At 31.9% G+C, this 122,061-nt stretch overlaps 5 protein-coding genes and 1 long non-coding RNA gene across 10 annotated transcripts; 1 reads left to right on the top strand and 5 right to left on the bottom strand.

The window, feature by feature from the left end:
* Positions 1–5,874: 5,874 nt before the first annotated feature.
* Positions 5,875–76,342, bottom strand: LOC111694716 (serine/threonine-protein kinase BRSK2). 3 transcript variants are annotated; one of them, XM_023463704.1, is made up of 23 exons: positions 75,961–76,342; positions 34,836–34,930; positions 34,631–34,716; positions 33,803–33,943; positions 33,544–33,598; positions 31,621–31,716; positions 30,515–30,631; positions 29,151–29,249; positions 25,497–25,631; positions 24,626–24,701; positions 22,621–22,688; positions 21,946–22,076; positions 20,008–20,070; positions 18,638–18,773; positions 17,930–17,983; positions 16,311–16,389; positions 15,027–15,196; positions 14,022–14,114; positions 12,622–12,709; positions 12,039–12,214; positions 11,400–11,468; positions 9,375–9,565; positions 5,875–8,107 (listed from the first exon to the last, which is right to left on the bottom strand). In XM_023463704.1, exons 1-23 carry the CDS (start codon positions 76,058–76,060, stop codon positions 7,897–7,899), a joined length of 2,529 nt encoding a protein of 842 aa, XP_023319472.1. In that variant the 5' UTR covers positions 76,061–76,342; the 3' UTR covers positions 5,875–7,896. The 3 variants fall into 3 exon arrangements, with proteins under 3 accessions (XP_023319472.1, XP_023319473.1, XP_023319474.1); XM_023463705.1 differs by lacking the exon at positions 20,008–20,070; XM_023463706.1 differs by lacking the exon at positions 11,400–11,468 and having other exon boundaries at positions 75,961–76,341.
* Positions 47,273–65,403, top strand: LOC111694717 (uncharacterized). Of its 2 annotated transcripts, XM_023463707.1 has the most exons (20): positions 47,273–47,332; positions 48,046–48,125; positions 48,737–48,906; positions 49,343–49,424; positions 49,590–49,724; positions 50,363–50,485; positions 51,328–51,607; positions 52,220–52,352; positions 53,644–53,716; positions 54,624–54,791; positions 56,740–56,812; positions 57,143–57,207; positions 58,076–58,224; positions 59,364–59,480; positions 60,199–60,286; positions 60,490–60,582; positions 60,919–61,008; positions 61,864–62,218; positions 64,516–64,676; positions 65,034–65,403. In XM_023463707.1, exons 2-20 carry the CDS (start codon positions 48,051–48,053, stop codon positions 65,082–65,084), a joined length of 2,481 nt encoding a protein of 826 aa, XP_023319475.1. In that variant the 5' UTR covers positions 47,273–47,332; positions 48,046–48,050; the 3' UTR covers positions 65,085–65,403. The 2 variants fall into 2 exon arrangements, with proteins under 2 accessions (XP_023319475.1, XP_023319476.1); XM_023463708.1 differs by having other exon boundaries at positions 47,274–47,332; positions 64,516–65,395.
* A 2,176-nt stretch (positions 76,343–78,518) lies between the features above and the next one.
* Positions 78,519–85,627, bottom strand: LOC111694706 (uncharacterized). The gene is made up of 10 exons (XM_023463695.1): positions 85,584–85,627; positions 85,478–85,529; positions 84,044–84,086; positions 83,805–83,871; positions 82,832–82,907; positions 82,560–82,669; positions 81,236–81,359; positions 80,084–80,156; positions 79,118–79,182; positions 78,519–78,624 (listed from the first exon to the last, which is right to left on the bottom strand). Exons 1-10 carry the CDS (start codon positions 85,625–85,627, stop codon positions 78,571–78,573), a joined length of 708 nt encoding a protein of 235 aa, XP_023319463.1. The 3' UTR covers positions 78,519–78,570.
* Positions 85,628–87,334: 1,707 nt separating this feature from the next.
* On the bottom strand, positions 87,335–89,627 carry LOC111718477 (uncharacterized). The gene is made up of 3 exons (XR_002769051.1): positions 89,148–89,627; positions 88,373–88,501; positions 87,335–87,404 (listed from the first exon to the last, which is right to left on the bottom strand). It is a non-coding gene; the product is annotated as an uncharacterized LOC111718477 (long non-coding RNA).
* Positions 89,628–96,383: 6,756 nt separating this feature from the next.
* Positions 96,384–105,757, bottom strand: LOC111694715 (uncharacterized). 2 transcript variants are annotated; one of them, XM_023463702.1, is made up of 8 exons: positions 105,623–105,757; positions 104,466–104,530; positions 102,872–102,925; positions 100,708–100,771; positions 99,990–100,059; positions 98,647–98,728; positions 97,224–97,327; positions 96,384–96,441 (listed from the first exon to the last, which is right to left on the bottom strand). In XM_023463702.1, exons 1-8 carry the CDS (start codon positions 105,685–105,687, stop codon positions 96,385–96,387), a joined length of 561 nt encoding a protein of 186 aa, XP_023319470.1. In that variant the 5' UTR covers positions 105,688–105,757; the 3' UTR covers position 96,384. The 2 variants fall into 2 exon arrangements, with proteins under 2 accessions (XP_023319470.1, XP_023319471.1); XM_023463703.1 differs by having other exon boundaries at positions 104,466–104,521; positions 105,623–105,754.
* A 5,036-nt stretch (positions 105,758–110,793) lies between these two features.
* Positions 110,794–121,843, bottom strand: LOC111694714 (uncharacterized). Its single transcript, XM_023463700.1, has 17 exons — positions 121,742–121,843; positions 119,672–119,733; positions 118,452–118,496; positions 117,935–117,984; positions 117,671–117,738; positions 117,199–117,367; positions 116,847–116,969; positions 116,017–116,100; positions 115,547–115,634; positions 114,896–114,984; positions 114,587–114,682; positions 113,891–113,963; positions 113,187–113,271; positions 112,705–112,762; positions 112,193–112,251; positions 111,325–111,400; positions 110,794–111,085 (listed from the first exon to the last, which is right to left on the bottom strand). The coding sequence occupies exons 2-17, from the start codon at positions 119,724–119,726 to the stop codon at positions 110,873–110,875; spliced, it is 1,431 nt and encodes a 476-aa protein (XP_023319468.1). The 5' UTR covers positions 119,727–119,733; positions 121,742–121,843; the 3' UTR covers positions 110,794–110,872.
* Positions 121,844–122,061: the final 218 nt, after the last annotated feature.

The raw sequence follows: 122,061 nt of genomic DNA, 5'->3' as shown, positions 1-122,061 counted from the left end.
CACGATTAGTACTTTATAGCTAGCACGTTCATTATGAAATTCACGATAAAGATGATTGATAATTGATGATGATTAATAATTGATGATGATTAATGATTGATGATAATTGATGATTGATGATGATTGATGATTAATGATGATTGATGATTGATGATGATTGATGATGATTGATGATTGATGATTGATGATTGATGATTGATAATGATTGATGAATGATGATGATTGATGATCGATGATGATTGATGATGATTGATGATTGATTATGATTGATTATTGATGATGATTGATGATTGATGATGATTGATAATGGATGATTGATGATGATTGATGATGATTGATGATGATTGATGATTGATGATGATTGATGATGATTGATGATTGATGATGATTGATGATGATTGATGATTGATGATTGATGATTGATGATGATTGTATGATGATTGATGATTGATGATGATTGATGATGATTGATGATGATTGATGATTGATGATTGATAATGATTGATGATGATTGATGATTGATTATGATTGATGAATAATGATGATTGATGATGATTGATGATTGATGATGATTGATGATTGATAATGATTTATGATTGATGATGATTGATGATTGATGATGATTGATGATTGATGATAATTCATGATTGATGATGATTGATGATTGATGATCGATGTTCAAAACTCCTACTTTGGGGGTGGATACGTTTTCAGAATTAGTTTTTTTCTTCAAATTATTAAATAACGTCGACATGAAATGTACAAAAGTTCTACAATAAACTACAGACGTCATGTATAGGAATATATTGAGAAAATAAAAATTAATCTTTTCATCGAAAATAAGTAATCTTGTTCAATTTTAGTTTCTATTATTTCATTATTTTGGTTCCTCATTATTCACAAAGAATTTCGCAGATTTTCTAGAATTATTATTGAAAAGACGAAATTTGAAGAATTTGATGAAATCTGCGAATAAATTCAAAGAAAATTAGAAATTCAATATAATAATGAAAACGAAATAGTCGATTTGAGCGTTAATTTATTGAAAAATTTCTTCTGAGAAATATGTTCCAAACCATCTAATTAGACTACTGTATAATTTTTACTTTATTTTTCGTTGTCGTTATTTAATAATAAAAAAAAACTAATTCTGAAAACGTTTCCACCCCCAAAGTAGGAGTTTTGAACGTCGAATTTGAGCTTAAACTCGGAATTTACAGATCTTTAAAAAGTTTAACATGTCTCAAATGAATCCGAAAGAAGCTTTCCACAACACTGCATACTCAGTTCAACTACCTTACATAGCCGGTCACTCCCTTTAACTTTAGAAAACGAATGCAATTTTATTTTCAAATTCTCTAAATGCATAAAACGACTGTCCCGATATTTTCTTTAATCTAGGGGAAACTAACGAAGATTGAACGCATAAAAGAAACAGATTCAGTTAGATTCTTGGGAATATGGCTGGACTAAATTGAACTTTCATGACTATTTTAAAAAGATATACAGGCGATTAACTTTTTCACTTTATAAAAAATTAAAATCTTCTTAAGATTTGACACCGTGAATTGCTTTATTACTCCTTTTTTTTATCTCATTTAGAATTTAGTTCAAAATTTCTAATGTTGACTTCAAACTCAAAATATTGATAAGATAGAATAATTGCAAAGAGGAAAGCTGTACGTCTATTGATGGGTTTACCTAGAATAAGTCACACATCGGAAGCTTTTTGGGCTTTGAGCATACTCCCCTTCAGAAAATTAGGAATTTTCAATGTTATAACATTTGCATTTTATTTTAAAGAAGACCAATTACCCCCAACATTTAAAAAATCTTAGAAATAGAAATGATTTTTATATTTCTAGAGTAAAACTATTATAATTGGACTGCTTCCTCCTTACAATTTCCCTAAAATATGAAAATGAAAATAAACGACACTTTTCTAAGCTTTCAAATGTAAATCTTTTAAACAGAATTTAATTGAATAATTTATCAGCAGAACAAATGCATTAATTCTAACACATGCTATGTTTGCAAAAGAATCGCAGAAAGCAAAGACAATTTTACAAAGAAAAGACAAAAAAGATTTAAAAGAGTAAAAGATATAATCAAACATAAAGGATGTCAAAAATTGGGGCGAATGAAAAATATGCTGAAAAATGCGTGCTGCGTAATACCTACACCTTTTCCACAACCCATAAAGTCTATTTTATTTTTTTAAACATTACAATTAAATACATCGTTTTTATGCCTAAAAGTTGTTAGTTAATCGTCGAAAAATGCTAAAAATCCACCACTAGTTTATATTAAATATAATGTAAACAAAAACATTTTCTTTTTTTCTATTTTTTCTATTTTTTTAGAATTGGGGGGAAATATTCCCAAAACCACTATTTTGAAGGTTTTCAAATATTTTCTCCTTAAATACTTAATTTTGTATGTATTTGTTATAATTCTTAAAAAATAATTACTATAATTACTTACAACTAGTTTTACCAGTAGCATGAAAATAGATTTATTACGAAAATTGTTCTGTGCTTCCACTATATAGATTGTAACATTTACATTGTTCCCCTTGGACTAATTAAGTAAAAGGCGATATGTATTCGGTTATTTCTATTCTAATTTAATCGCGTTTTTGTCTTTAACACAACAATATTTAAACTTACGAAATTGTCTTATAAACTTTTTAACTTTAAACGCATCAATTTTACAAAAAAGTATTGAAGAGAAATTGCCACACATGTATGTTTCAAGGGACTTTTAGCGTAGTTTCATGTCACCCTCCATGCATTGATGACAATGCCCTATTTACAACAGTACCCTTGAGGCCTTAATCTGATCAAAATTGTGGAAGATAATTTCATTTTTTGACACGAAAAGGTGTTAAATCCTGATAGTTTCTCCAATCTTTTTTACAAGCAAGAAATGTCCAAGTCAATTTTGCAAGTGTTAAGTGTTCGAAAACAAAAACAAAACATGAAGTTTATTATTCATACTTGATCAGACAAAGCTTTTAAGGGTACCGTTGTATATCGGGCATAGAAATCTTTGAAATTACGCCTACAGGCCCTTTAATGGATCAAATTACGCCTACAGGCCCTTTAATGGATCAAATTACGCCTACAGGCCCTTTAATGGATCAAATTACGCGTACAGGCCCTTTAATGGATCAAATTGTGTTGAAAAGCCAGAGCTTGCTGGTTAAGGATCGAACTGTCATGTCCGCGTGTGCTTTGTGTTCATAGGACTATTTAAACTCATAACTTGAGCCCAATACTCGTCTTCATATTCCGTAGTTTTATTTGTCAATAAACGATTGTGCTAGTTTAGATTAACTTATTTAAACCATAGAAAGAGAAATTTGAAACTTATACCTGCAAACTGTCATTTTTGATAAGTTAAAAAAACTGTATCTGAATCTGAATATATTTGCTTCTCGCTTCTAAATGGTTAAAATACCTATTTTTAAATTTGGAACACTTCAAATTACATTTCTTCCGTGATTTAAACTACAAGCTTGGCCGGTCATTATTTCATTCTTTTCAATGCTAAGGTCAAATTATGACTCTACTCCACACAAAAAGTTCATTATATCTTAATCCACTCTTAATTTGGAAAATTTACTTTAAGTTTGGATTGAAAATAAAAAAAATTTTATTTGGTTTAATTAATCTAAGACAGAAACTTTTAAATCGGGGATTTAACTATATTAATATTAGAAAACTGATAACTTCTACTTTGAAGATAATTTATTTGTCTCGTCAGTTGAAAACTTGACGTATTGGGCTCTGATTGGTTGATGCTAGGGATTGATTTAAGATACGATTTAGAGTGATTCTTTTAAAGGAATTTAGCAATTTTTTAATGGGATTTAGCTGTCAAAAATGTCCACGTCAATTAATGATTATTATCTGTTAAATGGTGCAAATTTGTTATCATGATATTGGAAAATACGGTTTTTTAAAATCAACTTTCAAAACGCTAATTTTTCCTATTAAATTTTTCACAGAGCAGAGTGCACATCTTTGCAAAGATTTTTTTTACAGATTTACGACAAGTTTTGGTCCATGCGCTACGGCTTAGATCAAGGGGTGTGGCGAACATATTGGAAGTTCTTTTTAGGTACCTTTTATAGGAAAAGGTCGCTGGGATACTTATTTTTAAATCTATATCATAAAGTAGTATAAAAATCTTTTTGCTTGTTTGATTGGATGTTTGATCTTATTTCTGTGATCTCTTGACTGATTTGCCTCAAATTTTGATCAGGAAACCACAGTAATGTTTCTAAGTTGAGTGGGTTGGCTTTTACATTGGAAAACTAAACTTCCAAATAAATATAAATATACAATGTCAGGTTTAAGTCACATATATTGAGTGGTTAATGCAGAAGTGGAAGAACTTCGTAGAATAAGTTCAACTACTTCTATTGTGCGTCGGCTTGCGTTAAACATAAGTGGTTAAACATAGTCTATGTAGTCCAACTTAAATTCGGACCCAGACATTTTTTTCAGTTGCACCAATGACGATTTAATTAATATACAAATACATTTCACTGAAGCTCAACATTAAAATACATACAATATCATCCTTTTATACAGAGTCATTAATTTTATTGATCTATATTCAACAATTAAAATGAAAATGTTCAGAATTGCTGTTAGTGTATTGTTTTAAAACATAGCTAAACATATGAATACAATAATTTAAAGACAAAGGAATTATATAAATCAAATGCTAAAATATTAACAACTAACTATAATGATTCAATAATAAATATTATTTATACGAGTTGTTTAGCAATTATTATGAAATTAGCTGCAAGCTGTAAATGCTCATTTGTTCATAAATAAAAAAATCCCGGTCTTTTTCTAAAACAAACTAAAACATACAAAAATCTTTATTTATTAACCTGAAAAAGAAAGTAGGAAAGAAAATTTAATTTCGAAGCTAAGTTAACTTTTATCTTTTAGAGTTACAAAAAGATGACAATTAGCCTTTCTTGGGGAAAGAGAGAGCAACAGTGGAAAGGAGGGAGGGGGGTGCAGTGCTTTCTTCTTGAATACTTTAGGAATGGAATCAGAAGTTTCTGTGTTTTAGATTATTAGATTAAAATCCAAACAGGACGGAAAATAAGCATTCTTATCCCGGACATTCATCGGTCTAAGTATTCATTTGTTCACACTAAAAAGGCTAAAAATGACCAAATTCTGAAAACTGAAAAATAACATTTTTTTATGGAAGATGAGAAAAATTTAAGGCTAAGACTGATATTTTCAACAAGGCTAGCTAACTGGCAAGAGCAGGAGTTAAGAAACTTATAAATATGTTAATGTTTAAACAAAACCCTTGGGACAAAGGATATTATAGAAATATTTGGTTCTTTAAAAAAAATATAAAGAATGAACGAACATTTCAAGTCGATTATTGATGTTAATACAACTCATAACAATTAATCAATCAATTAAACTTTTAACAAATTAAGATAATAACAGCGGCATAACAAATTAATCAAATATCAAATTACCTTTTTTATAACAAATTAACGTTAAATTTAACTGTATAAGGCATTAAGTTTAAATCGATACTGTAATAACTAAGGACTAGAAGTTGCAATGGCTAAAAATCAAAACTATTAAAGAGTAATATCACATTGTTTTTTATTTACATTCTAAAACTAAATCTAACATAGCCAGACAAGCTAAGATGTGTCCATTACTGTTATAAATACTATTTCCAGAAAAGAAGAGCGACGCCATTTTTACAAACTTCGCAACAAATCAAATGGCGGTCGCCCCTGTTCTTAAGAAGGAAAGTATAGCAGGCAAAAAGTTGTATTGTAAATGCAATGACAAGCTAATATATATACTATTATCTGCATAAAGCTTGAGAGTATATGAGGACGTTGTTTTCTATATAGCAAAACGATAATGTGAGTTTAATGATTCAATTAATGGTTACACAGCTTTTTTAAACTGCAGGTTTTGGCCCCAATTCATCCATTAGTCGATCTTTAGCTAGAATAGTCAATAATCATTAACACAATAAAAATGTTACTTTTTAGAAAGTTTAAAGTGATTTGTCCCATCATCATGATGTTATTTTAAACAAATCAAATACGCTTCGGGTTTCTGAACACTTTATTAAACTTCAAAAATATGATTATTTTGGTTTAATTAAAATTATCGTCATTTTGTGCATAGCTTCTAAATGTTACCATTTTAATATTAGATTGTATTTCCAAATTTCATAAATAACTGAAAACATTAAAGTCATATCTAGAGAAAATGAAAAAATTGAAATTGGAAAAACAAAACTATTGTATAATATTGTATTACTAAAACTCTTTTAAGAGAAGTATTAAAATGTTTAAAGGAAAACCTAAAGGAAAATTATCAAAAAGTTCAATAAAATTGTTCAGCCCATGTATTTGCCAAAGTTTAGAATTAAAAAACGTTAATTTTCCCAAAATAGATTTCCCAGTTAACAATAAGTTTCTTGCAAATGTTTCCAAAAAAACTATTCAAAAAAATGTTCAGAGAACAAATCCCAACATCTTCCTATAAAAGGAGTAATTTTTTAATTAAAATGGTGATTGGTGGGCCTAAACTTATAAAGCATAAGAGTATGATACAATCTAAGGCCGTTACAGCACAATGCAGGGTTGTCATGGTACAGCTTCTCAGGTCGGTACAATACAGTCTCAAGTTGGTACAGTACAGTCTCAGGTCGGTACTGTGCAATCTCACGTTGGTATGGTACGTTCTCGGATCAGTACGGTACAGTCTTGGGTCGGTATGGTACAGTCTCGGGTCGGTATGGTACAGTCTCGGGTCGGTACAGTACAGTCTCAGGGCACTGCCTTTCAATTCAAGATTTACATGTTAACGATCTCACGTCGATACGGTAATATCTTAGGTCGGTACTGTACAATCCAAAAATACTCAGGATCAAGGCATGTACAAGATGTGAGTTCCCCTAAACAGTATTGACTTTAAATCACAAACAATATGTTTAAGAAAATATAATGCCTCATTGAAAGCTTTTTCAATTCTTCACTGTAGATTTGAATATAATGGATGAATCTGTCAGCCCGTTTTTTATGTAAGTCTTTGGTTTTTTTGCTCACCCTGTTTTTAAATAATTTGAGCTTCGCTATAATCAGATGGAAACTAAGTGCTCCAACACATGTTTAGTGTTTAACAATGTGCAAATAATAATAATAATAATAATAGACATATATGATGATAACTATTTATCTAGCGCCACCCTGCCAAGTCTTTACCGGATTTATTACATTTCCCACTGTGACGACTGGCCACTTGAACTGGTGTTAGTGTCTCGGACACCCAAGGATAACCAGTGTTAGTGCCCCAGCCGCCCAAGGATGACTAGGGTTTTGTCCTGGTTGCCCGTGGATGACTGATGTTCATGTCCCTGTTGGCCCAGGATGACCAGTGTTAGTCTCCGTGTTACCTGGGGTTGACCGGTATGAGTTTCTAGGTTGCCAGAGAATGACCGGTGTTAATGCCCGAGGGGCTTCCCGAGAATGACAGGTTTTAGTATCCAGGGTTAGCTAAGGATGACTCGAAAATGATCGGTATAAGTGCCAGGGTTGCCAAATGATGACCAGCGTTAATGCCCCAGATGCCTAAGGATAATTGTTCTTAGTGCCCCAGATGCTCGAGAATGACCGGTGTTAATTCCCTAGTTGCCTGAGAATGCCTGGTGTTAAACTAACCCTGTTAGTCTCTATGTAACCTGGGGATGACTGGTATCAGTGCCTGGGTTGCCAGAGAGAATGACTGGTGTCAATCCCCAGGGTTTCCCGAGAATGACCGAGGTTAGTGTCAGGGTTGCCAAAGATGACCGGCTTTAGTCCTAAGGTTGCCTGAGTTAGGCAAAAATGATTGATTTTACATCGTTATTATTACTTCCATCTTCTGAAAGTTCCTTAACAGAACCATTATTTCCGTTCACTTTGTGATTTATTTCATTATTCTCCCCTTCTACACTTTTCTCTATATTCTCTGCGCTCAGACTCGTCTCTGAATCCGTGGCCTTAGTTCCGTTGGTTTGAGGCGGAGCCTCCTCAGTTCTTTCAGATCTGTAAAAAATACAATTTTAATAAGCTTAATGCAAAATCAGATATTGAGAATGATTAAAAAATGAAGGCACTAAGAAACATAAAAGTAAATTTATTTCTGTATTTCTTTTTCAAAAATTTTTTTTTTATTAGTTTGGAAAATATCGAAAGAGTTTTGCTTATATCATGAAACCTGAAAATTCTCAGAAATATAATTTAACAAAATAAAGATAATGGCGTTCTTCAGTTTGGTAAAAGGCTATGAAAGGTTTTGTTAAAAAATGAAAATATGAAAGATAATTCCTCTGAAACCTTCTAGTCTATTTTAAGATTTTTCTAGTAAAACTCTCATTAACTTTAAAAACGCATTAGTCGGATCAAAAATTACGCAGAAAATATTTTATTGCTGGAAATGCTGAGTAGAGAACACTACAACAAAGCTTGGGTCTCCCAAAGCCCAGTTTTAAGCCTTAAATATAAGCATATCTAAAGTTGTTTAAAGGGTATACCATTGTGTTGTGGATCATGTAAAATTCTACCCCAAATGGCGGGTCACTTGAAATTACATTCCTTTATAAAAAAAATAGGAAAAAGTATACAAATATTTCCTTGAATTAAAGATTGCCTAGAACGATTTCGAGTGTCCATTAATATTATGGATTCTTCAATAGAAAAATATTTACAGAGAAATCCTTAAAAATAGGAATACGACTTTTAGACTGTAAGCGTAGGTTCTAGTGACCATCAATACAAAGATGACAATTCACAACGGTACCCTTAAATCCTTTGTTTGATCAAGTATGGATTAGATATCACTTATAATTCATAATAATAATAATAATGATAAAATATTTCAAATTAATTTATAATTCTGACAACTGATTATTTTTAATTGTGGTTTCTCTACAACGTGACTTGGGCATTTCTACTGCAAGGAAACATATGGGAATAATAAAGGATACCGTTGTGAATCGGTTATTACAGTCTTTGCATAACGCGTCACTAGAAAATACGCTCCATGTAGCGTAACATACGCTCCAGTTATAATTGTGATGTAGCGTAACATAAACTCATTTCACAAAATACCTTGCTGTAGAACTATTGGCTTTAAAACAGCAACAAATATGTATAAAATTCTTAAATGTCGTCTTCCTATTCCTCAGTTTTACGGGTCCCATTGTGGCTAATAACGTTTTATTAGATTCTATCAAAGTGATATTTGGCGCTAAACGCTTGTTCTGTAATTATAAAAGAGTGATAGCATGTTCTGTCAAATTAATAGTTTCACCTGACACTCGGTTTTCTTGAAAGTGAAGGAGTGGGTGTTGAAATACTCTCTCTACTGCCCCGCCTACTCCCCTGGCTGCCCCGCCTACTGGAGCTGGGACTCCCTTTCCTACTGTTGGTTGGAGTCTTCATGTTGACTGTAGGAGAGGAACCACGGGACGAGGAGTTTGTACATCTTACAACATCTTCAGTCTAAAATAAAATCTTTTCAATACATTTCAAACCAAATAGAAGAAGAAGGTCGAAGCTCGACATTACTGGCAAGACTTTGTGACCTCGTAACTCCTCTAGTTTAGTTTACCGTGAATAATCTTATATTTTTCTATATTACGTATTTCAACATAATTTGAAACCAAAATTATCTAAATTTGAGCGAAATTCTTAATATCTCCGGTAGGTTTGGAACCATAATTTGAAAATGACAAGAGATTTTGTGACTATTGTGAATTCTATAAATTTTGGGGATCAATGCTTGATCCCGAAATTCACAACACAAGTTTAGGTTCTGATTTTATAAATTGTGGATTGAATTTTTTTAAAATTTGTATATTTAAAAAGATTTTGTCTCTTATGAGTTTCCAAACAAATCTAATAAGTTAAGAAAGAAATTTTTTAGTTCTATTACTCTTGTATAAAGTTTGCTTTAAGTCAAAATATAAAAAAACGTTAAATTAAAAGAATTAAAGGTGCGAACGTTTGTCTCCTTTTATGCAAAAATAATATACAGTATCCTGAATATATTTTTGTATTTCGATGTTTTGCTAATAAAGCAGTGCACGTGCAAAAACAGAATGTCTTTTATAAACAAAAGTTTAAAAGTGTCTAACTACTTTCTAAATAATTGTTGCAAATTGCAAACAAAGATGAAATAGCAAAAAAAGAAGTCTTTTTTGAATATTTAAATATTTCAACAATTTTCTAATTTTAGACCTACAAAGTTGAGTTTTTTTTCATTTAAAAAACAGAATAAATTGTAAAGAAAATACTTGTTTATAGAAATATATTTGTCCCTGAAAATTTACTGGATTATGTAAAAAGTCAGTTACTGACAGCTCTTAAACTACAAATAAAAAAAATATGTAAAGAAGAAGGTTTGAGATACTTTACTTAACAAGGATTTTTTATTCGTCCAGAGTCAGGGATAAACAAGTTTAAACTTGAAAATATTTCTAATTTTCGCTTGAAATTTTCGGAAATATATGGAAGTTTTTGTAAAAAAATAAAATAGTTATTTTTTATAACTAAAGAACATATTTTAGCTTATTAGTTGGAACATTTCTTGGCTGTCAACGTAGTTTAAAGCAACCCTTTGAAAATTTCTATAATCAATTCACAAAGGTACCCTTTACACCTAAAAACAATAAGGGGAGATTGTCGTTTTTTTTTCTTAGAAAGGTTAAATGATGTCAATTTTCTTCGTTATTTCTATTGGATTAATTAACTATTTCCTTTTATACTGAAACCAAAATTAAAATCACAAATCTTTTGATGAAAAATAAGGATACCTTCTTAATGTAAACTCAGAATAAGGTTAAAATGGGCACTGTCATAAAGGGTAACTTAAAATTACGGCTACAGTCTCTATACAGTCAAGATAGATATTAAAGTAATATAAGAGTAAAAATAATATATTTTGGCCCTAGGGATGTTTTCATTGAAGCCCAGTTCAAACCTAGAAAGTAAGGATTTTTTTTTTATTTAATACAAGTGACGGAATTTAAAGAATTGGAGAGAGGTTCAAATCCTGAATCACCGATTGAAGGTTTAAATTAATGAGGATTCGAAACGTTGATTCAGGATTTGAACCGGCGGTAGGTAGTTCAGGGACCTCTCCAATTCATTAAATTTGGTCCCATAATCGTCGAGAAAATGCAATTATTAATAAAAAACCTTCAAGAGTAACAAACAATAATCATTTCAAATGTTTTCGACTGTATTCAGTCATTAGTGCATTCCAGTGCATAAATAAAGTTCAAAATAAAAAAATTAAAATAGAATAATGGTGGTCCTAGCTTGGGCAGCCAACCTTTATTTCGACTGGACCGGAATGTGGTCTACATCTAGGACTGGAGGGGGGACTACCCTCAGTAATATTCTGAAATATCCTTCCTTTAAAAACAAGTTTTAGAATAAAAAAAGAGAAAATTTTGAGCTTTTATTTTTTTGGAATTTAATTAAAGTTTATACAGGGCAAATTTGTCGTTGAAGATTGACGAAATAGGCCAACATAAGTTTTGTAACATTTATGTTTGTTTGCAAGCAATCCCTTTAAAAGAAATGTTAACTTTTGCAGATTTAGTTTGAGTGTAATATTTTATATTAAGTAGAACAACATCATTACCCACAAAGAATTAGACTTCAGAGACGACTGTACGAAATTTGTTAAGTTTCTTTTTTACATTCATTTTAAAGTTTTTAACAGCCTACTTGTAGGCCAAAACATTGGCATATTTTTGTGCTATATTATTAAGTAGACATACTAAATTGAATCAAAAATCAAACTTTGAATCGACAAATTTTAATAGTTTTGAGTCGTCTTTACAGGCTCATTCTTTTCGAGTAACCCTGTACATTGCTAATTTATCAACCACAACACAAATGTGTTGTGCAGCGCCCTAAATTCCTCGAATTATTTCCCTCCATAAAATATTTATTTATTTTCTACCTGTTTAGTTGAATGTTGCTCGATCATTCGGTTTGAAGTGTCTGATTCACTTTCACTTATTTCGCCTTGATGAGTACTCCGCCGTTGTGCCCGAGGCGAAGCAGGCGGAGCTCGCCTTGAAGCACAGACCATACTCTGGATATGCTCACATATTCGCCGGAAACGGCGAATGTTACCTAATCATAAAATTTTCATGTCAAAGTTACTAAAATCTGGGTGAATATTATTAAAGAAATAAGCATAAAAAAATCGAGGCAAATGTTATAAGATAATTAAAGGTATAATGACTAGAAGAAATATAGGAGGATGTATAAGTACTAGAAATCGGTATGAATTTTCTAAAATCGAGGTATAATTACCAGAATATTATGGCTTAACGGCGAAATCAAACGAAATTACGGTGAATATTTTGGCAAAAAATGTATATTTACCCGAATGTTATGGCATAAAGTCATAATTAATAGAAATGAGGGTGAGTATTATAACAAAAAGGCATATTTATTAACAAATATTACTAACAAATCAGGATTAATTTTATGTCAGAAATCAGGGTGAATGTTATGACTTAGTTAGGCATAATTACCAGAAATCAGGGTGAATGTTATGGCATAAAGGCAATCTGCCGTTGATTCGGATTTATTGACGGCTGAAATATCAACCTGCATTCGAACCTATATAAAAATGAACAATTAAGTATAAAATTTGCTTAAAAACGTATAAATTGTAATTTGTAATTCTAAAAAATTTAAAATTTGAGAAAATTAAAAATTACATTTTCAAGAAAATACAATACTAAATATTAGAGACAGAAAATGTTGTACAACTAAAAATACAGCGAGAACCAGAACACTCTGGAATATTAAGACGACTTTTAGACTCAAGTTATGACTTTATGTAGTCAAATGAATATGAGACACAGCAATTATTCAGTGTAAACATACCCATTCCACTTGAATAAGTGATTAATAAGTTAACAGTAAAACATTTCGCTTTGTAATAACATCAATTACACATCAGTATCACTTTAAAGTCGTCTTCCTATTCCACAGTTTCCGGTTCTCACTGCAATTTCATCATTAAATTAAGTATGAATAGGTTCTGTGAAAATAGACTTTGCGTCGTAAAATAAGATGGTTCTTATATTTCTCTGCTTTTTGTAAACATAAGACTAAAAATATTCAAATCTCTAAGTTCAAATATACCTTTAAACAGAAAAATCCAATTTTCAATTTTATGAAAAAAAACGTTCCCGGAAAAATTTAGTTGACCTTTTATAATGAATGAGTCTTTATTGACAACCTAAAAATAATGATCCAATAAGGTTGATTTTTGTTTTTATCAGTGTATGGATTCCAAATTAAATACTTAATAACTTGACATAGAAAAACATGTTTAAAGTTTAAATCGTCAGAAACTATGACGCCATACTCGTCTCTTAAGTCTTTATAAGTAAGCCTCTAAGTTATGAAACCTGCAGTGTCGAGAACCGAGTTTAAGGAATAGGGTGCAGCTAGGTAGTTTTGACAATACCACCATTCTTTAAGGACTGTTGAGGATATAAAATATATCGAAATTAATTTCCAAACCCGAGTTTTTTTTCCTGTGAGAGTGAAACCTTTTTTTGCTAGTTTGGACAATTTACATAGGTAAGGACATTTTGTAGATGAATTATACTGTTAAGTTGTTTTTATATTTTCTTTCTTTCTTAAATTAAATTCTTTCACGACGAAACTGATTTTTTGCCACAAATTCAAATTTTCTAATTACTAAATATTTGTAACCTGAAAGAACCTGTGATATTTTCATCTTGGATTATTTGATCCAAAAGAATTCATTGGTTGTCATAATACGTTAATTTGCAAAGATATAGGAATTAGAAAATCAGAGTTTGTGGAAAAATTAATTTCCTTGGTAATCCCCAATAAAGAAACTCTTGAGATTCGTTCAGCAATACTCCTTTAAATATCTTGCACTGTTCTCTACCTGTCTTTGAAACATGGTAGACGCAGTTGACCCTCTCTTGTACTCTAACCGGAACGACATTGGTGTCACCACACTGTGTTGAAGATCGCTGACCTAAATTTAAAGTTTTAAAAAAATCTAAGAAGCCAAAATCAAGAAGAAAACCCATTAAACGATTTTTTTTACTCAGAAAAAAAATACATTTTTTCACCTTTTAGATTTTACCTATCCCAAAAAGTGTTTGTTCTCAAAGAATTATATTCAAAATATTAATTCAAAAAGCTATTTTCTCAGTACCTAATACATTTTTATAAAGACGGTAAAATCTGTCTAGATGTTTTATTTTGTACAATTTTATCTTTGATAAGGAATATCTTATTAAAAAATACTCAAGCAAGGTTTTATATCTGAAATAAAACAAAATATTATTACAGAAAAAGTTATGAAACCATATATGCGGTAAATGTTTTCAGAAAATATTTTTCAAAATATTTTTAACGATCAATCTGAATAACATCGTTTGAATTAATGTTATAAAACGCTGTACTCTTAAAACAAATTTTTCACCATATTGGGATCGATTATATATGTAATTTTTTACCATATTGGGGTTGATTATATATGTAATTTTTCACCATATTGGGGTCGATTATATATGCAATTTTTCACCATATTGGGGTCGATTATATATGTAATTTTTTACCGTATTGGGGTCGATCATATATGTAATTTTACACCATATTGGGGTCGATTATATATGTAATTTTTCACCATATTGGGGTCGATCGTATATGTAATTTTCCAAATAAAACGAAATTTTAATTACGATATAAACCATTGTTTCTTTAACTGAGAAACAGTATATGCATATTGACAGAAAAGCATTTCTGGAAAAGAGAATATCTTGTCCATTTTCTGACCTAATAGTTTAAAGAATTTGTTTATAACCTCTTTTATTAATAAAGGTTCATTTCAAATTTCGTTGACAATCCTTTAAAAGAAATTTCAAAACATTTCTCAACTTACCGAAAGAAATGCATGAATAAGATCGGCTTTAATGGTTGCCAATGATTTTCCTTTAACTACTACGGTATAGTTCTCTTCCTTCTCAGTAGACATCAAGGAACCAAACCAGGATCTTTTAGTTAGTTCAGGAGATGATTCAGGGGTTGGATGGTGGCTGGAAACAAGATCATCTAGAAAAAGAATATTGTTTTTCTCTTTTTAAAACTTTAATGCTTTTATTGCATTCGTTTACCATGATTTAAAATTTTGCTGATGTGTCTGGGTTTTTTTTAGTAGATTTCCGAAATTGTAAAAAATAAATTTTTTCAATTTTTATTGTCCATAAACCTTTCTTTAATGTCAGATCCACACAAAAAAAAATTTAACTCTCCCCAGAAAATTAAATTTTCTAACCATAAATATCATTTCAAAATAATGTCATATACCTTTGTTATTTTAAAATATGTAATTTACAGTGCATGAGACCAATAAAACTGGAATAACGATATTTGAGCACTGTAATTGATGTTGTTTTATTTTAAGCAAATAAAACCAAATAAAAACCAACTTTTATAGTGAAATGGGTATATGACGTGTACATGGGGTACAATTGCTGCATTGTGTATTATATTTTTTGGACTTTTTTAAATATTAACTTGAGTCTAACAGTCGTCTTCCTATTCCACAGCTTTATGAGTCTTACTCTAGTGTTGGGCCCGATCAATTCAAAATTATAGAAAATCTTTAAATTACTAGGCCTTAAAGGGACTGTAAGCATAATTCCAATTAATACGATTCACAACAATACAATAATAATACAAATTTATCCAGATATAAAATTATTTTATCCTGATGCTTCCTATAACTTTTCACTGTGAGGTTTAATTTTATTATGCAAAAATCAATGAAAACTTTGCCAATAACTGCTTTGAAGCTAAATCTAAAAAAAAATATTTAACGTTCTAAAATGTCGATAGGGCTACAAAAAATGTAAAGTAAGATTGTGAGGTAAAATGAAAGGCAAGGCGTTGCAACACTTTGAAGTTTACCAAGTCTTGAAAATGGTTTTAAATTTTCATCTGGATCCATGTGATTGTGGTTATTCTACAATAGAAATGCGCAAGTCATTTTTGTAGATTGAAAATTGAAATTGAATTGAAAATAATTAGTTTTCAATATTATAAACATTGATATCTAACTCATACTTGATTAGACAAAGCATTTAAGGGTATCGTTGTGAATCGGGCATTAAAGCTAACTTAAAATTACTCTTACAATCCCATAAAAAAAAACTGTGTTATGTACCGTGAAGTTTTCTTCTATGGAACCTAGGACTCCCGAGGAAATTATTCTTCAAAGAATTCAACCTAGATCTCCAGTGGGCCTGAAACATACAAAAATATATTTACTACAAATATTAAATTATGTTTTTCGTTTAATCCAAGATTAAGATACACCATGTATTCTTGGGCTGAATTCCTTACGTTTTAAAATTACAACGGAATTGAGTCATTGTAACAAACTCAAATTTTCTAATCCCTATGTCTTTGCAACCTGATAGTGTAAACCTTTGAAATTTCAAAGTTAGATTATTTGATCAAACAGAATTCATAGTTAGAAATATCTAAATATCTACAACATTGGGTTGCAAAGTTATAAGGATTTGAAATCAGACCCTTTGAAATAACAAAATGACTCAAAAGGGCTTTGAGTCATTTTGTCATTGCTCAGTGGTTAAATTTGAAATTTGAATTGAAATTATACTTAACAGTTTTTGTAAGGGTTAGTATAACAAAAGGTCTTCAATTGGTTAACAACAGATAACACAGAATGGGTAGGGGAGGTAGTTGTTGTTCGATATTAATCTTTTGTTTGTGCTTAAAAACCGCAATGAGTATTGAGTAACATCTCTAACATATTTCCCACAGCGGTAAAATTATTCATTTTCCTGGTAAAATCATAGACAAAGATAGATTGCGCATAAGACGACATTCTTCATCTTGAAAGATATAAATGTACAGAGATGTTTTAAAGATATTCCTATTATATAGATTAACTAGGTCGGTTGTGAACATTGGCTGTTCTTATGTCATTGAGTACTTGTAATGTACATGAGTTTTGTAAAAAGAAATTTAAGTTAGTTTAGTCCTTCTCATGTCTTTCTTTAGTTCTCGTCAATATGACATATTGCTCAGTGAAATAATTTGATATTCTCAAAATAAAATTCACTCCTGAGTGGTTTAATAATTATGAAATCCATTAAAACACCAAACCACTCCGCTTACCATTGAAGTACAATTTAACCCCTAGAAGTATGAGTTCGCGGACTGTACAATTCTTGGTGATTTTGCGTACATAAGCTATCTATGTTTATTTATTTATCTATGGGTAAAATACATTACAAATTCGATCGTATGTCAGTGTCTCATCAATATAATCTATGGTTAGTGCCGAGTGCCAACATTATGTAATTCTGGATAAACACACCATGCTAAAAGTTTTAATTAACAATGTTTGATTCTTGATGTTCTACATACATTTACATATACAAATTATTTATGGTGGAAAGGGTTGTTGTTGTTGTTCGTAATGAAAACAAAAAATATCCTTTAATATGTTTTCACAGAAAGGATTTATTACATTTTAAAATGTATACTGTCAAGATCCTTGGTCAAAAAATGGAAGACGTTAAACTCTTTTAAATCAAGGAATTTTTTTGGAAGTAAAAACTGCGAGTAAAAGTCATGACTTTATTTACTTTAAAACAACTTGCCGTAAACAATCTTTTTTTCTTTCGGGACTTTATTAAATGATAGAAATTAAGCTTTTTAAAAACTTTTTTTTAACATTTTCCGTCCACTACCGAGCATGACCCTATAATTAGACACGTCCTAGTTTGACCGGCCAAGTTGATTAAATATTACCTGTGATGGGGAACCTGGTGGAGTTGGGAGTAAATGTTCGGTATCTCCTCCGCCCTATAATACAACAAGTATTAAGATATTTATATTCTAAAGAAAAGCTTTTTTAAGATGATTTTCCTTTAAATTTAGAATCACCAGAACAGAGACAGAAAACTCGAGTTTTTAAACTAGAATTTTATAAAATACTACATTGGTTAAGTTCCCAGCGTTGTCCTGGAATTTTAAAAACACTTTCTAATTTTGAATTTATTATGTAGATATGATTTCAGTATACAAAGGCAATTTTTGTTACTATACCGCAATGTTAATTTGGAAATGTTACGGTTGTAAGCATATATATTAATTAATCTTGATGACTTTCTATTTTAGCTTCTTGGCTTTAACGCTTTATAAAACAAATTTAATGGGTGTGTTTATTGTGTTGCATAGATAAAGGAATTGGGTCTTTGCAAGAAACTTAAATTTTCTAATCCCTATATTTTTGCAACTTGATGATGTAGACCTTTGCTATTTAAAGTTTGGTTGCAAAGTTAAAGGGATTAGAAAATCTGAGTTTGTGTCAAAGACTCAATTCCATAGAAAACTTAAGACAGTGCATGACACATCCTGGGACTTTAAACAATATTTCATGTTTCTGGATTGTCCAATAGAATTTTGTTACCAATTAAAAATTAGAAAATACTCCCTTTAATTTTCTCGGTTATTTACCTCGTTTAGCCGCGGTTTATCTTGTCTTTGAAGTTTAGGAGAGGGATGGGGGGAGAAGGGAGGGACCGGGGAGGTGCACAGAGAGGAGGGACCAAAGGACGACAAGGAGGAACCACTTGGTTGTCGTCTTCTATTGCTAAAATTAAATAAATCTTTATTACAACAATTTAACAAAATTAAAAAAAAAATATGAAAATTTTAAAAATATAGTGTCGGATCTATGGGTATATTTTTCCTTCAGGGTTTTTTACTTTTATAGGTTAGGTGTGAAGAAATAGAAATAGACTTTATTGACCTTTTAAGACACATTTAGAAAAAAAACATTTGTTACAAAGTGTGGGTGGGGGCATTGCTAATAAAGAAAAGTATTCCCTAGATCGAACATAATTAATTAGTGCATCTAAATCTTTAAAGCAAAAGTGAAAAGTGCGGTTTTCAGCTTGTTAGTTACTAGCGAGATATTCGAAGCAATTAGAAAAAAGTATTACAAAATACCTTGTCGTTCGTAACTAATAATACCATCCCTATAATACCTGAGTAAAGGGGTCGAGTCCCTAAAATACCTAAGTGAGAGAATTCTAGCCCCTAAAATACCTAAGTAAGAGAATTCTAGCCCCTAAAATACCTGATTAAGAGAATTCTAGCCTCAAAAAATATCTGCGTAAGGGTTACTAGTTCCTAAATTACCTAAGTAGTATAGTAAGTAAGGTGCATGGCTAGTCCCTAAAATAACTAAATAAGGATATTTTATTCTCTAAAATTCACGATTAAGGGTTTTCTCCTAAGTAAGCTGGTCTAGCCCGTAGAATACCTAAGGATGGGGAGTCTAGTCCCTAAAATACCTGAGTAAGCTGGTCTAGCCCGTAGAATACCTAAGGATGGGGAGTCTAGTCCCTAAAATACCTGAGTATCTGGTCTAGCCCATAGAATACCTGAGGAGGGGGAGTCTAGTCCCTAAAATACCTGAGTAAGCTGGTCTAGCCCATAGAATACCTGAGGAGGGGGAGTCTAGTCCCTAAAATACCTGAGTAAGCTGGTCTAGGGGAGTCTAGTCCCTAAAATACCTGAGTAAGCTGGTCTAGCCCATAGAATGCCTGAGTATGGGGAGTCTAGTCCCTAAAATATCTGAGTAAGATATAAGTCTAGCCCATAGAATACCTGAGTATGGGGAGTCTAGTCCCAAAAATACCTGAGTAAGCTATTCTAGCCCATAGAATACCTAAGGATGGGGAGTCTAGTCCCTAAAATACCTGAGTAAGCTGGTCTAGCCCATAGAATACCCGAGTACGGGAAGTCTATAAGGCCCTAAGATATCTAGTAAAGAGGGTCCCTAAAATACCTGAGTAAGGGTGTCCTGGACCCTAAAATACCTGAGTAAGGGTGTCCTGGACCCTGATAGATAATCCACCTCTTTTCTCCTCGGTAAGGCCGGGCTAAACAAGTGTGTCTCTACTTTACAATACAGTGAGGTACAAGAAATATTAGATATTTACAATACAGTGAGATACAAGAAATATTAGATATTTACAAACTTTAACACATTTGACGTGTTTTTCAATGAATAAAGAGTATCATCAACCATTCCATGTTTGTGTTTTTTTATCATCAACCATTCCTGTTTGTGTTTTTTTTTCTTCAAATATAATGAGGATGATAGACATTTCTTTTGTAATTCTTTCTTTAAAAGTTTAATTGAAAAACTCTAAGGTCGAACCCTGTCGTGTGGAATACCGTTAATTTTAAACGGTATTAAGGGATATCGAACAGGGATTGAATTAATTCCTCGGTCTGCATAAGATGGAGAAAAATGGCTGCTGTTTTGTATCTCACTGTGTAGAAATTATACTGACATGTCTCTTCAATCTGGATTTTTCCAGTTTTCGAAGGAAATAAAGATGGAAAGTAATAAATGCCAGTTGCATACGCACCAGCTAACTTTTTAAGCGTAAAAGCAAAAGCAAATGATTGAATAAAATACCACGTAAATTATAATCTTATTACAGTTAAATGCTCATTTAACATTGAAAAAATATTGAATGATTTTTTTCATTATGCTTAAATAATTTACACTTTTTCTTTCTTTAGATTTAGAGTTTTTTTTGCCCATGGTTTGATTGAATAAAATCCTTTTTAATGACAAGTAAATTTACATTTTTGTGAGAAATAAAGAAACTGAACATTTGCCACAAACTCTATTTTTTATTGTTATACTTTTGCAGCCTGGTGTAAGAGCTTTGATCTTTAAAACTATAAATGCTTAAGATCATATAGTCAAAGTTTGAAATATCAATGGTTCACACCATAAGGTTGTAAAAATATAGGGTTCATACAAATTTAAAATGGTGGTGAGTGTTTAGAACATATTGCAATTTATTGTACAATTAAAGGGACTTAATTATTAGATTAACATGACTGATTCACAGCTGAATCCATTAAACAAAGTCTATAATTTCAGTTATTTTCTTTGCTGTCCCTTTTATAGATAAATCAGGCTTAAAAGTTGACAACTTTTAGATAGTTAAACATATTTTGTGAATCTTACATGTTTTTATAATTATAAGGTTACTGGATCGTATCATCTACTACACTCCAGTCCCTTTTATAAAGTACAAAATTAGCTAAGGAATAGAGATGGAAGCTTTATTGCGTGCCGCTGAAAACAGAAACGGAGGCATCTTATCTACAGAGTGTCACACAATTTATTAAAGGTCGTCGTTGATTTTGTGCTGGAATTACTGGAAATATTAAGAATTTTGTTAAGATTTTAATTTATTAAATAAACCCAAAGTTTTCGAAGTCTGGAGCGAAAGTCTACATTTCATTGTTAATTTTGAAAGCACAAAAAGGCAAAGTCCGTTTTGTAATTAATAACTTTAGAAATATTCTTTTAAAATTAGATAGACAAATGAATGCCGCAATTTATTCCAACCTTTAAAGACGACCTTCAAGTCGGCTCTCAACTGTTATGCTTTGTGAGACACCCTATACTCCGGGTCTGTTTTCAGAATTTCTCATGGTGCGATTAAAAGTTCCTACAACGATTTGAAAACAATTTATGTCAGAAATTTTTCCAATTCTCCTCTTAAATTGAAAATAAAAAACATAGCTCGTCGGTTTTTATTTAATTTAGTGCTTCGAAATGTTAAGAAATTCCCGAAAGGTTTTTTAATTTTATAAATTCCTGGAAAAGAATTGGGAAAGCAATTTCCAATAAAATAATAGAAAAATAATGGAAACAAATTGAACTTTGAATTCTCCGCTTTGTTTTCAAGCTTATGGTAACATTTGAAGACGACATTCTGACTAACCTGTAAAGTTGTCTCCTAGGTGTGAGAGGGGATCCCTGGCTAAGCTGGACAAAATGGTTTCCGTTTACTTTACTATGATCAACACGTTTCCGGGGGGGATCCTGACTTCCGCACCGGGAACGAACCATCACCTAGAGCACAACGTTTTTCGTTATCATTTATCATTAATAAATCAACAAATCAATAAATCAATTAATCAATTATCAATAAATCTTCATAAATCAGGAAATAGGAATAAAGGGAAAGGAAATGGCGCTGGTTTGGCATGAGAAAGCCAGTCGCACTGCTTTGCAGACAAGTTCGGTAAACCATACACACACTCCTTTGGTACAGACCCACAACATGAGTACAGTCAAGGAAATTGAAGAACAATGCTGTCCATTATAATTAAGCTTGAATAACGACTAGTTTATAATAATTGGCTTATATAGTGTTGACTTAAATACATAAATAATATACTTCATGTAAATAAAACTTATTTTTAAGTAAACAATTAACAATAAACACGTGTACTCTCCTAGACTGTACAAATACCGAAATTTGTATGTATCTATCTATCTATCTATCTATCTATCTATCTATCTTTCTATCTATCTATCTATCTATCTATCTATCTATCTTTTTAACTCTTTAACTATAATATATCTATCAATCTATCTATATATCTATATATACCTCCGTATCATCTTCATAGGACGGTTTCCTCTTTTTCCGGTCAAGTAGAAGGAAATATATCACCTTTTCTGAAAAGTAGAAAATTGTTTTTAATATTTCAAAAAAGTGGAATCAAGTAAAATGATCCAGAAACAAAAATCTTGACTACTTGAAGAAACAGTTCTCTTGAAGAATCTGGTATTTTCTGAGAGTAAGTGATTGACCCACCCCTCTCATAAAATTTGTATGCATTCATGTGTATTTATAATTGAATTCTCTGATAATATAGTAAAATTAAAGATATAAAGTGAGAGTTGATGATATTGTGAAATAGGAAGACGACTGTCAGACTCAAGTTGTTTCTTTAAATATTCTACACTTTGTTTTCTCAACAGGCGAACTTCCTTACAAGATTTCTCAAAAGGGCAGAATTAAACATACGCTGAATTTTTTAAGAGAAATAAATTATCCCACAACTGCCTTTTTGAATCAGAAATGCGTATAAGGAAGTTCGGTTTTAGCAGATGGAAATACAGTGTAAAGAACATAAAATACAGCAATTATGAAGAGTAGACAGAACCATTTCAAAGGCTGGTTTTCAAGCATACTGGTAAAACTTTTAACTTTATGATATCATCAAAATCCAATAAGATTGCTTAGATAATGTCTTCCTATTCCACAATTTCATATGGTTTACAGAAGAACAAAACTGAATTCTGGATTATTCTGAAATAAATAAAGAATATCTTGAGTAGAAAGGTTTAACGTAAGCTTTTTTATGAACCTATAGTGTACTTAATCATTCTTACTCACTTCATCGTGAATTTCATAAGAAACGTGCTATAAAGTAATCATCGAACTATAAAGTTAAATTAGCTGTACATTATAGCACGTGTGCAATAAAGTTTTGATTGGTTCCCGGATTTTTTCAAATAATTTAGGATATTTCCAATAACTATTTATAACACTGTTATTTTAGTTCGCAGTGTTATAAAGTTTTTGGACAAAAACTTTCTCTTTATCGAGAAGGTTCAAGCATTTTTAAATTTAATTATAAAATAAATAAATATAATCTGAAAAGGCGAAACCTTCGAGACATAGAGAAAATTCAAGTCCAAAAACGTTATATCACGTCGTGCCAAAATAATAGTATTATAGGTAATTTTATGAAACGTTTGTGTATTTGTCTTTTTTCTGTTTCTAGATCAAAGAAGCTTTGAAACAAAGCAGAAGTCAAAATTTAAAGTTGATTTCAATTCTATTTTTATTTCAATTGAAACAAGTATTTTGGAAATATCCAAAATTTTTTGGAGAAAATCCGGGAACCAATCAAAACTTTATAGCACAAGTGCTATTTTGTATAGATAATTTAACATTATAGCACGATGAATACTTTATAGCACGTTCATTGTAAAATTTACAATGAAGTAAGTAATAATGATAAAGTACACTATAGTTTCATAAAATATTTTTTTCCCATTGAAATGAAAATAAAATTGAAATCAACTTTATTTCAAAGGAATTGAGTTTTTGCCACAAACTCTGATTTTCTGATCTCTATATCTTTGTAACCCAATGCCGTAGACCTTAGATATTTCAAACTATTAATACTTATAGATAAAATAATCTAAGTTTGAAATATCGAAGGTTTGCACCATAAGGTTGCAAAGATATTTTGTTTGTGGCAAAAATTCAATTCTATTTTCTAATCTTTGCAACCTGACGATTTAAACCTTTGATATTTTAACTTAAACAATAAGATTTGGTAGATTTCATATTTTAAGTTTAAAAGTTCTACGACATCAGGTTGCAACGATAATAGAAAATTAGATCATGAATAGTAGTATCAGTTCCTTTACAATTTTTGAATTCAAACGGATTAAATTCGAAAATAAAAGTTTGAAAAATTCTTATTTTATAAAAGTTTCTAAAACAACAACAAGACGATTTTGATGATTTTGCAAGGTTGCTGCAGTATATGGTTTCAAAGTATTTTAGTTTTTTCAAATAAGTTTTCCTTATATACCTGTATTATGTAACGGTTTGAGCAACTCCATTTTTAATTTTTGTCGATCCTTAAAACATCCCAAGCTGTTCATTGCCTAAAACATTAAACGTTCAGTTAAAAAAATTTATGTAATATTAAATATTAAACATTACAAAAATGTAGAAATATTTACTAAAGCATGAACAAATAATTCTGTTTTTTAGGGAATCGAAAAAAAATTAAATAGAACAGAAATTGGGAAACCCAATTATATTCATTTTAAACCCTTAAACGCTTTATGTGATCATGAAATAATAAAATATATGTTTTAAAGTTTAAAATTGAATATTTTCAATTGTGTTATCTTATCCTACAATAGTTTTTTTACTAAATATTTATACTTTTCGTTTCATGTTAAATGTTTACAATTGTGTATTTTAAGTAGGGTAATAAAAAAATAACATCACGGAACTAATTATTCCGTGTTAGTTTACGATGTATATGCGTTTGCATATTTCATTTAAAACTACATTTTTTAAGAACATTAAGAAAATCGCATGTTACAGAAACACATAAAAAGACATGATAATTTGTAATATGAGGAAGAATATAGCATGTTACAGAACTACATTTTGAAATATGATAATTTGTAAAAAATAAATCGCGAAAAAAAAATTTAGTTGCATAAAATGAATCGAAAATGCTTATAAAAAACATTCCGAATATTCTAAACATTATATTTAAGACGATATTTTTGAAGATTATGAAGAAGAATATCGCATGTTCCAGAAACACATTTTAAACCATGATAGTTTGTACGAAACAAATCGTCAAAAACTCTTTTCAGTCCTACAAAAGTGATTTACAAAAATTAGAAAAACGAGGGAAGGAGACTACGCTATAAACTTACCTGTAGCACATCCAGATCAATTTGATCCTCTGAAGGAATAATATGAGTTTGAACAACTTCCATCATAGGATCTTCTAGATCCAGTTCACCCTTACCCCCAGCTATCACCCAGGGGTGACGGTTAACCTCCTTCAGCTAAACAAACAAATATCAACTAAAGAAACATCAACATTTTACTATACAGTTAGAACCAGAAAACTCTGGAAGAGGAAGACAACTTTAGGCTCAAGTTATTACTTTAAATAGTCCAATTGTTCAGTGTAAACAGGTCCATTTTGCTTAACAAGTGAGCTAACATGTTACCAGCAAAACATATTGACTTTGTAACAACATCAAATACACTAAAGTATGCTACAGGGTGTCCCAATAAACATGGGGATTCAGTGACGAATTCGATATCGTCTTTTTAAATAATTCTTTGATTTAGTATAGTGATACCTACTGAGAAAGCTGTAATCTGTAAAAGTTTCGTCTGCTATGTTCACATTTTGTTTGTTTATGTTTTGACTGCATACGGTTGCACTTAGTAAAACAAAAAAATTGCAGTATACAGAGTAAACTTGTCCGTCTTCACTGTTCATCTTGCGGAGACATTATAGACAAATCTTTGCCGTCTTTTTACCCTTTTCATAAAAAAAAACTCTAGCAGACATAATAATATTATGGCTTTTGAAATTAGGTATTACAATGCTAGTTCATAACAACGACGATATTCAATTCGTCACTGAATTCCAATGTTTTTTGGGACACCCTGTAGTATACAATTTTCTGGTTCTTTCTGTAATTTTCTAATTCTTATATCTTCGCAGCCTGATGTCTTGGACCATTGATATAAATTCTGCTATGCTTAAGGAAACAAAAACAAAATTATCTATAGTGTATAATACATCCATAGATACACCATCAGGTTGTGAAGGATTTTAAAATCAGAATTTAAGGCGAGTAATAAGTTTCTTTTTAAACACCATGTTTTTCCTTGCTTTTGAAAAATTCTTTGTATCGTTTCTGAATAAATGTTTTTTATAATGTTTCTTTTATATATCGTATATAACTCTATTATACATAGTTTTCTTAACTGTCTTTATATCGAACATAAAACTATTTAATCACAAGGACTGAACACACCAGAGGCGACTTATCGGGGGAAATGGGGACGTGCCCCCCCCCCCTAGAAAATTTAGTTGTCCAAGAAGAGATTGCAAGCAGGGAGAGCAGGCACGTTCAAGTTCTTTAAGTTTGATTTTTAAGAATAGATTCTAAACAAATTGTTCCTGCGGTGCCACTTTTTCATTCAAAAGGAAGATTTTTTTTTATAATGATATAAATCAAAATCTTGCTAAAACACTTTCCACCTATAACACCAAGCTGGTCATGGTTTTGACATAAAATTTACTGAAGTCCCTGTAAAAAATTTGTAGGGGGGGAATATTATGCCAGGTAGGAGGAAATCGGTGCCCTTCGTGCGCAACTATTAAATTATTTCTCCCCCCCCCCAGCCCCCCTTTGAAAATATCAGAAGCCATCCTGAAACGCACTCGCCACAAACTCTTTTATTTAAATCCTTGTACCTTTCAGCCTGATGTCGACGACATTTTATATTGAAAATTATGAATTCGACTAGATAAAATAATCTAATTTTGTAATATCATAGGTTCCTATCGTTCGTATAAAACTGTCTTTAATTAACTAAAAGATCAAGTAAAATTTCATTTTCTTTTCAGAAAGTTTTGAAAGAAAAATATAAATTTTAGTCAGAAAATATTTGAATTGGATTGATATTCCATTCAACCGATATTTCTTATTCGAATACATATAGCTGAACCAATCTTATTTATGATCTAACATACATAATGCATAAAGCCACGACTAGAGATCTTGTGGTGGTGGTGGGGGGATCTTTTGTTAATCTGCAAATCAAATTAATTTAATCTTTAATCGTATTCCAGGCACATGGTAATCTTATTTGTATCTTCAAATCAAAAGTGTCCATAGTGGATATCGAGATCAAGCGATGGGGTCAGAGGTGTAGAACAGTTCTGAGCTAATAAGGTCAATTTTAAAGCTTTTTACTAAAATATGACACATATAGCAAACCATTTAACATTGTCTGGAAGATATTTGAGACGATTTCTTTATTGGCAATTTTGTTGGGCTATATAAGAAAGTCACAGAAAAAAAAAGTTCCGGAAAAAACCTGGAAATAAAAAAATTGGTAAAAAGTCCCAATTTTCTGGAGTCCTCGGACAAAATATCACTAAAAAATAAAGTCCTGAGTTTTAGATTCCATTGGACTTTTTTTCCTAAAATAATATGGGGCTGCCAATAAAGTCTCAGAAAATAAGACTACTGGAATTTAAGTCATAGAGAAAAAAAGACCTGTCTTGGGAACACGAGGTCAAGTCTTAGACGTTTTCATAAAACGGACTTTTCTTCTATGCATCTGCATATTGAATATATACCCAGGGGGGTTTTAATATCAAGTCCCTTTTTTCATGGTTGTAAACATCTTTTGTTTACATTCATTTTCCACTTTAAAAGAACTTTTTTCCGGGGACAATTTTATCATATTGTAACTAGGGATGTTAACGTTTTCACAACGATCGTTTAATAAAAATCGTTGTTTCTTTAACGATCGTTAAGGACGACCCTTCGTTAACGATCGTTAACGACGAACCTTCGTTAACGATCGCTAACGAAAAGAGGAAACCGACCTGAAGGGCATCTGTTCTTATGATTGAGTAGTATTTAAGAAAATATGAAGAAGTTTTGGCTCCCCCCACAACTTTTTAACTTTATATAAGACGACATTCCAAAACGTTGTCTGTCATTTTTTTCAAAAACGATCGTTTTTCGAAAAACGAGTGTTTTTATAAAGTTCGTCGTTTCGTTAATTCGACAACCCTTCGTTAACGATCGTTAACGACGACCCTTTGTTAACGATCGTTAACATAATTGTCAATAAATTTTTTTTTTTTCAAAAACGATCGTTTTTCGTTTTCTTAAAATTAAAAACGAAACTAAAAACGTTCGTTTACCGATCGTTTTCAAAAACAATTAACAACCCTAATTGGAACCAGAAAAAAGTCATAGAAAATAAAGTCTCACAATTGTAAGACTTCATTTCCAGAGACTTTTTATCTCAAGAACTTTTTTTGATAAATCTGTAACTGTAATATGTATGCATCATCAATAAACATTTAGATCTTAAGAAAAAATGCTCTTCAAATCAACAAATGAGAAATAACCCTGAAACGGTTTGGTATTGAGACAACTGTTGTAAGCTGTAGATCAAAAATATTTGGCGCGTTTTTTGGCTCGGATGTTTGGAGGAAACTCATCAGTTGTTATTTGTACCAGTATGTATGGTATCGCCAAAAAGTGGTATAATTAATTTTTACTGAAAACAACTGTGGATCTACATTATATCACACAGATCCAGACTGCTATGAAAAATTGCATCAATTTTTGAGACAAAATCGATGTCGGACCCGTAACTTGCGTCTTGGATTTTAAGTGTACCTCACAAACTCACTTATATTTTTTTGTAGCCCTGGACTTGTAAGTTTTAGAATTGGATGCGCTTGCAGTAATTAGGAAGTAATTGCAAGTTCATCAGAGCTTGAAACCTTTGGATCATTGTGAAGGTTGACTTACCGTCAGTCTTTTATCAGGAGATACTTCAATCATCCCTCGCAGTAAATTCTGACATTCAGGAGGAACAAAATGTGGTATATGGAAGACGCCACGTTTAACCTGAACAAAATGGGGTATATGGAAGACGCCACTTTTAACTTGAACAAAATGTGGTAAATGGAAGACGCCACGTTTAACTTGAACAAAATGTGGTATTTGGAAGACGCCACGTTTAACTTGAAAAAAATGTGGTATTTGGAAGACGTCACGTTTAACCTGAACAAAATGTGGTATTTGGAAGACGTCACGTTTAACTTGAACAAAATGTGGTAAATGGAAGACGCCACGTTTAACTTGAACAAAATGTGGTAAATGGAAGACGCCACGCTTAACTTGGACAAAATGTGGTATATGGAAGACACAACGCTTAATCTAAACAAATTTTGGTAAATGGAAGACGCCAAGTTTAACCTGAACAAAATGTGGTATATGAAAGACGCCACGTTTAACTTGAACAAAATGTGGTATATGGAAGAAGCCACGTTTAACTTGAACAAAATGTGGTCTATGGAAGAAGCCACGTTTAACTTGAACAAAATGGGGTATATGGAAGACGCCACGTTTAACTTGAACAAAATGTGGTATATGGAAGACGCCACGTTTAACCTGAACAAAATGTGGTATATGGAAGAAGCCACGTTTAACTTGAACAAAATGTGGTATATGGAAGAAGCCACGTTTAACTTGAACAAAATGGGGTATATGGAAGACGCCACGTTTAACTTGAACAAAATGTGGTATTTGGAAGACGCCACGTTTAACTTGAACAAAATGTGGTAAATGGAAGACGCCACGTTTAACTTGAACAAAATGTGGTATATGGAAGACACAAAGCTTGACCTAAACAAAGTGGTCGATAGAATATGCCACCCTTAACCTGGACAAAATGTCTTAATCAAGGACACCACGCTTAACCTAAACAAAGTGTGGTATATGGAAGACGTGATTCTTAACCTGAATGAATTTTGTCGTATGGAAAACAAATTGTTTTATTTGAAAGATACCAGACTTTTAATAGCTAATTAATTGTGGTTTTCTTATGTTGCCATATTGAATAATTATTTTATTATTCTTTATCGTTTATGATTACAAATTGTGAAGAGAGCTAGTTGCTATGTAGATTCTTTATCGTTTATGATTACAAATTGTGAAGAGAGCTAGTTGCTATGTAGATTCATTATCGTTTATGATTACAAATTGTAAAGAAAGCTAGTTGCTATGCAGATTCTTTATCGTTCATGATTACAAATTGTGAAGAGAGCTAGTTGCTATGCAGATTTGTAAATTGTGAAATCAAATGATTGTGTACTTCACACTCATTGTACCTTCTCTAGTAGTTGGCGAAGGTTATCATCATCAAATGGAAGAGCTCCAACTAAAAGAGCGTAAAGGATAACTCCGCAAGACCAAACATCTGCCCGAGTCCCGTCATATTTCTCGCCCTAATATTAATATAATTTAAAAAGATTTAAGGAAGTGTTCAAGGGTTTTTTTTCGTACTGTATTAGAAATTAATTGAGTCTTTGCCACAAGCTCATATTTTCCAATTTATATATTATTGCAGCCTGATTGTATAAACCTTAAGTATTTCAAACTTAGAGTGTTTGATCTAACAGAATTCATAGTTTTAAACATCTAAGGTCTACGACATTTGGTTGCAAGGACAGGGACAGAAAAATATGAGTTTGTGACAAAGACTCAATTCTTTTTATATGATGTTATGATATTTGTGATTGGAACATTATTTTGCCTGTCGTAAATCGCGACCCATCCCATTTATGTTTGAAGTAAATGTCAATATTTAGGATATTTCAGTCACGAAATTTAAAGAATAAATTTAAACATTGCATGAAACCCAAGTTTGAGAAGTAAGAAAAGGGTTAGCGGTTTAATGCTTTCTTCATCTCAAACTTTTATACTATCTTTTTCATACATGGGTTAACCAGTATAAACATGAAACTACAGTGACGATTTTAAGCTTTTTCAATCGTCAAGACAATCGTTTGTATTTTGTATTCTCAGAACATTAAACTAAACATGTTCTTTTCTCCTAATTTTGGGATTTTTTAAAGTGTGGACTGTCTGATTCGTTTCTACAAAAATGGGATTTTAAGAATTTTCTCCAAGATTCAACTTTGAAATCTATTATTTTTTTTATTATTTAAGGACCTCAGATTGCATCAAAGAAAGCGTAGGAGGTGTTTAATCTTTTTTTTTGTACATACTCTCACAACTTTAGACAAGTTTTTGAATAACGAAAAATATTGGATCAAATTTTAAAAAAAAAAACAATACTAAATAGAAAATTTAGTAATTAACTATCCTTTAACACCTCTCAAAATAAGTGAACAATTCTTCAGGAATTAAAACAAAGTCAATAGAATTAAATATAAGCAAAGTTAAAATAACCGCGTAATCGCACGACTCTTACTCGAATAACTTCTGGGCAAGCGTAGTGCGGAGAACCGCAAGATGTCTCCAACATCGACCCACGTGGTTGAAGACTGGCCATTCCAAAATCTGCAACCTATGTACAATTGAAATAGTTATCTTTGTGATAACTTGATTTTGTTCATCTTTTTATATTATTTTCATTGTGTTTTTAAATGTTTTTTTTTCAATGAATATAAATAAGTGATATGTGCAAGTTAAAAAGACATGCGAAAGATATCTTGCTAATAAAAATTTAGTATAAAAATGAACGTCAAAATTAATAACATTGTTTTAAAAAGCTCTACTAGACGAGAGGGTGGAAGGTCATGGAGAAAACCGTGTTATTGTAGAATAGTGTACAAGGTGTCCCAATAAACATGGGAATTCAGTGACGAATTCGATATCGTCTTTTCAAATATTTCTTTGATTTAGTATAGTGATACCTACTGAGAAAGCTGTAATCTGTAAGAGTTTCGTCTGCTATGTTCACATTTTGTTTGTTTATGTTTTGACTGCATACGGTTGTACTTAGTAAAACAAGAAAATTACAGTATGCAAACAGAGTAAACTTGTCCGTCTTCACTATTCATCTTGCGGAAACATTATAGACACATCTTTACAGTCTTGTCTTTTACGGCCTTTTCATAAAATAAATTCTGGCAGACATAATATTATTTTGGCCGTTGAAATTAGGTATTACAATGCTAATTCCTAACAAAGACAATATCGAATTCGTCACTGAATTCCCATGTTTTTTGGGACACCCTGAATTGTATCTGTATGAATTTAGGTCCACACAGGAACAGGTCGAAAACAACTTCCAAGTTGTAAACAACAATAACAAAGATATCAATTGCTAATAAAAATATAGTATAAAAATGGACGTCAAAATTAATAACATTTTTTTTTAAAAGCTCTACTAGACGAGAGGGTGGAAGGTCATGGAGAAAACTATGTTATTGTAAAATAGTGTATTGTATCTGTATGGTTTTAGGACCACACAGGAACAGGTCGAAAACAACTTCCAAGTTGTAAACAACAATAACAAAGATTTGGCGTAGAGAGGGATGAGGGGAGGAAGGCCAACTACAACAATTTATCGTCCGAGCCGCATTCTCGGCATTTTCTCGTCCGAGTCACCTCCGAATACTCGTCCTTTGACTGTTATGTGTTTTAAAATTTCAAATTCTTGAAGATAAACTATTTTTTTTTTATCTGGCCACGTTAGAGCATAAAATATGGATAGACTAAAGTATTGCAATGATTACATCATGTTATTATCTTCAAACCCATTAGAATGTCAAACTTTATTTAGGTAAAACTTAAATCTCGTCTGCCTCCGTAATGGCTAACCTTCGGGATATAAAATAAATAGCAAAATATTTGGCATACCTCTGCCTATCATTTTCCCCGTGAAACTACCTTGAAAAGTTCTATGGTTTTCATTATAATTCACAAAATAAGATTGAAGTTCTATAAACTTGGAATCATTTACGGTATTCTACACCAGGATTATCTGAAAATGCATGTAAAAATGTGATCATTTTTAAAGACTAGAAAACTTTAAATCAATTGAATTTTTTTTTCCGATTTACAAAAATTCAATATTTCATTTATGCCCTAACGTGGCCCGATTCTTAAAAAGTAATTTTATCTTGGAGGATTAGACACTTTAAAAAAAATAATATTGGAAGGACGAGGATTTCGTGTTGGCTCGGAAGAGAAAATGAGGAAAATGTGGCTCGGACGATAAATTATTGTGGTTGGCCTTCCTCCCCTCGAGGGATCGACTTGACGTTGTATAACTCTCCTTTTTTTTAAATCCTGTATGAGATAATATGCGAGTATTAGTAAGATACAAAAACTAGGAACAGACATTTCTTAAATTTTTCGTGTTGTCAAAAAAGGATAAACTGTTAACCTTTATATTGTTTTTATCATCAAGCAGTAGATTTTCTGGTTTCAGATCCCTGTGACTAAATATAAATTAAATTATTTTTTATATTAAAGTAGATGTATCATAGCTCCAAATATTGAAGAGTTATTAAGAAGAAAAAAACGTTTTTAACTTCTATGAATGTTCATTCAAAACAAAAATTAATTTAAAAGTACTTTTAACATGTTTAGAAAACTTTCATGCATTTTTGGTTTAAAAATTTTGAAATAATTTTAAATCTTACCATATTGAATGACTGTGACAGAAGTCAAGTGCTGAAATAATTTGACGGAAAAATCGTCGAGCTTCCTTCGGGGTCAACCTACCCTTCTTCACCAGGTAGTCAAACAGTTCTCCTCCAGATACATGCTCCAGTACAAGGTACCTAGTACATACAGTACATATATAGTTCACCTCCAGATACATGCTCCAGTACAAGGTACCTAGTACATACAGTACATATATAGTTCACCTCCAGATACATGCTCCAGTACAAGGTACCTAGTACATACAGTACATATATAGTTCACCTCCAGATACATGCTCCAGTACAAGGTACCTAGTGCATACAGTACATATATGGTTATATATTTTTATATATATAAAGTAGTAATCTCTTTTTGTTTCTTTGGTTGTGTTAGTTTGTTTTATGTCCGATCATAACTCATGAACCCTTGGACCGATTTGCTTCAAAATTTGATTTGTGAACTCAGAGAACCACGAGAATCTTCTCAGCTTTGTTTTAAAATTCTAAGTGTATTTAATATACATGTATATACTTTGCTTGTCTATCTATCCGTTTGCATGAAAAAAACGAAGAAAAATTACCGCTTGAAAAGCAAGATTTAAACGCTAAATTTTTTGCTAAAATTGTATTTCGATGGGTGAAAATAGTTTGTAAGACAAATGGTCGACTCATTTTTAAAGATGAAGAATTTTAGACTTTCCTCACCGAAAAACTATGGCCTTTAAACCTTTTATCAGAGAAAAGTGATTATTTTAATTTTTACAAATTTTTATTTATATCGTTTTTGAGTTTTAAATAATTTTTAAGAAATTTTGTTGTACTTACAAGTATTTTCTGTTCTCGTAAACATCGTAGAGACCGAGAACATTCTGATGTTCTATTAGTTTCATGATTGCTATTTCACGCTCAACCTTCACCAATCAATCAATCAGATATTATTATTATTAATATTATTGTTATTATATTCTAACTGAATTCTATGCTAATATGATGCGTAACATTACAAAATTTACATAGTTTGATAGATTTCCTTAAGAAGAACGCTTTCACTAAGTTTCTCTTTGTTGACTATTTTTATTGCAACCTTCTTCCCTAGGACACAGTGGGTTCCCAGCTTCACTAAACCTGAAATAAATGAATGTATTTTAATAAGTTAAAAAAATATCTCAAAAATGTATCCAGAAATATTTGATAGTAAAACGACGCACCTAAGATAAAAATCTTGTATGTTCTCAATGCTCAATGCTCTAGTTGAAGAGCTATAGAGAAGAATATGTGATTTCTCATACTTGGACTTTAAATAAAACTAGATAATCTACGAGGTCACAAAGTCGTACTAGCAATGTCGCATAAATTTGACCTTTTTCCTTCTATCTTGTTATTTTTATATTCTTATTACACGAAAAAATACTTAAGGTTTGTTTGTTTTTTAACGTATTTGTTTTATTATTTAAGTTTTGTTAAAAAATGCTCGTAAACCAATTTTTTTGGTTTTAGGTGATAGAGAGGGGGAGGGGGGTGGATGGTGGGGAGGGGGTAAAAGGAAAAATCAGAAAAAGATGAGATAAATTCAATCCCGGAGAAGCTGTGTACAGTAGTAAATATGTTAAAACTAGCTGAAGTACCCGACGTTGCCCGTAACAATTTAAAAACCCTTTGAAAAAATCCGAATTGTGAAGAAGATACCCCCGGGGGGGGGGGGGTTTCCTCAAAAAAATCAGTCAATTTGTTCCAACCGTTTGTTTGTCTGTCCGTTTGAATCCAATAAACGTCAAAACGACTGAACCGATTAGACCCAAATTTTGTGCTGGACCTTACATGATCCTAGGAAAGGTTTATGGAACATCAAAATTGGAAAAAATATTCCTGGAAAATATTTGCAATTTTTGGTTTGAAAATACGCAAATTCGAAAAAAATCCACTAATATTTAAAAATAATTTAAAATGGCCGACATTTAGAGCAACAGTTAATGGGGGTGCGAAGCTCCCTAAAATCCTAGTTATTTAGATTATTTCACCGAACTTTTATAATACGAATCCCCAAGTCAAGCTTTCTGGGATATATATAAATGTCTTTTAAATGGTTTTCTGCTCCATGGATACTTTTAAATTCTAATTTATTTCTTCAATATTTTTAAAACCATAGATATGTCGAGATAAAATGTTTCTCCATTTTTATTTATGTTTATGATTATCATTTTAACTATTTTTCTTATTCATATTGTAGATAATATATATATATATGTACAATACTTAAATCTAAAATTATGAATTTGGAATTTGCAAATTCGTTTGAATTTCCCATGACAGGATGGAGTATTTATTTTGCAAAAAAAATATTAACTTCTCAAGATTTACCTGTATACTTCTTCTTATAAACTTTATTTAGCATATGATTGAAAAATATGAACAAATTGTACGAAATTATTTTTAAAAAATTATAATACAATTATAAATGAGAATTGCATACTTGTACAGGTTACATTTTTTGTCTTTTCCCAAAAGTTATTTTCATTGTACTGAGCAAAAAAGTTTTATTTATTTTTGTGACAAAAAATCGTGCTTTTTTGAAATTCTTAATTCTTATTCAACTTTAAATTTCACTTATTTGAAGAAAAAAATTATTTGATCTGTTTCATTATTTTTACGTCATTAAAAAAAAATGTATCACTAAAAATCTGAACAATTCCTTTTTTTGCATTGAATGTGAATTTAATTTTGAACAGAGACCAGGAGGTTATGCAACAAGAAATACTTCATTTATTAGGTTTAAACTATAGGTAAGTTTACTAAAGAGGTGATCCATGGGCGTAAAAGGAATTTGTTAAGGGGGGCTAACATTTTTTTCTTTCCAGTCTATCGGGGCGTGAAAACCCCTCATTGAGTTTACTGATCCAGGAGGGGATGAGCCTCCAAAGCCCCCCCCCCCCTCTCCTGTGTACTCCTCTGAGTGTGAACCATTAAAACTGCAGAATATGATTTATGGTTAATACGATTTTTAGACTTAAGTTATGATTTGAATAGTACAAGACACAAAAACACAGTAAGTGTGGATTTATTAGGTTTAAACTATAGATTTACTATAGGCTTAAAAACTATAGGTTTACTATAGGCAGGTTTATTAGGTTAAAATATAGACTTATTAGGTTTAAACTAAAGGTTTATTAGATTTAAATTTAATGTTCATTAGGTTTAAGCAATGAATACGTTTAATAGGTTAGAACTATATGTTTACTAGGTTTTGAACTATAGGCTTTATAGGTTTAAACTGTAATTTCATTAGGTTTAAACTATAGGTTTTTTAGGTTTATTCTATAGGTTTTATAAGTTTAAACTATAAGTTCATTGGATTTACACTATAGGTTTATAGGTTTAAACTGTAAGTTCATCAGATTTAAAATACAGGGATAATAAAATTAAACTGTAGGTGTATTAGGTTTAAACTATACGATTTGCAGGTTAACTACTTACAGGTTTATTAGGTTTGGACTATATATATTTATATATATATATATATATTCTATTGAATTATATTTATTTCAAAGATGTTTTGTATGTCTTTTGTCTATTTTTTTAAACAACTGATTAAAGCAAATTCATTATTACAATTAGAACCATGAATTCCAAATTCTCTAATGGATTCAGAAAAAAACATACATTCTTTTTTTTTCTTCAGACCACAAGGATCTAACCGACGTCGGACCATAACTTCAGCAAACTCCACAGTCCCGACATTCATGAAGGATATCTACCTATCCCTGCTGAACGATGCAGGGGACCAGGGAGAAATAAAAAATTTAACTTTTCAAAACCTTGACTCCTTGCAGGGAAGCCAGTTTCAACTTCAAGATAAAAATATACAGGTAAATATTTTTGAAATTTTAGATTTAATATGTGATATTTTCAACTTTAATGGTAAAATACATAGTTTTAAGTTTCAAATTTTAATTACCCAGAATTTGATTTCTCAATTACCAAAGGAGTTTAATAATTTAATGGCTGGTTCCATTTCATTCATATATTTGATAATTTAATTTAATAAAGCTTAGATTAAAATTAATGTAGATCAATATACAAATAATATTATTAACACAATTTTATCAGGCAATTAACGAAAGTGATATCATTATGAGCTTTGTTAATTACGGCCACCAAGAAGATTTTGAGGTGACACGAAGATTTTGGTTTGATGTCTCAGAAGTGCCGCTGGGAGACACCATCTTGGATTGCGAATTGCGGATTTACAAAGAGCCGCAAAGCGGCAATGCCGCGTACACAGTTGGAGTGTACCAGCTGATGGATGGAACTACGGGAGAAGACGATCTCTTAGACTCTGTAAAAGTAACGCTAGACCAGGAAGGGTGGATTGTGCTAGATGTTGCAAAAGCTTTGAACTTCTGGCAAAACTTTCCCAAGCATAATCTAGGACTTCTGCTTCAAGTTAAGTCAGTGGATGGAAGGGAGAGCCTAGCACCCCACGATCTTGGTCTTAGAGGTGATTGCTATTAAAAATTAAAAACTATAATAAAAAATTTAATTTTTATTTTGAAAATATAATGATAACTTTTGTTACCAAATATTTTTTTTATTCAGGAGACACGGTAACCCAGTCCCCTCATGAATCATTTATGGTCGCTTTCATCAAGGATAGAAGGAAGAAAATAATTAACCATTTATTTTTATTTCACGAATAAAATCATTTTTTACGATCTGAAAAATTATTGCGAACTCTGGAATAAAAGCATCAATTTTTATGATTATTGCATAGTTTCATTTTCGCATAATCTGGAATTTGAATATCTTTATTACGAGAATTATACTTTATAGCTACTTCTTCAAGGTTTTTTACTGCAAGAAAGATTTAATCCTAAACAAAGCTTATCTTTAACAAAGTTTAGATGTATCTTTTTTATCAGTGCAGTATTTGTCAAAAAACGTCTTATTTTCTATTGATGTGAAAATTTGCAAAAAGACTGATAATTTTTTTTAACTTTAATTATGGTGTTTTAATAAAATGTTCTTTTAACTGTTATCAATTCGTGCGATTTTCTTGTCTTATCTCCAAATATTAACAACTTATTGAATTATTTTTCTTAATGGACAGGGGCGGCGACATTTCTCCCAGCCGGTCAAAGAGATCAGCTGATGTCACAAAACGGAGTTCAAGTCGAAGACGACAGAAGCAGTATTCTTACTTGGAACAGGACTTTAGCTACGATAACGTGTATGGGCGCGACTATTTTGATTATTACGGAGGAAAATCAAGAAGACGGGGTTGTCAAAAACGAACGTTATTAGGGATCTAGGATGGGAGGATTGGATAATAGCTCCGGATGGTTACGCTGCATTCTACTGTCATGGCGAATGTTCCTTCCCTTTAAACACCCACATGAACGCGACCAATCACGCCATTGTGCAGACCCTGGTGCATCTAATGAACCCCTACGGTGGGGTCCCTAAACCCTGTTGTGCTCCGACTAAACTTAGCGGAATCTCTGTTTTATATTTTGACGAGAGTTCGAATGTGATATTAAAGAAATATCAGAATATGGTTGTCAAAAGCTGTGGCTGCCATTAATTTATTGTTGACACAACTGCTTTGTAAATAAATTATTTTAAATAACTTTATCTTTAAATAAGTTTCTTCTAAACAACAGAAATATGTTGATGATTTAAATTTAATAACTTAAAATCTGCAAACCTTGAAATATGAAATAGCCATTGTATCTATATAATATACTTTGCTCGTCTGTTTGTGACCAAAAAACGTTAAAACGGCTGAACCGAACAGAAGGAATTTCACAAAAAAATTTATTTAATGCAGATTACGACAAGAAATTTCAACTTGAAGAGCATCAGTTAAAAGCTAGCTATAGCAATCTTTATTTTCCCATGGACTAAATAATGAATTTGCCAATTTATACTCCTATATATAAAAAATAGCCATGAACAAACGGATTGAACCTTTGAAATCTTCTTATCCGGCCATATTGACGAAAAATTATAAGATTGGAGACAAGGAAAAGCCAAGCGTCAGGACCTAGGATAACTTCAATTTAGGCCCTCACCCCGGACTAACCAGAATGAGACTGGGAAGCATTCGGTTTCTTTTATTTGAAATCAAACCTATTTTGATCTATAATTCAACAACCTTTAAACTTGTGGATTCGTTTATTTATACTATTTATTCAAAACGTATATGCCGACATAAAAAGTATAAAGAAAAAGCCTAAAAAATGATGTATAAGGGGTCAAATTGTGATTGGAAGCCACAGCTTTCTGAAATATTGACAGAACCGTTAAATCCACGTGCCCTGTCTCAATAGTTGATTCATAGTTTTATAATTATATGGTTAGATCGATGGGATTTCATTTTCAAAGAGTCCATATTATTTTCCATAGCATTCATATTTTATGTTCCAGCGAATCCATGAAATCATTGTTTTCAAAACAATCAAGGAAATACAGGGTGTCCCAAAAAACATGGGAATTCAGTGACGAATTCGATATCGTCTTTTCAAATAATTCTTCGATTTAGTATAGTGATACCTACTGAGAAAGCTGTAATCTGTAAGAGTTTCGTCTGCTATGTTTACATTTTGTTTGTTTATGTTTTGACTGCAACCGGTTGTACTTAGTAAAACAAGAAAATTACAGTATACAAACAGAGTAAACTTGTCCGTATTCACTGTTCATCTTGCGGAGACATTATATACACATCTTTGTAGTCTTTTACCCTTTTCATAAAATAAACTCTAGCAGACATAATAATATTATGGCTTTTGAAATTAGGTATTACAATGCTAATTCATAACAAAGACGATATCGAATTCGTCACTGAATTCCCATGTTTTTTGGGACACCCTGTATCTAAATTTATTTTTGTAATAAACAACATGAGGAGTACATTAATTTAAGAACCATAATATATTCACAACACCCTTCTACCCCATTTAAACTTGGATGATGCACTGCAGTTTGGAGATACAAATAACATTGTGTTATTTGTGTTTGTTTCGTATAAGCTAAACTTACAGAAAACATTTCAAAATAACGAACAGTTTGTTAAAGAACAGAATTTTACTGATTTAAAATCATGAACAACACTTTTTCTATTTTAAAATTGATTAAATATAAATGTGAATGGTTTATTTAACTATATATATATCAAAAACTTGTACAAAAAGGGCTGACAATTATCTTATTTCTCAGGTGGGTTAAAGTGACTAGTGGATTTATGCTGCAATGACAATAACAGAAATTTAGACGAAGATATTTTTTCGTTGTTACTTCAATCTAGATATCTAAAGGGTTGTGAATCAGGCACGTCCCACTTTTAAGACTCACTTGGAATCAAAACAAAAATTTTCCACGAAAACCGTGAAATATATGCACAAAGATCTTCTTACGTTTCGGATAAAAATTGTACGAAATTTCGATATAATTTCGCATTGATGCGCAGAATCTATTTACGCAAATTCGCAAGAAAATCTTGGTTTTTGCGTATTTCGTTGTTTCCTGCTATTCCTAATAATAATTTGATTATTGTTCACATGAATAAAATACAGCAGCTATGAAAGAATTCACCACATTGTACAAAAAAATCCAATTTTCGTTCGTTATTTTCGAAAGCTATAAGCATGTATTCATGCGCAAAATTATGGAAAATTTATGACTAATTCTTTATTCTTGCGTAATTTCTTGCAAAAATGATTTTTTTCGAATGAATGCGCAATTTTGTGCAAAACTGGTTATGAATTGATACAGAATTGATGCGAAATATCGTGCAAAAAAAATCATTTCGTGCAAAAACACGAAATCGTTGGGCAATGGGAATCTACTGTTTCGTGGAAGAACCTTCCGACGGCCAAAAACCACAGTAATTGTCTTTGAAAAATTGCAACAAAATGATCTGCAAGAGGGGGGCGAGCCCCCCTCTATAGGTAGTGAGGAAAGTACAACTACTTCTCTTCTCATAGAAAAAATTAGTCTGCTGTTCAGAATTTTGGGGTTTGCAATTTAATTGAACTGCAATGTGTAAAGTATCTTTTATTTATGCCTGAATTCCAAGAAGTCAAATCTTTTTAATTCTAGGATTTCCAAAGTAATGGATTATTCACTTACGCGAAATTCTCGGTATAGTTTATGGCCGGTAAAATTAGTAAAGGATTAGCGTACATCATTACTCTATACACTATATAACCTCGTTGTTTCTACTATATCCAAGAAAGAGCGGTTTAAGAAGAGAATCAAAAGTGTGTCCATTGGATACTCAGATTAAGTAATCGGGATTAAGGATATCTCATTCTAAAGTTTTCAGCTCTGAATTTACAGTTCAAACTTTGCCCCCCCCCCCTAGGAGCTCCGGGGGGGGGGGGCAAAGTAAAGAATTTCAAAAAGGAATATTACAATTAAAAGAATGGATGCAAATTTTCAATAACAGACAATTTTGTATGCCTGATCGTCTAGAAGCCAAATATTTTGAATTTATAGTTCAAATTTTGCCCCCCCCCCCCCTAGGAGCTCCTAGGGGGAGGAAACATTTTTGGCCCCCTCTAGATTTAATTCTGTATATGCCCTTGCTATATACGGCATAATGTCGCGTAATTTCTACTTTCTCGAAATTTTGTAATGGTTACGCGTAATTTTGCATCAATCTGTTGCACGAAAAAATGCGAAATTTTTGCGAAATAAGAAATGAGAAAATTTCGCGAAAAAATTTGGCATTAAAAAAAGTGCAAAATTTTTGCAAAAATTCATCAAAAAAAGACAAAGTACAGCTTCAACAACTATGGTTATCTTCGCGAAATTTCGCAAGTACAGCTTCATGGTTATCTTTGGGAAATTTTCGCGAAAATTCGCTTCGTTTTCGCATTTTTTGCTTAACATTCATTTTCGCGAATTAATTTCGCGAAATAGTTTGCGAAATACGAACGAAAATGTTCGCATTTTTTCGCGAAACGTTTCTTTCGCTGCAAACCCTACGAACCCTACCTACATGGTTAAAACGTAACTTTTTTGACATATTCCAAGGGGAGGGGCTTAAGTCTAGAAATTGACGTTGATCCAGCTGCCAGGGAGTGGGGGGCTAAGACCTAAAAGCCGCCCCCTTGGTTCCAATGATTTTACAACTCTTCCCAAAGGCAGGGGCGGATACAGGATTTAAGTGTGGGGGGGGGGCAAGATTTTTTAGGAACAAAAAAATTCATAATTCAATGAAAAGGAACCCTTTTCATAAAATAAACTCTAGCAGACATAATAATATTATGGCTTTTGAAATTAGGTATTACAATGCTAATTCATAACAAAGACGATATCGATCCCCCTCGTACGCCCCTGTAAAGACTAAAAATCTAGATTTTTAACTTTTCACACAGTTAATTAAGACACATATTTTTCCTGTTTCTTTCCCTTAAGCATGCTATTGAGAACCTATTCTGAAAATAGGAACAAAAATCCAAATTCAGGGGGGGGCGAATGTCTCCCCCCCTGTATCCGCCGCTGCCCATACGTATTAATCTGTTAAGGGTTCCGTGTTAAATCTTTTCTTTGCTAGTCCCCTATTCAGCAGCGACTGGCGACTGTCTGTATAACTAGAGCAGTTCACAGCAGTTCACTGTTCACACAGCAACAATCAGCTGTTTTTTTAAACATTGTTTTCAACCAAAACGGATAGAAACAAGGAAGTTACGAAAATTGAAAAATATCAGTGAAACTTGGAAGCCTATTTTAGTTGTGAGATTACATGTCTTTTAAGTCGTGAACGTTTTTTAAGTATTGAAATTCGCTAAAGTTTTATTTATTGAACGTTTTCTGAATCTTTAACTAAAAACATAATTTTCATTTAATAGTTGCTTCATAAATGTTGATTCTGCAGTTGCAGTTGCTCGCATGAATATTGCACGGCGGCCACAATGGGTTTTCAATTTGCGTCCTTCTCAACCAATTGTTCCGAACTTCTCATTATTATAGTGCCTGGGGGGGGGTCCAAAAATCGTTCTCTAGGAATATACCATTATGAACCCCTCCTTTCCGACCAAGTTTTTACAAGACTTCGATATAAAGCATTATCAACATAATTATTAATATTCTTTTACTAACGGTTTGCACTGTAGGGTATACGATAAGACTATTTCTAGGCCTATCGCTGCGGTTAGGGCAAGTTAAGGGCGCTCGAGCGCTACGACAAGGACAGGCGCCGCGGCCACACGTTTCGTAGGAAATCACCTACATTTTGTATTCTGTGAACACATAAATTGGATCCGTCCTAGTATACGATTTTTGGACCCGCCCCCCGCCTCCCATCAATTTTGTACATGATCCAGATTTCACCTATTTTCAACAAAAAATATTTGTTTTGTATTATTTCAGGGTTAGGTTTAGAATAGGACAATTTCTTGACCGAGCGCTGCGGCTAGGAAAAGCTGGGGGGGGGGTCCGAGCGCTGAGGCCAGGACAGCTGACCTCCAATTAAAAAACAATTTCAACAAATTAGTATATATAGTTAGGGTTAGGTTAGGTGAAGACACTTTCTGGGCCGAGCGCTTCGGCTGACAGGCTGGGGGACCGATCGGTGCGGCTAGGACAGGCTAGGGGGCCGGGCGGCGACATGACCGCCTTTAATTATCTAAAAATCGATAAAAAAATTAAAATATGTACAAAATTAAAAGGGGGGGGGGCGCGGGCCAAAAATCGGTCTCTTATAGGAAATAGGAAATTACCAATAAGTAATATAACATGAAGGAATACGTAAAACTTTATATACAATTATATTCTTGTCCCACATTTAGACTCTCCGGACTTTTTTTTTTGAAAAAAACTAGACATTCTTGTTACTAAAGGTTGCAATAATTTAATCTTAAAATGTTTAGATTCATATATTTTTACACTGATGTGTGCTGCAACGTCACATACCTGCAAAACATTATTTATTGAATATTAATTCGAGTCGACCACATTCGTGCAGCACTTCATTTAAAAATATTTGGAATTTATAGTTTTCCAAGTCACTATTTTTGGATAAAATAGTGACTTGGATAAAATAGTGATAGCAAAACATTTAAAAGTTTGTTAACGAATTTAAAAGAGTAACCGTCTGGACATGGTAGTCGAGCTGAAAGTGTAGTATTGTATAGAAATCTTCCAGGATTCCTTTGACAATGAGACGATTTTAAGTTGAAGTATTATTCAGCAGGAGCTTAGAGCACAAATTTAATCTTTAAACTCCTACTGGTGTGTCCATTCTGTAGGGCTGATAATAAGAATCTTTTTTTTTGATTATTCAATAACGACAATGAAAAATGCCCCTCCCTTACAACATATTAATGGGAAATTTAGTTATAATTAGCGGAGAGCCTGTTTGGTTTCAACTCATCAACTAGATCGAAAAAGGTTTATGTAGTTTTTCCTTAATTTTTGCCAAGAATTCTTGAAAACTGTTTCATGGAATTATCTTTCGCTGAATATTGACCTTTGTGGACAAATTAAGGATTTTATTGGAAAAATGAACCGGGAGAATACATTTTCCTGTTAATCTCTAGGTTTCCTTTATAAATTTTTTGTTTTAAGGAATCTCAAAATCTTTTCAGTGACCGTTTTTGAATAAAATCATACCGGAACCAGAAAAAAGTCCTTGAAAATGGTATGACTTTATTTCAAGAGACTTTTTTAGTGCAAAATTTACGACTTTATTCCTGAAAACTTTTCTTCATAGTGAATACACTGATACAGTGTTGTCTCCCCATTAAATTTTAACCCCGAAAGAATATTTGTCATCAATATGAAAACTAGTCATAATATACATGCAAATAGTCACCACCCATAGATACACTCGATACACTGCTAAAAATGAACCATCAGGTTTCAAGTCAAAACACCTAATTTTTTTTCCGGAATATATTAATATGCAGGCTTCTGAGTTAAAAATCTAAATTTTCAGAAAATGCCACCTAGAGAATTTTAATTAAATCCATTATAAAGAAATTCAGATATCAAGTGCATTTTTAAGTCTAAACTCAATCGTGACGGTAGGTTCAAAGATTTATCAAGATTATTTTGTGTTTTTTTGCGATATTTTTAGAACCGTTAATGGCAGGGTCCCCAAATTTTGTAAATTTTCCTTAACAGTCATAAGACATTTTTCATAAAAAAAATCAAAGCCTTAAGTGAACTGTATATTTGCCAAATTACTGTCAAAATAAGATTTCTTGAAGTAAAATCAGTAAAAATTACATCAAATAAACCTTTTTTGGGCCGCATTTTGACAGTAGGGGTTTGATTTTTTGCTACAATAAGTTTCATGAATCTTTAGTTAAACAAAAAAATTTGGAGACCATGTCATATACTGTTAACCCTATTCCTGCTGGGGGGGGGGGTCAATTCGCCCCCCCCCAGTAGTTTTTTTTTACATAACTCAAAAAGTATTGGTCTGAGGCTGTTGAAATTTTCTGACTTTTCCTACATACCCAAAGCCCTCCCTTTAGGCCTAAAACCGGGCTTTAATACTAACTGCCTGAGTCCTCAGGCACACTGCCCAAATGACTGCTTTTTCCTGTAACAAACTAAATCTTTGTTTTGACCCACTTCCACTTGTCAGATTTTGATAAAATTTAGCTTTTTGGAAAGCTTTTGACATAAGGAAACGAATTGCACAAGTTTTGCGAAAAAAATTGCAAATTCTTTGCAAACAACTTCTCAAAAGAAATTTGCACATTTTTAGTTTTTCTTGATTAAAATTCAGGTTATTTAGAATTTTGCAAAAAATTTTGCATATTTGAAATGGCATGGTCAAGGGCTTTTCAAAAATGTATAATTTTTCATTTTTTGGATAAATTTTTGTTAAATAAATGGATTTTGCGATAAAAAATTCAATTTTTGCAAATTTGCAATTTTTTTTGCAGATTCTAAAAGTAGAGCACAAGCTTTCCAATGATGTATAATTTGTCATATTTGGACATCAAACATGGGACTTAGAGGGGGGGGGGTCAACTTGACCCCCCCCCCAGCATATCCTGGTTTTCAAGTACCCCAGCAGAGATAGGGTTAAATAAATATTGCAAGAAACCAAGAAGAAGCAGATTAAAGTCTTGATTGGAAATTTTTGTATATTTAAGACCGTGAATGCACTTGTTTCTACCATATCTAAAAATTGATTTGCTCAAAATTCCCTGGGTGGCATAATTTCTGAAAATTGAGAATATAACTCAGTAGCCTGCATTTAAATATAATTCAAAGAAAAAGTTTAGGTGTTTTGACTTGAAACCTGATGGTCCATTTTCAGCAGTGTGTCGAGCCTATTTATTGGTTAGGGAATAAAATGTTTTAAAATTTGTTTCTCCTTCTGAGCGCCACAAAGAACAGATAAAACATTATTATTATTATGTATTATGTGTTCAATCTAAGAAAATATATTTTTTATAGTACTTTTTTCAATTATTATTTAGATTTTGAAATGTTATAATAAGTAATTAAGGCGCATCGAGAAAAAGTTCAAAAGTTCACCCCCCTAGACTAAACTTCCAAACTCAGGTCCATATAATTTTGTTATGGCAACTCACATGACTTCAAGGAAGGTTTACAGATGGTAAAAAATAACGAAGAAAGTTGCCTGATAAAAATGTTGATTTCATTTTTTTGGAAAATTAACATTATTCACAAAAATCTGCAAAATGTTGACTTTTAAAATTACGAAGAAAAAATGGCCGCTTGAATAGCAACATTTAAACGCTTAAATTGTTGCTAGAAGAGGGGCGCACAGTGCCCTTTGAAAGCTTAGTGCACATTTATTTTTCGCTGTTCTGCTTTATATTTAAAATAAATATCAATGGTCAGAAGCCATACAAGCAAACACTATAAGAACCTGGAATTTATAATCCTAGGGTTGGAATAAAATATCTTGAAGAATATTAAGTTTTTTTTTTGGGGGGGGGGGTCAGGGTTAGTTCTTCGTCTTAGATTTCCTTGTACAGTTTTTTTTAGAAAACGAAGATAATAGTAAATAATCAGATTTTTGGGGTTTTCTTTTCGTTGCATAATTAGAGGATAGTAAGTGAAGTTTTGGGTAAAAAGTATCAAAAACTTGCCTTTTTGATGTTCAATTTATAAAACAGTGGTTCAAATTGACATTTTAGTTTTTATTATTTTCTACGGTTTTAATTAAAAAAAAGACCTTTAAAATCAAAGTATGTTGATATTTCAGGCGTATTTAAAAAAATAATTATATTGTTAATAAATAATTTCAGGTAGAATGTTTAACAAGGACTGGAGAGATAATTCCTGTTGTATGCGTTCACTCATTCAAAAGCTTTACGAGAAATCAGAGGAATAAAAATAACTTTTTTATCTGATCTGATTAATTTTTGTTAAATCTGGAACCAAATTTTATGGATAGCGAGGCTTCGCTGAACTTTTTTAGATTTAGTTGAACCATTCTTAATAGCATGAAATGGCACACAAGAGAAGCACATGGTTCAATTATTTCTAAAGTTTCTACTTGGTTGAACTACTTTTTGTAAATCTTTTCTTTATATTGAGATCAGAGACCGAATTTTATGAATTTTAACTGCCTACCGCCGGTTCAAGCTTAAATCACCGATACAAATCCTTCTTGAATCTTTAACTTTGAATCGGTGGTTCAAATTTGAACCGGTAGTAGGTGGTTCAGTGACACAGCTAATTTGTGCATAAACAGTAGTCTCAAATTCTGAATTTATCATATTATGTATTACCCGAGATCTTCTAATGAAAAAAATCTAGCTTTAATTTAAGAAATATTACGATTTTTTCCGATTTAACCTATAATGACCTAGAAATTTTGTGAATTTTTTTAGCCCCATTTTGTTTAACCTTCCTGTTTGCTTAAAAAAAAAATTTTCGGAACACTTTTTTGTTTTATCAATCTTTTGGTTAAGATGTTATTTTTATTAATTTAAGGGAAACAACTTCCAGGATGTAACCTTTAAGCTACCTGACGGCAGCGAGGTAGGAGCACACAAGCTTGTTCTAGGACTGGCAAGCCCGTTCTTTGAAGCGCAATTTTTTGGTTTGCTTGCCACAGAGCAGTCTCCCATGGTGGTAAAAAATATCGAGAGCTTTGCATTTAGGTAACCAGTGATTTAGGTAGGCTTATATTTTTAGTTTAAAAAAATTGTAATCTATCAAAAAGGGGTTTAAACAAAACAACAATTAAAGCTATTCGACTGTAGAGGTAATTTCAAGAGTACCATTTCCAACATTAAAAATCATTGTCCTTACCGCGGATGAATGAAATATTTTCATCTTTCTAGCTAAAAATTCATTATTTTCAATTTGGTTTTCCGTAAAAGTGACTTGCGGATTTATGTTGCAGAAAGATTACGTTTCCTTTTTGATACTCAGATGGGTTAAAATGGTATGAGAGGGAATCGGACATTAAGAAAGAATGAATTAAGCTATGCTTATACAGTCCACACATTTCTTTTATAAAATCTAGTTTAACTCATTTCTACGCATTTAAAATTTCCGACTCTAGTTCAGAGTTAAACCCTTACTTGATGTCAGGAAGGTTCTGGAGTTTATTTATAAATCTGGAGATGTGGAGTGGACTGGTGGGAGTATCTTGGAATACTGGAGTATACTGGAGGTTTGGAAGAATCTATTTATTTAAAAAATACTACTTTTTACCTCATTTTCTTATTTTTTGCTCTACACTAAATCATTCAAAAAATCAATAAAATTTAAAAATGATATTTAACCCCACTTAAAGGGACTGTTTTCGTTATTTCAAGTGCCCCCGTTTAAATTTTAGGCTGCGCACATGTACCTAGTTCCTGGACTTATAAGTCTTTGTAATACAAAGCTTTCAACATTCCTCAACACTATTCCAGACAATAGGGAACTAGTGGAACATGTCAATAGAGCTGCTCAACTTTATATATACGAGGTACAGTTGCCACTGGTCAGCATATATATATCAATACAGCGTTGACTACTCAAATATACAATTTCAGTACCTGGCAAAATATTGGTGTTCGGTGTACGATGTACAGTGTGACACACAGCCACTCTTTAATATTTAGAATTTCAGTACCGGTTATTTTAAATATGTCAGCCTCTTCATTATATCATTATTTCAGTAAACTTTGTATTGATGAATGTGCTTACCACGGTAGGAAAAAAAATATTAAACAATGATATTTTTTTTTCGTTGCTTGTTTGTTTCCAATAAAAGTTGAATCATTCAAGTCCGATTTTTTGTAACGACTCACAGGGCCCAGGTAAGGTTAATAAGATCGAAATTAAAAAATTGCCACAAAACAGTGAAATCCGCGAAATTTTTTATTTTATTATTTTAAGATGTAAGAAAAAGAAAGACTTGCATAGAGATCAGCAAATAGCGTATATTATTAATGATTATTAATAAAAAAGATGCTCTCTCAACGCACCCAAAAGAGTTGTTAACTAAATATAGGCATTTATTTTTTCTTTCCTGTTGACATTAAAGTTGAAATCCAAAGTTCGGGAAACAATTTGTTCCTATCAAGTTGTGATGATTACATGAATAATAAGGATACTATCAAGGGAATATACTCGACTGGTCTACTGGAGATCAAGGCTAGACTAGGAGATATACTGAATACAGATAATTGGAACCTACTCGAGGAATCTGTTGTTCTGGATATTCTAGACGATCAAAAACTGAAGGTAAAGTCAAACTTTTTTACAGCTACATGTGACTAAATTTTTGATTATATTAAAATCTACATGTTCCTTTTTATAGTTTTTACATTGACATGTGTTTTATAATTACTTTTTTAATTTTTAATTCTCTCTTTTTTCAAACTTTTTATTCAGAGGTATATTTTCTGAAGTATTAACCCTTCTTATTTTTATAATTATCAAATTTTTACCAACATTTTCCTTCTAAAAATAGTTTATTTTCCCTAGATTGACTTAAAAACTTGGAAGAATTTCTGCGTTCCGCGCACGCTCATTATTTTCAAGAAAATATATACCCATGTTTCCCCCTTTTCATGAATTGTGTGTTGATTGCACATTAAAATCTACCCATTCTAAGTTGATTGGGTTGACTTCTATTGGGAAATCAAGATTTTCAGGCAAAGCTGGGTTCTCAAGAGAGCAAAACATAAACTCACTGCGTTATAATTGGTCTATATTCTAATGGGGTTGAGTGTTCCTTTGTTTCGGAGATAAATCCTATATGGAATAAACATGGAATTAATTCCGGGCCCGGCTTTATGAATTGGTCTATATTCTAATTGGGTTGAGTTTTCCTTTTTTTCGGAGATAAATCCTATATGGAATAAACATGGAATTAATTCCGGGCACGGCTTTATGAATTTATTTAAACTTTAACATTACCCAGATCCAAAATATTTGATTGATGATAGTTTTGTTAAATGTATTAAGAAATGGAAATCCATTAAGTGAAATACCAACCTGAAAGGGGGAGGACAGGGGGGGTATGGGTGGTAAGGTTATTGTAATGATTGTGTCTTAAATCGGGCTTAATATTTTATTTGTAGGTTCCTGAAGGTGAATTGTTCCAAGGAATGATAAACTGGTGTAAATACAATACTGAAGATCAGGAGTCAGCCACCCACAAGTTCGAATCACAATTTTCCTCCAAAGTTCGAGTGAAGAACATGACAAAAAATACATTTTTGAAAACTATCGGTGAGTCTGATTTTACCTCCCCGAAACTGTTTAAAAAGTGGACTTTTGAGTTTATGAATGGGAACCCTGTACAGCTTGATGCAACAAGATATGCTCTTCACCCTCTCAAAATTCATCAAACCAGCATAGGTGAGAGTCAATAATTTTCCTTTTTTTGTCAAAAAAGGCTTAAAAAGGCAAAAAAGTGGGGGATTTAAGTAGAAAATACTAAAGGAAACAAAACTGTTAATTGAGATGAAAACTTTTAAACAAAATGGTTAAAATTCCCCTGAATTTAAAATGTGTTCATCTTATGCCATCCATTGTGACTTTTATATGCCAAAATTCTGTTTCTCCGATTTTCAAAAGTTGAAAATCACCGTAAATAAATGTCAAATTGTTTCTCATTTACTAATCATCAATATTTAGAGATTTTTGAATGAACTTTTCAAATAGTTTAAAGGGCAAATGGCCAATCCCGAAATATGATTAAAACCTTTGTTTGTGCCAAAATGATTGAGATTTCCTTGTTTTTCTGACTGATATTTGAAACACTTAACTCTTTTTAAGTGACCAATGGAAAGAAGGAAGGAAATTGAGAGAATTTTTTCATTTTCAAAATAGAAATAAATCTCTTTCTCAATAGTATATAAATAATATCAGTAATAATATCAAAAAAGACCTCCCTTTTGAATGGAGACTCTTTAGATACAGGGTCGCCTGAAGTTACGTAAACAGTCCCTTTTAAAAATAATTATTTAGTATCTGAGGATTTCCTGGAAGCTCGAGGAGCGGGGTCTGGTGTTCCTCCTCAAGGACCAGTTGATGAGGGACCAGTAGACTCTGTTCTTTGGAGAACTGAAGATGAATTTGAGGATGTTGGTTTAGGAATCAGGTTCGCCCCACCCCCACTTTTAAGGCTTCCCTTTGCTTTTGAAGAAAAGATCGCCAAAAAGAATGACACAAACACAATGATACAATTCACTTGTCCTGTAGTATGTGTTTTGCAGTAGTTACGCTGTACATAATTAGTTCTTTATACATTATACACTGTACAGTAAGTGTAATATTGTACTATGTACACTGTACAGTGTATTAAGTGCAGTATGTGTAGTTATGTATATTATGTGTAGTATGTACAATAAGCATATTGTTGTACAATAAGAGTATTATTGTACAGCAAGTTTAGTTTGTACACTGTACACTAAGTGCTGAACAGTATGTAAACTTTATATTTATTGTTTGTAATGATAAGAATACATAACACAATACTCATACTGTCTCTTCCAATACATTTAGCATGGAAGTATTAGCTTAGTAGAGTAATATCTTAGAATGAGCCCCCCCCCCCTTCCTCCTTGCTTTCCCCTCACTGCTCTGAGCTCCCCCCTTTGCATTGCTCCTCTGCCCCTCAAAACTCCCAATTCGTCTTCAACTCCTTCCTAATCTTCACTTCTTTACCCCTACCACTTCCCCTAATCCTAATCCACAATCCTTGACCCATCCTTAAACCTACCCTTAGCCATAGCCCCCTCCCATTTCTCTTCTACCCCTCGCACTTCTCCTCAACCACTTCCCCTCAACCTTTCCCACTCCCGTCAACCTCTTCTACTTCCCCTCCCCCTTAACTTCTCCCACGTCCCCTCAACCTCTCACTGCCTCTAAACCTCTCTCACTTCCCCTCAACCTCTCCCACTTCCCCTCAACCTCACCCACTTCCTCTCATCCTCTCCCACTTCCCCTGAATCTCTTCCACTTCCTCTCAACCTACTTCCATCAACCTCTCCTACTTCCCATCAATCTCTCCCCCTGCCCCTGAGCATCCCATTGCCCCTGAACCTCTCCCACTTCCCATGAACCTCTCCCACTTCCTCTCATCCTACTTCCTCTCATCCTACTTCCCTTCAACCTCTCCTACTTCCCTTCAACCTCTCCTACTTTCCTTCAACCTCTCCTACATCCTGGCAATATCTCCCACTGCCCCTGAACCTCTCCATATGCCCCTGAACCTCTCTCACTTTCCCTGAACCTCTCCCGCTTTCCCGGAACCTCTCCCACTTCCCTTAAACCTATCCCACTGCCCCTAAACCTCTCCCCCAGCCTCTAAAACCAATGTCCCTGAATTTTTCATAACTTAAGCTTATCCTCCTCCTGGCTTCCCGTCTTTAGATGTTATTTTTGTTCAGAATTTTCCAGAAAGTGACAGAATCTGCTGGGTTGAAAACAAGATTTGGTATTCTCTTGGAAACAGTTCACAGGGTATTGTTCATCTTTATATGACTTGAATGGTAGAACCCAATGGCCTATTTTTGTTTGTGTTTTATTAAGATCTGGGCTGCTAAAATATGCATGTCAATCTATGGATCCGGTGGCCGAATTTTAAGAATTTGAGCGGCGGTTTAAATTTAAGCCGCGGTTTAAATATGGTTGGTTCCACTTAAAATTAGATCAAATGTTTCAAGATTTAAGCCGGCGCTTAATTTAAACCGGGTTTTGGCGGATTTAAACCGCGGCTCAAATTCTTTAAATTCCATCTCTGGTCCAAGTAGAAAAATATCAACTTTTCCAACTATCGCTTGTTTTGTATTTTCATTTCAGAAATAACTATTAGGTCGAGCCGGATTCACTTATTTCTAGGTCAGATCCAGGATCCATATCCTGTTTTTAACAGGTCCACTGTTTGGATCTAAAATGTTGGATCCTGTGTTTTAAGATAGATCTGAGATACGAATTCTTAGAATCTGGATCTAGTTCAAATAGATATGGATCCTAAACACTGGTGACCTAGTATTTATTTAGTCTATCTATGTTTTTTCCCCTTAAGAATTCTAAAATAATTAAGTGTCCACTCTCCAGGATAATAATTAAATGAATTATTTTGCTGGCAGCCTCTCTTCTAATTCTATTACCTTTATTTTTATTCATTATCCAGCCAGGCTTAAATGTAACAGTTTGAATTGATAGAATTATCAATTGTTTTACAGGGATATTTTCAAGAATTGATTTTTTTAGCTGAAGAAAGTTAAAAGTGGGCCTCCAACAAGCTGGCTATTTTTCCTATTTTCCTTACTATGAAATTTCCTCAAGAATTCAAATTCCAACTACAAACTTAGTAGAAAGGTTTAAAAAAGTTTTTAAAAAAAGTACTCCCTATGTTTATTTACAGGCTCTGCGTGATGCCCCGAAGAGTGCAATTACCGAGCGAGTGAGCGTGAAGATGGTTGCCAAGAAGAAGGACGGGACCGTCCTCAAGAAATTGTTTAAACCTATAGAGGACACATCCAAGGAGGGATCTTCTCACAAATCAAATGTATTTGTCCTCTCCAAGAATAAGGTAATTTTCTGACCAGGTAAAAAAAAAAGAATTATAAAAAAGTGGGATAGGGATTTAAGCTCCTAAAACCTCGTAGTTCCGAATTCTAAATGATATCTTATTCTTTTTGTCAATACTGTGCTGGTATATTTTAGGTCTTTTTATTCTTTTGAAAAATCATCCCCCCCCCCCTTTTGAAAATAATTTTTTCCCTAGATGCAGAAGTAAGGTACATTTTTTTCTCGCTTAACTAGGGAAGGTAAATGAATTTTAGGGGCAAACAAATAAATTTGTGCGTAAAATGTATCACGAAAGATGTATGATGTCAAAATTTTCATATTTTAACCAGAGTCTAAAACTAAAGAATGCGCGAATTTTAAGTACGAGGTTAAAAGTTCTGTAAAATAATGAATAGCTACTTAAATATTAAACTTTCTCAATTTTAAATTTGAATTTCCCGGGAAGTATCGGTATTCAGTAATAAGCTGTTTTTAAAATTTTAGATTATTTACGTGGCGGAAAACAAAACATATTTCCAGTTACAACCGTATTTTGGGTTTACGTGCAAACATTAATTAATCTAAAACGTGAAATTTATTAAATCAAGGTTTTTACTTTTAAATATACCGTAATTAGTTGAATGCCGCTTACCGCTGAATTATGATAGACAAATAGGGATTGCGGAATTTCAAGATTTTAACCCTTTGTTTAAATTTTAACTCGTCGATTTCGGCGAGTTAAATATTTAACCACTGGGTTAAATATTTAACCTCGCGGTTAAAGTTCAAAGTCTAAAACTAAAGAATGCGCAAATTTTAAGTTTAAGGTTAAAAGTTCTGTAAAATAATGAATAGCTACTTAAATATTAAACTTTCTCAATTTTAAATTTGAATTTCCCGGGAAAAATCTGAACCAATCAGAGAAAAGGATTTACGGAGAATTATTACATAAGTATTGGTAATCAGCTGGTTTTTTTTAAATTATTTACGTGACGGAAAACAAAACATATATCCAGTTACAACCGTATTTTGGGTTACATGCAAACATTAATTAATCTAAAACGTGAAATATATTAAATCAAGGTTTTTACTTTTAAATATATCGTAATTAATTAGTTGAATGCCGCTTACCTCTGAATGATGATAGACAAATAGGGATTGCGGGATCGGGGATTTCAAGATTTTAATCCTGTGTTTAAATTTTAACTCGTCGATTTCGGCAAGTTAAATATTTAACCACAGGCTTAAATATTTGACCTCACGGTTAAAGTTCAGGTTTAAATTAAGTCAGAAGTGGCATTTAACCATGAACTTAAAATTTAAGTCAAAACTTTTCGTTCTTTAGTTTTAGACTCTGATCATTAAAATTGATAATTATTAAAATTATATACCCCTGAGTCTAAAACTAAAGAATGCGCGAATCTTAAGTTCGAGGTTAAAATTTCTGTAAAATAATGAGTAGCTACTTAAATGTTAAACTTTCTCAATTTTAAATTTGAATTTCCTGGGAAAAATCTGAGCCAATCAGAGAAAAGGATTTACCGAGAATTATTACGGAACTATCGGTAATCAGCTGTTTTTTAAATTCTAAATTATTTACGTGACAGAAAACAAAACATATATCCATACAACCGTAATTAATCAAAGTATTTTTCTTTGAGATTTATTATTTAATTATTAACAGACAATATTCTTCGAAACATATTTGATTGAAGATCGTGAAATAATCTAAAGTTTCCAAGAGTTTTTTTAATACAAACAACAGGGTTGTATATTTTCTTGAAAAATAATCCGCCCCTCCCCCCCCCCCCCCGCCCATCTCTTTAGAAATCATATTTTTCTCTCTTTCATGTTAGGGTGGGGGGGGGGATAATTCTAGAAAATATATACCCCTGATTAAAGATTTTTTAAACATTCAAAGTCCCCCTTCTTAAGTTTCCGTATTGATTAATGAACATCATGTTGTTTAGGAGGAGAGAATGTTGTGGCATGTCATGGAGATAGTAGTCATCATTGATCGTAGACCAACCTGTCATATTAAAGGTTAAATAATAAATTGATCGGATGTTGGATTGATTGATGTAATAGATGATAGATTGAAATGATTTATTAATTGGGCGATTGATTGATTAGACGATTTATTTGACGATTGATTTATTTGAGGGTTGACTGATTGGATAATTGAATGATTGATTGATTGATTGATTGGATGATTTATTAATTGTATAAATATTGTATTATTTGTTTTTGATTTAATATATTTTAATTTAAATGTATACTTGATTTGTGGGGTTCAAATGGATAATTATTAAAGAGGGTATGTGATATATAAAGAGATCTGTGGAATAATTTTATATGTTTTCATTGTTAAAGGAATCTCAGGGGAGGAATTTGCTCGAACTGTTTGTTCCGGACAAACCCAATCATATCTTAGTAAGGTTAGTCCCTGGACAGTGTACAGTGTACAACCCTGTGATACGCTTTTTCACTTTGGCAACTAAAGAGATTGTAAGCGTAATTTCAAGTGACCCTCCAAGCAAAAATTGTAATGTCCGATTTACAAGGGTACCCTTCAAAAGTTTACAACTTTCTATGATCACATATGAACTCCATATAATTTGTTTTGTGAATTGCACATTTCTAGTGCAGAAAAAATATATAAATTATCATTATTCAATTTATAAAACTTAAAAAACAAACTATCTTTCACTGTACTGATCACATAAAGGTTTCAACGGTACTGCTGTTTAGAATTGGACATTGCCATTTTTTCATAGAGAGCCACTTGAAATTCCACTAAGCCCCTTTAAATGCACAGTCAGTTTTAAGATTTACTAAAATGCCAAACAATGTTCAATAATTTTGAGTAAATTGGGTTTAGAGTGACTAGAAATGAAAAATTATGTCTTAAAGATAGTGGATATATGCTTCCCTCTCATCTAACATGAGCCACGCTGAAAGTAGCTGCTGGGGTCATGAATAGTGAAAAATGTTAGTACTGAAGAAATAAGGATTTAAGATTAAGTCTAAAAATAGAAAACAAAAATAGAGAAGGAAAAGAGAAAAAAATAAACATTCATAAAAGAAAGAATAACCAATTAGGCACAACTGAGAAAAGCTGTAATGTAATAAGAAGATAGTAATTAGATCAAAATCTAAGATAATCTTATATCTTATTCTTTTCTCTTTGATAAATATTTATTTTTGTGAATTTATTTTTACAAGAAAGAAGGTTTTTTATTGCTTTCACTAGGCAGGCTTCAAAATTCATTCCCTCAACTAGTATTATTAGTATCCGTTATCTAGGCCAAATCCTTCCATTACGATGTGAAGATGAGTCTAAAAGCTGCTGTTGAAGATATAGCGAAGCATGTGAGTAAGGATAGATCCAGTCCATTCCTGAACCAATGGTTGTATATCTTTACCAAGGGATATGTTTCCAACCTCAGATCTAGGTAGGTCTAGGTCTAGGCTATTATTGAAATTTTTGTCCCCCTTGCCCCCCCCCCCCCCACACACCTTATTAAAAATATTTCCCCCCCCCCTCGATATTAGATATGTTTAAGAGATTTATTATTGGAGAAAAAAAATTTAAGTTTTGGTTAAGAAATAACAAAAAGGAGAGAAATTACATTTTTCTTTTTTTTCTCAAATTCATTGAAATTCATTGTTTAATACATATATCTTCAGTTTTTCTTATTTATTTCTATTAAAATCCCCCACCCCTCTCTTCTTTTCATGTGGAATGGTTTGATAAGAACATAAAAGACTGTTTTGTTGGTTAGATTGTTGATCCAATTTATTCATGATTCTGTACTTTAGGTCCAAGTTTCATTCATTCTGGCCGTTAATTTATTCCTGATCCAACTTCTTTTATCCAGCTAGCAACCACCCTGAGCATGATTTTTTTTAGGGTGGGGGGGGGGTGAATACGAATTTATTTAATGACGGATTGTCTTTCAATAATGAATTTGATTTTAAAGATTTAATTTTTTAATACTAAACATGTTTGCGGTAGCATTTCAAAAAGAGAAAGAAAAGTTTTTATCCATCTTTTCAGCTTTTTTTCCAGATAAAATTTCGAAGGGGTCCATTAAGAACCAATAATAGAATTCTTTAAATGAATTATTCAATTTTCACAGAAACACTTTTAATTTTCTTTCGACTTTCTGGTGTTCTGGTCTTTATGATAAAAAGTTATGAATTGGTTTTACTTCAACGGAAGGGAATGTCGCTGTAATTTTAAAGTACTCTCCATTGAAAGAGAGAATGCTCGATTCCCAACAGTACCCTTCAAACCTTTATCTGGTAAATAATGTGGAATAAAACTTCGTTTTTCTAGCTTGGAAATTTTAAAATTTCTAAAAAAAAATTTCCTGCAGCATAAATGTGCAAGTCACTTTTGTAGAAAACCCACAATTTAAAATCTAATTCATACGGGATCAGACACAAACTTTAAGGGCACTGTTGTCACTAAAAAAGAAGGGCCACTTGAAACTAGGTCCTTCCCATAATTTACCGGATGTCCCTCCACCCCTCCCCCCTTCTCACTTTTCCTAAAAAAAAGCAAACTAGGATTGAATAATTTTATTAGGCGCGCAATGCCGAATGACTACTGGACTGCAGATACCGTTGAGGATTATATGCGCTGCAAAGTTATCAACTTCCCTATAGGAGTTCATAATGAAGCTATGCGTAGGGATGCTTTCAGGTTGGAATGCAGGGTTATCCACAAATGATGAGACTTCAGAGACGACTCTACTGCTATATTCTTATATTCATGATTCCTTACAACTTAAATCTTCGTCAACTCATTAAATAAGTCAATATAAGATTATGTTCATTCAAAACAGAAGACTTGATGTTGAGATTGTCTTATTATATGAGTTTCAGGTCGTCTTTACAGTCACATCCTTCACATTGGTAAACACTGTTCTTCATTGTCACTGTTTGAGAGTTAGCAATTATTTGTTTACATTTTTCTTTGATTTTTTATATTTAAATAGAAATTTTATTTTGAAATTATAAAATTTGATTTGAAAAGCAAATGTGTCTTCATAGGTTTAGATGAAAATTTTTTCTTTAGATCTTGTTAAAGCATTCAGATGTTAATCGTTTAAAGATATTTTTTCTAGAAAAAGGAAACACCCAGCCCCTGGTAAATTTTCAAAATTCATATCCCACCTTTATTTTACAAATTACTATGAAAATTTGTATTACAAAAGTTGAATTTTGGGAAAAGCATTATTCAAGTTTAAGTAAAAAACTTGTAGAATAATTTTTTTTCCCTTAAGCTTAAAACATTTTTTCACTAAGGGGAAGATTTGAATTTAAAATTAACTTAATGAACTTAATGGAAATATATTTTTATATTAAAAATAAATAACAACTTATAGCATACAATTTGTTTATTTTATTTGTTTTGACAGAACCTGGATAATATCTCGGAAGATTACTGATGAGAAAGAAAAAGATCGAAAAAGTTTGTTTGTTTGTACATACAACCCAGATTTACAGGTACTGAAAAAACTCATTTTTTACTATTTTGTAAGCAATTAATAAACTTTTCACTTTTGTTTACGTTTTAACTATTTAAATTCAAGTTTCATGTCTTTCTAATTTTTAATCGCAACAATTGGTTACTTGTAAAAATCTTTTTCATTAAATCATAAGGAAAGAAACCGACTTTAATCTCCCTATTTATGTTTCTAATTTTCCAGGATGTCCAGTACCTAAAGACGTTTTCTTTGCCAGTAGAAACCAGAGTTGAGACTTTAGGTCTTATGGAGCATATCAGTCTTGGATCTGTTCAGGTCAATTTAAAAACTTGAAAATCCAAAATAATTATCTTTTAATTTGAGACAATTTCAGATGGGCTATGTCTTAATATTTAAATACTTTACAAAGGATTTATCTTAAGATTTCCTTTGTTGCTCCTTTTTCTAATGAGAAGCTTATATAAAACTTTATATTGTTCTTTTTAAAACTTTTTTTCGATTAGTTTTTCGTTCATTGGCATTTATTATTTTTATTCCTTTTACAATAAATAATCAGTATCTTGAATTTTCGTTCCTTTTGTCTAAATCCTTTATTTTCAACTTTTTGTTTTTATACCTTAAATTAATTTTGTTATTTCTATTTTTTTTCAGGTTGATGATAAATTTTTCTATGATGTAACCTTTGGTTGTCCTGTAACCACTGGAGTCCGGATCTTTATAAGAAGAATATTCCCAATACAGGAACAAACTTTATTATTGAAAACCAGACGCTTGGATATTGAATAGAAATAGAAAACTGGAAGATTTTATACAAAGTACAACCTTCAAAGGGACTGTAAGTGTAATTTTAAGTGTCTATCCATGCACAGATGACAATGATCGATTTACAACGGTACCCTTGAAAACTTAGTTTGGTATAAAATGTGGGAGATACCGTCGTTTTTCTGACTCAGAAAGTGTCAAATTCTGATTATTTTCTCAATTGATTTTTACAAGAAAGAGATGCCCAACTCCCTTTAGCAGAGAACCCGCAAATGAAAATAAACGGTTTAAAGAAACAAAACATGGATATCTAGTTATTAAATATTTATACTTGATCAGACAAAACTTTTAACGGTAACTTTATAAATCGGGCAACGGGCATTGTCATCTTTGCAAGGGAGGGTGAATTATCTAATCCAATTCTGTATTTTTGGTCAGCAGAAAAAATCTTTAAACTAAAGCACTTCATGCTTCTTTTTGGAAGTTGCAATTTAAGCTTTCAGTTGTTTCTACGCTCATTAGATGCTAAGTTTAAGTAGTAAGTACTATTAATTAAAAAGCAAACAATTAATTGAAGTAAATGTCTAGATAAACGAATAATAGATTGTTGACGGTTATACATAACAATATTTACGGAACTGACGTCGTTACTGCAACTGACTATAAACACAATATACAAAGAGGAATTAATCAATTCACTATGGTACTATTTAAATCAAAAAGGATATCGACGTTTTTCTATCTGAAAAAGAGATTGATTTAATTTCCGTTCATGTCTTTGCTGCATACATTCATAAGCTATTTTACAAGATCAATGAGTATTGGTTTGATTAGAACGAGGAGTGTGAGAGGATGAAGCAGGTTCTTGTTTGCGAGGCTGTTAGAGGCACAGTCCTCTCCCATATAGATGATTGCCATGTCCTCGTGGTTCAACTCAAGAAAACGTTCGAAGAATCTCTAGATTTTGATCAATATCTTCTGAAGAAAATCAACGAAAAGAGGATTATTTGCATCAACAAGAAGACAAGGGCGGAGACGGTAGTTTTGGGACTAGGAGAATCCTGCAAAACTCCAGACCTCATTGCCAAACTATGCACACAGCTCAAGAGACCCCGTAATATGGTTCAAGTGTTTAAATGTTATTCTGGGAAAACTATTGAGGATCCATGCTCGGAGCAGAGTATTAAAGGTAGATTCGGTTTAAACAGAAAATCTGGGACCAGATTTAATTAATAGTGAGACATAGTTGAACCGCGAAGATGCGGTTCAGTCACTTCTTTTTAGGTCCGGGTTACGGTTTACGTACGGAAATGATCCGAAAATTTTTTCCATTTCCATTATGGAAAAGGTTCCGGAAATTCGGAACGATTTCAGGAACAGTTTTTCCCGTAAACCGGAAATTACCGGATCTTTGTTCCGGAATTACAGAGCGTCCCGGAATATTGTTTCGGAAGATTCCGGTTTCTGACAACTCGTTAATCTTAAACTTATAAAAAAGATAAGTATTACTATCTACATAATAATAGAATGTGCGCCTGGTTTAGCTGTAGTTAAAGTAATACTACTGTGAATAATTATGAAATATAAATCTTGACTGCTATGTCTCAAAATAACTTCATCTACAGAGAACTGTGGAAATGAAGACAACATATAGCAATCCTTAAGTCTATTGATATTGTTAGAAAGCAAATAGGTTAAATATTAACTTAAAAAATCACTTTTTAATTGGTCTGTATACAGTATAATATACACTACGTAATCGCTGTGTCTTATGTTGATTAAATAAACTATTTAATTTAAAGTCATAACTTAAGTCTAAAAGTCGTCCTCCTATTCCAGAGTTTCTGGTTCTCACTATTTATATACTTTGCTCGTCAATACACGTCAAAGCCGACCGAGCCAAAAATTTGTGAGGCTACGCACATGGCCCAAGGGATGGTTAAAAACTGGTTTAAAAGTTTGTGCGGGAAAAATGTCGAAAATTTGTATTTTTTTTAATTTACCAATTTAAAGAATAGTTTTTACAAACTCTTATTTATATGGTCCATTTCATCCCATCCTGATCAAATACGGAGAGAGAGGGGGGAGGGGGGCTAGCCTATCCGATGACCCTCTTGAAAATTAAAAACTAATTTGTCAAAAAATATTGTGGGGAAAGTGAAAACTGTAACTGTTAAATAGTCATGATGAACTATAGTAAAATATTTGTGAATATATAATTATAGAACTAAAATGCATATTTAATATATGTCAACTATAAATTTTAACTTTTAATGTTTTAACATTGCTTTCTATGTCTAACATTGTGTTAAAATTTCCGGTTTACAAAATGGAAACTGGAAATTTTACAGTTTCCATTTTGTTAACCATAAAAATTTTCAAATTAAGTCACGATTAAGTCCATTTGATCCGGAATTCCGGTTTACGCATAAGATTTCTGGATTATTCCATTTCCAAAATGGGTATTGTTAAGCTACTTCTTGCTATTCATTTTTAACTTTAATAATTTATTTTAATTAAGAATATTTTTAAATATTTATATGCTATCAGATAAAAATATTTTGAGATTTCTATATTTCTTGTTCTTCATTTTCTTCTTGTTCGTACTCTTTCATACATCTTACAATCATATATCTGCTAATTTTGAAAAAAAAATAAAGAAAAGGAATGTCCTTGTAATTAGCCACTTTACAAGAAAGAACTATTTTTAAAAGATCTTGCTTTTTTCCAAACCTTTTATTTATTTGAACTAGCTGATAATCTGGCTTTTTTTTCTTGGAGCTCTCTTTATTGACTTCTTGGGGCATAGGGAAGGGGGGGGGGAATGAGAGTGAGCAAGTCACTACCCTTACCTCTCCTCTTGCCTTACTTGCGCATGTTTTACTTGCGTCAGCTTCTTCTACACACTTTCTAGTGCATTTAATTTCGGGTACAGTATATAGAGGGGGGGGGGGGGTTACACTTAGTCCTCGCGTTCCAACAGTATTTGCTATTAATAATCAATTAATTATAAAATTAAATCTGGTTTCAGAAAATTAAATTCTTTCCTTTTCTTTATATTCATTGCCGCTCAGGACTAGTATCATACCAGTTTTGGATTGATAAATAACTTCATTGCAGGTTGATAGAAAGAGATTTCTGGGACCAAGTTTAATGAATCTGAAATCACTAAAATACCTACCGCCGGTTCAAATTTGAACCGACGGTAGGTAATTTAATAAATTTGGACCCTGGATATTCTACAGAACTAACTTTGATTTCTAAAATAAAGTAAAATGCATATTAATTATATCAATTTACTTTTCCCTTGTTTTCTTTAACTTTCCTGTAAGAGTTCGTTACATTTAAATAAGGTACTTTTTCTAAGATACTTTTAACTTAAGAAAGGATCTTTGGAACCGGTTAAAATTATCCCATCGCCAATTTGATGATTGACCATTAATGATATATCATACTTTTAACTTTTTTAAATTATTTTATTTTTAGATGACGAATGTATGAGCTCAATATTTCAATACTGTGATGAGGAAAGAAAACTGTTTTATCAGGAGCTACCCCTAGGAGTAGATCCAGACCTTGGAGACTCAAGGGGATCCATGGAAACAGTAGAGTCCCTGCAACCCTTAGAAGAGTCTCAACTCGACCAGGATAAATGGATTGAAGAAATGGACGCAGTTTAAATGTTACCCTTGATATTTAATTGTAAGGAAAGTGAACTTCACGTTTAGGGTTAATTTTAAAGAATAAGACTTGAAAGGATTAAAGACTCAATTTCAAGTTCCCCACATTTTGAAAACTGGACTATAGACCATGCCCTTTAAACCTCAGTCTAAGTGTCCATGTGGGGATGATATTGGCGTTTTTTTTTTATCGAAAAACTTCAGTTATTTTTCTTCATTGCCTTTAAAGCATAAATGCGCCAGTCTCTAATAGGAAAAGCACAATGGGAAAGTAGTACATTTTTCAGCAAGATAAATAAGGTTATCTCATTCATCCATAATCAGACAAATGGTACCGTTATGAACCGGACATCTGCCTCTACAATTGAACAATAGGCTCACTGGAAATTACGTAACAAGTCCCTTTAATGTACGACTGTGGAGATTTTATGATAAGAATCCATTGTTAGCTGCGGCTGGTATCTTACACAATTTGTTGGCTTGAGTTCATAAGATTGCATTCATTGTTAATTACTATAAACGCCAAATGATAAAAATTTATAGGTCGTCAATATTTATCTCGTGTATTGTAGTTAACAATATGTAAAAACAATATTTATATAAATACATTCCTGTGTCGACACTGAACGGTGGACGGCAATCACAGTTTTTAGTTATGTCGAAATAAAATTCATAGTTTTAAACCATTTAAAAACAAATTATGATTTTGTTAATTTATAATTTATTTCAAAGGTGATTTTACTGCAAAACTATGTTTTCTGAACCAACAATTTAAATAACTGGGGGTGGGGGGATCAGTCTCAATTGAGACTAATACAAGAGTAATTATCAACAATAAAATCACTTCGATATGAAGTCGGGTCTAACTATAGAACATGGAAGGTAATTCAGACTCGAGACTAAGCTTAATAAAAGAACTAGGTGAAATTTCAAGTAACCATTCATGCAAAGATGACAATGCCCGATTCACAATTGAATGAATTTCGTCAAATCAAGTGTGAATTTCTATTTGAGAAGTTTGGGGTTTCTCTACATAGGTGACTTGTTTATTTCTTCTGCCGGAAAACATACAGAATTATCAGAATTAAACATTTTCAAAACTTGAGAAACGACAATATCTTCCACAGAATTAACAGATAAAGGTTTCAAGGGTACCGTTGTAAATCGGACATTGCCATCTTTACATGGAGGGTTGCTCGAAATTACGTATACAGTGTTTTAGTTTCCCCCTGTATCTTCTCTAAACTTTGGTCAAGAGAAGTTTCTAGATATTGGAAACTTTGAAACAATTGATTTTTCAGTAGAACCAGGATAAAACAGCTGACTCGCTAGATCCAGGAGGAAGGGGGGGGTGTTAAACTTTACACGAGGTTTTATGCTGTCTGAAGGGTATTCCACGAATTTTGAACGAGGGGGGGGGGGTGGTGGTATTGTACTAGACTTGAATTAGTAGAAAAACTAATTCTTGTTCTTTACATTGGCGTTATTGACACTGGACCAATTGAAATTGCAAAAGCAGAAATTTACAGGACTGAACGCCGAACGGGGATAAATGCAGTTAAAGAAACCTAGTATTTCCCCACAGTATATGGTAAAATATTAACAATTTCAAACCTTACAAAATGCTTCCTCAACCTTATAAAAGTCTTTATGTATACTTGGTGCACAAACAAAAGTTTTATAGAAACAAAATATTCCCTAACTTTTGACGGAAGAATGTCCCTAAATTCTAAGATCAATAACGGCTTTAAAGTCGTTAGGCTACTGGGACACTATTGGCCAATTTAACTTATTCATGCTAACAAGGTTACAACTGTATGACGTATTTATATATCTACACTTCTTTGGCAAAGCCTAACCATGGTTGTATGGTGTGACTATGGGACTATGGTAGAACGTCTAAGAAATAGGCCTCCTGTATTTTAATTCATTTGAAAGAATGCCTCCCCACCTGTCACACCAACATGACAGTGTCCTTTTGATATTTTTATTGAAAAGTTATTTAAAATTGTCACTAACTATGCAGCTTTCATCATCATATGATGAAAGGAGTGTTTTTACAAGTTTTCCAGCGTCCAGAACAAAAAACATACCTGAAAATAAACTTTCAGTTAAAACTCGAGTACAAATTATTGTTAGGCACAGAATATAGATTTTGGTTCGTTCTGGAGCTTATTAAAAGCTTTGTTCAGATCTCAATTGTGTAACAACCGGATAATTTTTATTTTATAAACTTTGGCATAAAATAAAAACTGGAGGAGCTACGAGGTTACAAAGTTGTACCAGCAATGGCGCATAAATTTAACCTTCTCCCTGTTAAGTTTTTTAGTGTTAACAAATATTATGTGCTTTCGGCCTAGAGTTACCCACAAAGGAAGAACCTTTATGTACTTAACGTGTCATTATTAATGGCATTTAAGTTTTTTCATGTAAATGTCCCATAAACGCTTTTTATGTTCCGATTTACAAAATTCACAAAAGAGATTACTTTTTAAGTTTTCTTACTTGTTTTTATATGAAGATACCGTAATTAATAAGTAATCAATTTTATTTATAAAACAAGTGTTTAAAAGGTGTAGTTCTGAAATTATTTTTATCTGTGTAAACATAATTTATTTTCATTCCAAAAATTAAATTTTAGTCTGAATTTGATTTTTAATTATTCAAATAGTATTGACAGCGTTCTAGGTCGTGAGGTAGACTTATTCTAAATGGGTATACCTATATGTTAAAGGTCTATGACCCACTGATTGTCAATGTTAATTAAATAATGTTCGAGGGTCAGTAAATAAACAGGAAACTAACCGTTGACAAATCACCGCATTAACCCCCTTCCCTACCCTGGAGTAGTGGCTTCGTCTGCCTTGTTTATATTAAGAAATCAATGATTGTAGAATGAAGAGGAACCCTTATCTCTCCCTTACATTACAGTTTATCTGCTTAACCAGAAACCACGCCCAAATCCCGGGACCGGGAACTCAATAGAACAAATATTTCACCAGACGACGCTAAGTATTTAATCACTCTGTTTCGGATTAAACTTTAATAATGTTCACTTAAAATACTTATAGCTATCCACTTTTCCAAATGTTAATTAGATGGCATCGAATAAATTTCATAAATAATCGGTTTAAAATCGGCACAAGCTATATAATTCTTTGTTTTATTTTGTCCATGTATATAGGTGTATATTCCCCTACACGTGAATAACTTATTTTAAACAGGATTCCCCCTCTTAACACACACACATACGGACAAACAAGGAAGCTGTATTTGCAAACAAGAGGTTAAAACTGAAGGGGATTCAAATAAGAAAAATTAATCCGATACCCCGATAAAAACTTGACAGAGGAGTACTCCGTAATCGCTGTACAGATTATCATTAGAACATGTTTGTTTGTTTCTCTGAATGGTGTTTAACCCTATTCCTGCTGGGGGGGGGGGATTGACCCCCGACCCCTCCCCCTGTAGTTTTTTACATAACTCAAAAAGTATTGGTCTGAGGCTGTTGAAATTTTCTGACTTTTCCTACATACCCACAGTCCTCCCTTTAGGCCTAAAACCGGGCTTTAATACTAACTGCCTGAGTCCTCAGGCACACTGCCCAAATGACTGTTTTTTCCTGTAACAAACTAAATCTTTGTTTTGACCCACTTCCACTTGTCAGATTTTGATAAAATTTAGCTTTTTGGAAAGCCTTTGTCATAAGGAAACGAATTCCACAAGTTTTGCGAAAAAAATTGCAAAGTTTTTGCAAACAACCTGTCAAAAGAAATTTGCACATTTTTAGTTTTTCTTGATTAAAATTCAGGTTATTTAAAATTTCGTAAAATTTTTTGCATATTTGAGATCGCATGGTCAAGGGCTTTTCAAAACTGTATAATTTTTCATTTTTTGGACAAATTTTTTTTTGCAAACATTTTTACTATATAATTGGATTTTACGATAAAAAATTCAATTTTTGCAAATTTGCAATTTTTTTTGCAGATTCTAAAAGTAGAGCACAAGAGCTGTCCAATGATGTATCATTTGTCATATTTAGACATCAAACATGGGATTTAGAGGGTGGGGGTCAAATTGGCCCCCCCCCCAGCATATCCTGGTTTTCAAGTACCCCAGCAGAGATAGGGTTAATCAACGCGTATTTTCTTTAACAAATTTTGCCGTTTAGCCCCCACCTACTTTAATATATAATCCGTAAGATACTAAACAATCTATGAACATTCCCGTGGTTATAACAAGTAAACAAAGAAAAATTTTGTGTTAGTGGTTCCATCAGATGTACTGACAAACAAACTAATAGATAAGAATAAATAGCTTTAAATTTCTTATATGCAACCTAATAATTGCGTGTAAACGAAAACTAGAGGACAGTTAAGGTCGCAAAGTCGTCTCAGTATTCTACCAAACAAATAACGTTTTAAGTGGAGACGATTCCTCTTTCTAGAAATAAGTTAATATTTGTTTGATGAAGAGCCGAAGATATTTCTTGAATGCTTGATTACAATCAATTGCAGGGATAATCAAGCTTAAACCAATTTCCTCTCCCTTCATAGCTTTCTGAAGTCGGAATTAATGAATAGAAAGAAGTAGGTCAGCTAGAGTCGGATAGTTGAACAACTTCTATAGTCAAGCCGAGAAAGAACTAGAGATGAACTAACCATTATTCAGTTTATGTGCTTCTCTAGTGCTCCTGAGCGTGTACTAGAAAGGTAGTTCAACTAACTATTCCTAATTCAATTACTTCTATAGTGAGGCTGAGCGTGTAAGAGAAAGGTAGTTCAACTAGCTATTCCTAATTCAATTACTTATATAGTGTGGCTGAGCGTGTACGAGGAAGGTAGTTCAACTAGCTATTCCTAATTCAATTGCTTCTATAGTGAGGCTGATCTTGTAAGAGAAAGGTAGTTCAACTAGCTATTCCTAATTCAATTACGTATATAGTGTGGCTGAGCGTGTACGAGGAAGGTAGTTCAACTAGCTATTCCTAATTCAATTACTTCTATAGTGTGGCTGAGCGTGTAATTGAGAAAGGTAGTTTAACTAGCTATTTATAATTCGACTACTTATATAGTTTGACTGAGCGTGTACGAGAAAGGTAGTTCAACTAGCTATTCCTAATGCAATTACTTATATAGTGTGGCTGAGCGTGTACTAGAAAGGTAGTTCAACTAGCTATTCCTAATAATTCGACTACTTATATAGTTTGACTGAGCGTGTACGAGAAAGGTAGTTCAACTAGCTATTCCTAATGCAATTACTTATATAGTGTGGCTGAGCGTGTACTAGAAAGGTAGTTCAACTAGCTATTCCTAATTCGATTACTTCTATAGTGTGGCTGAGCGTGTACTAACTAGAAAGGTAGTTCAACTAGCTATTTATAATTCGACTACTCTATAGTAACTAAATGTGTGTACAAAAGAAGTAGTTCAACTAACCATTTATAATTCGATTACTCAACATTATTTAACCCTGAACTAAAAGCTTCTCTTTATTTAAGAACATTTCTCGGATTATTCCACCTCTAAAGTCTCCAGTGTCAAACCTCAAACCAAACATGGAAAAACTAATTGCGCTCTTAGAAATAGCTGAACACTCCCTTCTCGAGTTCTTAAACAAATATACATTTTGGAGGGAATTTAAGAAGAAAAGAGTAAATACTGTCACATAGAATAGATACATTATAGATTCTACAATTTTAATTTAACATAGAAAATCTTCAAGACCTTAAATTTGAAAAGTTCGCTTTTAATATTTTTAAATTCAATACGAATTATAAAATCTCGTACTAAATGTTCACAGTTTTAATATAAATGTGATGATGAACCTTGTGAACTCTACTGGAAAATCTGTGCTGTATAATTATTCTGTGGTTTGTGTATTCGCAATTAATATTTAATTCCAGAGAAGAAGGAATTCAATGGAAAAACGTATACTTATTTGTTCTGTGAGTCTTGCGTATAACATGATTTTGCATCATTGGGGGGGGGGGGGGGTTAACTGGGCATGGACTTATCTTGAAGTAAAGTAATGTAATAACTAACCATAAGTAAGCTTTATCTGTGTTCTGTGGTCTGCAGTACTGTGTTCTGTGTTTTGGTGTTATGTATTCTGTACATACTTTATACTCTGTATTCTGTATTCTGTATTTTATATTTTATATTCTGTATTCCGTATTCTTATCACGATGCTCCTTGGCTCATTAGAACTGGATATCTGCAACTCTTTTCTGCAGAATACACTCAGAATAATCCTTAGAGTATATATATATATGTATATAAAATTGTAAATCATGAGAAATAAAACAAAGTTGTTATAAAGTATGTACTGTACTTAAATATAAGTAAAAATCGCATTTAGGATTACGAAAAACATATTACTTTTTATTTGTGGTGCATTCAACAGCTCCTTTCCCGAATAATTATGGGTGTGTATGTAAGATAAAAACTATAGTTACGAGGCCTCGAAGTGGTATATAGTAATTCTTATTCCATTTTTGTAAAATGAAAAACAAAGTTTAGACAACAAAACATTTTTCTATACTCCTAGTACACAACTAACTATTTGCTTTGAACCAAGTTTATTGTACATTTAAAACCCAACTAGCCCCATACTTACATTTGTTTTAAATTCTTGCTTTTATACTTAATTGGTAAACATTTATGTAGGAAACTAAACAATAAAGAGACGGTCTGCGAAATTTTAATCGAAAACTGATATTAATGTAGAAAACTTTGGATTTTAAGAGTAAAGACAAGCACGATAATGACCAATGTTGATCATTGTAGATAAAAAATAAAAATAAATACACTGTGGAAGACGATGCCTGGCCGCGTTAAACTAGTTCCACAAGATTCAACAGAATGAGATAGAACGGATACGGGGCATTAGTACTGATATCATCTCTACAGTCTACACGTGCGATATCGATATTGACTCTAGTTCTGAACCCTCTAGTAATAAGTTATAAGAAATATATATATACTGGAAGTTATTTATGCGTTTTATTAGAGTCTGACTCACGTCCTCTATAACACCATCAATAACTTTTGATATTCGTTTCTAAATTATATCACTGCGAACTATATAGAAGAAATACCTCTATGGGAGAACCAAACTTATGTGGTTACAAATAAGAAATTCTAAACATTTTTCTTATACTTAATAACTCTAAAGAAAGAGGAGCTATGATTGAAAACATGCAATATGATGTGCAATATACTTTAATTAATAGAGATCCAGACCACTCTGAAAATAAATCATCTTATACTTATTTATACTTTTTGTGTAGCCCTAGACAGCTTATAAAAAAAATTTGCGTGAGCGCTTGCACACTTTGGAAATACCTTTTTATACAGAAAATTCCGTATAGTTTTTATTTTCAAAATTTTATTGTTGTAGACATGTTAAATGCACGGTAAATATTAAGAAATATTGGTTTTTTCTTCTATAAGTCAATATTGCATGACTTGTAAAAAACACTTATGTTTCTCTGAACAACAATATCTACTGGAAAGTACATTGTAAGCTCTGGTTCGGTTTAAGTATCGGACCGACATTAAGGAAGCTAGGGTAAGTTGTGCAATGTACAGTATGCATATAATACAGACTATTTACGGTTATAACGGTACAGTACTGCAAATGAATAATCTCCAAACTGTGAGATTGTTGTGAGTAGATAGACCCTTATGAAAAAATTATTATTTTTAAATATTTAATAAAAACTTTTGTTATATATATCTCATAAAAATAGTCTATTATTGAGGGGAAAATTCAAAGCTTATCTATTATTATTTTAAGTACTTTAGTTTTTCAACAAATTTAAGTTACTTTTTCCTAATCTTTAATTTCATCCGAAATTTTTGTTTTGATGAAATAAGTTATATTATAATTTAGACGCCATTTTTAAAATAATTATTTTTAATCACTAAATTTGTATTTTTTTTGTATTATCTTTTACTGTCAAAAAATTAATTAAATTACACAAAAGAATTGAACGATGTAATTAAAAGCAAAATTTAAGAAAATGACGTGCTAGAAAATAATGTGAAATGAGTTGACGTAAATGAAATCTTTCAAGAGAAGAAGTTTCGAAAATTACGTAACAAAATGACACGCAGTAAAATTATCTAGGTACATTGACGTAAATGACAATTTTTGCAAAATAAATAATAAATAAATAAAAGAGAATGAAAACAAGTTGTACAGTGTACAGGGTGTTTTTTTATAAATTGTATTTTTTCATGATCGATAATAATCCACTCAAAAAAAATCTCCAACCCAAAAAGGTTAAGAGGAAATCCAAAAATATTCTGTTTGTCATGGCTGTCTATTTGTTTGGATTTCCGATCCTAACTCATAAACCCTTAGAACGCGCGATTAGCCTCAAATTTGTATTGGGGAAATCGGTAAAACTACGGGAATGGTCTGTAGAGCATGGTTTAAAAATTATTATGTGAATTGGTTGGCCTTTATAGGAATAACATTTTCTTAAATTTACAAATTCCTGTATTTCGCTTTTAGAGAAGACTGTTCTGACGTTTTTTTTGTAGGATTATCCATTATTTCTAAATAGTTACGGAAATGTATAGTTTTTAAGAAGTACGATTTTCTCTTTTTTTAGTGGATTTGTATCCATCTCTTAACGAAATGAATAAAAACACTTTATAAAAAGACCCTGTATAGTGTAGATAATTTAATGCTATTATTGCATTATGTTATTGATTATTATATTTATTTTAGCTCAAATTTTTATCAAATTTTAATCTTCTAAAAATTCTAAGAATTAATTTCAAATGTTTACTTTAAAATGCTTAAAATCTGTTCGTCTGCACAACAAAAAAGGGAGTCAAACATTTTACTGCGAGACTTTCTTGAACGAATATTTCACTTTAGATAAATACAGCTCTGCCTTACACAATTTACGCTAAATAACTCCATTTTTAAGAGAAGAACAATAATGTTTTGCATTTTTACCCAAATAAATTGGCGTTTCTCAACTTGGACGTAAAATCACAACTAGAGATATGAGATCACAAAATCGTATCAGTAATTTTGTATAATTTCGACCTATTCCTTATGTTCAGATTGAACTAAAACTTCTAATCTCTAAAACACAAAGGTGACAGTTGACGAGAAAGGAAAGTGACGTCACAAGAAAATCAATTTTTAGATGAAATATTAATAAATATAGTATCAAATAGATGTCCAACCCTCTTCCCCCGGTTCCTCTTTATCCTCCTATACTGTCTTATCCCTCCCTCCTCTTCCTTTACGCACCCATCCCTTTCATGTTCTTCATTTCCCTTAGTTTAAATAGATTCCTCTTTACCCTCCTAAACCCTCCTCTTATACTGTCTTATCCCTCCCTCCTCTTCCTTAACGCACCCATCACTTTCATGTTCTTCATTTCCCTTAGTTTAAATAGATTTCCAACCCTCCTCCCCCGATTCCTCTTTATCCTCCTAAACCCTTCTCTTATACTGTCTTATCCTCTTCCGGTCCTTTACGCACCCTTTCATGTTCTTCATTTCCCTTAGTTTAAATATTCTCAACCCTCTTCCCCCGATTCCTCTTTATCCTCCTAAACCCTCCTCTTATACTGTCTTATCCCTCCCTCCTCTTCCTTTACGCACCCATCCCTTTCATGTTCTTCATTTCCCTTAGTTTAAATATTCTCAAATTGTTTTCTCCATAAGTTAGTTTTATCACCTAATGCATATGATTGACTTTGCATGAAGTATATCGTAAAAAATAACGCTATATGTAAAAAAGGTGCAAAAGCTTGAAAAACCTGATCTCATCTAATCATAAGACTCTTGATTGTGATGCCCTTAAAGTTAGTGCAAAGGTTGTTGTAGTTAAATATTTCTCTACAGAAACATCAGATAGAAATGAAAAAAATAGCCATTTATTCAAAACTTGGAAGATATGTTCCCGAGATTTCTTCTTTTAGAAAAACTTTGCTTAAAGTTGTCCAACTATTTAAACGTAAATGCTTGTTATTAAAGGAGTTGTTAACTTTATTTAAAGTGACAACATTTAAGAGTCTGATTCAGGACGATAGCCTCTAAACTATATTTGAGCAGCAATGAGAATGATATCCTCGTTTTTTAGTCATAATCTGATAAACTGATAAACTTTTAAGAATTAATCAATAAAAAGTCAAAAGAATCCCACATTTTTTTAAATGCATATCAAATCTTTGACTGCCTGGCTGAAAATTGGTTTTTGTTAAAATTTTAAAACTAGCTATATATTAGTCGAAGAAAGGTTAGTGTTGAAAAATTTAATTTTTCAATTCTAAATTTCAATTCAGCCAAATCAGCTGTTTTTTCTTAATTTGAAAAACTCCCATCAAACTCTTAAAATATGTTAATTCAAGGGCGTCTGTATTCTAAAATGTAACTACTCTGTTTTACACCAGAACTTAAATTTGTAAATATCTTTTTGCTTAACGTTGATATAAAACAAAATCAGCTAAATCTCATTTAATCCTTTTTTAATTCTAGGTTAAAACGGTAAATCACATCTTTTAAATGAATTTTGAGTATGAGGGTTTTAAAATTATAGTTTTTACAACATCCTCCAACAATAGTTTGTTCCAACTTGTTTAAACAATAGTTTATAACAACATGTTTAACCATAAGTTTGTTAAAAATTCTATAAACATTTGTTTGATACAACTTTTTTAAACATTAGTTTGTTTCAGATCGTTAAAACATTAGTTTGTTACAACTTGCTTAATTATTAGTTTGTTAAAACTTGTTCAATTACAGTTTGTACTTAATTCTTACGTTTATTGGAACACTTTGTTTAAAAAATCAATCGATAATTGAAGTGCTCCTTGATTCCCATGTTTAATGGTCCTCCCTGTATAAAAATGAGAGCAGTTTGTTTTCATCTACATTCTCCATCGTAAATTTGTTTGCTTTCACTACCAGCTTGTAGTCTCATGGTGTGTACATTGAAACCTTATCTTTTTTATATCGTATTCGTTTATTTAGTAAAAACTAGGTTTGTCTATAAATACATATCTTAAGTCCGTATACTTTTCTCTTAATTCTATTACTTTATTGTGAAAAATTGAGGATTAAAAACATATTTTGGTCGAGCTGCAATAATTGTTATCTAATCTAACGTATACATCATAACTCGGTGTCTCAAAAAGTGATATTTCTTAGTATTTTTTTCTAAATTCTATTTTATTTCTGAACAATTTTTGGTACACCCTTTACGTTATTTATTTGACCTGTTTGTCCTTTTCCAAGCGTTTTCTCCAGCCTGTATGGGCCAACATATTGGGCCTGGGGGGTCTCACCTCCACCCCCACCTCCCTCTTCTTTAGACATAGTCACTGATTTAACCTCAAACCATCACTTGGGGTTCACTGTCCACTGTTTGAAACAACACTACAGGATGTTTTTGGAGCCTATACTCTATATTGAAGGGTTTAAGGCGGGGTTGTATTTAAGCCAAGTGTAAATATTAATATATAGAAGTGTAAGGAGGCATGCTAGAACTGTATTGAGAATCTGCCTTCAGTTGGGCCGAACCAGGGATCCTCCACAGCCTCCTTCTATACTAGACCAGTCTTATGATCATAATACAACCATTTTTTTATATATATATATATCAACACAGATACTTTATTAATAAACATTTATATCAAAATTATTCATTTTTATTGCATCCTTTTTTTTATATCTTACAATGATTTTGTCTGATGTTTGTAATGCTGGGGTTTAAACCATCAGAAGTCTGATTTGGTTGATTTGTAATCTGATTTAATTTTTTAACTTATCGTAGGATTTGTTTGTAAAGATATTAAGTAATTTCAACTCTTTAATGAATTGACTCCCCCCTTAGGGTTAAGGGAAACCATTGAATTTATTTGTTGGATATACTTGAACCGGAGAAAGCCGGGCGGGGCCTTTGACGGCTTTCTTCTACACTTCCGGCATATACAGGGCCCACACCACACACGTGTCCGGTGGGGGGGGGGATGGGGCTTTAGGAGGTTTTAAAATACTTTCTTTAAGCCTTTCTTATATTCCTCATTCATTCAACATTTTACATTGTAAGGTATTATGATACACGGATGTTATACCTATATGTTATATCTATATGCAAACAGATTGTTTAAAATATACAGAAAACTAACCAAATCTTCTTTTCATGTTAGAAAACATTAATATACTTGTATAGAGATTTTCATGTTAGAAAACAGTAAAGGGACTGTAAGCGTAATTTCAAGTGACCTACTACTTAAAGAGGGGCATCACTGATCCACAACTGTACCCATCAAATCTTTGACTGATCATCAAGGACAGAGAACTTAGTCAAAATGTTGTATAAAAAGCATACTGAGCTAAGGAACTGAACGCGAATTTATTCCAGGAAAATCGAGAATATCTAACGCAATTTTCAAAAATTCGAATACGATTATTTATAATCTGCCATTTTTTTAGGGTACCGTTATGAAACGGGGATGCCCCTCTTTAAATGGAAGGTCAGTTTTTACGCATACAGTCCCTTTAATATACTTGTATAAGTATAGATTTTCCTCTTCTCTGATCATTTAGAAATATTTACAATATCTTTGTTTACAAAGTATAGTGTACTGCACTTTCTGGGTGAAAGAGAAACAAAAAATTCAGTTTGGGCATCACTTCTCTTACACTTTATTTTTCATATTTCATAATTATTATTGTTAATTTTTATATTTTATATTATACATATATTTATTACATTTCATGTCTAAATATACAATAAATAACTCTTTTATTGTGAACTGAAAAGATTCTTCACCTATATAATGTATAATGTATATGTATTGTTTCTATAGAAATCATTTATTTACCAACTTTAGTATATGTTAAAGGGATTGTGATCGTTATTTTGAGTTATTCACAACGGTAAAAGCTTTGCCTGAATAAGAATGAACGAGATTTAAAGCATTTAAATGATCATTACTTTCGATTGTGGGGACTTGCGCATTTCTCTTGCAGGAACAATAGAAGGAAATTGTTAAAATTTTACTTCCACTGTATTTAACAAATAAATTCTAGGTTTAAAGGGTACCATTGTATATCGAGGGTCCCTTGAAATTCCGATTACAGTCCCTTTAGACGAAAGACTTAAGACTCTAGAAGAAATGGCATGCATATCTGTCCCCTCTCCCAATATTCGCCCCTCCGCTTTGTTCGACTACAAATTATGAGGAAAAAACTTTTAATCTCGTTCTTCTTCCTGTGCTACAAAATACAAAACAAGGACAAAATTGTAAATTTTTAATGAAAATTTAAAGATTTTATTCAATCTTGATTGCACGAAATTGTTGGCCTGACTAAACTGAATTTAATCGTTGAAATTAGATACTCCTCCCTCCTTCTCCTAGTCCTCCTCCTCCTCCTACTGCTTCTCTTAAAGTTATATTTATACAACACCTGAAAAAATTCTACACTAATAGGATATTCAAATCTAATAAATAGTTTAGCTCGTCAATTCTGAGAAAGAAAGATTAACCTCGGATTTTCAATTTCCTGAGTTTAAATTTCCTTTTTTTTCTTCAATTTTTTCATAAATCTGTTTAGTTTCTTCAATAGAAGCCGACAAGGATATTATACTAAACTAGTTTGGAAACTAAGTTTTTTTTTCCTACAAAAGTCGACGTTCTTAACTTAAAACTGTTAAACCAGGCTAAGAAAATTCCCATGGTTCTACCAAGTTTTCCAATCAAATTTGAGGCAAATTGGTCAAGGGGTTCATGATTTATGAGCATACATACAAACAAACAAGCAGAGATTACTACTTTATGTATAAAGATACAGAAGAAATAATAATTAAGATAACCATAAAATTATTTTTTTCTTTTTATTATGGGCTTTATCTGTGCAGTATCGCTCGGTGTTCCCTGAAACAATCATCATATATTCTAATCTGCAGTGATCTAAACGGTTTCAAACTCTAATGAAAAAAACTTTTTGAATTTTGCCAACTACTTCTTATTGAATTGCGGACGCAAGTAAGGAAATTGATAGAATTATGATCTGCCTTAAAGATTGAAAAATGACAAAATCTTCTTCATGGTTACACAGATAATGGTTTAAAGGGCTCTGTAATGAATCGGGCGTGTAAATATGTCTAAAAGATCGCCTCAATTATAGCAACAGTCTCTTTTAAGCAATCAAGTAAAAAACAATTGGCAAAAACAGGGTTAGCCACAAAATATAAGACTTTATAGACGATTGTACGAAATTTAAGGTTTCTGTTTCCTTAAAATCACAATCCACAAAACTGTACTTAATTTAACGTTGGTATTGTCATTTTTTAAAAGTCTCATCCTTTGTGGGTAACCCTGTCTAGTCTATAATTACAAAATTGCTTGTTTTTTAAAAGATGATTCCCTGTGAGACAACTGCCGGCCAATCCTGAGAATCCCAAATCAGTTTATCCAGGAGCATCATTCTACCTGGAGTAGAGACGGGCATTGTTTTTGGGTCAATTTGTAAACATTTAAGGTTGTTAGACTTTTAAGAGGTTCCACAAGAATCTGAGACGTTTCAAAACATGATAAATCAAAATAACAGATAGGAAACTAGATGTCGTCTTTTCAAGATTTAGGAGTTACGCGCTTGCTGCGTAGAATTACAAGACAGAGGGTGAGCCTGTTCTACGCCGAATCCGCGTAACTACTTTGGGCTTCTGCCTTTGGGTTCTTGTGCACAAAACACCCTTTCATTTCATCTTCATTAGTTTGATTTTATTACACAACAATACGCGTAACTACTTTGGGCTTCTGCCTCAGGGTTCTTGTGAACAAAAAAAACCCTTAAAGCTTGAAAAGACGACATCTAGTTTCCTATCTGTTATTTTAATTGATCCATGCTTCAAAATTTCCTCTTCCTTAGTTTGATTTTATTACACAACAGTTCTATCATGACCTAAGATATTGACAAATAAGATTTCTTAATTAATTTGTGTAATCGTTTGGACAAATCGTTTTGAAAAATCGGGTTGGTCAAAGATAAAATGTAAAAATCGTTATACTTTATTGCAACCCTCTCCATTAATAGCTTGTGGCATGTCAGATTCCCAACAACACCCTTTACAACTTTGTCTGATAAAAAAGTAATGAGCAATCCATGATTTCTTCTTGAAAATTGGATCTTTTTAATATTTGTTCTCTATAAAAGTGACTTACGAATTTCTGGCTACTGAAACAATAGAGAAAATCTTCTCGAATTAAATCACGCTAGACAAATAAGAATATCTTCCACATTATGAATAATATAATGAATTAAAGGAGGTTAATTTAAAATTATAATAACGGTCACTTAAAACACGGACCTCAAAATGATGCCAAACCCTACCTGGAGATGAGGACTGACCAGTCTGCTGGTAGGACCAGGCGTGATAAACCAACCAAAAATCATCATTGTCATCCTGAATAGATCACGATCGTTCTTTGTTTCGTTTTTTAATCGTTTTCAAAAACGATCGTTTCGTTTTTGGAAAAAAACGATCGTTTTAAAAACTACCCAATCGTTTTGAACTTTTAGAAAACGAATAACGATCGTTTTAGAATACGATTGTTTTTTAAAAACGATTTGTGACCATTTTTTATATGATTGTTTTTTAAACGATCACTTTAGAAAAACGATCGTTTTTGAGAGAATAAATTTTATTGACAATTATGTTAATGATCGTTAACGATGGGTCATCGTTAACGAAGGGTTGTCGTTAACGATCGTTAAAAAAACTACGAATTTTATAAAAACAGTCGTTTTTAGAAAAAAAGATCGTTTTTGAAAAAAAAATACATGCAACTTTATTGACTGTTATTCTTACATGAAGTTAAAAAGTTGTGGGGGAGCTAAAACTTCTTGATATTTTCTTAAAAACTACACAAGGATAAGTACAGATGCCCTTCAGTTCTGTTTTCTCTCTTCGTTCACGATCGTTAACGAAGGTTAGTCGTTAACGACGTTAACGAATGGTCGTAGTTAACGATCGTTATCGAAACGACGATTTTTATAAAAACGATCGTTTTTAATAACGATCGTTTTCAAAACGATCATTTTAAAAACGACCATTTTTAAAAACGAACTTTTTGAAAAAATTATCGTTTTTAAAAACGATAGCTTCGTTTTCGATTTTTCGTCGTCGTTTTTATAACTAAACGATCGTTTTTTCAAAAAATTAAAACGTTAACATCCCGACGTGTAGAATACATACATCCAAATTTTAGAATCAGGAATACAATTTAATTTATTATTGCAGATCAAACATCAAATATCACAAAGTATAAAAAAGAAATGGAAGTTTTGTGGATATTTTCCAGAAATTGGATTGTCCAATTTAAAGTTGATTTAACTTGCATGACCTTTTTGTACCTTAAACATAAAGGTAATACAACGGAAGCATGTCTTGGCTCTTAAAATGTATTTTAAAATACTTTCATGTAAAATCAAAGCGTTCCAGGACCAAAAAAGTTCGTGTGTATTATCCATTTGATTATTTACCTGTACAACTGAAGCATGTCCAGGACCCTCGAATGTACAGTTGACATGCTGTTTGTATCTATTCCAGTCTGTCTGAACTACACTTTCATCAAACTTTTCAAATGGACCAGAAATAGAACTAGATCTAAAAACAATTTTGTTTTGATAAATACTTTTTATTATAAAAGCAATAACATTAGTTTTCTTCCTCTAAATATCTACAAGTTTACTAGCAAGAAAATAACCTGGCAAGCTGGCGATGCTAATGAAATTTTCTGGAACGTTTACCTGGCAACTCTAATGGAACATTCTGGAAAGTTTACCTGGCAACTCTAATGGAATATTCTGGAAAGTTTACCTGGGAACTCTAATGGAACATTCTGGAAAGTTTACCTGGGAACTTTAATGGAATATTCTGGAACATTTACCTGGCAACTGGGAACATTCTGGAAAGTTTACCTGGCAACTCTAATGGAATATTCTGGAAAGTTTACCTGGGAACTCTAATGGAACATTCTGGAAAGTTTACCTGGGAACTTTAATGGAATATTCTGGAACATTTACCTGGCAACTGTAATGGAATATACTGGATAGTTTACGTGGCAACTTTAATGGAATATTCTGGAACGTTTACCTGACAACTTTGATATAATATTCTGGAACGTTTTCCCAGCAACTAAAATGAATATTCTAGAACGTTTTCCTGGCAACTACAATGGAATATTCTGGAACGTTTATCTGACAACTTTAATGGACTATCATGGAACGTTTACCAAGCAACATTAGAAGAATATTCTGGAAAATTTTCCCGGCAACGCCAATCGAATATTCTGGAACGTTTTCAAGGCAACTCCAATAAAATATTCTGGAACGTTTACCTGGCAACTCTAATGGAATATTCTGGAAAGTTTACCTGGCAACTTTAATAGAATATTCTGGAACGCTTTCCTGGCAACTTCAATGGAATATTCTGGAACGTTTACCTGGCAACTCTTATGTAATATTCTGGAACGTTTACCTGGCAACTTTAATATAATATTCTGGAACGTTTATCTGGCAACTTTAATGAAATATTCTGGAACGTTTCTCTGGCAACTTTCATAGAATATTCTGGAACGTTTTCCCGGCAACTCCAATTGAATATTCTGGAACGTTTTCCAGGCAACTCCAATGGAATATTTAGATTCTGGAACGTTTACTTGGCAACTTTAATGGAATATTCTTGAACGTTTTCTTGGCAACTCCAGTAGAATATTCTGGATCGTTTTCCGGGCAACTCCAATGGAATATTCAGATTCTGGAACGTTTACCTGACAACTTCAATGGAATATTCTGGAACATTTACCTGGCAACTTTAACGGAATGTTCTGGAACGTTAAACCAGTTTACAGTGTAGAAGAGGTAGTACATCTCTCTTCGTTTTATCATCCAAGGACCTCCTACCATATTCCTTTCCTAAACAAATTTACTGTTTACTAATTTTACAAAAATCTTCTGGTGATTAGCATGGTGAATGGTGATACAGTTAAATATGTATTATTATAGTTTCTGAATTTAAATATTTGACTTATTGCTGTAAAAAAAAATAAAGACCCTTAAAAATGAATTTATAAATACCTCTTCCATATCTGCTGTTAGTATAAGGAAAGTAGGAGACCAACCCTTAAAATTGAAACCGGAATATTCCATTCTTCTAAAATAAAGCTCAACATTCAACTTCAAAAATCTGTAATATCCATATAATAAATAGTTTGCTTGTTTGTATCCAATAAAATTCAAAACAGCTGAACCGAACTCACATGACCTCCAGTAAGGTAATAGACAGTCAACATTTGAAAATTTTGAGAGGAAGATTTTGACAATTATTATCATCGTAAATGCACCAACTTAAATAGAAAAATATGCGAAAACTGGTTTAAAAAAATTGGAAACTTGAAGGACTTTAGTTTAAAGCTAAAATTATCAATAAAAAAGATGATTTTGCGTGAGTAATAAAGAATTAATCTATGTTTAAAAAACTATTTGATAGACATAGATAAAATCTTTGAAAATCGATTAAATAATGTACTTGTTAAAGAGATCTAATCAGCCTTTAAACAGAAAAAATATTTTATGGCTTCATGGTCTAAAAAGTTCAACCTGGACATTCCTTCATAATCTGACTAATAAAAGTTTTAAAACAGGCAAAAATTCACATAACTTGGCTTCTGATTACTTAGATACCTGTATACCTGGATATCTAGATACCTGGACACCTGGACACCTGGACACCTGGACACCTGGACACCTGGATACCTGGATACCTGGATACTTGGATACCTCAAAACCTGGATACTTGGATACTAGGATACCTGTATACCTGAGTCCGAATTAAAAAATTTGAGCTCCAAAATCCTCCAAAACCGGTTTTAATTGAGCGCCGGCTTAAATTTTGAAAACAATGAATACAATTCTAAGCGGAACCAAATATATTTGAGCCGCGTCTCAAATTCGAGCCGCGGCTCAAATTCTTTAAATTCGGCCTCTGGATACCTGGATACCTGGATACCTGGATACCTGGATACAAAGAGAGTGGCCAGTGGCCATCTACCTGATATATATATTGCTGGGTTTATCTTCTACATTATTTTCTGATTTCCAGATTATATAAACATGCCCTATTTCAATGTGTTTTTAGTTACAAAACCATTTATAAACGTCTCGTGCAGCAAATAATTTTTCAAACGTATTTAACCTGTATTACTATGATATTAAATTTTAAGAGCATGAAAACAATATTAAATGCACTTTAGCAACAAGTTTTGTAAAAATGTGTTTTTAATGTTTTGCCTGTTTTTGAGTCCTCAAACACATGCGGATCAACCACTCCAAACTGAATACAATGGATTGATTGACGCTATTCTAGTTTTATGATAGGAACAGTGAAAGATAAAAAATAAAGAGAAAGATTTGTTAATTTTTTTTTTTTAACTAGATGAAGAACGCTGTGGTATATTTACAAGAGCTTTAAAATTCAACTAAACTGTTTTGTTATAGCCATTTGCTACATCATATGATATGAGACCCCCGAAATAGAAAATAACAATTTAATAGGGTTTCCAACTCAAGTTAATTTTACTTTCGGGCAGTTGCGAGCCCTTGCACGCAAGTAAATTTAATTGCGCGCAATTCCGTAATAATTGCGCGCAATAAACGCAACAAAAATTGCGCGCAATTCCGTCCAACTTTCTTGCATTTGTGTTTCAATTTTTTGATGATATTCAATTTAAACCTTATGGCACTCAATAAATGCAACAAAAACATCAATTTATACTTTAGTAGTGGCATACAATAAACTGATTTTCATTAACATTTATGTCACAAATGCTAAGAAAATTGAATTTAAACTTAACATTTTGTTTTATAATATTTATTTGCAGCATGATAACCAGAAAACTCTGGCATAGAAAGACGACATTTTTTACTCTCGCAAACCCATTTAATTGAACAAGTGATTTAATAAGATACTATTTAATGTTTTTTTGCTTTGTAACGAAATCAAATACGCTGTGATGCTGTCTTTCTGTACCATAGTTTTCTTGTTCTCACTGTATCAAAATATCTAATTTTGACTAAACATAAACCTTACAATTTAACCACAAATGTTTCCATTGTAATGTTCATCAAATGTGAACAAATGAAAAAGTATCCTATTAAATTGTTAATTAGTGGCTTAACCAGAAGAAGCTTTAAAATTTGAAAACTGTTATATGAATTGTTAAACTCAGGCCTTAATTATTTTAAAATCTGCAGAGATATTTCCATTTTCTGATTCTGCAAAAATTTATAAGTCACAGTTAAAATTATTGATTTTTAGATGGAAAAGCAATTCTGTTGCACGCAATTGCGAGCAATTCCCCCAATATTTAATTGCTTCCTTGTTGCAATTATAGCGCAATTGCGTGCAATGAAATGGCTTAAGCGGAAGCAACCATTGCGTGCAATTCCGCGCAATTGCGTGCAACGGAATTCCGATTGGAAAACTTTAAAATTAAACAATCTTATCAGCTTCATATTTCAAAGTTTTATGGGATCTCAAAGTAGAAAAAATCATGAAAGGAATTGAGTCTTTCTCGCGAACTCAGATTTTCTTATCCCATAGTTTAGATATTTTGAACTATGACTTCTGTTAGATCTAATAATCTAAGAAAATTTGAGTTGGGGCAACAAGTTCACAACTCTCCTTTCAAAATTGATCATTACAAAGTTAAAGGTTTCTCTTACCTCATTTTCTAGAAGTGGATTTTCACTAATCTCCTTAAATGGTCCAAATGGACTAAAAAAATAGGTTAATAAAAGAACTATTAATAATGGAGAATTTCTTTTTAACCTGTTAGATACAGCCAATCCTGCAGCGTGTTTCTTTGTATACATATTCCTAAACAAAATTATTTTTTTTCTTTCAAATTTTTACTTTTTTACACGGTTTAAAGAAATAATTGGTGAACATTTGTATTTAATTGGCTTGTCTGTTTGTTTGTTTGTCCATTAATAGATTGTAAGATCCAACAGTTAATATGCGTTCAGGTCGACATTTTTTTCTCTACATAATACTTAGGTTTAAAGGCAGTCTTCAATTTTATACAACTTTTCAAACTGGTTATATATAAAGGCGTCAAACCTTATAGAAATCCAATGTATGGACCCGCTAGGTATAGCAACATGGCGTATTTTCCGGGAGAACATATTTTTATATTTTTGAAAAATTAAACGTTTTTGTAAAATATTGTAGTTTATCGTTATCATTATCATAATTTCTACTTTTTTTTAACATAAACTAGACATTAAAGGAGCAAAATAGTTTAATACGTACATTTTAGGTTTGGAAAAAATTCTTAAAAGTATAAAAAAAGTTCTCCAGTAATGCTAATATGATTTCATAAAATTTCGTTTTACCATTTAAATAAAAGGATTTTATGAAAATTATATTTACTTTACACTGATTATTTAATTTCTCAAAAATATAAAAAATGTTCTCCCGGAAAATACGCCATGTTGCTATACGTAGCGGGTCCATACGTTGGATTTCTATAAGGTTTGACGCCATATGAAAACAGGAATATCAGTGAAAATTTTACATTTTGATCAGGGTTGACTCTCTTCAGTCATCGAGATTTGTTTCTTTCACAAAGAATTTAAAAAATGTGTAGATTGCCGCGGGCTGCCCCCTTTTTAATGTACTTTATGAATGTTTTTTTTTATCTCTAATAATGTATTTTGTATTGTGTATGTATGTTTTGTATAAATAATTTACCTTCCTGAAAAAACGACAATGTATTTGTTTTTAACAAAATGTATTTCAGGGGACCACATATCCTATAAAACAAAAAAATTTTGATTTGTTTTAAAACATTCGCTTTTTTAGTAAAGGCTCCACAAGTATCTGAGATGTTCATTTAATTTGTAATATTTTCTTAATCACACTTTTTTGTTTGACCATGTATTTTAAATATTTAAGTATTTAAGTCTTTTACGGTTCTTGAATGCGAGATCAAAATATTCCTGTAAAAACAGGAATACACTTTTTTGAAGAAAATGTTACATGGTCCGGAGTAAAATCTATCATACTCGGCAATTATTCAACGAAAAATAATTTTACAGTAAATATCAAAGATATGCAAAGATGGTAATGTCCAATTCCCATGGTTACCCATAAAACGTTTATATAATCAATAATGGTGTTGTCATTATTTTAGACTTAAAATAGGCAATAGGTAATTTCCTAGAGAACGATTTTTGGACCCCCCCCCCCAGCCCCCGGCTCCTCCCCCTTCCATCAATTTTGTACATTTTGTAAAATTGATCATGTGGCCGCAGTGCCGGCCCCCTAGCCTGTCATAGCCGAGGCGCTCGGCCCCCTAGCCTGTGCTAGCCGCAGCGCTCGGCCCCCTATCCAATCATAGCCGCAGCGCTTGGCCCAGAAATTGGCTTAACTTAACCTAACCCTCAATAATAAAAAGTAAATGTACAAAATTGATAGGAGTAGGGGGGGGGGGGTCCAAAAATCTTTCTCTAGGACGGACCCAAATCTATTAATGGAGGGTCACTTGAAATTATACTTACAGTCCTGTTAACTTGAAAAAAAAATTAAAAATGTGAAACTCTGCCTGGAAACACCAGGAGGGCCATCTACCCCGCGGGAACACCCAGCCTAAAAATATTTTAAAAATAATCTTTTTTAATAGTAATAATAATGCTATAATAATGAGGATAAAAATAATAATTATGATAATGATAATCATGGTACTTATGATTATACCGGTACTGATAATGATAGCTAATAATAAAATTGAATAAGTAAGTTCCTGGCGTTGCCCCCGGAATTTAAAAAATGTCTAGAAATTTAGCTTATGTCATCTCCGAGGAAACAATGGGTTCCATAAAAAATCACCCAATTTGGCGAAGTCATTTAGCTAGCTATAACTTAAAATAATATCATAATTTATAATAAGTACTCTGCCATAACAATCATAGTGTTTACGCCAGAAACCCCTTTTTTCTTGTTATATATCTGAATTTAATCCACCAAACTGAAATTTTCTAATCAATGCATCCTTGTAACCAGATCCTCTATAGTTTGAAATATCAAAGGTCTTCGAAATCAGGTTGAAAAGATATAGATAATAGAAAAATATCTTTTGGTTATTTTTTTACAGAAAGCATCGTTCACGGACATCTTTAAGTTAACTATTGCTTTAAATAACTTGACAACGAAGTAATACAAACTATTTCCATGCGGGCACGAAGGAACCCAGTTAACTCTTTTTTTTCTAAGTTAACCCAGTGTTTAAGCTTGTCCACGCGCAGAAAAAAAACGTGTTGGCCGGTAATTGGTTAAACTGCTTCTCCTATTCAGGAAGTCTGGTCCCAGATTAACATTTTTGCTTTGAATTTGGTATTACTTTTTAATCGCCACAAACTCTAATTTTCTAATCCCTATATTTCTGCAACCTGATGGTGTTAACCTTTGATATTTCAAACTCAGATTATTTGATCAAAGAAAATTCGTTTTTAGGTCTACGACATTGTGTGAAAAAGATAAAGGGATTAAAAAATTTGCAGCAAAACTTTTTTTTATCAAATTAGAAACTAGTTAAAAACTAAAAATCTAATCAATACCTTTTTGACTCCAATGAATAAGATCTGTAGAGTAATGAATAGGAAAGGCAGGCTCGTTTTTGAACCCAAATGCATAGTTTGAAGCTGTAACAGCAATATAACCCTTCCCATCTTTCAACTTTAGCACGCCTTAATATTAAGAATGTATACTTGCCAAAACACATTTAAAATCCTCATGGATACCTATATACCTAGCTAGCTTGGATACCTTGATACTTGGATACCTTGATACCTGGATGCCTGGATACATGGATACCTGAGCTGAAAACTTTAGAATGGTGGATATCGGGATTAAGGCTTAATCCACTCTTTTTCTTAATATCCAGATTAAATATGGCTTTTTCTCCTCTCATTTTTAATCTTCAGATTAATTAAGAGAGCAAGATTAAGGATATCACATTCTAAAGTTTTCAGCTCAGGATACATAGGTATCTAGATATCTGGATACCAAGACACCTGGACACCTGGATACCCGGATTCCTTGATAGATATTTAGATAGCTGGTTATCTGGATACCTGGCTTGGATATCTGGATACCTGGATATCTGGACACCTGGACACCTGTATATCTGGATACCCATGGATATCTGAATATCTGGATATATGGATATCTAATTAATGGGATATCCGGATATCTGGATACCTGGATACCATGGATACCTGGATACCCTGGATACCTGGATACCCTGGATACCTGGATACCCTGGATACCTGGATACCCTGGATACCCTGGATACCTGGATATCCTGGATACTTGGATACCATATCTGGATACCTGGATCTGGATAGTTCCCCCATAAAACTGGATTAATATACTGATCATCTCTAAGATTAAGGGAGCAAAACAAAGCATCTTCCCACTAAACAAACAAAATTATAAAAATTTAAACATTTAAATTGAGAATTCGTTTATTTAAATATAATGACCTTATAAGGTGTATACAATCTACTTCAAAACTTTGTTAACAGTAAGGTGTACTGCATTTTTACGGGATTTATTTTCTAAACTGAGCCTAAATTTCAGTTTATTTGTATAATAAAGTTACTTTGCAGGGTCCTGAGGTCAAATCTTTTGTATTTACATTCTGCTCATAGTGCTATTATCAGTAGATCCCGCCCATAGTGGTTTGATTTTAGGTTGGCACCTAATATTATTTTTCTTTTTCTTAATTATTCCTGGTTTTATACACTCTTTTATAAAACAGTTTACATGAATATAAAGTTACTAGGCTTTTAGGGCCCATCTTCTATTTAAATTGTGAACATGTTCTTTTTGTTTACATTTTAAAACAAAGAAGAAAAAAATTTTTGCGGATTTTTAAAAAAACATTCGCGGATTTTCAAGAATTTATTTTTTTAACAAAATTAAAAACCTTTAAAACACATTTTTTAAAAATTTTTTTATGATTCATAAACCTTCCCTGTGGTCACGTGATTGTCCCACAAAAAATTTGGGCCCGATCGGTTCAGCCGTTTTGACGTTTATTGGATACAAACAAACAAACAGACAAACAAGCCAAATTTATATATAGAAGCCGATGAGACTGAGCGCTGTCCTAGTTTATGTTCCTTGAATTTACCTGTCCTAGATGTGGAAGGTTCTTGTTTATGTTCATTGTGGAAGGTATTCTTTGATAATGTTCCTTGAATTTACCTATCCTCAATGTGAAAGGTTTATGTTTCTTGAATTTGCCTGTCCTAGATGTGGAAGGCATTCCTTGTTTATGTTCCTTGAATTTACCTGTCCTAGATGAGGAAGGTATTCCTTGTTTAAATTACAGGAACTAATTCAATTCTTCAATTTTTTATACGTTTATAACTCATTACACCAGTAAACATTGGCAAGCAAAAGTCGTCTTGGTTTTAGATTTTGTTTTGAATCCAAGATACAGATTTTGTACTTTGTAATCAAGGCGAAACATAAAATCCCCAGAAATGCTTTTGATAATTATTAACAACAACTTTACAAGGAAAGTTAAAGGAATTTTACTTTACAAGGGTTCCCTAGAATAATTTTGACTACAAAACATCCAGAGGGCAGCAAGGGTCGAGGTTAAGTAAAATTTTTAATTTCCCGTAAAAATAGGTGTAAACAATTTTATCGTTTTTAAAATAAAAATGTGCTAATTTTTTCCCCAAATACTTTGCAGAACGGATGGTTATTTTACCAAATTGGTCAGTAATGTTGGTCAAAATTCATAAACATCCGTTGTAGTAAACTGAAGATTAGTTTCCTGAGATTCTGACTGTATTCGAAGGAAAAACAACCCTTGGTTTCTTTACACTTTGTGGCACACCTAAATAGACAAGAATAAAGAAACTATTTAAAAGTTCAATGTTTTTGGTTTTTGTTTTTATAAAAAGATTGTCACTGTAATTTAAGTGTGTGAAAGAACCTAACATTGAGAAAAATAAAAAGGGATCTCTTATTAATTGTTGATCAATGATTATACAAAGATTTTAAGGTTACCGCTGTGAACCGGGCATGGCAAAGATCTAAAATATATACAGAATGAGATCCATTTAAAATTAGAACAGCAGCACCTCTGAACAGAAAATAATAATTGTAGTTTTCTCGCATTTTTCTAATTGGATATGCATTGAATAATCTTTTATTTAAAACGAGAACTGATTTTTTTCGTGGATCGTTAGAATACAAAAAAATGAGAAAATTCGTTACTCGGTGTAAAGAGAAAAAAGTAGCTGTTCCTTCTTATCTGTGACTTACACACTTATGTTGGGTAGAGTATGCAGCGTATCATCTAAACTACCATACCCAGATATATCTCCTGGTAGAAGTTTAAACCCAGGGGGACACACATCAACTAGTTAAATAATAAGTAATTATTATTTTAAAGGGACTGTAGGTGTAAGTTCATGTGACCCTATTAGTAGAGTGGCGTATCCCATTCACAACAGTACACTTTAAACCTTTGACTGATCAAGGATGTCGGATTTATCCTGATTAATTTAATTAATTTGCAAGATGTTTTATATTTTGAAAATGTTAATATTTGCTTTCTAAAAGTCGCATAAAACATTTTGAAAACTGGCAATTCGAAAACTTTTAAAGAGATAAACGCGCACACTTCTCTGTCCTCGATTTAAATGTAAATCAAGGGCATTGCCATCTTTGCATGGAGGTCGGAGAGTCACTTGAAATAACAATAGATAAAAATAGATTGCGCGCATAAGACGACATTTTTCATCTTGAAAGATATAAATGTACAGAGATGTTTTAAAGATATTCCTATTATATAGATTAACTAGGTAGGTTGTGAACATTGGCTGTTCTTATGTAATTAAGTAGTTGTGGTGTACATGAGTTCTGTAGAGAGAAATTTAAGTTAGTTTAGTCCTTCTCATGTCCTTCTTCAGTTCTCGTCAATATGATATATTTCTCAGTGAATTATTGTTGTTCAAATAGTTCCATTCCAGGAGTTATTTTACACTCTATTATGAAATCCATTAAAACACCAAACCACCCCGCTCATCATTGAAGTACACCCCGACCCCTAGATGCATGAGTTCACGGACTGTACAATTTTTGGTGATTTTGCGTACTTAAGCTATCTATGTTTATTTATTTATCTATGGAAATAACGCTTACAGATGAGTATTTAACTTATTAGCAATCTGGATCTTAAAAAAGATACGTTTCACACTCGTCGCACTGTATGAAAGATCTTGTGGTTTTCCGAAATCCGTAGTCCTTTTCTATCCAGTAAAAAATTTAGAATATGTTTGCAGATCATAGTATATTTATGACACAATTTAACAGCAATATCCAATTTATGAATTGCATTTCATTATATTTTATATTCAATAAGCTATATTTTATTTTACCTGTTACTTTATAAGAGCTTTGTGAGGATAAATAATTTGTAAAAAGAATCCCCAAGCATACCAAGCCAAGGTACAGCAGTGGATACTGAAAAATTTATTTTTTAGTTGTAAAAAGTATGAAAATTTAAATGATTACGATGTGTCTACCTTTTTTTGATTATTATCTCTGAATATTGGTGCAGAAATAGTTTGTTAAATTTGGATAAAATCTGATTTTTTAAAAAAAGAAATTGAGCCTTTGCCACACACCCTGCTTTTCTTTCCCTTAGATCTTTGCCGGCCAACAAATGCAGTAGACAGCTTAGATATATAAACTATGAATTTTGTTATATCTAATAATCTAATTTCAAAATAAGGCCTACACCATCAAGTTTCAAAGATATTAGAATTATAAATTTTTTTGTGGCACAGAATAAATTCCTTTTAACTCTGTCAACTTTTTAGATGTTCAAACCTTGTTGGATAATCCAAATTTGGGATTGAAAGTGAATAAAAACTAGTTTTATTAGGTACATTTTTTCAAAATATAATATATAATATAAAAGAAAACTACAGTATACAAACAGAGTAAACTTGTCCGTCTTCACTGTTCATCTTGCGGAGACATTATAGTCACATCTTTACAGTCTTTTACCCTTTTCATAAGATAAACTCTAGCAGACATAATAATAGTATGGCTTTTGAAATTAGGTATTACAATGCTAATTCATAACAACGACGATGTCCAATTCGTCACTGAATTCCCATGTTTTTTGGGACACCCTGTAGCAACAAACTTGAATATGCAGTAACAAATTTTGAGTAAGTGGCACCACCAATAAAACTGTCTGTTGACGGGTCAAGCTTGAATTGTTGAATAATCATAAAACAACACTGTTAATGTATCCAATCAAATTTTACGAATAATTCAGCTAAGGTGAACTTGATGCTGGTGCTCCAACAAATATTGTTAAAGTAAAATTTTTAATTTTTTTAGAGTGTTACCACAACCTAATGGGGGACTTTAGTATAAATAACTTGCAGGCAAGTCGTGTTCGAAGACACCCTTCAGGTCATGTTGACAGTTCATATGAATTAACAATGTTTTATATTGGAATGTATAACCTGTGTATGCCTATACTTTATTTTAAATAATATTGGATATCTTAATTCCTATCTTTATTTTTTATAAATCTTGGAATGTCTAATCTTTATGCCTATAAGATTATCTTTACAATTTTAAATTGGAGAATTGTACCTTAATATGTCTAGACAATCTTGGGAACATTGTTGAAACTGTTCTTACAGAACACAAAATATAATGATAATTAAATACAACAGAAACTTATTTTCTGTAATATGTGAAATCTGTAATCTGTAATCTGTGTAATCTGTAATCTGTAATCTTTGTAATATGTAATCTGTGTAATATGCAATCTGTGTAATCTGTACTCTATGCATTCTGTAATCTGTGTAATCTGTAATCTGTTTAATCTGTAATCTGTGTAATCTGTAATCTGTGTAATCTGTAATCTGTGTAATCTGTAATTTGTGTAATATGTAATCTGTGTAATCTGTAATCTGTATAATCTGTAATCTGTGTATAATAAGTAATCTGTGTAATCTGTTATCTGTGTATTCTGTTATCTGTGTATTCTGTAATTTGTGCCTATTATATGTAATCTGTGTAATCTGTAATCTGTATAATCTGTAATCTGTGTATAATAAGTAATCTGTGTAATCTGTTATCTGTGTATTCTGTTATCTGTGTATTCTGTAATTTGTGCCTATTAGTTAATCTGTAATCTCCAATCTGTGTAATCTGTAATCTGTTTAATCTGTAATCTGTGTAATCTGTAATCTGTGTAATCTGTAATCTGTGTAATCTGTAATCTGTGTATAATAAGTAATCTGTGTAATCTATAATCTGTGTAATCTGTAATCTGTGTAATCTGTAATCTGTGTATAATAAGTAATCTGTGTAACATGATATCTGTGTATTCTGTAATTTGTGCCTATTAGTTAATCTGTAATCTCCAATCTGTGTAATCTGTAATCTGTTTAATCTGTAATCTGTGTAATCTGTAATCTGTGTAATCTGTAATCTGTGTATAATAAGTAATCTGTGTAACATGATATCTGTGTATTCTGTAATTTGTGCCTATTAGTTAAAGTTGACAGGGAAAACTAAGCCAAGAATGTTGAAAATGAATATTTTCAAAACACGTGTTGATCGTAAAATATTAATTTTCTTTGATTACGATTGCATGATCCCAGCAAAGCACAAATTACATACAAATTGGATAAAAAATGGAATAATTTTGTATTGAATTTTGAAAAAATACGAAAAAAAATTATCAGTTATAAAAAGAATGTCTCCGCAGTACCTCAATTTTGGAAAATATATTAGGTTTGATCAGTCAGAAAAGATTGGAAATCATCAATGGTACAACAACAAAAAAATTAACAGACGTGAATTTTAGGGTTTCCATCAAAATTTTCGATGAAAGAAATTCACGAAACTTCGTGAGAGTGAAAAAGTAATTCCAGCGTTCACTACAGTACGGAAACCGGATATGGCTTGGGTTCCGTTCACCTTTAAAACTTGGAAATTTGTAAAACTCTTCGTATTTTTGCAGACAGGTTGAAAGTGCAAAAAAAGTAAAATTTAAATTTAAGATTTGTCTTGAGTGCAATATAGTACAATATAAAGTTGGGTCACAGTTGGGGTGCCGTGCAGTGCAGTACAATACGCGTGGGTGACCTGGAAGAACGGTAAAATAAAGAGTTTATATTAAGTTTATTACATCTATTCTATCTAACTAAATTCTGAATTAAACATCGAGAATGGGTTTACACCCTTTGATTATTGTGAATGCCCAGTCTACTAAAAACATCGAGGGGTTTACTCCATAGATAAATAAATAAAGATAGATAGCTTATGTACGCAAAATCATCAAGAATTGTACAGTCCGCGAACTCATACTTCTAGGGGTCAAAGTGTACTTCAATGATAAGTGGGGTGGTTTGGTGTTTTAATGGATTTCATAATAGAGTGTAAAATAACTCCAGGAATGGAACTATTTGAACAACAATATTTCACATGAGCAATATATCGTATTGACGAGAACTGAAGAAGGACATGAGAAGGACCAAACTAACTTAAATTTCTGCCTACAGAACTCATGTACACCACAACTACTCAATTACATAAGAACAGCCAATGTTCACAACCTAACTAGTTAATCTATATAATAGGAATATCTTTAAAACATCTCTGTACATTTATATCTTTCAAGATGAAAAATGTCGTCTTATGCGCAATCTATCTTTATCTATGGTTTACTCCCTTTGGTTATTGTGGATGTCTCATGTATATTAGATGTGTGTGAATAAATCTTTAATAATAATAATAATAAATAAGAACATACTTTATTATCTGAGAATCTATATATATACTACATATAATGACAGGTACATTTTTACATATTTTAAAACAAGTTCACACTATACTACAGTGAAACCCTTGATAACGAATACATCGAAAGAATTCATCAAATGTCGTATTCTTCACTTTCTGATAATGAAATGTTGCAGATATTTAGTTTTTTAATTAAATGATTATATGGAACTCTTTAAAACTGTTCCCGCATATTCATTGCTATTTATTTATTTTCGAAAATACTGAAATTTACTTAATATAGTATAAAACTAATTGAAAAATTGTCAAGACGACATTTGATAAATTCTTCCGATGTATTCGTTATTAAGGGTTTCACTGTATCATGTAGTATACTTATCATTTTCATCATAATTTAAGCTTTAAATTTTGTAGAATCTAAACAGTATAAAGGAAGTAACTAATACATGATTTTATAGTCGTCGTCCTCAATATAATAAAGACGACTTCCAATAAAAAATTTTACCAAGCTTTCAAACTGAATTGATACAAAGAGAATCTAAAAAAAGCTAGGTTAGAAATTAAAACTTAAATATAAAAGTCGTCTTCATAAATGTAGAAATGTAAATTTTAAGAAGTATGATTAAAAATCTATACTCTATACAATAGCAGATTTATCAGTACCGGGCCGATACAAATACATTAGAGAAGATCCTATTCCTGATTTTCTTTTAGATTGGAGTGATATTGAGAGATTGCCGAGTTCTGAGTCTTGAAATTGTTTTGTCTACGTGTCAATTAATCCTGGAATACCAGTTGGTGAATATGTCACAGCAACAATTTCCTGAACAAAATAACTGTTAAAGGGACTGCACGCGTAATTTGGAGTGACCCTATATTTGAAGATAGCAATGCTGCGGAAAATCACTTGAATTTACATCTAAAGATCGAAGGATCAGAAGGTCAAATTTAAGCAAAATCACTGCTATGACCTAGTAGCTCCTCTTTTTTACATTAAGTATAAGAAAAGCAAGTGAATTGGATCTTTGCCTCAAACTAAATTTTCTTATCTCTATATCTGTGTAACCTGATGGTGCACACCTTATATATTTCAAACTTAACTAATTGGTCTAACTGAATTTATAGTTTGAAATATCAAAGGCCTTTGACATTGAAGGATTCAAAAATTTGAGTTTGGGGCGAAAACTATAATTCCTTTATCAGGTTTCAACCTTCTTCATATTTCTCTTCATTAAGAGAACTCATGATTGAAAACCTATAAAATTGTGAAATTTGCTTTAGCTTGACGTGTATTACACATTACTATTAGTGTTGTTAATCTTTTCAAATATTTTTTAAAAACTTTTTTTTTTATGCTGTCATAGTTATTAAGGTTTGCTTTATTAAATTTTATTAAATCTATCCTAAAAATTAAAGAAAAAAAATTTTAGAATGATAATTTTAAACGATAAAAAAAACGATCGTTATAATTTTAAATTTTGTAAGAAAAGGGTTCAGTATAAACAATTTTAAAAACTTGATTCTAAAAGAAAATATAGGTAACAACAACTCCAAAACGAACTGCATAATGCACATTACTATAATTACAATGAAAAGAATACTTACTGGTATTGGTATATTGCAGGTGGACCTGGAGTCTAAACCAGTGCTCAGGGCTTCCAGCTGCGCTCCTTTTATTCGTAGAACGGCTTCAGGGAAAAAACAGGTTTCTTGAAAATAGATTTGGAATTTAAACATAATTTTTTTATTAAACAGTCAGCATTTTTTAAAACTTTTCATAGGTTTTACTAGAATCCTATATGTACAATGTACAATTGTACATGCATCATAAGTAAACATAGGAAATGAGTCTTTGCCACAAACCACAAACTCTGATTTTGTAATCCTTATATTGTTGCAACCAAATGTCGCACGGGCAGCCATAGTAAATTTGAATTTACGAGCCGGTCCCAGTTTGAACTGTATCGCCAAGACACTCGATAGGACTAGCTGGTGCAACAAGGATGACGCGGTCAGACAATAGGTTTAATTCACTTTTACTAAAGGGTCAGAGGTGCGTTGTCGGAGACCTTAGATATTTCAAACTATGGATTCTGTTAGCTCAAATTTTCTTAGTTTGAAATATCAAAGGTTCACAACATCAGGTCTCTGAGATATTGGAATCCGAAAATTTAAGTTTGTGGCAAAAACTTTATTCCTTTACCCTGTAACGCAGAATTATAGAGCGTATAACTGTAAAATATATGACATGTAGAATCTCGTCTATTTGGGACTAGGAAAAACTAAAAAAACGTAGCCCAGGACAGACGTAGGCCAAGAAAACAAAGGTAAGGACAAACATAGGATAAGACAAACGTTGGACAAGACTAAGCGTTTAACCAGGCACACGTAGGATAGAGACTCACTTAGGACAGAGAAAACATAGAACAAGGACAAACGTAGAACGAGACTAACGTGATACAAGAGAAACATAGGACAGAAAAAGCAAAGGACAGAAACAAATATAGGACGAGGACACATGTAGGACTAAAACTAACATAAGACAAAGATTAACATAGGACAGAGGCAAACATAAGACAGAAATAAACATTGGACATAGACAATCATAGGACAGAAGCAAACATAGGACAGAGATATACATAGGACAGAGATAAACATAGGACAGAGATAAACATAGGACAGAGGGAAACGTAGGACAGGGACACAATTGTAACAGGTTAAACATGCAAAAGGTAAAAATGTAAAAAGAGTGTAAAGAAAACGTGGGAAAGCTTTTATCAATAAATCTAAACATAAATAAAATGTAAAAAACCATTTAGTTTGAAACTCAGCTCTACCGCGGGATTATTAAGATTCTTTTTATTTACATTTTCTAAAATCAAAAAATCATTATTGTTTTTTTTTGCTATTTAGTTTTTGGTATTTAATTATTTTCAATTTTTTATTTTTTGATATAAATTTGAGAAGGATATGTATAATCTAAATATTCTTTGAAAAATTTAGTAATTATATAGTAAAATTGAGTTACCCAGCAAATTGTTGCAGTTTTGAAAGAAATGTTGAAACTTTTTGCAAAATTTATCTACGGTTCGCACGTTATTGCAACGTACCTAAAATTAATAATTATTATATTTATTAACAAATTAAAGAATTTTCAATGATAAATAAAACGTCAAAACCCCTCGTACAATAAAAAGAATTGGATTAAAGAAAATCGAATTGTGAAAAAAATCGATTTCCTTAATACTTGGGGCAGCTAACATAGCTTTTCCGCAAATGAATTCTTGGGTGCACTAAATTTCACCCTTAAGTCACAACAGTTGATTCTATCCTAAATGTGCCGCCAAGCTATTTTTGCGGGGTCAATTTATTATATTTTTATCTTTTATAGATTTTTAGTGCGAAAGAAATGTTACTCCCCGGGCACCTTTGGGTTCCCTAAACAAATGTTCACCCCATTTGGTCCAGCCGTTTGGCTAGCTATAGCTAACATCTATACAAACAAATATATACGGGCGAAGAGCTTGATTTAATTAATTTTCATTGATTTATCTGAAAAAAAGAAAATTAAACTCATAGAATTATAAAAAAATACCAAGCATCAATCAAACCAGCAATCCATCTATACATGTGTTAAAACAAATTCGAAATATAAGGAAGACGATTGTTCCGACTCAAATGCCGATGTTAATTCCCTGGATGTGTGTGTACACTGAATACACAGAATCCTTTTCCGCCATACAACACACCCCACATGTCAAATCTCCGCTCAACCTAGCTCCCGCTTCACCAGTCAGTCAGCGGAAAACACTCACGAGATTCACAACTCCGTCTCAACCCTGGCTCCTTTGTGATGATGATTCAGATACGGAACCAACAACAGAAGACACTGCTTACACCTAGCTCCGCGCTCCACAATGTTCCAGAGATCCGGGCGGAACCAGACTTCCTTCCATTATCCTGTATACAGGATAAGTCCGCAATCTCTCTCCCTTAGACTAAGCCTAGTTGTGAGAAAGCCTGCCGTCAAGATTGATGATCTGCATCACCATCATGAAGTTCTACAAACACCTTCTAACTGATATTCGTCTATAGTTTCTTTATTAATTTCTAAACCAATCAATTTAAGCCCCACTTGGGAAAATATTTCATAACCTTTTGTTTTTATAAATAAAGATTAGAAATACCGTTAGATCTCTTTTATTTTATCATATTGACTTTTAAAGTCAACAACATGATAATCAGGGAGCGCCATTACTATTACGACTTTGTGAGTTCTCATCTTCTCTAGATTTTACTCCAAGAGTGAGAAAACAAACTTGTTCTGTTACCCATGTTTTTTTTTGGGACACGCAGTATAAGAAATGTTACCCTATATGCAACTCTGTAGAGACATTCCTTATACCGTTCTTCTGTTAATCTTATATCTGCAGTCTCACATCTAAATAAAGAAACTTTTTTATTTCATAATATGTTTTACTTTCTATGATCCGAGAGTGACTTTTGAAAACATTCATTCCTGATTCAAGGATTTTGATAATGAAGACGATATTTTCCAGATTTTCCGGGAATGCGCCAGTCGTGAAAACAAGTTGTAAGCGAAATATTAATTTTAAAAAACAAAAATAAAAAATATTATGAAATATCAACTATATACAAATGCGTCGAAAAATAATCGATGACTATAGGATTTAATATTTAAATTATTTGTTTGATATTAATTTGATTTTTTACGATCCAAGTCGTATGTTCCAACTTCCTCAATTTGTATGAACGCTTCGTTCTTCGGTATGAGACGTTTTTAACAATTTTCTCCATATAGACGCAACAAATAGAAGTAAGATTAGTAGCGATCAGAAGCGATTATTTGTCGCTGTAAGCCTATACCCCCTTTCATTTTTCGCGAACACTCCCTTTAACTGTTGTATTGTAACTGACATATCCCTTAAAATTTCTGAATTTCTGAATAAGTTACAAAATTGGAAGTCTTAAGTGACTTTTCTCACAAGAAGCTAACGTAATACGACATTCATTGGTACTCACTCATTGAAAATATAATTTTTTTAGCTACTTATAAATCATAATGTACCTGACTATTGAGTGCCCCTGCTGCTTATCAAAGCTTTCGTTGATTGAGCGTTCTGTTACAGTCTCTAGAAAACAAAAGTTTTTTTTTTTTGGTCTGATCAGTATTAAATCTAAATTAATCTAGGAACACGTTTATTATCTTGCGAGGTTAAAACTTTTTAGTTGAGGAATTCGTTGCTATTTTAAAAGATACAGGTTGTAAATTTATATTGTACAGGTTCTCTTTTTACAGGATAAAGCTTGTAAATTCAGATGATACAGGTTGTCATTTTACAGGATAAATTAAAGTTTGTAAATTTAGATGATACAGGTTGTTACTTACAGGAAACAGTTTGCTAATTTAAAGGATACAAGTTGAAACACCTTTTATGTTTAGATGTTACAGGTTGATAATTTACAGAATACAGGTTGTCAATTTACAGGATACAGGTATTGATTTATATGATACAGGTTGTTAATTTACACGATAAAGTTTGTCACTTTACAGGATACGGCTTGTCAATTTACACGATACAGGTTGTTAATTTACATGATAAAGGTTGTCAATTTACAGGATAAAGGTTGTTAATTTACAGGAAACAGGTTGTCAATATACAGGATACAGGTTGTTAATTTATACGATAAAGGTTGTTAATTTACAGGATACAGGTTCTCAATATACAGGATACAGGTTGTTAATTTACACGATAAAGGTTGATAATTTACAGGATACAGGTTGTCAATATACAGGATACAGGTTAATAGTTTACACGATACTTAGGTTGTCAATTTACAGGATGCAAGAATTCAATTTAGAGGATACAGGTTGTCAGTTTATAGGATAAAGGTTGTCAATTTACAGGATACAGAATTTCAATTTACAGGATACAGGCTGTTAATTTACATAATAAAGGTTGGCAATTTACAGGATATAGCTTGTCAATTTATTGTATACAGGTTGTTAATTTACAGGATACAGGTTGATAATTTACAGGATACAGGTTGATAATTTACAGGATACGGTTTGTCAATTTATAGGATCCAGGAATTCAATAATAAGGATACATGTTGTTAGTTTACAGGAAACAGGTTGTCAGTTTACAGGATTAAGGTTGTCAATTCACAGTATACAGGTTGTTAATTTACATGATACATGTTGTAAATTTACAGGATACAGGTTGTTAATTTACATGATACATGTTGTAAATTTACAGAATACAGGTTGTTAATTTACATGATACATGTTGTAAATTTACAGGATACAGGTTGTTAATTTACATGATACATGTTGTAAATTTACAGGATACAGGTTGTCAATTTAATGGATAGAGGTTGTTAATTTACAGGATACGTATCAATTTACAGGATACAGATTATTAATTTAGATACAGGTTCTCAATGTACAAGAGACAGGTTGTTAATTCATATTTTACAGGTTGTCAATTTTTCAGGATATAGGTTGTTAATTTACAGGATACAGGTTGTTAATTTACACGATAAAGGATGTCAATTTACAGGATACAGATATTCAATTTACAAGATACAGTTTGTTTTATGCACAGGACACAGGTTGTCAAATTACATGATACAGTTGTTAATTTACAGGTACAGGTTGTTAATTTACAGGATACAGGTTGATAATTTACAGGATACAGGTTGTTAATTTACAGGATACAGGTTGTTAATTTACAGGATACAGGTTGTTAATTTACAGGATACAGGTTGATAATTTACAGGATACAGGTTGATAATTTACAGGATACAGGTTGTTAATTTACAGGATACAGGTGGTTAATTTACAGGATACAGGTGGTTAATTTACAGGATACAGGTTGTCAATTTACATGATACAGGTTGTCAATTTACAGGATACAGGTGGTTAATTTACAGGATACAGGTGGTTAATTTACATGATACAGGTTGTCAACTTATATGATACAGGTTATCATTTTTCATGAAACAGATTTTTAATTTATAGGATACAGGTTGTCATCTTTCATTAAACAGGTTGTTAATTTACATGATACAGGTTGTTAATTGACAGGATACACAGGTTGCTAATTTACAGGACACAGGTTGTTATTTTGCATGATACACAGGTTGTTAATTTTAAGGATACAGGTTGTTAATTTACATGATACAGGTATTATTTGCAGAAAACAGGTTGTCAGAAATATATTTATTACCTCCAATATATTTGATTAAATCGTAGAATCTTCCCGTCTCTGTGAAGGTTGTCCCTTAGGGTTAGAAAAGTTAAATAAAGGGTTGAAACAATTTTTTTTTAATGATAAATGAGAAAAAAATTAACATTGATCTTGATTTTGGATATATTGTAAGATGGAAGATTATTGTATTGCAATGCTATTTATGTATATATTCTTTTAAAATCAGGATGCGAAGATTATTGTATTGCAATGTCATTTATATATATATTCTTTAAATTCAAGATTAAAGATTATTGTATTGCAATGCCATTTATATACAGGGTGTCCCAATAAACATGGGAATTCAGTCACGAATTCGATATCGTCTTTTCAAATAATTCTTTGATTTAGTATAGTGATACCTACTGAGAAAGCTGTAATCTGTAAGAGTTTCGTCTGCTATGTTTACATTTTGTTTGTTTATGTTTTGACTGCTACCGGTTGTACTTAGTAAAACAAGAAAATTACAGTATACAAACAGAGTAAACTTGTCCGTCTTCACTGTTCATCTTGCGAAGACATTATAGACACATCTTTGCAGTCTTTTACACTTTTCATAAAATAAACTCTAGTAGACATAATAATATTATGGCTTTTGACATTAGGTATTACACTGCTAATTCATAACAAAGACGACATCGAATTCGTCACTGAATTCCCATGTTTTTTGGGACACCCTGTATATATTCTTTTCAAATCAAGATTAAATATTATTGTATTGCAAGGCCAATTATATATCTATATATATTCTTTTAAAATCTGGATTACAAGATATTTGTATTGCAATGTCATTTATATATATACTCTTTTAAAATCAGGATTAGAAGATTATTGTATTTGTATATATTTTTTTAATTTGGATTAGCAAATTATTGTATTATTATTATATTTTAATATTATATGTTTTTTATTTCGTAACTTACAACATTGTGCTGTTGATAATTCATCGACGACGTGCAAACTCAGAGAGAAAAAACACAAACAATGTCAACAATCAATATAAACAATTAAAAAAATTGTGGGTGTTATTTTAAGTGGTCCTTTATCTATAGAATAGTATGTCGAATTTACAACGACTCCCTTACAGAACAATTATATCCTGAAATAGATGAGGAATTCTAACAAGTGACAGTTTAATTCTTCATCTGTAGCATAAATCTGCAAGTCACTTTCATACAGAAAAACCTCAATGGAAAATATCAATTTTAGACGTGAAAACAAGGATTTTTCATTCATCTTTAATATGACCAGAGCTGAAAACTTTAGAATGTGATATTCTTAATCCCGATCTGTTGACTTTTCTGGAGATTAAATTCATGTGGAGAACAAGCCATATTTAATCTGGAGATTAAGAAAAAGTTTTAAATAAGCAATAATCCTGATATCCACCATTCTAAAGTTTTCAGCTCAGGGTATCGTTGTTAATCGGACATGTCACTCTACAAATGAAGGTAATGTCTACAGTCACTCTAATTTATTTTTTGTATTTCATCAATTCATTCTGTATTTAAAAAAAAAAAATTGCTGTTTTAATATTTTTTTCAGTTTTTCAATGATTTTATTCATTTCCAACCTTTATATGTCACAGCGCCAGTAGCCCAGGGTGTGAAATTTCTATCGCTGTGGCATCTGTAAAATCTATCGATTCATCACTAATATAATCCAGACTTTGCAGTACTTGGTACTGGGTACTAGGTACTAAGGTATTAATTTTCGTTTAATTTTAAGATGTCGTTAGAAAGCTTTTTTCAGATATTTAAAAGTTTAATTTCTTTTCTTTCGTTCAATGCCGCATACTTTTTGTTAAAACTACCACTTTGGGTATGTTTTTTTTTCAAATTTTCGATTTTTTGGATTTCCTCTAAATTTGCAAAAATTGACAAATTTTAGTATTTTTTCGAAACGTCAGCTGTTAGTCTAAAGTTTTTTTTTAATTATTTAGTTATTTTTATATAATTTGAAATTAAATTGGCTGATAAAAGCAACAAACTGTTTTTTTTAATTATTTAGTTATTTTTATATAATTTGAAATTAAATTGGCTGATAAAAGCAACAAACTGTTTTTTTAAATTATTTAATTATTTTTATATAATTTGAAATTAAATTAGCTGATAAAAGCAACAAACTGTTTTTTTTTAATTATTTAGTTATTTTTATATAATTTGAAATTAAATTGGCTGATAAAAGCAAAACAAACTGTTTTTTTGTTGTAGTCTAGTGTGCACTTGAGTTTTGAGATATTCCGTTAAACGAAGCTAACAAAAATCCTAGCACATTTTTGGCCTACTTAACTAATAAATATATCTAACTTCTCAAACCTTTCTTAAAAATTTAAACTTAAAAACCAATTCTATAAAGTAAAAATATTACAGTAAAAGTGATGATGTTTTTCGTATAACTTCAGATTCACAAAAAAATGGAAAAATAATAAAATTGAATGAAAACTTTCCCCTGTCCTATACTGCAAAGTTTTTTTTGGGACACTCTGTATATCTGTTATATTAAGAAAAATATTGAAATGTATGGAGTTACATCCTCTGTGGCACTGGCCTGTCGGTAACCCAGTATATCTAAGTACAATATCTAAAGACATATTTTTAAATGTTTACACTTATATAATATTTTTGATTCGACAAAAATAAAACTATCATCTTCGGTTTGTACAAATTGGCCCAGTGTCAAAATGTTCTCTTTTTTCTTTCAAAAGTTTGAGCCAAATCAATAGTTTACCTTGTAACGGATCCGTGAATAGGAACAGAAGTTAGAAATATCAAGAAAATATTGGATATCTTCATTTCTATCTCTCTAGAGTGTAACTCCTGACTACGCGTTTATACGATAGTTCGGAATTTAAAGTATATGAGTCAAGCTTCCTGTGAATTATTTAAATGAGTCAAGCTTACTGTGAATTATTTTATTTCGCCATCCACGTGAAGACCTTTTTTGTGACTCCCCTTATATACTGTCTAATGTATACAGCAGTACGTTTTGTGTACAGCGTGTATATGGATGTAATACAAATTTGAACATGATCATTAACTGTTTATCTTGTATATAAATCTATGTTCGTAATACGTTATCTTTATCCTAAATGCGTTCGTTAATTCTGAGAAAACCTATCGGCCCATGTCATTAACATGTACTATAAAACCCATCATTACTTTAGATATAAATTAGTTGAACATGAATCTTTGCTTCATTATGTTTAGAAATGATTAATTATCGTGTAGAAAAGGAAAAGGGTTAGCTCGAGTTGTATCTCGCAAGATAGATACAGGCTAAAAGAATCGTATCTGGATTGATACAGACTGAAGTATTATTAATCGGACAAATGGGTTCGAGAGGGAGTTGTATCTGTACGATACACATTGAAGAATACATATAGCGTTGTATCTGGAATGATACAGAATAAAGTACAGGGTGTCCCACGAAACATGACAATAGGAAGACGACTTGAAAGTCGTCTTTGGTATTTGAATTTATTTGTGACATTTAGTCTTCTAGAAATTTACTTCTAAAATTAGATTGACAAATAAACACAGCAAATTATATCAAAAATCAAGACGACATTCAAGTCGTACTGCATACTGTCATGTTTCGTGGCCGGACACCCTGTATTATTGATCAGAAAAGCGAGTTCAAGAGCAAGTTGTATCTGTACGATAATATACAAAATCAATATTTGAAAAAGTTTAGTTTCCCAAATTTTTCCTAAATAAATGCAATATTAATTTCCTATTACGAATTACAACTAAACCTATCCTACCTACCATGCTTAAGCAACCACGCAACTCATGCACCAAAAACGTTTTGACCTCCAGTTTGTATACTTCTTCTCGATTAGCCTTAATATAGAGCCAAAGTACAATCACCATATTAATCGGTGAGATTTTTTTTGGACAAAATCATCTTTATGAAAGAAACTTGAAATTACATCTGCACTCCCTTTAGGTTGATTTTTTTTGGACAAAATCATCTTTATGAAAGAAACTTGAAATTACATCTGTACTCCCTTTAGGTTGATTTTTTTTGTAAACACCCATTTCTGTTTATGAAGAAATTTTCAGAAATTCCTCTAAGTACTGTAAAATACAGATTGACCCAAAGATAGTCCTAATAGTAAAAGATAATCAGGGGCGTATTCAGGAATTCAGCACTCGTTGGGGCCTTAAAACCCCCTGAAATCAATAGATTTCACTGGTCCAGGGGGGGGGGGCTTATCCCCAATAGCCCCCCCCTGAATACGCCTCTGAAGATATTGAATTAGGAATTTATCCGATTAGTGTTTACACTCCGTAGATGATGTCATCATTTGCTGCAGTATTGGATTTAAATTCAGTCCTTAAAGGTGAGAGATATGCTTAAATAGTCCTTAAAAGTCTTTTAAATTTAAGTCTTAATTTAACCAATTGAGGCGTCTGGTTTTGTGTACAAATCTCAATGCCTAATTTTTAGTCTTTATATTACCAAGCACTTTGAACTGACCTTTGACCTTTGAAATTTGAGTGCACGGCCTGTACAATTAGTAAATGATTAGCATAAATCCTCACTCTATATACTGTCCGATGGAACATGAAAGTTGGTGAATAGTTTAAAATGTCTTCTTCAATATTTTGTTAAGTGGTTAGATACCAAAGAGAATAACAAAAAATATTATATGGTAGTCATTTTATGGTATATGCAGAATTTGGAAGAAGACATTCAAAACTGTTCACCAACTGTCATACTATTCACCAACTGTCGTGTTTCGTTGTACATGTACTATAAAGCTCGGTGATATATAATCTATTTGCTATTTTATACATTTTTATTGGACCATATGTTCCAAATATTACGTGTATCCAGAACTTTGGACACAACGAAAGAAATTATAAAATGTCGTTTTCTAAACCTGCTGATAATGGAGTGCTAATGGAAATGGAATTGAATAATTATATGGAGCTCTTAAAAACTGTTCATGCTTATTCTATGGCTATTCAAATGTTTAACAATTACAGAGATTTGGGTACAACACCATAAAACCCATTGAACAATTGTCAAGACGACATTTTATAAATTCTTTCAAAGACTCCTAAGTTCTGGATTAAGCTTATACAAAATCAATTTACGACGGATTTTGAATAAAAGATAAAATTGTGATTGAAAAATGTTGATTTTGTTGAGGATGACTCTGTAAAAATGTTGATTTTGTTGAGGATGACTCTGTAAAAATGTTGATGTTGTTGAGGATGACTCTGTAAAAATGTTGATGTTGTTGAGGATGACTCTGTAAAAACGACTTGAACCTTTTCAAATATAACAGTCCAAAGTTTAAATTGAGTCTTCTGCCTTCTGTCTTCAAATGGCTTATATAATAATTTAGCAAACAAAGAAAGAAGTTTAATGTTGCCTTGCAGGGAATCATGAATATAAGAAAACAGTGCAGTAAAAAATTCCGTAAATGCGTCTTTGATGTCTCATTTCTTGTAACCATGTAATTTCCATGCTATTATGTCAAGTTTGAGTTAACACAGCTCCCGCTAAAACTGCCTATATCTGGAATCTTGATTATACGATAAACCAGTCTCATTGACCATTAAATTCAATCAGAAATATTTCCGGTTTGTTTTCAGAAGGCAAAGCTTTTTGGGATTAAATAACAATAATTCTTAACAAAAAATTAGAACAAGCGATATTTTTTAAAGGGAGTGTTTACATATCTGAAAGACAATTTACGAATTAATTTAAAGGGAGTGTTTACATATCTGAAAGACAATTTACGAATTAATTTGTTGAGAGATTACTGAAAAATGTCCTGATAGCTGATTAAATGCTGTATAAAGTAAAAAGGTATTTCACTTCCTTTACTTCTACTCCCCTAAGTTCTAATATCCTTAGATCTACACACCTTAGTTCTACTCCCCTTAGTTTTACCCTCTTTAGTTCTACTCTCCTTAGTTCTACTCCCCTTAGTTTTACCCTCTTTAGTTCTACTCTCCTTAGTTCTACTCCCCTTAGTTTTACTCTCCTTAGTTCTACTCTCCTTAGTTCTACTCTCCTTAGTTCTACTCCCCTTAGTTATATTCTCCTTAGTTGTATTACCCTTAGTTCTACTCCCCTTAGTTTTACTCTCCTCAGTTCTACACCCTTTGGTTCTACTCCCCTTAGTTCTACTCTCCTCAGCTCTACTCTCCCTAATTCTACTCTCCTTAGTGCTACTCTCCTCAGTTCTACTCCCCTTAATTCTACTCTCCTTGGTTCTACTCTTCTGAGTTCTACTACCCTTAGTACTACTCCCTTTATTTCTACTCACCTTATTTCTACTCTCCTTAGTTCTACTCCTTTAAGTTTTATTCCTCTTTATTTCCATTTTTGTACACTTACTAGTTCTACAGGGTGTCCCAAAAAACATGGGAATTCAGTGACGAATTGGATATCGTCGTTGTTATGAATTAGCATTGTAATACCTAATTTCAAAAGCCATAATAGTATTATGTCTGCTAGAGTTTATTTTATGAAAAGGGTAAAAGACTGTAAAGATGTGTCTATAATGTCTCCGCAACATGAACAGTGAAGACGGACAAGTTTACTCTGTTTGTATACTGCAATTTTTATTGTTTTACTAAGTACACCCTTATGCAGTCAAAACATAAACAAACAAAATGTGAACATAGCAGACGAAACTCTTACAGATCACAGCTTTCTCAGTAGGTATCACTATACTAAATCAAAGAATTATTTAAAAAGACGATATCGAATTCGTCACTGAATTCCCATGTTTATTGGGACACCCTGTACTATAATTGATTAATTTATTGTTTTAATTTCTGACTTTTTTTCAAAGTTTTCGTAATTCTGGAACTCCCCTGCTCTAACATTGGTAAAACTTGAAATTTGCCCTCAGGCAGTTGACCCCTAATAGTTCTTGTTTTGAAGATTGCTCTTGATTAAATGACATATTTAAAAGGAATGTTTGTATATTTTAAAATAATAAATACTCCCAATTTTGGATCAGAAACGCGTTTCTTGAAAGGAGCGTTCGTGAAAAATGAAAAGGGGTTTAGGCTGATATCGATATTGATTACCTATTTATAGATAAAATCGTTAAAACGTTTAATACCCAAGAGCTTAGGACCCATACAAATCTACGGATTTGTATTATTCAACTCACACCTTAAATAATTTAATTAAGTTCAGACAGTACAGCCTAACAAGTGTTGAAAGCAATTGAATGCACCCGTATAAAATTGAAATTTCATAATATTTCTAATAAATATTTAATATATAGGAAACAGTGAAAAGCAAAATTAGTAGTGATCAATCGAGTCAATTCCAAATCCCCTTTCATTTTTTCGCGGACACTCGAGAAGAAACAAGCTCAAAATTGAAAAGTTTCATTTTTTATTAAATGTAGGGAGGTTTTTGGCTGATCGGAACACATTTGAGTTGTAAAATAGTCTTAGTTGTGAATTGGGCATTTTGTCTGTATTAAAATAATTCAATACTTTCTCTTTAACCCTATCACTGCTGGGGTACTTGAAAACCAGGATATGCTGGGGGGGGGTCAATTTGACCCCCCCCCCTCTAAATCCCATGTTTTATGTCAAAATATGACAAATGATACATCNTATAATGTTTGTTTGCATAATAACTTTTACCTCCTTAACAAAGACTAAATTCTAAATAACGATATCAAAAAATTTGTATAGCTGCCAAATAAGAAATACAAAATCACTTATATTTATAAAAATTGCTTATTTAGCAGCAAAACAATGGATTGCTACCAAACAAGCTATTTTTTATGATTGGAATCTTAGAGTGCAGGACAAAAAAAATACAGATTACTATTAATCAAACTAGATCAATTGACATTTTGATTACTTTTGTTTTTAGTTTGTTGTTCTATAAAAATCATAATGATAATTTCAATCTATGTATATTTATCACTTAATAAGATTTAATTTTAAATTAAATATTGTAACAGCACATATGTTTTAAGAATTAAGGTGATGCTTCAACCTTTATTTGAACATTTATCAGAGGTTCCAATTTCACTTTTTTACTCGATCTTTCGTTTAATAGTTGGTTTGGGGGACTAGTATTAAGGGAAGTTGGAGGACTATTGTAGGTTTTTGATGGACTATTCGAGGATTTCCGAGGACTTGTGCTAGATCCAGAAACTAAACAGTTAAATCGCTCTTTCTCCATCGCACTCTGAACATATTTTTTTCGTTAAATTTAAATTTTCTAATAAATTGCATATAATTAAAATAATTTTCTTGGGTTTGGCAAACATTGCAAAATATCAGAAGAACGATATATACAATTTTGCAAAGATAAATACATGAAATTCAATGTTTTAATGTCTGATAATGTATAAAAAACTGGTTTATTAAATTTAAAAATCCAAATAATTCAGATTTTGGCTATGTTTACAATTTCCCTTGGCCCACCTGCAGCGGAATAAATCGTTCCATTTCAGCCGTTTCGCATTCTCGTCGGAACTCTTGAAATTCTTTCGGATGTTTCCTAAAAGAAGAGATTATCCTGTTGTAAATAATAAGATTATTGCTGTAATTAATAAGATTATTGTTGTAATTAATAAGATTATTGTAATTAATAAAATTACTGCTGTAATTAATAAGATAATTGCTGCAATTAATAAGATTATTGTTGTAATTAATAAGATTATTGCTGTAATTAATAAGATTATTGTTGTAATTAATAAGATTATTGCTGTAATTAATAAGATTATTGCTGTATTTAGTAAGATTATTGCTGTAATTAATAAGATAATTGCTGAAATTAAAAAAATCATTGATGAAATTAATAATATGATTGCTGTAATTAACAAGTTTATGGTTGCAAATTAGTATGGGTTTGCTGTAATTAAGATATAATTAATGGATGATTGATGTAATTTAAAGATTTATTGCTACAACTAATACATAATGGCTATAATTGATAAATAATTCAAATTCGTTTGGTTTTGCTGTAATTAATTAATTATTGTTATAATGATATTGCTTTAATAAATGGATAATTGCTGTAATTAATAAGGTTATTGATGTAAATAATAAGATCATTGCTGCAATTAATGATTAATGGCTATAATGAATAATTTATTTCAATTAGTTTGGGTTTGATGGATTATAGCTGCAATTAATGGATTATTGCTAAAATGAATAGATAGTTGCAGTAATTAAAAGAATTATGGATGTAATTAATGAAGTATTACTCAATTAATTGGTAATTGATGTGATTAAAGTAATTATTGCTTAAAAAATAATGAATAAATGCTGAATTTAAAGAGTTACTGACCTAAGATGACACGCAGCATTTGTTGTATTACCACAGTTTCTCAGCTCTCCTCCACATACCTAGATATTTTTAATCTATGTTTAAACTTTTATTTATAATACAGATTGGAACGTAGATGAACTATTTAGAGCTAGTTACAAAGTTTATTTAACCTCTGACTTATTAACAATAAGTGAAGTGAACAGTGAGTGGGGGCTGGTTAGAGGGCAGTATTTATAATAATTTATCTTTTATCTATTATTGATTCACTCTTTTCTTTCCCAAAATATTTTACTGAAAAAATCCCTGATTAGGTCGCTGTGTTCAGTTTCTGGCAGTTTTGCGTTTTTATCCATATAAATATGCTATAAATGATCATGATTGAGCTGATGAAAATGGAAAAATCTTCTTTAATTATCCAATTATTTTTGAAAATTAATGTACTATTCGTTGAAGAAATCATAAATTGGTGTCCAACTGTACGTAACATGTAATGCTTCAAAAAAAGGATGCATTTTGATAAGCTTTCTTACCCTACATGTTAACGTAGTCGGTGTTTTGATAAACCAATTCCAGATTTTTGACGGTAATCTAAAACATCAAAGTTGCCTTTATAAATTGCACGCAAAACTGTAAAATGTATGATAAATTGTGAACTGTACGGTAACATGTAGGCTGTAAAATGTATGGTAAACTGTAAACTGTAAACTGTTTATTAAACTGTAAACTGTATGGTAAACTGTAAACTGTATGGTAAACTGTAAACTGTACGGTAAACTGTAAACTGTTTGTTAAACTGTAAACTGTTTGTTAAACTGTAAACTGTATGTTAAACTGTAAACTGTACGGTAAACCGTAAACTGTTTGTTAAACTGCAATTTGTTTGTTAAACTGTAAATTGTTTGTTAAACTGTAAACTGTATGGTAAACTGTAAACTGTATGGTAAACTGTAAACTGTATGGTAATTTGTAAACTGTATGTTAAACAGTAAACTGTAAATTGTAAACTCTTTACCTGGAAGGTTTGCGACCTGTTCTAACCGCACTCAGACGAGAACACTCGGCAAATATCTTCTCTTTTAGTTCCAGGGCCTTTCTCTCTGAACGATTTTTTTATGAACAACGTAAGTACGGTGATACCGGAAAAACGGAATAGGAAGACGACATAATAGCAATTAGTTTTCCTACACACGTATAAAATCCCTATTTTTGCACAATTACTGGGTCTCATGCTTATTGAAGTTACAAATTGATTTCAAAAGTCGTCTTCCTAATTCAAAGTTTTCTGATTCAAATCATAAGATTTAGTCTAAGATTTCATTTTTGGATCAGTGATCATTACTTTTGGAGCTAGAAAAATCTGAAAATAAAATAAGCATTAAAAAGAGAAGAAAATAAACCTACGAACCTTGCCCAGACTACAATCTTTTTAAAATTCTCTTTTTTAAATCAGTTGGTATACAATTCACAGGCCACAGCTCACTTTTTCAACTAATTTTTTTTATCAAACCCACCTGGGCACGAAAATACAATATTTTTGTGAATCTTGTCGAGATCGAAAATCGAGAAGTGATCAATCGGATTTGAAAAATCCGGGAAATCGATTTTTGATTTACGCTCGAAGAATTGGTTGTAATAAAAAAAATAAAATATCTATAAGGAACCTTGATTGTAAAAATTATCTAAAATTGTTAAAAATAATAAGCAAAATAAACCAACCTAATTCTTTTTCTTTCTCGTCGTATTTCCGTTTTTTAAGAAGAGAGTTAACGTCAAAGTATCGCTCGGCACCCTCAGAACACACAGAGTTAAACAAACACAAAACTTTGAATACAAAGACGACATTTTAAAGTGTTTCGTCCAGAGACCTGTTAACTGCACGCAGCTAGTTATCCTAAAGTGTGTTACAAGACAATAAATGTCCTGAAGGAAATGAAGACGTATAAATTCCATTTGTAGAGTGAAGTGTCCGATTCACAGCGCTACGGTAGGCAATTATATCAATACAATGAAGACGACTTTTATGTTTAAGTTTTGATTGTTAACAAGCTTTTTTCGAATTACAAGTTTACAAGTAAACAAAATCAAAATGGAAATCGAAAGTCGTCTTCATTGTATTGACACAATCGCCGACCACTGTAAGTAGTAACAATGAGGAAGATATCGCCGCTTGTATGTCTAAAAAGGTTTGAATTCTATTAATTTTCATTTTTTCAGCAACATTAATCTGAAAAGAATGAATGAAAAAAATCAATTTTTTATCTAGAAAAATATGGAAATCTCATTTATCCTCCACCCGAGAAAGGTTTCAAGGGATACAGTTGTTAATCGGACATGCTATTCTACAACTGGAATATCCCTTGAAATTTCGTCTCTGGTCCCTTTAAATGAATTTAATTGTTCACTATTCTGTTCCTGGGTTTGAGTAGGTTCTTCTATTTCAGGGAGACCAACCAGCTCCAGAGAATCCTCCTCCTCCTCCACATTATCATCCTCATCATCATCATCATCCTTCGGATTTAAAACAACATTGAACTCGTTAGAAAAAAAATGGGCTAACTTGAGACTTCATAAAAGATCTTAGTATTTTTTTTGAGCTGATGATTTATGCATTTAATGTTTAAAATTGACAAAAATTTAAAGTTTTTGAAAATATTAACTTAGCCATAAACTATATAGTAGACTTTAGGTATTTTTGTTAAATTGTTCATTGAGTTATTTTCCCTCGCATTCTGTTTTTATTTGAAGCTCGTATGGTTCTATAAAATCCTCTTCCTTTTCTGCAGTTTCATTTACAGTTTCCAATTTTATGCCTAAATAAAAGAGAATTAATTCCAATAGAGAACACCGTGTGAGACCTTTGTATTTCAGGAAATGTAAATCTACAAATAATTATGATGTTGATCTGTGTACAGTAAGAACCAGACAACTGTGGAATAGAAAGATGACTTTTAAACTCGAGTTATAATTTTAAATAGTTCAATAAACATGATCAACACATACACCTATTTCATGCTTAGACCAATTTTACGTCGTGTTCCTATTCCACAGTTTTCTGGTTCTCACTGTATTATACAAAATTAGTAGTTAGAAAAAATAATGATATTGTCCTAAATTTTAAGACGGTCAAATATGATTTTTTAAAGTGAATATACAATAAACATTTATTGTTAAAAAAAAAACAGAAAAAAAACACATAAAATAATAAACATGTGAAGTGTTTTTTTGCGGTTTTGTCTGAAATATTTCTTGTATGTTATATTTTTATTCATACCGTTTGCAATATTTCATTAAAAGTACAACATTTATTTTTCGCTCTTTACGCCTGTCTTGTCCAATGACTCAGATTTACATATTATTTTTACTATACCCTACCTAATAACTCCGCCATCTGAACTGCATCTTGGGTTAATTTTGTTGTACCAGTGTACAAATACTCCAACAAGCTATGTACAACTGCAACCTAATAAACGAAATGTATTTAACGTGTGTAAAATGCATTTTTATCTTTTTATATAGACTCTTCTTCAATAAATGATCAATTATGACTAAGATTATATTTATATTATTTATTACAGTACATATACCGGCTGTACTTTCTGTTATTTACTGTTCTTTGTATACTTGTTTATCATTGCTTTGAACTTCGAACCCTTGTTATTGTACTGTACTTTGTACTACTATAATTGATTGCACTCTTTACTCTGTTACTGTTTTGTTCTACTCTTGTATTGTATTGTACTTTATTGTACTGTATTGTACTTTATGTACTGTATTGTACTGTATTATACTGTTGTATTTTACTGTATGGTACTATGTTAAACTGTGTTGTACTGGTATTGTACCTTGAAATCTGGAAAGTAAATATGATCCAGATCTCTCCAAGTTAACAAAGATCTAACAAACAGACTTGCTCCTCCCAGAAGTAACTAAAAATATAAATGTAATTAAAAAAAATAAAGAAAGAAATTTAGAAATATGAGAATAGATAAAAGATACGAAGAAAAAAGTAGAAAATAGTAAAAGCTGGATATTAGATTTTTGTCAATAAAAATATAGTTTTTTAAAGTTTGAGCTAAGCTGGAAACTTGTTTTGGATACTAATAATCCCAATCGCTTGATCTCGATATCCACGGTAGGCACTTTTAATTTGAGGATCAGTGCTTGATCTCTTCATATCAGTTGTTCCTACCCTGATCAAAGCTCCATGCAACCCCTGACCGGGTACTAATTATACCATGGGTGAATTTCTTCTCTCTTTTGTTAATCTGCAGAATAATTATATTCTTATTAGTAATCCAGGAATAGTCTAAGTTTCAACCAGAGTACCGTTAGCAGAAACAATAAAGCAAATCAGAAGCTGAGAAATTTTTTTACTAACTTTCACGCACGGATATCCAAAAAAAGAGGATTAAGCAGAAATCAAAAGTTTTCAAAGCGGATATCGAGATAAGACGATCAGGGAAAAGGGTTTTCAACACAAACGTTCCAAGCTTTGATAGGTTCAGTTTGTAAACATATACCTATAATATACATATACCTGTATACATATACCTGTATACATATACCTGTATACATATACCTGTATACATATACCTGTAATATACATATATATACATAAATAAATAAATAAATAAAGATTAATAGTTTCAATTTTCAGAACCAAAAATAAAACCTTATTTGCTGGAACTCGTCCATCTGAGCAATGTATGATTAAATCATAGTCCGGGACGATTTCAGGTTGTATCTTGTAATTCGGGAATCGTCCGAACCTCTCAACTAGCCCAGGGTAAATAGTCTACAATAAACAATATCAATTTATCAAGAATAGTACAATATATGTGAAAATTTAAGGTACAAAAAACAATTTGTTAAATCGTTACTTTTGATGATTTGTTTGGGAACATTTGTTGGTCAGAATAAAATTATAAGACACAATGTATTTAATAAAAGCAATAAAGAATGCAATTTTAAAACATGATTTCAACTTCGTGTAAAGCCCTCTCTACCCTTAGGTCAATTATCACCTTCGAAAGGTGAAATGCATCTGTAGCTTTGATGAGAACAAGATCAGTTTCAAGACCTAACTCAGGCTCTTCCAGGGGGCCAGGGAACTCAGGGAGCTCAGGGGCCCAACAGTACCTTTCAGGTGTGCTCAGAGGGCCAGGTTTCTGGGAAAAGGGCGGAGAAAAATATCTGAAAAAAAATTTAATTAGAACAAATCTTATGTACCTATCTCTTTGTAAACTATTGTTATCAAAATTGTCATTGTTATTTTAAAAGAAGTTTCAATATTGCTATGAGCGCGGCAGCTCAACCCCGTTTCTGAGAAAAGATGGTGTTAAACTGCTTTTTTTTGTACCGACATTTGATGAATTAAATTCAAATGATGAAAGCTTATCGATGAATTTTGATGGTATTCTAATTGGTGTCAATCAAAATTACACCCTGAGTCCCTTAAATGCGTGAAAGGGTGAAATAATAATGTGTACAGTGTACCTTGATCCTAATTCCATTTTATCCATCTGTCGAAGTTTTGACTCCTTGTACAAAGTTGGATGGTGTTTCTGAAATTTTACAAATTATTTTTAGAAAATAAGAAAAGTCCAATATTTGAAAAAACTCCAGACTAATACGTCTTTACCAGTATCTTTGATTTATCATGGGTATCCTGTATATAAGCCTTAAAAAAAACGCTAACAGTCAAAAGTTTTATCTTTAAATTTACAAATAAACCAAATTACATACAAAAAAAAAATAAACCTGAAGATGAGAAAACATGCCAGTAGTGGATCCACTGGGTACAGCTACCTCTGAATTTATATATATATTCAAGAAAAAATATCATAAAACGTAATGCCAAAAGCAAAAACTGCTTTGTTAGAGTTAACATTGTATAGTCACCATGTATATTATAGTTTGCCTATTTGTGTGTATGTTCGACCAGAACTCATAAACCTCAACCCGAATTTTAAATCTACCTCAAATTTTGTATTAAGGAATTCGGTACGGAATTGCTTTGGTTTGGAGTAAAAGTTTATCAGGTTGATTTTACAGGTTAAATTGAGTTTCCAGCCAAAGCAACTGATCAATGGAATTGTTAAGACAATTTAAGACTACATTTAGGTCATCATTGAAATTTCCCGCCTTAAAATATTTAATATTTTCAATGTCCGATCTATGAAATGGCTATCTTTAAATGTCCATTTCTGAAATGTTCCGCCACCCAATGTATTTATATATCCTTTTTATTAATAAAATAAAATGTATTTAAACCAACCTACACCACAATGTGAACAGCGGGCAGACCCCTGACCGTATCTGAAATAAAGAATAATTTTTTTTTACAGATTAAGGCCAATTTGAAAAGGTTTAACCGATATATCTGTCTCATTGATTTCAGTTCCGTCTATTTAAAAGTTATCAGTTACAAATTTTACATTTTTGAAAGTTTTGTCTAATAGTAAAGATAAAATTTCAACTTTCTTTTATTTACTCCAAAACTATAAGCTAGGAATTTAAAAGTGTCCAAGAGTCAAGAATCAAAGTGCTCTATAGATTTGTTCAGAACTAAAAATTTAAACACAATTTTCGGTAGCGCATAGTTCCCCTTTTTGTAGTCATCGTTTTTTAGGCTCACAGGGCTTGACATTTCATAGCTATTTTTAAAAGGGGGAGGGGCTGGCACTTCAAATNATATTGTGAAACGTTTGAACCCAATTTCTTAAAATTCCAGATGATCTCTATTAAAAGTTGGTTACCCGATTCACAACATAACCTTTTAAACCTTTTTCTCGTAAGTAGATATATATATATGTTTTTATCATAGGATGTAATGTAATGTAACGTGTTATCAATTGCTTTCCTCTGTTGATTTTAAAGATTAATTACAGAGAGACCTTGGCTAAAAATCAAAGAAAAAATATGGATATATCTCTTTATCAGACAAAGGATTAGAGGCAAGGGCACTGTTATGAATTGGCCATGCCTATAGAGTCTTCCAATTCCTTATAACCCAGATAAGTGAACGGTCCCTTTAATGTTAATCTTCAACGATTTCATTGTTTTCACTAATTGAATTACAATTTAAATTTAGTTTGAAAGTCTTGAAAGTCGAGTGCTTTAATAATCGTTACAGCTTTAACTTTATCTAAAATTTTTCACAATCGATAATATCGATTTCTATCATATCGATAGACACAAGGTGTGGGATGTTGCACTGATGTAAACACACTGGCTGCTGTATATCGAGGGGGTAGGGTGGGGGATATATATCTAGCTGCCCGGGTCTCGAATTATCGAATTATTGATTTCCATTCCGTTGTTCTGCAACCAACCACCCGGCTCCGATACCGTAAATTTCGAAAATTCGAAAAATAAAACAATCGATTATACTTTTAATTTGTGTAATTTTAAATAAAAAAAAACACAATATTAGAATGTAAAATATGATGAAAATACGAAAAAAAGCTTGCGAAATTTACGCTCAGTCCCTGGTAATAAAATAGTTCCAAGCAGAGCTTGTGTTGCTTCTAGGCCGAGGGTTTCCTTCCATCTTAATTCTGATAGAATTAAAAAAATAAACGGAAATCCTTAAATAAAGATCGATAATTCAGTTATTAAATATGTACATTTTTCAACAAGCAACTATGACATCAAAATCGACATCAGCAACGTAATAACTGGTAAACGAATATATATTGTGAAACGTTTGAACCCAATTTCTTAAAATTCCAGATGATCTCTATTAAAAGTTGGTTACCCGATTCACAACATAACCTTTTAAACCTTTTTCTCGTAAGTAGATATATATATATGTTTTTATCATAGGATGTAATGTAATGTAACGTGTTATCAATTGCTTTCCTCTGTTGATTTTAAAGATTAATTACAGAGAGACCTTGGCTAAAAATCAAAGAAAAAATATGGATATATCTCTTTATCACACTGTTAGAAATGCCATTTTGCAAATTTTCAATATGATTATATTTCAGGCCAATATAACCAGTATATAGAAGACATTCATTGATATATCGTTTAAAATTTGATGTTTTCTGGTCAGAATGATTTCACTTGAATTCGTCTGTATACTAATTGATATAAGTAAAATTAGAATCACATCAAATTTTTTTCCCCCGAAAATAGATTAAGCAGAATTCTACTTGCATCAATAAAGACGATTTGTTAATTCAAACAGAATTCTGATTGATATCAACAAAGCGCGTGCGTAAAATTCCCAGTGGCAGTTTGGATTTTCCAGTTTAATCAAAACATGGCGCGAAGACGGATATCTTACCGCTTATTTTAAAAACGAAATCAAAGTTATAGTCTAAAAATAACTTTTAAACATTTGATTGTGAATGCATATAATTCGTAAATATTAAAGGTTGGAAATTTCAAGAATTGTTTACGTCTGGAGTGGCAAATTCAACCTTTAAATTATAAATATCTTAAGAAGGTCTTTTAGTCCGAGATCNACTAAACTAAATTAAACTAAACTAAACTAAACTAAACTAAACTAAAATAATTTTACCAATCTTTCATTTTCAGCAAAGTCTGGAGAAACAATATCTAGATGTTGAATGTCCTGTTCATGTACAAGAGGCCCGACTATATTTTCATGTACAGCTACGCCTACAGGCTCGGTAGAGTTAGGACTTGAACCCTTACAGAAATATATAAATTGATTTATGTATTATATGTATAACATCATTAAATACAGGGGAAATTAGTTCCAAAACTAAAACTTGGCCCATTTCTAACACTGAGTGTTAGAAATGGGCACAAATTGAAAGGCTGGGTTTTTTGGATCTCGGCCCATATCCAGAGTAAAAGTCAATAATAAAAACTTCAACTAACATTTTATTTAACATGACGAGGACAATAGTTCACCCTTTTAAAACATTTTTTAAACTCAAAATTACAATAGGAGTTCTTTTTATTTTAAATCTCTTGACCATTTTTAAGACAATGTCAGGTTTTCCATTTTCGAACATATCCTGAATGTTAAACATTGTCGCGTTTTCGAGACAAAACACACTTTCCCGTTTATGAGTATAATCCGCATTTCAAAACAATTAACTCATTTTCATAACTTACACAGTAAATCACAAAAATTTTCTTATGAAGACTAAATTAACTTCTGAATTAATTTTAAATCTAATTTTTCACATTTTATCTGTTAAATTAGAGAAAATTGATAATTTTTTTTCAAGCATTTTTAACCAACAGTTTCCCGCATTTCTAGTTAAATCTAAATTGTAAAAACAAATGATATTATTATTTTGATTTCTCAATGCTGTAATGATTTTTAAATTATAAAAGAGCAGTTTTTTTTATTTCCTATTTTTTTATATTTTATCTTATCAAAAAATCTTGTTTTCCCAATCCTCTAACCCAATCCGGAATTTTTTGCGTGCACTTTTTTGCGCTGAATTACGCATCATTTGCGTTTGCTTCCAAAAAATTCATTTTCGCGCAAAAATACAGAATTCCTCACAAAGTAAAGCACGATTTTAGTGCTGAAAACGCTATTTTTCAACCAGAAAAATGAGGATGTCTAATGTTTACCTGTATAGGGAGTTGTTATGGATGAATTGTTGTTGTTGTTCAGGAGAGTATTGTTGATGTTGTCCAGGAAGGTATTGTTGTTGTTGTTCAGGAGGGTATTGTTGTTGTTGTTCAGGAGGGTATTGTTGTTGTTGTCCAGGAGGGTATTGTTGTTGTTGTTCAGGAGGGTATTGTTGTTGTTGTTCAGGAGGGTATTGTTGTTGTTGTTGTTAATGGAAAACATATTGGGTCATTTTTAAATTCTAGATTAAATTTATAGCTTTAATTACTTATAAAATAATATACATTTCTTTTAACATTGTCTTTGTTTGATGCCTTGA

The sequence above is a fragment of the Eurytemora carolleeae genome, unplaced genomic scaffold (assembly GCF_000591075.1).
Source record: "Eurytemora carolleeae unplaced genomic scaffold, Eaff_2.0 scaffold68, whole genome shotgun sequence".
NCBI classification, from domain to species: Eukaryota; Metazoa; Arthropoda; class Copepoda; order Calanoida; family Temoridae; genus Eurytemora; species Eurytemora carolleeae.
Note: the sequence above shows the minus strand (reverse complement) of the source record. Positions and strands in the feature narration are given on the sequence as shown.

Coding starts and splice junctions, on each gene's coding strand:
- LOC111694717 (XM_023463707.1), top strand. CDS start 48,051: ATGTTTAACAAGGACTGGAGAGATAATTCCTGTTGTATGCGTTCACTC. Junction 52,353..53,643: donor GATGTTGGTTTAGGAATCAG/GTTCGCCCCACC, acceptor ATTTTTGTTCAG/AATTTTCCAGAAAGTGACAG. Junction 57,208..58,075: donor CCCAATCATATCTTAGTAAG/GTTAGTCCCTGG, acceptor TCCGTTATCTAG/GCCAAATCCTTCCATTACGA.
- LOC111694716 (XM_023463704.1), bottom strand. CDS start 76,060: ATGTCTAAAGAAGAGGGAGGTGGGGGTGGAGGTGAGACCCCCCAGGCC. Junction 34,717..34,835: donor GTGAAAGCGTTCTTCTTAAG/GAAATCTATCAA, acceptor TGATTGGTGAAG/GTTGAGCGTGAAATAGCAAT. Junction 24,702..25,496: donor TTGATCTGGATGTGCTACAG/GTAAGTTTATAG, acceptor TTAATGTTTTAG/GCAATGAACAGCTTGGGATG.
- LOC111694706 (XM_023463695.1), bottom strand. CDS start 85,627: ATGTATACAAAGAAACACGCTGCAGGATTGGCTGTATCTAACAG. Junction 80,157..81,235: donor GACATGCTTCAGTTGTACAG/GTAAATAATCAA, acceptor TGATCTATTCAG/GATGACAATGATGATTTTTG. Junction 79,183..80,083: donor TGGTCAGTCCTCATCTCCAG/GTAGGGTTTGGC, acceptor TCTCTACTCCAG/GTAGAATGATGCTCCTGGAT.
- LOC111694715 (XM_023463702.1), bottom strand. CDS start 105,687: ATGAAGATATCCAATATTTTCTTGATATTTCTAACTTCTGTTCCTATT. Junction 104,531..105,622: donor ATTCACGGATCCGTTACAAG/GTAAACTATTGA, acceptor ATGAATCGATAG/ATTTTACAGATGCCACAGCG. Junction 100,060..100,707: donor CAGGGGCACTCAATAGTCAG/GTACATTATGAT, acceptor TTCTTTATTTAG/ATGTGAGACTGCAGATATAA.
- LOC111694714 (XM_023463700.1), bottom strand. CDS start 119,726: ATGGAAGGAAACCCTCGGCCTAGAAGCAACACAAGCTCTGCTTGGAAC. Junction 116,101..116,846: donor GACGAGTTCCAGCAAATAAG/GTTTTATTTTTG, acceptor TTATATTTTTAG/TTACTTCTGGGAGGAGCAAG. Junction 115,635..116,016: donor TTTACTTTCCAGATTTCAAG/GTACAATACCAG, acceptor TTCGTTTATTAG/GTTGCAGTTGTACATAGCTT.